This window comes from Taudactylus pleione, unplaced genomic scaffold (assembly GCF_031769625.1).
Source record: "Taudactylus pleione unplaced genomic scaffold, aTauple2 ptg000195l, whole genome shotgun sequence".
Taxonomy (NCBI): Eukaryota; Metazoa; Chordata; class Amphibia; order Anura; family Myobatrachidae; genus Taudactylus; species Taudactylus pleione.
In genome coordinates this window covers 7,685,691-7,829,869 of record NW_028284597.1, presented here as the reverse complement: position 1 = coordinate 7,829,869, position 144,179 = coordinate 7,685,691, and the positions used below count along the sequence as shown (strand labels likewise).

The 144,179-nt window shown below is 44.5% G+C and overlaps 2 protein-coding genes across 3 annotated transcripts; one reads left to right on the top strand and one right to left on the bottom strand.

The window, feature by feature from the left end:
- Positions 1-53,534: 53,534 nt before the first annotated feature.
- Positions 53,535-99,736, bottom strand: CENPN (centromere protein N). Its single transcript, XM_088476830.1, has 11 exons — positions 99,626-99,736; positions 96,986-97,166; positions 94,878-94,923; positions 90,406-90,465; positions 90,204-90,280; positions 88,186-88,356; positions 80,453-80,554; positions 70,779-70,836; positions 64,047-64,159; positions 55,318-55,435; positions 53,535-54,872 (listed from the first exon to the last, which is right to left on the bottom strand). The coding sequence occupies exons 1-11, from the start codon at positions 99,664-99,666 to the stop codon at positions 54,754-54,756; spliced, it is 1,086 nt and encodes a 361-aa protein (XP_088332956.1). The 5' UTR covers positions 99,667-99,736; the 3' UTR covers positions 53,535-54,753.
- Positions 99,737-99,867: 131 nt separating this feature from the next.
- On the top strand, positions 99,868-124,137 carry CMC2 (C-X9-C motif containing 2). Of its 2 annotated transcripts, XM_088476828.1 has the most exons (5): positions 99,868-100,008; positions 102,887-102,983; positions 111,202-111,301; positions 112,079-112,150; positions 123,941-124,137. In XM_088476828.1, exons 3-5 carry the CDS (start codon positions 111,221-111,223, stop codon positions 124,013-124,015), a joined length of 228 nt encoding a protein of 75 aa, XP_088332954.1. In that variant the 5' UTR covers positions 99,868-100,008; positions 102,887-102,983; positions 111,202-111,220; the 3' UTR covers positions 124,016-124,137. The 2 variants fall into 2 exon arrangements, with proteins under 2 accessions (XP_088332954.1, XP_088332955.1); XM_088476829.1 differs by lacking the exons at positions 99,868-100,008; positions 102,887-102,983 and adding an exon at positions 109,296-109,429.
- Positions 124,138-144,179: the final 20,042 nt, after the last annotated feature.

Sequence of the window (144,179 nt, the reverse complement as noted above, 5' to 3'; positions counted from 1 at the left end):
AAATCTCAATTGACTTAAAGTGGACTGGAGGAGACGAGGAACCCTTTCTTTGACTGGCTGTTTCTCCACTGCCTGACAGTCAAAATGGCCCAAAATTGGTTTGGCAGTAGTTCTTAGCAAGTGCTTCCAACCATCCTGGTCGCATAATTGTAGACCAAATGGATCAATAACTGCAAGCATTTAAAGCAAAAAAAAATCTCTATTGACTTAAAGTGGGACCGGAGGAGCATAAGTATCCATTAACTGTATATTTCTCCAAGGAACCCTTCTTTTGATTGGCTATTTCTCCGCTGCATGTTGGTTAAAATGGCCCAAAATCAGTGTGAAGGTAGCTCTGAAAATGGTCTTTTCATGCCTTTTTGGAAGCGGGACCAGAGGAGCCTAGGAACCCTACCTTTGACCTGCTGTTTCTCCTCCTCCTGATTGTCAAAATCGCCCAACATTGGTGTGGAGGTAGCTGTGAACAAGGGCTTTCCAGCGATACTGGTCGCATAATTGTTGACCAAATGGATCAAAAACTGCAAGCATTTAAAGCAAAAAAAAATCTCAATTGACTTAAAGTGGACTGGAGGAGACTAGGAACCCTTTCTTTGACTGGCTGTTTCTGCACTGACTGACAGTTAAAATGGCCCAAAATTGGTTTTGCAGTAGTTCTTAGCAAGTGCTTTCCAGCCATACTGGTCGCATAATTGTAGACCAAATGGATCAATAACTGCAAGCATTTAAAAATAAAAATCTTAATTTACTTTAAGTGGACTGGAGGAGCCTAGGAACCCTTTCTTTGACTGGCTGTTTCTCCACTGCCTGACTGTCAAAATGTCCCAAAATTTGTGTGTAAGTAGTTCTTATCAAGTGCTTTCCAGCCATACTGGTCGCATAATTGTAGACTAAATGGTTCAAAAACTGCAAGCATTTAAAGCAAAAAAAAATCTCCATTGACTTAAAGTGGGACCGGAGGAGCATAAGAATCCATTAACTGTATATTTCTCCAAGGAACCCTTCTTTTGATTGGCTATTTCTCCGCTGCATGGTGGTTAAAATGGCCCAAAATCGGTGTGAAGGTAGCTCTGAAAAAGGTATTTTCGTGCATTTTTGGAAGCGGGACCAGAGGAGCCTAGGAACCCTATCTTTGACCTGCTGTTTCTCCTCCTCCTGATTGTCAAAATCGCCCAACATTGGTGTGGAGGTAGCTGTGAACAAGGGCTTACCAACGATACTGGTCGCATAATTGTAGACCAAATGGATCAAAACCTGCAAGCATTTAAAGCAAAAAAAAATCTCAATTGACTTAAAGTGGACTGGGGGAGACTAGGAACCCTTTCTTTGACTGGCTGTTTCTCCATTGCCTGACAGTCAAAATGTCCCAAAATTTGTGTGTAAGTAGTTCTTATCAAGTGCTTTCCAGCCATACTGGTCGCATAATTGTAGACCAAATGGATCAATAACTGCAAGCATTTAAAGCAAAAAAAAATCTCCATTGACTTAAAGTGGGACCGGAGGAGCATAAGTATCCATTAACTGTATATTTCTCCAAGGAACCCTTCTTTTGATTGGCTATTTCTCCGCTGCATGGTGTTTAAAATGGCCCAAAATCGGTGTGAAGGTAGCTCTGAAAATGGTCTTTTCGTGCATTTTTGGAAGCGGGACCAGAGGAGCCTAGGAACCCTATCTTTGACCAGCTGTTTCTCCTCCTCCTGATTGTCAAAATGGCCCAAAATTGGTGTGGAGGTAGCTGTGAACAAGGGCTTTCCAACGATACTGGTCGCATAATTGTAGACCAAATGGATCAAAAACTGCAAGCATTTAAAGCAAAAAAAAATCTCAATTGACTTAAAGTGGACTGGAGGAGACTAGGAACCCTTTCTTTGACTGGCTGTTTCTCCATTGCCTGACTGTCAAAATGTCCCAAAATTGGTTTGGCAGTAGTTCTTAGCAAGTGCTTTCCAGCCATACAGGTCGCATAATTGTAGACCAAATGGATCAATAACTGCAAGCATTTAAAAAAAAAAATCTTAATTTACTTAAAGTGGACTGGACAAGCCTAGGAACCCTTTCTTTGACTGGCTGTTTCTCCACTGCCTGACTGTCAAAATGTCCCAAAATTTGTGTGTAAGTAGTTCTTATCAAGTGCTTTCCAGCCATACTGGTCGCATAATTTTAGACTAAGTGGTTCAAAAACTGCAAGCATTTAAAGCAAAAAAAAATCTCAATTGACTTAAAGTGGACTGGAGGAGACTAGGAACCCTTTCTTTGACTGGCTGTTTCTCCATTGCCTGACAGTCAAAATGGCCCAAAATTGGTTTGGCAGTAGTTCTTAGCAAGTGCTTTCCAGCCATACTGGTCGCATAATTGTAGACCAAATGGATCAATAACTGCAAGCATTTAAAAAAAAAAATCTTAATTTACTTAAAGTGGACTGGACGAGCCTAGGAACCCTTTCTTTGACTGGCTGTTTCTCCACTGCCTGACAGTCAAAATGTCCCAAAATTTGTGTGGAAGTAGTTCTTATCAAGTGCTTTCCAGCCATACTGGTCGCATAATTGTAGACCAAATGGATCAATAACTGCAAGCATTTAAAGCAAAAAAAAATCTCTATTGACTTAAAGTGGGACCGGAGGAGCATAAGTATCCATTAACTGTATATTTCTCCAAGGAACCCTTCTTTTGATTGGCTATTTCTCCGCTGCATGTTGGTTAAAATGGCCCAAAATCAGTGTGAAGGTAGCTCTGAAAATGGTCTTTTCATGCCTTTTTGGAAGCGGGACCAGAGGAGCCTAGGAACCCTACCTTTGACCTGCTGTTTCTCCTCCTCCTGATTGTCAAAATCGCCCAACATTGGTGTGGAGGTAGCTGTGAACAAGGGCTTTCCAGCGATACTGGTCGCATAATTGTTGACCAAATGGATCAAAAACTGCAAGCATTTAAAGCAAAAAAAAATCTCAATTGACTTAAAGTGGACTGGAGGAGACTAGGAACCCTTTCTTTGACTGGCTGTTTCTCCACTGCCTGACAGTCAAAATGGCCCAAAATTGGTTTTGCAGTAGTTCTTAGCAAGTGCTTTCCAGCCATACTATTCGCATAATTGTAGACCAAATGGATCAATAACTGCAAGCATTTAAAAATAAAAATCTTAATTTACTTTAAGTGGACTGGAGGAGCCTAGGAACCCTTTCTTTGACTGGCTGTTTCTCCACTGCCTGACAGTCAAAATGGCCCAAAATATGTGTGGAAGTAGTTCTTATCAAGTGCTTTCCAGCCATACTGGTCGCATAATTGTAGACCAAATGGATCAATAACTGCAAGCATTTAAAGCAAAAAAAAATCTCCATTGACTTAAAGTGGGACCGGAGGAGCATAAGAATCCATTAACTGTATATTTCTCCAAGGAACCCTTCTTTTGATTGGCTATTTCTCCGCTGCATGTTGGTTAAAATGGCCCAAAATCGGTGTGAAGGTAGCTCTGAAAAAGGTCTTTTCTTGCATTATTGGAAGCGGGACCAGAGGAGACTAGGAACCCTATCTTTGACCTGCTGTTTCTCCTCCTCCTGATTGTCAAAATGGCCCAAAATTGGTGTGGAGTTAGCTGTGAACAAGGGCTTTCCAGCAATACTGGTCCCTTAATTGTAGACCAAATGGATCAAAAACTGCAAGCATTTAAAGCAAAAAAATATCTCAATTGACTTAAAGTGGACTGGAGGAGACTAGGAACCCTTTCTTTGACTGGCTGTTTCTCCATTGCCTGACAGTCAAAATGGCCCAAAATTGGTTTGGCAGTAGTTCTTAGCAAGTGCTTTCCAGCCATACAGGTCGCATAATTGTAGACCAAATGGATCAATAACTGCAAGCATTTAAAAAAAAAAATCTTAATTTACTTAAAGTGGACTGGAGGAGCATAGGAACCCTTTCTTTGACTGGCTGTTTCTCCACTGCCTGACTGTCAAAATGTCTCAAAATGTGTGTGTAAGTAGTTGTTATCAAGTGCTTTCCAGCCATACTGGTCGCATAATTGTAGACCAAATGGATCAATAACTGAAAGCATTTAAAGCAAAAAAAAATCTCCATTGACTTAAAGTGGGACCGGAGGAGCAGAAGAATCCATTAACTGTATATTTCTCCTTTTTCACAGCTTGTTCAGCCCTTGTTCACAGCTACCTCCAGACCAATTTTGGGCAATTTTGACAATCAGGAGGAGGAGAAACAGCTGGTCAAAGATAGGGTTCCTAGGCTCCTCTGGTCCCGCTTCCAAAAATGCACGAAAATACCTTTTTCAGAGCTACATTCACACCGATTTTGACCCATTTTAACCACCATGCAGCGGAGAAATAGCCAATCAAAAGAAGGGTTCCTTGGAGAAATATACAGTTAATGGATTCTTCTGCTCCTCCGGTCCCACTTTAAGTAAATTAAGATTTTTTTTTTTTAAATGCTTGCAGTTATTGATCCATTTGGTCTACAATTATGCGACCAGTATGGCTGGAAAGCACTTGCTAAGAACTACTACCAAACCAATTTTGGGCCATTTTGACTGTCAGGCAGTGGAGAAACAGCCAGTCAAAGAAAGGGTTCCTAGTCTCCTCCAGTCCACTTTAAGTCAATTAAGATTTTTTATTGCTTTAAATGCTTGCAGTTTTTGATCCATTTGGTCTACAATTATGCGACCAGTAGGGCTGGAAAGCACTTGATAAGAACTACTTCCAAACCAATTTTGGGCCATTTTAACTGTCAGGCAGTGGAGAAACAGCCAGTCAAAGAAAGGGTTCCTAGTCTCCTCCAGTCCACTTTAAGTCAATTGAGATTTTTTATCTTTTAAATGCTTGCAGTTTTTGATCCATTTGGTCTACAATTATGCGACCAGTATGGCTGGAAAGCACTTGATAAGAACTACTTCCACACAAATTTTGGGCCATTTTGACTGACAGGCAGTGGAGAAACAGCTGGTCAAAGAAAGGGTTTCTAGGCTCCTCCAGTCCACTTTAAGTAAATAAAAAAATGTTTTTCTTTAAATGCTTGCAGTTTTTGATCCACTTGGTCTACAATTATGCGACCAGTATCGATGGAAAACCCTTGTTCACAGCTACCTCGCCACCAATTTTGGGCTATTTTGACAATCAGGAGGAGGAGAAACAGCTGGTAAAAGATAGGGTTCCTAGGCTCCTCTGGTCCCGCTTCCAAAAATGCTCAAAAAGACCTTTTTCAGAGCTACCTTCACACCGATTTTGAGCCATTTTAACCACCATGCAGCGGAGAAATAGCCAATCAAAAGAAGGGTTCTTTGGAGAAATATACAGTTAATGGATTCTTCAGCTCCTCCGGTCCCACTTTAAGTCAATGGAGATTTTTTTTTGCTTGAAATGCTTGCAGTTATTGTTCCATTTGGTCTACAATTATGCGACCAGTATGGCTGGAAAGCACTTGATAAGAATTACTGCCAAACCAATTTTGGGCCATTTTGACTTTCAGGTAGTGGATAAACAGCCTGTCAAAGAAAGGGTTCCTAGGCTCCTCCAGTCCACTTTAAGTCAATTGAGATTTTTTTTTGCTTTAAATGCTTGCAGTTTTTGATCCATTTGGTCTACAATTATGCGACCAGTATCCCTGGAAAGCCCTTGTTCACAGCTACATCCACACCATTTTTGGGCCATTTTGACAACCAGAAGGAGGAGAAACAGCTGGTCAAAGAAAGGGTTCCTAGGCTCCTCCAGTCCACTTTAAGTAAATTAAGATTTTTTTTTTTAAATGCTTGCAGTTATTGATCCATTTGGTCTACAATTATGCGACCAGTATCGCTGAAAGCCCGTGTTCACAGCTACCTCCACACCAATTTTGGGCCATTTTGACAATCAGAAGGAGGAGAAACAGCTGGTCAAAGATAGGGTTCCTAGGCTCCTCTGGTCCCGCTTCCAAAAATGCACGAAAATACCTTTTTCAGAGCTACCTTCACACCGATTTTGGGCCATTTTAACCACCATGCAGCGGAGAAATAGCCAATCAAAAGAAGGGTTCCTTGGAGAAATATACAGTTAATGGATTCTTATGCTCCTCCGGTCCCACTTTAAGTCAAAGGAGATTTTTTTTTGCTTGAAATGCTTGCAGTTATTGATCCATTATGTCTACAATTAAGCGACTAGTATGGCTGGAAAGCACTTGATAAGAACTACTTCCAAACCAATTTTGGGCCATTTTGACTGTCAGGCAGTGGAGAAACAGCCAGTCAAAAAAAGGGTTCCAAGGCTCCTCCAGTTCTCTTTAAGTCAATGGAGATTTTTTTTTGCTTGAAATGCTTGTAGTTTTTCATCCATTTGGTCTACAATTATGCGACCAGTATCGCTGGAAAGCACTTGATAAGAACTACTACAAAACCAATTTTGGGCCATTTTGCCTTTCAGGCAGTGGAGAAACAGCCAGTCAAAAAAAGGGTTCCTAGGCTCCTCCAGTCCACTTTAAGTAAATTAAGATTTTTTTTTTTAAATGCTTGCAGTTATTGATCCATTTGGTCTACAATTATGCGACCAGTATCGCTGAAAGCCCGTGTTCACAGCTACCTCCACACCAATTTTGGGCCATTTTGACAATCAGAAGGAGGAGAAACAGCTGGTCAAAGATAGGGTTCCTAGGCTCCTTCGGTCCACTTTAAGTCAATGGAGATTTTAAATTGCTTTTAATGCTTGCAATTATCAATCTATGTGGTCTATTATTATGCGACCACTGTGGCTGGAAAGCCCTTGCTCAGTGCTACATTCGCACCAAATTTTGGGCCATTTTGACCATCAGGTGGCAGAGAAACAGCCAGTCAAAAAAAGGTTCCTAGGCTCCTTCGGTCCACTTTAAGTCAATGGAGATTTTAATTTGCTTTAAATGCTTGCAGTGATCAATCCATGTGGTCTACAATTATAGGACCACCATGGCTGGAATGCACTTGCTCAGAGCTACATTCACACCAAATTTTGGGCCATTTTGACCATCAGGTGGCAGAGAAACAGCCAGTCAAAAAAAGGGTTCCTAGGCTCCTTCGGTCCACTTTAAGTCAATGGAGATTTTAATTTGCTTTAAATGCTTGCAGTTATCAAACCATGTGGTCTATTATTATGCGACCACTGTGGCTGGAAAGCCCTTGCTCAGTGCTACATTCACACCAAATTTTGGGCCATTTTGACCATCAGGTGGCAGAGAAACAGCCAGTCAAAAAAAGGGTTCCTAGGCTCCTTCGGTCCACTTTAAGTAAATTAAGATTTTAATTTGCTTTAAATGCTTGCAGTGATCAATCCATGTGGTCTACAATTATAGGACCACCATGGCTGGAATGCACTTGCTCAGTGCTACATTCACACCAAATTTTGGGCCATTTTGACCATCAGGTGGCAGAGAAACAGCCAGTCAAAAATAGGGTTCCTAGGCTCATTCGGTCCACTTTAAGTCAATGGATATTTTAATTTGCTTTAAATGCTTGCAATTATCAATCTATGTGGTCTATTATTATGCGACCACTGTGGCTGGAAAGCCCTTGCTCAGTGCTACATTCGCACCAAATTTTGGGCCATTTTGACCATCAGGTGGCAGAGAAACAGCCAGTCAAAAAAAGGTTCCTAGGCTCCTTCGGTCCACTTTAAGTCAATGGAGATTTTAATTTGCTTTAAATGCTTGCAGTGATCAATCCATGTGGTCTACAATTATAGGACCACCATGGCTGGAATGCACTTGCTCAGAGCTACATTCACACCAAATTTTGGGCCATTTTGACCATCAGGTGGCAGAGAAACAGCCAGTCAAAAAAAGGGTTCCTAGGCTCCTTCGGTCCACTTTAAGTCAATGGAGATTTTAATTTGCTTTAAATGCTTGCAGTGATCAATCCATGTGGTCTACAATTTTGGGGCCACTGTGGCTGGAAAGCGCTTGCTCAGTGCTACATTCACACTAAATTTTGGGCCATTTTGACCATCAGGTGGTTGAGAAACAGCCAGTCAAAGAAACGGTTCCTAGGCTCCTTCGGTCCACTTTAAGTCAATGGAGATTTTTATTTGTAACTAAAAATGACCCATGTGTGCAATCACACATGTATCAAAAATGGGACTGCGCTCCATAGATAGTTTTTCATATATGTTATCATCTCTACACTGAGTCTGAGAAACTCTGATGAACCTAACGTGTATTGTATTTATTGGTTAATTTACAAGTACTTGTCAAACACAGGATGTGATGAATATGAGTGAACAAACCCAGTATGGGTGGAGGGGAGATAATGTCTGGAGCTGGATATATGTGAAAAGAAGATCAACACTAGATGGATGATCAATAGTCGATGGGCTGCTCAGTAACTGGCAAGTAGCGGTGCAGAGGGAGGGCGTCCCACACCCCACTGTACCTAACAAAAAACCAAGTCAATTGAAGAAAGTCAAAGTTCAGAAATCTAAAACAGTCTGACCAAATTAGTGGTCTTTGAGAAGTCTGGTGATAGTAAAAATCCTGGTGAGGCCTCACCTTATGATGAACGTGGGGTAGTTCCTGGTCCTGTCCTGCCCTAGGGATCCCCACTCCATCTCAGGTGCCGCCGATGGTAGGGCCATATTCCGGTATCTGCCGCTCATGCAGTTACAGGCTTGGTCCCCACAGAGTCCGTATGTCGTATCCCATGCAGCAACGCGATCTCGCGAGATGTCGCGGGCTGTAGGGTAAGCTGACGGCTCCAGACTGCTGTGCGCTCGACTCGCCAGGAATGAGGAGACTGAGGCAGGCAGAGGGGGAGGGGCGCGGGTCACAGTGATGGCAGTGCTGATAGAAATGTGCTGTAGTTCTGTTGCTCCTATGCGTGTCGGCTCACAGCCTTCCTTAGGGAGTAATCACTAAGTAATCACTCCCTAAGGAAGGCTGTGAGCCGACACGCGTAGGAGTATCAGAGAACTACAGTACATTTCTATCAGCACTGCCATGACTGTGACCCACGCCCCTCCCCCTCAGCCGCCCTCAGTCTCCTCATTCCTGGCGAGTCGAGCGCACAGCAGTCCGGAGCCGTCAGCTCCCCCAACAACCCTCGACCTCTCGCGAGATCGCGGTGCTGCATGGGATACGACATACGGACTCTGTGGGGACCAAGCCTGTAACTGCATGAGCGGCAGTTACCGGAATACGGCCCTACCATCAGAGAGGGAGCGGGGATCCCTAGGGCAGAACAGGACAGGACCAGGAACTACCCCACGTTCATCATAAGGTGAGGCCTCACCAGGATTTTTACTATCACCAGACTTCTCAAAGACCACTAATTTGGTCTGACTGTTTTAGATTTCTGAACTTTGACTTTATTCAATTGACTTGGTTTTTTGTTAGGTACAGTGGGGTGTGGGACGCCCACCCTCTGCACCACTACTTGCCAGTTACTGAGCAGCCCATCGACTATTGATCATCCATCTAGTGTTGATCTTCTTTTCACATATATCCAGCTCCAGACATTATCTCCCCTCTCCCCGTACTGAGTTTGTTCACTCACATTCATCACATCCTGTGTTTGACAAGTACTTGTAAATTAACCAATAAATACAATACACGTTAGGTTCATCAGAGTTTCTCAGACTCAGTTAGTCGTATATGTTATCATCTCTACACTATCTATGGAGCGCAGTCCCTTTTTTGATACATGTGATTGCACACATGGATAATTTTTAGTTACATTGTTATAGTTAGACCTCGGGTAGTCTATTATTGGGATTTGCAGCACCTTCAGCTTACTCATATTCCCTGTTTAAGAAGCGAGCGCCGATCTAAGTCAATATATTGACTTTCTTTGATTGATTGTTTCTCCGCCACCTGAGGGTCTAAATGGCCCAAAATTGGTGTCTAAGTAAAGAAAGGTCAGGGCTATCTATGCACACTAGCGAATAAATTTTAGCACCCTGGGACCGATAACCACTAGCTGTCAAAATGAGGGAACATTCCCATTGACTAAATGTGGGCCGGGTTTCTGTTAGGGAGCGTTTGTTTGATCGACCATTTCTCTGTCACCTGAGGGTCTAAATGGCCCAAAATTGATGTCGAAGTAGAGGGAAGTTAGGGCTATCTCGGCATACTAAATATAAAATTTTAGTCCCTGGGATCGGTAAATGCAAGCTGTCAAATTGAGAGAAAATTCCGATTGACTTAAAGTGGGCCTGATTTCTGCTACGGTGCGTTTGTTTGATCGACCATTTCTCCGCCACCTGAGGGTCTAAATGGCCCAAAATTGGTGTTGAAGTAAATAAAGGTCAGTGCTATGTATGCATACTAGCGAATAAATCTTAGCCCATTGGGATCGGTATCAGCAAGCGGTCAAATTGAGGGAACATTCCCATTGACTTAAAGTGGGCCTGGTTTCTGCTAGGGAGCCTTTCTTTGATTGACCGTTTCTCTGCGACCTGAGGGTCTAAATTGCCAAAAATTGGTGTGGAAGTAGAGGGATGTCAGGGCTATCCCAGCATACCAAACATTAAATTTTAGACCCTTGAGATCGGTAACCGCAAGCTGTCAAATTGAGGGAAAATTCCCTTTGACTTAAAGTGGGCCTGGTTTCTGCTAGGGAGCCTTTCTTTGATCGAATGTTTCTCTGCCACCTGAGGGTCTAAATGGCCCAAAATTGGTGGTGAAGTAGGGGGATGTCAGGGCGATCCTGGCATACTAAATATAAAATTTTAGCCCCCTGGGATCAGTAAACGCAAGCTGTCAAAATGAGGGAACATTCCCATTGACTTAAAGTGGGCCTGGTTTCTGCTAGGGAGACTTTATTTGATTGACCGGTTCTCTGCCACCTGAGGGTCTAAATGGCCCAAAATTGTCACTGAAGTAAAGAAATGTCAGGGCTATCTACTCATACTAGCGATCAAATTTTAGCTCCCTGGGATTGGTAACCGCAAGGTGTCAAAATGAGGGAACATTCCCATTGACTTAAAGTGGGCCTGGTTTCTGCTAGGGAGCTTTTCTTTGATCGACCGTTTCTCCGCCACCTGAGGATCTAAATTGCCCAAAATTGGTGTCAAAGTAGAAGGATGTCAGGGCTATCCCGGCTGTTTAAGTTACCTTTAACCAGGTGTTGTTCCGTAATAAGTAATATACTCCAAACCAGTATACTTAAGAATTTGTCATTTTATTAATTAATTAAATAAATAGATCAAGCCCTTTTAACTGGGAGAAGTAATGTATTCCCCAGGGTTAATGCAGCAGTCAACTACCATGGACATTGTCTCACAATATTTATACATTATTACAATATTCAAGTAATATGCCCCTTTTTACACACCCACTAACATTATCAGATAGGCAAAGCTTGTTCTTGCTAACTCCTCCTTGGCAATCAGAACCAAAACTGAATTCTTTTGAGAGATACTCATTGCTTGCTGTATCCCCATATTTAGTCTGAATATTTTTCTCAACACAAGGACACATATATGGGCATGCTCTCGTTCACTGTGTTAGATAAACAGTTTTCCTTGGGAGCGGCCTTAAAGACACACACTAATTCCCATTTAAATCTGAGTTTGGACAGAGAAACAAAATGGACATACCAATGCCCTATTATATCTCATGTACTGCTTCATTATACAGCATATGTAACTATGGAATTAAGTAAATTAGTCTTTGACAGCTCCACCCTTAGATAAGCACATTAATTACATGTGCTATATCATCTCCATTTCTTGTATGTTTTCATTTTTTTATTTTTTTTTAAGTAGCCATCTGAATACAGCATAGGCCAACTACAAAAAAATCAGAATTAAGATTTCAAGAATAAACTTTGTCTGTACATAAAATATGTTAAAAAACATTTCTAAACCTGAAAATCAAAAACTAGTATCTAATCATTATCATCATAAATCACTTTAGAGTCTTTATCATAATGCATTCATAGAAATTCTTCTTTTATAGTATAAACCTCATTTATGCAATTGATAATGGTTTCTTCATCTGTAGTATTATTTAGTCAAATAACTTCAACAGTGAATGTCAAGGTTTGTATAAAAAGTTCGACAATATCCTCCAGTCTGTATAATTAAGCAATCAATTAAGGTAGTGTTGAAGTAATTGTTCATTCCGGAATATTTTTAATAAATGTCCAACAAATATGAATGTCTTATCACATAAAGTCCAGTATCATTGTCAATAAATTTGTCCAGTTCAATAATTTCATGTTGATTATACAAATATCCCCAATTATCATATGTAAGGATGTTAGCAAAGTTGTTTCCAACATGATGTCTCACTGAAGTATCAATCAGGGATATTTATTTTTATTCACTGGATCAATATCTCTTGTAAAACATCTGGCATCCTGCAAAATAACTTATCACAAATTATTATGAGTTATAACATAAAACAGTAGTATCAGTTTGCCTAAAAATGAAATATCTTCTGAACTAATTGGCAATAATTTGTAAGCATACTTTCCTCATAGGTAATAAAGATCATCTGGTAACAAGAAAATAACATCAAACCCAAATATCATGGTAGTAACTAACATTCCTAATATGTCTGAACTATATGATCTGTATCACTATTTGGAATACTCAATATTGGAACTAATCCCTAGCAGTGTATAATCAAATGCCTCATTGTAAAAATACATTGTACATAATAAGCATTTAGTCCTTTTAAAATCTTCCTTACATTGTTCATTATAGCAAGGAATTTAAGGTTTGTACACAGTAAAGATTTTATTACAATATTATGACTCAACATTTTCTACTTTTGTTGGACTAGTAAACATTCCTGTAGTTATTCAGACCTGAAGTGTAGTCTGCTTCATTTCATATACTTTCTTATTAAAACAAAATGGAATGCGTTCACTTACATATGAAAATAACTATAACTTAACAAAACCACTAATAATTATGTTATCAGTAACCCCTTTTCCTTTTCATTTTTTTTATTACACAATTCTCACATGTTTTTATGTTAATTATCTTAGTATTTTCAGTATATTTCAACTCAAGAATGGTTCTGGCACAAATTCAACAATTAGTAGCATTTAATACTTTACCCATCAATGAATATTTTTGTAGAATTGGATACTCTTTTGAATAATATCCATACACCATAGTATACACCTTTCTTCTGGTTGAGTACAGTAAATGCAAATGCACTTTTCAATAGATGATAAATCAGATTTCTGATACCGATCATTTTCCCTGCTTAGAAAAGAGGAAGGAAAGGACTTATTAGAATAACCCCATCATCCACACTACTGGATGTGTAGTCATACCAGACCATGAACCCTTGCTCACCCTCTCTCCAAAATAAAAATAAGTCTCAATGTTCCAATAAACATGATTGTTTCCATCACGCAGCTAAGAAAAATTATGGTTCCTTTGTCATCAGTCTATATCATAGTCTATTGTGAGCAATAATCTCCATCTTGATTGAAGAGTTCTCATAACTGCAACTTAATTATATCAGTCTTTATATCAGCACTTGAGTCTGAGAATACATCCCCTTTAAGCTCGGATCTCTCTCTGACCTTTTTCAATGCGAGCCATTGATCCAGGTGTCCTTCTCAGCAACCTTTACAGCTGTATCTGTTGCCAGCATTACTTTGCCATGCCAAGGACCATCCCATTGATCTGTAAGGGAACCAGAATGTAATAAACTTCTCATCATACCATCATAGTCTCTAGACTGTATTTCTTCTTCTGCATCAAATGCTAGTGTTGGTTGAATATCCTGTTGAGCTTCCCCGAAAATCTTCTTGTTGTAGCTGCTTAGACAATTGTATACAATATTGAACAGTCAAATCATGTTGCTATTTCAAATCAGTCTTTGGTTTAGTAACACATCTTGATTGTCGTTAAAAAAACAATTAATAAGGAGAGATTGAGATAAGGTTCAGGTGTGATTCTATTACTTTGAAGCACCAAATGTAGGCCTTCAAACAATGCCATTCCTGTCTCTTTTGTAAGTTTAACTCATTTATTTTTTATAAACACCATTGTGTGTAACTTTAATTCTATTCCCATCATTTCACTTATTTGAAAAACTTCCCCTGTAACTTTCAATAACACTTACAGTAAGCAAACTATACCTTACATACAAATTCCTCCAAAATCTCTTCTCTTAGCATTACGGAGCTATAAATTCAGTAAACTCCAAAAACATGCTAACACTATATTTTAAAACATCCTGAAACCTTAACAATAACATACTTTAATCCTCTTTAATCAACATACTCTACTCCTTTCTAATCAACATACTTTAAATCGTTTTTTTTCTTCATTGGTAACTGAATAAAATCAATTATCAATAGTACTTTGAAAATGTTTTAGTAGGTATCATATTCTCTATGTTATGTATCAACCAAATAACATAAACATTTCACATTTTCTCTTCATCTCTGGCTCGAGCATACCAGTAAGATTGTACAATGTGATTCATATTATCTGCTCTTAAATGTACTAACCCATGAACAACCTCTATAAGGCTTGTAGTAATTTCAATTCTACTCAAATACCCATTATCATCTTCTCTTGTAACAATGCTCTAATTTCCAGACATTGACCTCATTGTGAGAAGTATTTTCCTGATATTGCCTTAATTGGTCAAATTGTGACATCCTTAAACAACATCAACTGAGTTTCTATAACTGGTTCATCATAAGTACTTAAAATTACCTTTCATACTACCCTGTCAGCTAATATGTTACCCATGAAATAATATCAATCTCTTTAGTTTGTACCTGACACTTAATTACTACAAGTTATTTTTAGTAAACATACTGCTTCTTTCAGTTCTTCAACTGTTTGTACATGTAAAATTGTAGTTCCCAGAAGCTATGCGGTAACCCCTATGCTTCCAATTGCTATAATCAATACTGTACATTACATTCGGCTAACTACATTGAATGTGGTAGTCACTGTAATGCATACCCTGTAACAAAAAAAACATTATGTATCTGTCTGTAACAGTTATGATCAGTAAAGAGAACTAAGGCCCTCATTCAGAGCGTACGCTCTGAGCAGAGCGCACGCTCTGAATGAGGGCCGCCCTCCATGAAAATGGAGCGTCCTCCTGGACGCTCGTATAGCTGTGGGTCACCACCCACAGCGTATACGAGCGTGCATTTTGATGGCCGCGATGGTCGTGACCATCGCGACCATCGAAACTGCGAGCCGGAGCCTGCGGTTGAGGTTTTCAACCGCAAGCTCCGGAGTGATTTTGGCTCTATCAGAGCCAAAATAACTCCCACTGACATCACTAGTGATGTCAGTGGGCCGGCTTCTGACGGGAGGCGTTCCCGTGGGAACGCCCCCGTCAGGGAGGAACGCCCCCGGACAGCCGCTCGCGAGTGGGTCTGAATCAGGCCCTAAGTCATGATTATCTAATGAAACTTTCCATTACTGAAAAAATACTTTTATATTTCATTATTGCAAACATGTTCATTGTCTTCCTTTTCCACATCATTAACTATAATCAACCATATTCCCCCCTTTTGAGGGTAAAGAAGATCAATGTAGCACAATTGAAATCATGACATATGTAAGATTGATATGAGTCTAACAAATTATCCCCCATCGAGAAAATCTGACTGTAGGAACATGTTTAAGTTGAGCATTATTAAATATCTGAATAACAGTATGTAAAACAAATAGATGCAATTCAACTTAACAATTAATGCCACCCTTTAAGGATATAAATATCTTCGAGCTGGTGGAAAACAACGTCCTGTATATTTAAAATTATCAGTATACAGTTGGATTTTGTCCCATTAAACATTTAACTTACTTCTGAAAAAGAAACACAATTGTTTATATTTCATTTTAAAGTTTACAATAACTTTGAATATAACCACAGCGCACTGTCAGATAAGGACTGCGTCATCTGTAAGAACAAAAAAAATCGCAGATTATTCATCAAATATTGTAAACTGTTTGTAAACTTTTCAGAATATATCATTTTGCTTTATTAAAACATTATATAGATACTGCGTATCTACTAAAAAGTATATTTCATAACCTTCTTTTATCAGTACTCTGGCTGAGGTACAAAAGAAACCTATGATGTAAGAATACAGACACTGTCTCATGCTCTGAGATAGTTAAAGCATTTCTTTGAAACAAAACTTTTTTTTTTCTTCTCCTCGGTGCAGCTTCTCGATCTGGGAGGGGTACACAGAGAGAGTGAAACTCACACTGACGCACACAGTACACAAACAGACAGTTTCTTACTCTGAAAATATTTAAAGAACAAGTTAAACAGTTTGTCATTACAAAAGTTTACAATCCTGCTTTGAACATAGGAAGTATATAGGATCATATTTATTATACCCCTCTAATATAGATGAAGTATCTACACTCTCCTCATCTCATTCCTAATACTCCACAGAAACAGCATTCTCTTCCTATACAGACATTATAATCCCTAGGTTTTCAAGATACATCCCTTCTTGATTGACATTCTACTTATATAATCGCTCTTATACTGAGCACTTTTGTGATTCTACCTCCATTCTTAGCAAACTAATCTGCTCCTTTGTTTTTCAATACCATCTGTATACAGAGGATACTCAAATTCTCCCTATTTTCCCCAGATTTGTCACTAACTGCACTCATCTGTGTCACTGTATATCTCTCCACCATTACATCTTGGAATGTGACCTTGTCACCTCAAAATTAATATATCCAAAACAGAATTATATATTTACCAGTCAATAATAGTTACCATCCTGATATCTGTATAATTATTGACAATTCGACAATCAACCCCACTTCACAAGCTCGCTGCCTTGGTGTCATCCTTGACTATAAACTGTCCCATGTTCTTCACATTCAATCTGTCTCTAAATCCTGTCACATACATCTAAAAAAAATATAGCCAAAATTCGACCATATCTTACGCAAGACAATGCAACAAATCTAACACATGCAGTCATTATTTCCAGCATTAAAAGTCCCTTAAGCATGTAATCATGTTGAATCCTTTATTATTATCAGCAACTGTTATTTAGTCTGGTATAATGTAACATTAAACATTTTGCTTATGGTCATTAATAACATCAGTACTATTTATGTCAAAAATCACATTTCTCATTAGCTGTTTCCAAACTTTCTCTATTGGTTTATGTAACAATGATAATATAACACATTTCTATTCATCTACAGTATTTACAGCTTTTTCCTTTTGTAAACTCTGTCTTTTATCTGGGACATTCTGAACTTATAAGCACTTTTTCCCACTTGGCACCAATTAAGTAAAATAGCTTGTACTGTTTTTCAGATACTATGACAGCGTTTTGTTTCACAGATACTAAACACTATTTTAAAGATTTTAAGAATATTTTTAAACATTACTGACACAATAATAGAAATAGCAATAGCAGCTGCAGCCTGCCATTGTGTTCCCAACAACATACATTTGTTTAAGAAAGTGTAAAGTTTAAAGACATGAATTATGCAAGCGCGCGGGCTGATCTCTGCATTTAATTTAGAATTACTTATACCAATTATGTAAACATTACAAATTCACACTTTACGCTGCACTTTTTATTTACATCCACTGGAATACACATTTTATCATCTCTTGTCATTTTAACACTCACCACAGAAACGCACATAGTCAGAATAAGCTTCCTATGATCACCTGTTTTTCTCCAAGCAAATACAAACACATTTTTAAAGTATTACCTCTTGCGACACGTCTGTCTGTCGAAAAACACGTACATCTCCACATTTCATATATTCATGATTCATACATTCTTCACTACACAAATATTAAATAAACCTTGACCAGTGAGTGATCAGATCACAGTCTAAAATTATTAAAGCATCTTAATACAGTTAACTCTATTTTTAGCAATATTACTTAAATGCAACAACACACAATATAAAATCATCTGAGTTCAACTAGTCACCCATTTCCTCTCATTCTTACATAACATCTCGGAGCACAGAAACATACATATATACAAACATAATGTGTATATATATAATTAATTCTGATACTCACGAAGATTTTGGAGATTGGATGTCCCAGCTGCTGGCCAGAAAGCAGGTACAGCCCCCTCCTCTCCCATTGTTGAGGTAGTGAGGAAACCTGACAGGTGCACAAGTAGATGATGGATGTCGTAAAGCAATAGCAAGTGCTTCCATCTGTTTAAGTTACCTTTAACCAGGTGTTGTTCCGTAATAAGTAATATACTCCAAACCAGTATACTTAAGAATTTGTCATTTTATTAATTAATTAAATAAATAGATCAAGCCCTTTTAACTGGGAGAAATAATGTATTCCCCAGGGTTAATGCAGCAGTCAACAACCATGGACATTGTCTCACAATATGCATACATTATTACAATATTCAAGTAATACGCCCTCTTTTAAATTTTAGCCGTCTGGGTAACCGCAAGCTGTCAAAATGAGGGAACATTCCCATTGACTTCAAGTTGACCTGGTTTCTGCTAGGGAGACTTTCTTTGATTGACCGTTTCTCTGCCACCTGAGGGTCTAAATAGCCAAAAATTGGTGTGGAAGTAGAGGGATGTCAGGGCTATCACGTGATAACAAACTTTAAATTTTAGCCCCCTTGGATCGGTAACCGCAAGCTGTCAAAATGAGGGAACATTCCCATTGACTTAAAGTGCGCCCGGTTTCTGATAGGGAGCTTTTTTTGATCGACCGTTTCACCGCCACCTGAGGGTTTAAATGGTCCAAAATTGGTGTCGAAGTAAAGAAAGGTCAGGGCTATCTATGCACACTAGCGAATAAATTTTAGCTCCCTGGGATTTGTAACCGCAAGCTGTCAAAGTGAGGGAACATTCCCATTGACTTAATGTGGGCCTGGTTTTTGCTAGGGAGCGTTTGTTTGATCGACCATTTCTCCGCCACCTGAGGGTCTAAATGGCCCAAAATTGGTGTCGAAGTAGAGGGATGTCAGGGCTATCCTGGCATACTAAATATAACATTTCAGTCCCTGGGATTGGTAACCGCAAGCTGTCAAATTGAGAGAAAATTCCCATTGACTTAAAGTGGGCCTAGATTCTTTTAGGGAGCCTTATTTGATCAACCGTTTCTCCGCTCCCTGTGGGTTTAAATGGCCCAAAATTGGTGTCGAAGTAAAGAAAGGTCAGGGCTATATATGCACTCTAGCAAATAATTTGAGCTCCCTGGGATCTGTAACAGCAAGCTTTGTAAGTGAGAGAACATTCCCATTGACTTAAAGTGGGTCTGGTTTCTGCTAGGGAGACTTTTTTTGATCAACCGTTTCTCCGCTCCCTGAGGGTCTAAATGGCCCAAAATTGGTGTGGAAGTAGAGGAATGTCAGGGATATGCCGGCATACAAAATATTACATTTTATCCCCCTGAAATTGGTAACCGCAAGCTGTCAAATTGAAGGAAAATTCCCATTGACTTAAAGTGGGCCTGGTTTCTGCTAGGGATCCTTTCTGTGTTCTAATGTTTCTCTGCCACCTGAGGGTCTAAATGGCCCAAAATTGGTGCGGAAGTAGAGGGATGTCAGGGCTATCTCGGCATACTAAACATTACATTTTAGCTCCCTGGGATCTGTAACCGCAAGCAGTCAAATTGAGGGTACATTCCCATTGACTTAAAGTGGGCCTGGTTTCTACTAGAGACACTTTCTTTGATTGACTGTTTCTCCGCCACCTGAGGGTCTAAATGTCCCAAAATTGGTGTCGAAGTAAAGAAATGTCAGGGCTATCTATGCATAATAGCAAATACATTTTTGCTCCCTGAGATCGGAAACCACAACCTGTCAAATTGAGGGAACATTCCCATTGACTTAAAGTGGGCCCGGTTTCTGCTAGGGAGCCTTTATTTGATCGACTGTTTCTCCACCACCTTAGAGTCTAAATGGCAAAAATTGTTGTCGAAGTAAAGAAAGGTCAGGGCTATATATGCACTCTAGCAAATAATTTGAGCTCCCTGGGATCTGTAACAGCAAGCTTTGTAAGTGAGAGAACATTCCCATTGACTTAAAGTGGGTCTGGTTTCTGCTAGGGAGACTTTTTTTGATCAACCGTTTCTCCGCTCCCTGAGGGTCTAAATGGCCCAAAATTGGTGTGGAAGTAGAGGAATGTCAGGGATATGCCGGCATACAAAATATTACATTTTATCCCCCTGAAATTGGTAACCGCAAGCTGTCAAATTGAAGGAAAATTCCCATTGACTTAAAGTGGGCCTGGTTTCTGCTAGGGATCCTTTCTGTGTTCTAATGTTTCTCTGCCACCTGAGGGTCTAAATGGCCCAAAATTGGTGCGGAAGTAGAGGGATGTCAGGGCTATCTCGGCATACTAAACATTACATTTTAGCTCCCTGGGATCTGTAACTGCAAGCAGTCAAATTGAGGGTACATTCCCATTGACTTAAAGTGGGCCTGGTTTCTACTAGAGACACTTTCTTTGATTGACCGTTTCTCCGCCACCTGAGGGTCTAAATGTCCCAAAATTGGTGTCGAAGTAAAGAAATGTCAGGGCTATCTATGCATAATAGCAAATACATTTTTGCTCCCTGAGATCGGAAACCACAACCTGTCAAATTGAGGGAACATTCCCATTGACTTAAAGTGGGCCCGGTTTCTGCTAGGGAGCCTTTATTTGATCGACTGTTTCTCCACCACCTTAGAGTCTAAATGGCAAAAATTGTTGTCGAAGTAAAGAAAGGTCAGGGCTATCTATGCACACTAGCAAAAAATTTTTAGCTCCCTGGGATCAGAAACCGCAAGCTGTCAAAATGAGGGAACATTCCCATTGACTTAAAGTGGGCCTGGTTTCTGTTAGGGAGCGTTTTAGATCGACTGTTTCTCCACCACCTGAGGGTCTAAATATCCCAAAATTGGTGTCGAAGCAGAGGGATGTCAGGGCTATCCCGGCATTCTAAACATGACATTTTAGCCACCTGGATCGGTAACCGCAACCTGTCAAATTGTGGGAAAATTCCCATTGACTTAAAGTGGGCCCGGTTTCTGCTAGGGAGCCTTTATTTGATCGACTGTTTCTCCACCACCTGAGGGTCAAAATATCTCAAAATTGGTGTCGAAGTAGAGGGATGTCAGGGCTATCCCGGTATACTAAATATAACATTTTAGCCCCCTGGGATCTGTATCCTCAAGCTGTCAAATTGAGGGAACATTTCCATTGACTTAAAGTGGGCCTGGTTTCTGCTAGGGAGACTTTCTTTGATTGACCATTTTTCTGGCACCTGAGGGTCTAAATGGCCCAAAATTGGTGTGGAAGTAGAGGGATGTCAGGGATATACTGGCATACTAAACATTACATTTTAGCCCCTTGGGATCGGCAACCGCAAGCTGTCAAACTGAGGGAACATTCACATTGACTTAAAGTGGGCCTGGTTTCTGCTAGGGTGCCTTTTTAGATCGACAGTTTCTCCGCCACCTGAGGGTCTAAATGGCCCAAAATTGGTATCGAAGTAAAGAAATGTCAGGGATATCTATACATAGTAGCGAATAAAGTTTAGCTCCCTGGGATCGGTAACCGCAAGCTGTCAAAATAAGGGAACATTACCATTGACTTAAAGTGGGCCTGGTTTCTGTTAGGGAGCCTTTTTTGATCGACCGTTTCTCCGCCACCTGAGGGTCTAAATGGTCCAAAACTGGCATGGAAAAAGAGGGATATCAGGGCTATCTCTGCATATCAGCCTATTAATTTTAACCCCCTGGGATCGGTAACTGCGAGCTGTAAAATTGAGGGAACATTCCCATTGACTTAAAGCAGGCCCAGTTGCTGCTAGGGAGCCCTTCTTTGACCGACTGTTTTATCATCACATAAGGGTCTAAATGGCCCAAAATTGGGCAAAGTTTCTACTAGAGAGCCCTTTTTTGACCAACCATGTCTCCACCACCTGAGGGTCTAAATGGCCCAAATATGGTGTCGAGGTAATGAAAGGTCAGGCTATCTAAGCAAACCAGCCAATAAATTTTCGCCCTCTGGGATCAGTAACCGCAAGCTGTCAAAGTGAGGGAACATTCCCATTGACTTAAAGTGGGCAAAGTTTCTGCTAGGGAGCCCTTCTTTGACTGACCATTTCTCCACCACCTAAGGGTCTAAATGGCCCAAAATTGGTGTGGAAGTAGAGGGATTTTAGGGCTATTCTGGCATACCAGCCAATTAATTGTATCCCTCTGGGATCGGTAACCGCAAACTGTCAACGTGAGGGATCATTCCCATTGACTTAAAGCAGGCCCATTTGCTTTTAGGGAGCCCTTCTTTCAATGACCGTTTCTTCACCACCTGAGGGTCTAAATGGCCCAAAATTGGTGTGGAAATAGAGAAAGGTCAGGACTGTCTAAGCATATCTGCCAATTAATTTTAACTCCCTGGGATCGGTAAACGAGAGCTGTCAAATTGTGGGAAAATTCCCATTGACTTAAAGTGATTCCCATTGACTTAAAGTGGGCCTAGTTGCTGTTAAGATACTAACTGACGGCTTCAACATGTTTGGAGGGGCCTTCCCCTCTTTATCAAAAAGTGCCATAGTTTGTAACATAGTCAGTTTATATGTCCAGCTCTCTCTGGTCACGTGTTGTATGCCAACCAATCACAGGAATGTCTGGAGACCTAACCTGCCAGTACTCTGAATAAATCATATCATATATAAATAATGATACATGGATATCTAATAGAAAATTAATGTATACATATAATTAAAAAGTATACAATGTTAAAAATATTTAAATACATCTTCAATCCATAAAATATCATAATAATAAAATACATACACAGATATAAAATCCAATTTATAGACTAACCTATGTATGGTGGGAGATCACCATCTTAGAAAGGTATTTGAAGGATAAAATTATCCCCAGAGGTCTCCGTCTGGATAAAGTCCCTTCTTTTGAAGGAGAAATGGATTTATTCAGAAAAGAATGTTATCACATTTTAGATGTTTGCTCCTTTACTCTTATGGAACATATTATAAAAGAAAAATGTAAATTATTAAAGAAAATTAATCATGACATTGAGGTTCTTGAGGCACTCATTAAACCTTTTGAGGGGTTAGATGACTAAACTGAGTATGAAACTAGAATTATTCATAGAGCCGAATAAAAAAATTTGGAAGATATAAATTTGGATTATGAAGGGGTAATGAATATCACCAACAGGAGGTTTTTTATAAATCATGAAGAAATATGCACACCCCCCCCCCCCCCAATGTCCAAACCCTGTTTTAAAGGAAATGACCTAAGGAAAAATACCACAGGGTATAATATACATAAGGGAAATGTATATCAGAAACAAAAGTAAGTCAAGGGTAATGGCTTTAGGGGGAGGAATAATTACATCAGAAATAATGGAAGAAGATTGGAAGATTATGAAGATAGAGATAGATGCCCAGTGCACTCAAGCAATCATATGAGGCAGGACCCCAAACTTTATAGAAATAAGAAAGATAACGATAAGTACTATAATGATAAAGAAAGTGATTCAAATCATGGAAGTTGGAGGAGAGAACCAATTAATGATAATTGGAGAAAACAATCGAGAACGTATAGCCAGACGAATAATTTTTTTAGGGAAGGGGAGATACCTAAAGAAATGCAGATAACCGGCACTAAAAAAATTGATATCTGCGGGGGGTACTAAGAAAAGGGGATGAAGAGCAGGCAAATATAGCAAGATGTCAAAGATAAAAAGATTAAGACAAAGAAATATAACAAGTTTATCTGATACGAAGGTAAATTAAGATAATGTAGTCTTAGAATGTGAGCAGAACAAATACAGAAGTTCCACTAAAGTATATAACCTTAGTAAGTATATTTTGCAAAAAGAAGAACAGGAGATCCTTGAAAAAGGTCTAAAATTTGCCCCTTCCAACAGTATAGATAAATTTTAAGTATTTCTAGACTTCCAGAAATTTATAAAAAAATTGTGTTTAAAGAAATTTTTATGGCAATATATAAAGAAAGTATAGATGTCCCCTAAAGCGACATAAATGTTTTTGTTTTTTTTTTAAAGTCCAAGTTTTACCAGAAAACAAAAGAGGATGTTTCATAGAAACGTTTGAACGTTGTGTAAGAGATTATCTAGAAAGTATGGAATTCAAGGCTCCTAAAAATAATTTAACTGCACAAAGAAAAGCCATCAGATCTCTAAAAAGTAATACTGAGATAGTGATAAAACCCGCCGATAAAGGAAGCAGGTTGGTAATTCTTAATCAGGACAATTATCACATGGAGATTATTACCCAACTGAATGACAAAGATACATACAAAAAACTAAAAGGTGATCCTTCTGGGAGTATCCAAAAGAAATTGGAAGTATTACAAAATTTATATACTACTAATGAAGCTATTTCATCAGAGACGGCATGTTATATCAAGATAGAAAATCCATCTATACCTGTGATATACATATTGCCCAAAATTCATGAAAATCAAGATCACCCGCCAGGACGCCCGACTGTTGCAGGGGTTAATTGCATTACCTCTAATCTCTCGAGTTTTATAGACTCTTAAATTCAGCCTCTAGTATGCAACACTAAGTCATATTAAGGATTCTATGGTGGTCATAAACAGGTTAGGTAACATCAAGTGGCAATCAAATTTTAAGATGTGACTTAAGATGTTAAGTCCCTATATACGATTATACAACATAATCAAGGTCTTATAGCTTTAGATCATCATGTTACAAAGGGCTTTGATATACACTTATAGAATTTCATTGTAGAAGGAACATCTTTGATTTTACATAACAATTAATTTTGGTATAATGGAGATTAATTTTTGCAGATAGCTGGATTGGCTATGGGCACTAGGCTTGCACCAAGTTATGCAAATCTGTTTATGGCGCACTGGGAGGAGGCGATGGAATGGTCAGACCACCAGTGGGGGGCCAGCCTAGTGCTATGGATCCATTATATAGATGATGTGCTCTTTATTTGGAGGGGAGATAAGGAAAGTCTTAATGGTTTTTGCTCTTACCTTAACCAAAATGATCGAAATATAGAACTGATGTTTCAGAGTAGTTCAGTAGAGGTTAATTTTTTAGACCTCACAGTGTATGTGGAAGGTAATTAATTATGTACAAAAAATTACTCTAAACCTACAGACTGCAACTCCTATATTAATCAAGAGAGCAATCCCCACATGGACTGGATCAGAAGTATCCCAAAGAGCGAGTTCCTTCGCTTGAGAAATTGTAGTACCCTTTAGACGTTTGATGATCAGGCAAAAATAATGGAAGATCAATTTAATAAGGGGTACAACAAGAATATTGTATGTGATATGAAGTGTAAAATTATAAACATACCCAGAGATACTATTTTAGAGGGTAAACAATGAATCTTCGGTAATGAAACCGAAAATAAGGGTGTGTGCTTTATTACAAAATATACCGCACAACATAAACAAATGGAATATATCATTAGAAAGCACTGGAAGATCCTTGAAAGGGATCCTTTGCTGAAAGAGGTTAATAAAAATCGCCCTAAATTTATCTACAGAAAGGCTGATAATCTGAAAAATATGTTAGTTAAGTGTGCTTTACCTGTAGATAAAAGGAGTATGAGGACCCTATCTAAAGGTTTCTACAGATGCTATATGATGTGTAGAAACTGCCACACAGAAAAAAAAAGATAACTGAATTCTCTAAGAAAATATACCCGATTAAAGAGTTCATTACCTGTGGTACTAAAAATGTTATCTATTTATTGGTGTATATGTAAAGAACAATACATTGGAAGGACAGGCAGGATGTTAAAAGAACGCCTGGCTGAACATGTTCGAAATATAAACTGACTATGTTACAAACTATGACACTTCTTGATAAAGAGGGGAAGGGCCCTCCAAACACGTTGAAGCCGTCAGTTAGTATCTTGAATTGGATCGACATAGAAAGGTGGTCTGAGTGTGTGGATGTTCATTCTCACTCCTGGTGACTGTGGCATTAGGGACACGCGAGACACATACACCTTTTGGATCCTTTGGCATTTTATTTATAGAAGATTTTGTGTTCCTGTCTTCGTGCGTTTTGTGCTAATTAATGAGAAAAACTTCTTTACCTGGCCAAGTAGGAGTCTTTACCTTGCTGGAGAGCCTGAGTAAAAGATACCTTTACAAACACACGGGAAAGAACGCAGATGTAAGTGTTACCCTTGCTTTTATATAAGCTGCCACTTTGTTACAAAACGGGATAAAGATACTTTGATGTGAACGCGAGAAGGGATGTTTATGTAAGTTTTTTTACTATCCCCCGCAAAGAGACCATTTTGGAAGCACTTATCACAACCTGGTGATAGTCCTGCGGGATTAAGCCATCTGTCCAAGCGCTGGTGTACTTATAAATTTGTTTATTTTCTGTTTATGTTCACTGTTGTGGTTACCTTGGGTGTGTTCACCATTTGAAATTACTGGCTGCTAATAGAGCGCAGGTGTCTCATCCTTTTTAGATAGTGAGCCATCGGTAGCTCGCGAGCGACGGGCTGGCGTCTGCGGATCTAGAGCTAGGGGTGGCAGTAAGTGGTCCCCCAGCTGTTGTAGAACTACACAACCCAGCATACCCTGTCGTAGTTTTGCTATTTGGCCATGCTAAAACTCTTGCAAGGCATGCTGGGATGTGGTGTAATTCAACAACAGCTGGAGGGACGCTTATTTCCCACCCCTGATAGACTCTATCCCACCATTTACCAAATGATCTGCTGCTGGACTTCCCCCTAAATTTATGATTGCCGTCACCTGTGTTCAAGCACCATTTTCCATCAATTAACCACTTCATCTTAGGTGACTGCAATCATATACTAAAGGGGAAATGCAGGACCAAAAGCATGTTATGCCAGCTGGGAGAGGTCCTGTGGGAAGGTCTGAAAACATACAGGGGTCTATTTAGCGATGATTTTTTTTAGATAAAAAATACAACTATGATTTCCGTATTTTTTATGTAAATCTCCTATTCAGCAATGGGATAATGGAGAAGATAACGCAATTATCTTCTCCATTAATTCCCTGCTCGCACAGTGTCACACGGCCATTGAGCTCTACAGTGCTTTACATTGCTTTAACACTTTTTGCTATTCAGCAAAGCAAAAAGTGTTAAATCACTCAAAAAATCTTTACTTTATATAACGCCATCTCAGAATGGCATTATACGAAGAAAATACTTATATATCCCAAAAACTGCAGGGACAGAGGGAGATTTTCCCATAAATCACTGCAGCATCTTGTATGTCCGCCCAATCTCCGTGCCTGCTTTCCGGTGACCAACAGGTAAGTCCAACTAGAGCCTTTTAAACCTCCCGAAATTGATTGACTTGTGTATACAAGCTTTATACTAGCCTGTATACATTTATATTTATGTGCATATATATTTAACATTTATATATAAATGGTAAATATAAAAGCACATAAATATACATGTATACAGACTAATATAAAGCATGTATACACAAGCCAATCAATTTAGGCAGGCTGGAGATGTACTTACCCCATCAGCAGTCACGGCAAGCAGGGACAGAGACTGTTCAGAAGCGCATGACTGAGCATAGGCAGAAGATCAGAAGGGATTGTTTTCAGAATTCCAAAAACAATACCTTCTGCGATCTCAGGTACAGCGTGTTACCGCAACCACTGTCCCTGCACAAAATATTGCTGAATAGCAGCCAATTATCATAATCGATAAAAACTTGTGACAATGTTGCCCGATTATATTCTGGGCAACATCGTCACTCTTGCTGAAGACTCCACAGTAATTTAGGAATCAATGCAATGTTGCAATGAATATTCCCAGTCTGCTAACAATACATATGACAAGATGATGGGTTAGGATGCCTTGGGTTATGCGCAATGTATCAGTTATATTACCTTGGTAATACTAAAAAGTTCTGTGTAGCAAAAAAAAAGTGTAAACAAGAAATCTAACAGTACAATTACTGTTAAAAATTAATATACCGGGGGGGCGTGGCCTGGCAGCCATTGAGACCAGATGTGTTTGCTCTGGTCTCTTAATCTGTGACCAGCTTTATGGCGATCCCTGACCCAGCTGGACCCCACTAGAGACCTCTGTCCACTCCTCCTTTGCTGCTGCTTCCGGGGGATACAGCCACAGAATCGGGAGACATCTCCAGTGTCTCTGTGGATTGGGGCCTGTCCACCCTCCAAGATCCCCGGGCTGGGATTAGAGCAGTGATCCGGCGAAGACGCGCAGCACGATCTCCGCCCCAGAAGTTTAGCCTTGTTCACAGTGGCCTCCGCTGGCTCCCTGGACCCTTCCCACACTGGAGACTGCTGACCTGCTCACCTTCCTGCGCAGCGACTCCAATTATAGCTGCGGATGCAGTGATTGCTGGGGATACCCTTTGGCCTGGTCTCCTCTCCTTGAGGCAGCTCTGATTACAGCCGCTGCAGCACACACAGAAGTCCCCTCTCCCTCCTCAGTTAAGCAGATTTAAAACCCTGCTCACCAGAACTGTTACCTTGGACTGCTGGAGGGGATGTCTGGCTTACTCCTGTCGCTCTTCAGCTGTTACCTGGCTGTCTCCATATTAGGTTTCAGCTGGAGCTGTGCTTTAGATTGGATCCCTACATGAGTGCCCCAGCAGGTTGGTGAGTGGCCTCCCCTATCTGGTCCTGCTACCCTAATTACCCTTACACAAATTAAAGGGTTCAGCCCATTGAGCTCCCCATAGTTCTTCTGAATAGTTGCAACTATTAGATGACTTTCTAAGAGTCCATATTGTAGGCATTATGTCTCCACCTTGTGGCTGAAACAAAGTCTCCATAAAACATTGGATATAAGATACTCACCTCTGCATCTACACGGAGACCTCTTGTCAAGTAAACTCCTCTCAAAGCCCTGGAGTCATTGCTACAGATAGACTGTGGGACTTGAAATAAAGGTCTTCAACTACTGAACTACACTCAATATGTTCAGTTAATTTCCAATCTGCAGACCTCCAGTGAGCGTGCCTTCATGAAGGACGCATCTTAAAAGAGCTCCCGGCTGACCTGCTTGTGAAACAGACTTCAACCGTTCAGCCTCAAAACCACACGCTACCGCGATGGATAAGTACCGGCAAGTGTCCGCTCCACGGCCCAGCTCCCGACTACCCCCCTACACTGGAGTTTAGCTCCAATCATATGGAGCATTAAGCGCGGCCGCCATTCTATCGCGACCTAGCAAACCATCTCCTCTCCCCTCTTGGTATTCAAAGCAGCAAGTTATCTTTTCCACATTAACTTTTGGGACGTTCTGCTGTTTCATCTGGCCTCTTTTGGCCTGCAGGTATCTTCTCTCTAGGGCAGTTACTGCTGCCCTTCAAGGTCTACCTTTGATTATTGTTACATCTGCTTGTAGATCAGGTTGCAATTTCTCTAATACCTGTGTTACTATTGTTCTTTATTTAAACCTTGAGATAGGCTGTATTTACTGGTTATATTATATATCTCTATATGTTTTCTGTGTTCTGCTATTTAAATTATTTAGGTGGCTAGGACGTCCTATTATTCTATGGTTCAGATAGAATATTGTCTAAGCCCAAATTTGTTTTGTTTTCCACTCTTATTTCCTTTTTTTATGATTTAATTATATGATTTATGTGATAGTGGGTGTCTCTCTATAACCATCGGTTGTTACTGTGATTGATTTTCCAAACTGGTTATGTACAAATATCTAGATCAATGACTGGCTAAAACCATGGGGAAAGGTCGCTCAACAGTGTCCAAAACCCCTCAAAATAAAAAAACTGCTGTCTCCTCGAGATCTCCTAGTCATTCAGGATCCCCGCCTGCCTCTCCCTCACTCTCTTCACTGATCCCATCCATGCAGATATCCCCCACTCCCATAGCTGCCCCCTCTGCTACAGCAGCAGCTCAGGAAATGCTCTTGGTGATAAAACCAATCATGGAACAGCAGTTTCACGAATTTCGTAATACCCTGACATCTGTAGTATCCCAACTGGAATCCAACACTAAACGCATAGTGACCTTAGAACGAGTGACAGCGAAGATGCTATAGTAGCACTTCAATCCTCATCTGACAACCAAGAGGTTACTATTGAGTCCCTACTGGACAAGATTGATGATCTGGAAAACAGAAGCCACAACAACAATTTGTGCTTCATAGGTATATCAGAATCTGTGGCGGGTCCGGCCTTAGCAGACTACCCGCAAACAGATCTCAATCGTGCCTTAGGTATCTCAGATAATGACACCAATATAATTGAACGTGCACATAGACTAGGCCCCAATAGAAACTCTCAGGGCAGTCGCCCCAGGCCGGTTATCGCCAGGTACTTAAATTTTAGAAACAAGGACCTGGTGTTGAGAATGTACCGCAAGGCCACCTCCACAATAATAGATGTCCATAAGATCTTGGTGTTCCAAGATTTTTCAGCAGTGGTCTCACAAAAGCGCAGGGAACTTTTCCCAATATGTAAAACACTTTTTGAGAATTGCCACCAATTTACTTTATTATTTCCTGCTAGACTTAAATTCACTATCAATGGAAACGCCCATTTTTTTGAAGATGCCAGCTCAGCGAGGCACTTTGTCTCTACATTGCATTTACCAGATACCCCTTCCTCTCGTTCCCCTTTATGAAAGCTAGGGGTTATGCCACTGCTAATGTTATTTTCATAAGAGAGACATGCATATTTTGTCATGTTTTCTTTTTTGCTAAAAGTTGTTTTTTTCCTTTTTTTGTCTTGCTTTAGTGCTTTTATATCTAATGTCATTATGTATTTGGTTTATGTTCTTAATACCTGTATGATATTTTATACAGGTGAAACTCTAATTTGGTTGGAAAATATTGAAAATTGTAAGAATTGGAGCAGGTTTCTGGTTCTTTGTATGCACATTTTTTTGTTTTTATGAGACAATAGATAGGCGTGGTCGGCTTAATTTCATACTACAGATCACTGTCTCCCCCAAAGGCTGGGATAGGGGACAAGACAAATTGGTAATTATGATGAGTAAGTTTACTTTTCACAAAGCAGGTGTTGGTTAATGACTGCACAAAATACCACTATTCCTCCTAGTCACGTGACTAATAATGTTCATGTAGTTTCATGGAATGTACATGGCTTGAATTCCCCTGTGAAATGCAGGAAAGTGTCTACCCACTTAAAACGTTTGTCTCCAGACATCGTATTCTTGCAGGAGACCCATTGGGCAATTTCACAGAACATGTCTTTGCAAAATAATTGGATACGGGAATGTATGTCCGCATCCTTTACCTCCAAGAAACATGGAGTGGCAATCCTGTTTCACAGGCGACTACAATATTCCATAGTTGCTTCCTTGATAGATAGCAATGGCACATTTCTATTACTGGATGTTCTTAAAAGAGGTACACTATATACGTTAATGAATCTTTATGCCCCTTCCGCCCCTTATATGCATTATTTTCGTGCCATATCTAATTTATTACTACAACGTACTGTGGGTAACTTGATAGTGGGTGGCGACTTGAATAGTGTAGCAGATTTTCATCTAGATGGGAGAGGCTATGCCAGACCTCACTCTACCTTAGGAGATGAGAGTCTCCACTTACTTCAAAATATTCACAATCTTCATGATGTGTGGAGGATTTTTAACCCCTCTGATAGAACTTACACATTTCATTCTTATGTACATCGAAGTTTTTCAAGAATTGATTATATTCAGCTCTCTGGTCAAGTGCTTTCGAGGGTAAACTTGGTTGATATACATGACATATTGATATCAGACCACGCTCCTATATCTGTTAGTTCATGACGCACAATTCCTATGTCTTCTAGATTTTGGCGGTTCCTGTCCTCCTTGAGCCAATATGACCATTTTATCCAACACCTCCAAATTAAAATGGCAGGAGTTCACTGACGACAACCTAGAGCACTGAGATGACCTGGCCCTATTTTGGCCAACCTCTAAAACGGTATTACGGGGTCATATTATTGCTTATCAGGCTCGGAGATGGCGGGAACACCAATATAGATATGACTCATTACATCAATCGGTTTCATTGGCTTATCAAGCTTATGAATCAGACCCCTCAGATCCTAATCTGTCGGAAAACAGGCAGAACCGCCAACTTCTTTTCTTCTTGCCAATGCTCAAAGACAGTTTAAATACACTACAAATAAGTATTATCACTGGGTCAACAAGGCCGGTTGTTTACTGGCAAATATGACCAGAGGGCAGAAAACCAAGAGTCACATTACATCAATTCGAAACCCCATTAATAACTCCAGAGTCCATTCTACGACGGACATTCTCTCTCGTTTTCACTCATATTATACGGCCTCTCCGACTGACCCTCTTTTACACGACTGTTTGCTAGATGAAGCAAAGTTACCTAGACTTTCCGAGGCCCAACGGGAAATCCTTAATAATGACATTGAGGAGGAGGAAGTATCTATGGTGATATCTAAACTTCCAAACAATAAATCCCCGGGACCCGATGGCTACACCGGAGAATATTTCAAACTCTTAAAACCACATATAGTCCCCATTCTTATTTCACTTTACAGAAGAATTCACAAGGATCATTCCTTTTCCCTCTTTCACTGAATCTCACACCATTTTGCTTCCAAAACTGGACAGAGATCCTAACTCCACAGCAGCTAGGATTTACTCATGATAGATACTCCATTAAAGGGGTTCACACCGCCTTGGCTGCAATAATTTCTGCCTCCAATAATACTGTTGATACTCCTACTATGCTTCTTAGCCTAGATGCTGAGAAGGCTTTTGATACTGTCTCTTGGCATAACTTATTGCGGATATTTGAGATCAGAGCATTTGGAAGTGTCTTCTCTCAACTATTTAGATATTTATACTCTGCGCCTTCTACCTTATTATTAATTAACGGAGAGCGCGGACCCCCAATCACTATTTCACGAGGTACGAGACAGGGATGTCCATTGTCCCCACTCCTCTTCAATATCACCCTAGACCCCCTTTTGAGATTGTTGCAATCCTGGCCCATCTTTCAGGGCATAAAATTAGGACCCCACGAAACAAAGTTTGTGGCCTTTGCTGACTACCTACTTTTATATGTTTCGTATCCGGAGACCACATTGTCTCCTTCATTACACAAATTAGAAGACTATGGAGTGGTTTCTAATTTTACTATTAACCATGACAAGTCACAAGGTATGCTTTTGGGTTCCCAAGGCCACCCCTCCTGGTGTGCAGGCTATCGGATAAAATGGGCTATCAACTATATTAAATATCTTGGAATCCTTCTCCCACATAACATTTTTAATATGTATACATTTAATATATCCAAAATAATAAAAGAAGCATTAGGGGAATTAGAAAAATAGAATCACCTGATGTTGTCTTATTTGGGGCGTATCCATCTATTAAAACCGATCACATTCCCGAAACTTCTATATTCACTTCAGATGCTCCCGGTTCTGTTATCCACATCGGACGAAAAATTAATCTATGCTACATTTTGTAAATTTATTTGGCAGAATAAAAGACCATGGATAATTATACTCAAGATGCAGCAATCTATAGCCAACGGTGGTGTAAACCTACCAAATTTGAAATTATACAATCATGCTGGAATCCTCCGATACATACGTGACTGGATTCACAGCATAGATTTTCACACAAATTCGGTTATAGACCAATCTTTCTTACCGCATCAGCATTTACTCTCATTCCTACACAATCAAACAAGAAATACTCCCTTCAATATCCAAAAATCCACTTTTAATGTCCTCTTGGACTGTTTTGCATTTTACCAGACAAAAGAAGGGTCTCAATAGCCATCACTCATTATTTCTTCCCCTGGTAGCTAATCCGGAATTTCAATATGGGCAGGCACTAAAACATTTTCTATCTTGGCAATCTAGGGGCATTTCCCATGTCAGGGCATTGGTGGACACTACTGCTAAATCTCCTCACCAAGTACAGGTTCTCATACTCTAGCTTTATATCAAGCTCAACACTATGCTAGCTCAGTCCACACAAGATTGGTCCAAACCCCTAGACATTACACTAGCAAGGTCTTTGTCTGGTAGGAAAACTATTTCAATATTTTATCAATTAATACATGACCCCCTAGATTTGACAAAATTAAAGACTGGTATATTTTCCTGGACACACATTTTTCCACAAAACAACAATTGACCTTCTCTTAAAGACATTCACATATTCCATACAAACATTATCTGCGTCCATGTATAGGGAAATTTTCTATAATATATTCCATAAGGGATCTCTCTCTCTGCATCGCAGATTCCTGATAGGGACTTCTGACTCCGATGCCTGCCCTAAATGTAATAGTTCAAATGCTACGTTCATGCAATGCATGTGGGACTGCCCCCTAATAACCTTTTTTTGGAGACAGGTTAGGAGCTTCTTAACTATTTACCCTTGACTGCAGAATGGGCAGTTTTGGGGTTTGTGCCTTCTACAATACAAATGTTGCAGGGAAGTAAAAAATTGATGCTTATCATTTCTGCTGTTGCTCGTAAATGTATTCTACACCAATGGATTCATAAAGAACCTCCTTCTATACATTTATTTAAATCCAAATTATTTCATGTATTTCAAATGGACTGGTTGGAGGTTTCATTACATAAAGGAGGAACGTACGGAAACATTTTTTCATATTTGGGAGAGGTTCATTGATTCTTTGCCAGAGGATATAAGGACTCAACTACATAAAATGTTTTCCACTCAGTGGTATGAAACTTTTGTTAGATGATGCCCCAATTAATTTGCCAAGGTCTGCCTATGCGGTCCAATTTGGGAGAGTTGCCGACCACGCCTGTTGATTTTGATATCATTTATTTAACCTGTTTACTATTTCAAATGCATACATTGTTGGTTTTTGTTTTTATTGCCAGATACTTTCTTTTCATTATATATTTTTTGATTTTGTGTATTTGTCAATTATTTTATTTTTTATGTACATTATATTGGTTATTGTACTATTTCTGTATTATTATTATTTTCTCCTTTCTGAATAAAAATAAGTAAAAAAAAAAAAGGTAATATACCTTCAAAGTTTTAAATTTTAAAACTAAAAAGGTGCAATGCGGCACTAATGTCAATGCTGCAACTTAACTTAAATGAGTGTCATGAACATGTAGTTTGTTGTACTAATATTACCCATGTAATAAAAATAAACCCCAACCAAACAAAAGAACAAGGGGGCTCAACAGTTGCTTAACACAACATGCCAAAGTAAAGAAATAAAAAGAAAAAGAAGGGGGGTGTCATTCAACGGTGGCACTAACCAGTACTTTGTAACACTCATTATCAATGTAATACCTATACAGCCCAATCCTAAGAAAGCAGTGGGAGGTATAGCAGCTTCTGCAGTGCAGACAGCAGCCTAGGATGGAGGGCAATCCTATCAGTGCAGTGCCTTTAGCCAGGGTAAAGAAGGGAAGTTGCATATGTTGAATGAGACTAAATTTCAGATCGTTGCTCATTGGAAAATGTTAGACCACCCCCCCCCCTTATTTAGCTACTGACAATTCCATATGGTCTATATAATGCATGGAGCACATCACTGCGACTCTACAGGATACTCTGGAGAGTTTGGACACCGTGGAGCTTGAATTCTGAAGCTGGACCCCCCACTACATACAAATTGCTCCTTATACATAGTTAACAAAAGTTAGCAACAGCTCCTTACCCCTAAGCTTTCCTTCCCACGCCCTCTGTCCTTCTATACCTTTAGGTGAAATACAAATTTAGAAATATTATGTTCCCGATTACAGCTGACTTCTTGTATAGTCAAAATGGTTATTTATACCTGTTGTTTTGTTATTCTGTAACTTCTCATAGGGTTTTTTTTTTCTACAATTGCTATTTTACATGCAAATAGACAAAAAAAAGTTTTGTGGTTTTCAATTATAAATAAAAATAATACATTGTTTTACATCACTTTGCAGTCCCTTTGCACTCTAAGCACCTGGATGGTGGCCTGGCACATTTCAGGTATGATGAGACTCATAGTAATAAATAATGTAGTGCGCCACTAATAGTTGAGGCTGCTCCCAAGAGAAATTGCTACTTCCCTTTTTTAGCTGAAAACAGCTACAAACACAACATCTAATTTAATTGGAGCACTAATACTAAAAAGCTAAATACAACTCATGGTTTATGTACAAATGAATGTAATATCCATTAATAATTACATAACATGTAAAATATAAAGTTAAAAAAGCCTTCAAATCAAACTAACTGTGCAAAATCAACTCACACAGATGAATATCCACTAACCTTGTAGTTCTGCAGTTACATCTCTAATTAACAATTTGTATCCCCTCAGAACTTACAGAGTGACCAGTTTGCAGAAGCTCCTGATTTGTGAGGTAATCCATTCTCAAAAAGTTTCTGTAGCCATCCGGATTATTTTCCGAATTTGATGTAATAGGCATAGGGGACAAACTCTCTCCCCTCAGTAGCCAGTCCTTTGTCCAGCAGCTCTTCCTCCTCTTCAGAGATCGTAGTTAGCTCACTGTAACAATCCCATAGGCAGCAACGGCTTGAATTTCAAGACTCATTCTCGAAGGTATAATGAGAGTTATGGTAAAATTACCTTTGTTAACTCTCTTTCTTGGAAGTCCATAGGGTCCACCTTGGGGTGTAGGTGGTGGATTAGGAATCCGGGCACCACGCAGTTAAAGCTTTCAGTTCCCAGGATGCACTGGTCCACTCACTATACCCTGCCACCAAACCAGAGGAACCTCAGGTTTGTAACAAGCCAAAGGCCGGAGGAGGATAAGAGAGAAGGAAGACTGGTACACAAAAGAATCACGCTCTCACAATGGAGACGGGAAACCGGTGACCAGAAACATAGCCCAAATGAAGCCAGGTGCGTCAGAGCGGGTGCCCTGTGGACCCTATGGACTTCAAAGAAAGTTAACAAAAGCTAAGTTTTACCATAACTTTCATTTTCTTCTTAAGGGTCCATAGGCTAAACAGGGAGACCTTGGGGTTGTCCCAAAGCAGCCCTTTCAAGGGTGGGGACGATCCTGCGCTGAGAGGAGAATCCGGCGTCTAAAGGAAGCATCCTGAGAAGCGAAGGTATCAAATGCATAGAACCTCAGAAAAAGTCTGGACAGAAGGCCACGTGGCCGCCTTACAAAGCTGTACAGCGAGCTGCCCACGAGGGACCCACAGACAGTAGAATGAGCAGTAACAGAAGCCGGAACAGGAAGGCCCGCCTGCGTGTAAGCCTGTGAGATAGACCCAAAAGATTGTTGGATTGGGCTTCAGAGTGAAGCTTAATAAAATTTGACTTTGAAACAAAATATTTAGGCAAGGCTTCTTAGTAAAATATAACAGATTTAATATACATAATCAAAATTATCAATTTTGACACACGATATAACAAATCTACCACATGTCCCTTGGACTTAAATAAACAATGTGAAATATGAAACCAGGTAACTTTTGAGTGTAAATCCTCACTAATGAAATACAATTAGTCAGAGTCTCCTGTATAGTTTAGTTGTGTACATATAGTGGACAATGTTCACCGGCAAGTTGAAAAGCACAAACTGGGATTCCTTTAGCTTAAAGCTGCATACACACGTAAAGATTTTCTGTCAAGTAGTTGATTGGTTGGAATGAAAATCTGGTAAGGTATGAAAGCAAATGGCAATCAGCAATTTCCACCCAAACGCCGGAAAATGGACAAAAACTGTTGTTTGAACAAATTGTTTAGATCAAACATTTAACAAACTTGTCTGAACGAACATTTTCATCTGTTTTCTGGCATTTAGGAGCAAATTGCTGATCATCATTTACTCCCATACGTTACCAGATTTTCATTCCAACCAATCAACTAGTTGGGTGGTTGGATAGAAAATCTTTACGTGTGTATGCAGCTTAAGTGTACGGGATCCAGAGGAAATGCTTTCACTCAATATTAGTGTGTCTCCCCGTATATCTTGTGGAGGATGGCGGCAGTGCGTCTCCGCTGTATGGCTTTTAGGTCTATTTGGTTTTGAGAATTAACTAGCCAGCTGGTACTGGCTGATTGGATTAGCAGCTGTGAGTGGGGAAACTAAATCATTTATTTATTCTAGCGCAAGGATTTCAGCAGTCGGGAAACAGTCAAGCTATAACATTTTTTTTCATTTTTTATCTAAGCCTGTGAAGCCATTTAGCCAATGTTTGTTTATTGGCTGCCCATCCCTTCTTATGAAATCCAGAGCGCACAAATAAGGAGTCTGATTTCCGAAGGGAACTGGTACGGTCCACATAAATCCTGAGGGCACGGACAACATCCAAAGAGGCCTCACCTGCCGAGAGGTCTGGTGTGTCACGCTGGGCGGCGGGTTTTTGAAAGCCGAGGTCTGAGGCTGTGGGAGGAGGCGAAGGCGAGGGGCCTGGACATATGATCTCCGCATCCACAAGTCTTGGTCGTTGGCTAGACCTAGTCAATGGTGCGGAGTCTAACTAACAAGGTGTTCGCCAGTGACCCCTCCAAGCGGGATATGGGCTTGTGCGGCTCCCTGTAAGCAGGTCGCGGTCCTTTGACTTGGTGACCAAGGCCTGCAGGGAAAAGAGAATCAAAACACCCATGGCTCAAGGGTAATGCCTGGAATAGGCACGTGGGGAGTGGGATAGAACTCCTGGCTGGAGAAAGGCACTTGAGGTGCTGGCTAGAGAGGTGTGGAGATTTATTGGTAGGCTGAGGTAACAGCTGGATATCCCACGAAGCATATACCGGATTGCTGGCCGGAGATCATGCACTAGGGTGCAATGAGACGAAGGGTTAACCTGCACACAGGCTGTGATGGTGAAAGTACTGCGATGAGATGAAGGGTTAACTTGCAAACAGGCTGTGATGGTAAAAGCACTGCGGTGAGACGAAGGGTTAACTTGCACACAGGCTGTGATGGTAAAGCACTGTGGTGAGATCGAGGGTTAAACTTGCACACAGGCTGTTGATTAGTAAATGCACTGTGGAGAGATGGAGGTTAAACTTGCAAACAGGTTGTTAATAGTAAAGGCACTGTGGTGAGATCGCTTAGAAGCTTCTGGAAGAAACACACTGGAAGCACGGGAACCTCGAATGAGACTCCTCTAGTTACACTAGCGGCGACAATGATTGTTCAGGCAACTACCTGGAGCACAGGAGCCGGATATATACCCCAGGAAGCCTGCTGATAGGCCCACAGCATCAGCTGACCAACCAGGCCACCCAGGGAAGGAAGTACTGACATAGGAAGAGTGTCATGGCGGTGCCCATGACGGAAACTGCGATCCCCGCTCACCGGGTCGCCTGACACCACAGCTACAGGGTGAATGCTCCGCTCCTCCCACATCGCCGCGCCAGCCGCCCGACTGCCCGGGAAGTCAGAGGAAGCCGGCGGGACGGTAAGGGACGGCCGATCCCCGGCTGAACTCTGACATGGTGATTGAAAGGCCGGGACTATAATTTCCTCATTAATGTGGAAACTAGAAACAACTTTAGGAAGGAACCCAGGGCGAGTTCGAAGCACAGCCCTGTCTTGGAGAAATATCAGAAAAAGGGAGCAAAAGAGAGCACCCCTAACTCTAACACCCTTCTAGCGGAGGAAATAGCCAGAAGAAAGAGTCTTAGCTGTTAACCACTTGAGCTCCACCGAATCTAGGGGATCAAATGGAGGATGCTGGAGGGTCCGAAGTACTGCCAAATGGGGGGACAAAGGGAGGTTGAAATCGGAGGACACCCTAGAGGAAGGTGTGGAGATCCGGCAGCGGAGCAAGTCTACATTGGAACCATACTGACAGAGCAGAGACATGCACTTTCAATGAGGCCAGGCGGTGGCCAAGGTCCAATCTAGCTTGAAGGAAAGCCAGGACTCTGGAAATCCGACACACCTGGGGGTCGTAATCTCTGGGACGATGCCAATGGAAATATGTATGTCACACTCTGTGGTAGATTCTAGCAGAAGCCAGCTTACAAGCTCTAAGCATCGTTTGATGATCGAACTAGAAAATCCTTTGGACCTTAGGAGGGATGTCTCTAGAGCCACGCCATCAAAGACAGACGAACCAAGCCTGGGTACAGGCAAGGACCCTATGAATACCCTTTAATTGCTAGAGAGAAATAATCGCTGTCCAGACAATAATTGTGGTTCCAACGCACAAAAGTTCTCATTGTAATAAAAGAAAGTTACACACTTTCATCTAGCACAATTAGCGCAAAGACAATAAAATACAGAATACGATACAGCCCAATACATACACGTGCGCACCGGTCCCAGCATACAATCATCAGTCCAGAGCCTGTGGTCATCCAAGAAAGAATGGCTGTTGACTGGGACCGGGACACAGGCTATATACCCTAACAGATCATGATAACAACAATGTAGACAGACAAACATAATTCCATTGGTTCTTGCTCTTGGTCTTTGTAGTACGCTGTAGTTCATAGGACAGTTCACTAGGGGTATGTCCCAATTCTCCACAGTCTCTTGAGATTACATTGTCTTTCTATAATTGGTTTAAGACACTACATACAGAGTATATATTCTAACAAATAATTTCCTATGATCCATAACCACCGAACGCAAGATGCGACTCCCTCACTGGTAGGTTCGGATATCTGGAAATAAACAGTGTGTCAGTATAGTACCAAACATGCCATGTCTACCATGTTGTATACCTTAAATATCATATACATACATTTCGCAACATAATTATATGCTATTAAAGCCTCTAATATCACATTTAATGTAAAGGAACCTTTTATGAGTGAGTGTATATTTATGATTATATGTAAGTATGCGTTGTGCATCTACACGCAGCGTAAAAGGTGCGCTGGGTGCAGGGGTTGTGTACAGTACATGCACTGTGTGTTTATATTTACAATAGCAACTGTGCATGTGTGTGCACGCATTGTGGATACACATGCGATCGTTTAAGTGTGAGTGTGTGTGTATATATATATATATATATATATATATATATATATATATATATATATGTGCATCAGGATCATATATATCTTTATTCAGTAACTGGTATTATTGATATTACTTCTGTCTGAACTAAGTTCAAAAATGACAGACAATGGAGTTGTTCTGATCAGAGATGGCCAGCAGATACTTGATGGAATCACAATGCAATCAAAGGCCTCTCTCCAGCCTATTTGGAAGGTAAATGCTAGTTCCTTTAGGCATACAATGATAGTCAGATTTAAAGACAATGGTTCATTCAAAACACTCATCTGCACCTCACAACGTGTGTGTTTTTCAATTACTAGTCACAGACATGTCCACAGGACTTGTCTCCCAGCACTGACCAAACCTTGCATATATAAGGTCTTTTAAATACATGTGTGTATCCGTGCACATTTATTATGTAAAGACTTTAACAGTGTGCAGTAACATGGCAGATGTACACAACGCTAAATAGCGCCGTACACAATGCTATTATACTGACTACGCAAGATGGCGTTGTCAGGGGCAACATAAGATGGCGTCGCCCGATATTAATGTAGGATCTGGTCTCAGCCAATCATCTGCTTCGACAACCCTGAGACAACAGGTCCAGACTTTGAGGCAACAGGAACGGAGTGTCAATGGAGAGACTCTGAAGATCGGATTACCCATGAAGTCTGGGACAAGCTGGAGCCACAAGTGGGACAATGCCTCAGTCTTGTTTGAATTTCCGAAGAACTCGAAGAAGGGAGACTGGAGGAAACAGGTACGCAAACTGTAAGGTCCACTTCACTGACAGAGTGTCCACCAATGCTGCCTCAGCAAATCTTGTTCTGGACATGAGGTCTACCTCTGGGAGGCCTCATTTGTTCAGTAGGAGTTGAAACCTCTTGGTGAAGAGACCATTCCCCGGGATGCACGTAGTGATGGCTGAGGAAGTCTGCTTCCCAATTGAGAACTCCCGGTATGAACACTGCCGAAATGGCCGGGAGATGACACACTGCCAATGTCAGAATGCGTGTCACTTCTGTCATTGCTGCCCGACTTCGAGTGCCTCCTTGAAGGTTGATGTAAGCTACCGATGTGGCTTTGTCGGACTGGGTTTCCCCTGAAGTATGTGTTTGGCCAGCTCGTGGGACCTGTAAACAGGAAAGATTTCTGGACTGCACACCCTAAAAAAAAAAAAAAATATATATATATATATATATATATATATATATATATATATATATATATATATAGATAGATATAGAGGTGCTACCTGATGAGACGAATTGCAGGCACAAAAACAGGTAAATCTCAGGTGCACAACTCCAAATTATTAATAATATATAAATGCAATAACATTTTGCAATCAATAGAGGTTTATAGCATAATCTTGGCCAAGCCAAGCCCTGGGGCAGCTTAGCTGGGCTAGTTTGGGGGTGCCCTGCGCTCTGGATTTGAATTATAGTATGTTAGGGACCTATCCTACAGAGGTTACCTGGATATGGTGGGTAGGCCCATAACCTTGGCGAAGATTAGGCTAAAAACCTCTATTGATTGCAAAATGTTATTGCATTTATATATTATTAATAATTTGGAGTTGTGCACCTGAGATTTGTCTGTTTTTGGAACCTGTAAACAGCCAGAAGTTCCAATATGTTGCTTGGCAGGGTTGCTTCGACTACTGTCCAACGGCCCTGAAAGTAGTGCGGGCCGGTCACTGCGCCCCAGCCCTGGAGACTGGCATCCATTGTTAGGAGAACCCAGTCCGGGATCCAAAAGGGGCGACCCTTGGTTAGATGAGATTTCAGTAGCCACCAAGAGAGAGACAGACGCACCTCCGGAGAGATCACCATTGTCTGAGCTTCGATCTGATGGGGTAATCCGTTCCACCTGGAGATGATCAGCCTTTGCAGAGGCCTGGAATGAAACTGAGCATATTCCACCATGTCAAAGGTGGACACCATGGATCCCAGAACCTGCATCTGAGTGGATTGAAACCCAGCGGCTGTGGAGACATCTGCGTACTCATAGTTGTAATGTGGAGATATTGTCTGAAGTCAGAAAAATTCTATGCTGTTCAGAATCCAGCAGGGTTCCCAGATGAACCATCCTCTGTGGGATTCAGGGAGAACTTTTAGACCTAGTCTCCAACTCCTGCAGAGGGGAGTCGGGGGTTAGAAGCATCAGCAACCTCTCTGTCGTCAGATGACATCTCAGACTCGGAGATGTCGTCAGATGACATCTCAGACTCGGAGAGCTGTGTGGACTGTGATGACACCACAGTACTGTTAGCTGGCTTTAGGGGTTTCTCACCCTGCAACATGGTCTGAAGGGCAGTAGAAGAAGCCGCCAGGCTCTGCACTGAAGTAGAGAAAATATCTACCCAAGGTGGTGGCACAGGAGGGGTCTGCATAACCTGTTGTGGTAATCCTTGCGTTTGGAACAACTATCTGCTGTGGTAACCCCATAGGGGAAAAACAGCCGGAACCGCTAAGCGGTCCGCAATGGAGGCCAAGCCCTGAGAAAAGGCAGCCCAAGGGGGCTTATGTACCGATGTTGGGGGGTTTGAAGTGCCTGGTGGATTATAACACCTCACACATAGGGCCTGATTCAGAGCCGGACGCTCTGACAAGAGCGCTCACTCTGAATCAGGGCCGTCCTAGCTGAAATTGCAGCGACCTCCTGGCCGCTCGCATAGCTGTGGGTGACCACCCACAGCTTATGCGAGCGTCCAAAAAGATGGTCGCGATGGTCAAGACCATCGCGACCATCGGGCTTGCGACGAGACCCTTGTGGTAGGGTCTCATCTGCCGCAAGCCCAGAGTGCTTTTGGCTCTATCAGAGCCAAAAACACTCCCACTGACATCACTAGTGATGTCAGTGGGGTCTCCGTCTGACCAGCCACGCCCCCAGCACACCCACCAAAGGGAGCGTGCTATCACTCACCATCGACAGCACGCCCCCTTTGGTGTGAGACCTGGAGCGACGGCTTCCCCGTCGCTATCCGGGTCTCGTGCAAGCGCACGACGGAGCAGCCTCCGTCGTGCGCATGCGCACTTGGGCAACATCGACCCGCTTGCGAGCGCTCAGCGCTCGCGAGCGGGTCTGAATCAGGCCCATAATCCATTCCGAACCAAATCCTCCTCACTTCAACCTGCAGCATAGTCTGCAGGATAGAAGAATGGGTGCATTAGTGTGCTCGTTACCCTTGTCAGACATAGCTGCAGGGTAATATAACAAGCAATACGGCACTGGGTATAATGCAACCACGAGTATATAGGATACCAGTAGGAGAGCAATATACCGGTCCCATCTGATGCTTGGGTAAGCTGCAGGAGCCCACAGCCTAAATATGGCACAGTGCACCACACAACCGTATGCGACTAACCTCAAATATATTACTATAGATGTAAGGTATAGGAACCACCCTAACTACACTTGTATTAGGGCAGAATCAGAGAAAAGGTATAGATATACAGTATGCTGACAGTAGAATAGACACAGACAGGCAGCGCTAGCACAAGTCACATATAATGCAGAAATAGAACTGCAAATTGGCACTACAATTGACTACACAGACTCACTGTCTGGTAGGCTATAGCGCTACATTCGCCGTCTACAGGGAGAGGTATATAGGGGGACCGGACCTCGCGTTATCCTGAGAGCTGCGATTGTGCTACTGAAAGAAAAAGACCGCCGGAGACCTCAGAGGGGGAGTGGGAGTGGTTGGAGAACAGCTCAGAGAAGCAACACCTCAGAGGAATTGGGCCCTGAGCTGAGGAGCTGCTTTAATAGGGAAGCTGACCTCCTCTTGCCGATAGTTTAACTCCCGGGGCGACGCTGGTTCCTGCACCATATGTCCCTGGTGGTCTAGTGGATTGCGGTGGCTGGAGCCTGCGTCCACACTCAGCACCTCCGATCAGTCCCGAGATGGGAGGTAGGACTGCTAAAGTGCGGGTCACCGCAAGCGATGACCCGCCTTACCTGTCCCCTTGGCGTCAGGCTTGCAGTCAGGGTCCGTCCACAGGGCCGGCTAGCAAGGACCCCGGGTTGCCCGCAGAGATCCCCAGCCTGAACTGGTGTCGCGGCGCCGGAGCGGCAGCGCAGATGTCCTATGGACAACTAAACTGAGGTGCCTCTGGCTCGGGTACGGTGTACAGTATCAATTCCTACCTATCTATACCTTCTAAAATCGATTCCTGCCTATACCTTCTAAACAATATTCCTTCCTATAACTTCTAAAATTGTCGCTATTTAGCGTAATGAGTCGCAAAAGAAAAATGCTTTCAGACTTTGAATGTGGTTCCAAAGCATACATACGCACGCGCTCTGGGCCCAGATACCGGCATCAGCATTAGAAACCTCCATCGACAGCACAGCAAGAAGACTCAAGACTGGGGTCAGAGAGCGCACATATATACTCTTGCAGGGATAGGCAATACAATAGACAAGTTTGACATGATTCCATTGGTTCTTCTTAAAGGTGCTTTTGTTACAGGATAGTTCATAGGTCAATTCAAATAGACACAAACAGCCTCCAACCGCCCTGTGTCCTTTTTCCCGCTGCATGCTAATCTAAGCTGCTAACATTACAGAGTACATTTTAATGTTTTAACTCTCTATAGTCCATAGCTTGCAGACGCATGTTCCGATTTTCTCACCGATGATACCGGAAATCTGTTGCGGCACAGTGGATCAGTACAACACCAAACATGGTCTGCTTACCATGTACTAAACCTTAGATATCAAATAATCTTTATTTCACAACATTAATAATTACTGAATAAACCTTGAATATTACACTTTAATACTAGGAAAGCTTTTATGCAAGTGTGCAGTGTGTATGTATTGGGGAATTGGGAAAAGACGCTAGTTAGCACTGTGTGACTGTTTTGTGGATTACACCATGGAACGTGTTTTGCAGGGATAATCGTTTTATATGTTTTAGTGACTGTCTGTATTTACATGGTGAGGACTTTTAACTTCTTTCTATTGCGTGGGAGTCGCACGACGCTAAATAATAGCATAAAATGGCGCTGGGCGGCCAGTTGCAAAACGGCGTCTCATTGCCATTTGCAAAATGGCGTCGCGCAGATCTAATTTTAAACCGATCCTATCTCAGCCAATTATCCGGCTTCGACAACAGGGAGAATGGACCAGTGCATCGTGGGAGCTGAAAGCTTTAACTGCGTGGTGCCTGGATTCCCAATTCACCACCTACACCCCAAGGTCTCCCTGTGGAGCCTATGGACCCTGAAGAAAAACAGTATTAATAGTATGTGCAGCATCAGAGGGGTTGGGTACAGGATCCCGGCGGTCAGAATCCCGACAGGGTTAGGATATAACACCTGTCGGTCAGTACCCTAATGCCCCCCACTTGCCTTTCTTCCCCGCTGCCTAAACCTAACCCTTCCCCCCATGTGCCTAAACCTAACCCTCCCCCCTTAGTGCCTAACCCTAACCCCAGTACTTACCGTCGGGATGCCGGCACCGGTATTCTGACAGGTGTCAGGATTCCGAGATTCTACATGTCGGCGCCCCGACTGTTGGGATTAGAACTACATCCTGCAGCAGAGATTATACCAAACCTCTACACAATGCAAAGAGCAAAACTGTAGTAAGCCTTTGGAGTAAAGGGTTACTACTGTACACAAGTTGGTCGATACTTCTCTGTGTTCCACTATGTGATTCGCAGAGCCTCCCCCCAAGCCTAGATAATTTTGTCAAGTTTTGTTAACGTTTCCTATAGGAACTTATGCAAAGGTGCCGTTTTTAATATAAATAAAATCTTTAATAAAATAAAACCAAGGCTAAACAGGTTTAAAATCAGTTAAAGAAGACATGTTGCTGACACAGTAAGTACACGTACAGTAATTACATTTATCAATGCGTATAGTATAATATAACAAGTATAAAGCGTCAGTTGTAAATGCTACAAAGCAAACAAAGACAGGAAAAACAAGGGAAAATAAACCACCAAAAACATATACTGTACACCTATTTATGGTAAAACAAGTCATGTTCAAATGTATGTATGCAGTCCTCCTGTACATTATGTACATGTAGATCAAAATCCAGCTAAGGGTGCAAATTTGAACATGGACAAATCATACTGCAACGCAAGAGGTACAAATGGAATTTTTTTATTTCATTTTTTTGCATGCAGGGAAAAAAACTTGTTGCTTTTGCATATAGCGGACAAAGGGCTTAATTCAGCGATGTCCGTAAATTCGATATTTAGGTATATCTCCGATGTTTGCAGATCTGAGCATTAGCCACACAGCACATGCGTAGATCTGTTTCTGAGATGCCGCTAGCAGTGCCCCAAAGCTGCAGCATGATTGACAGGCTGCGGACGGCGACGGGCAGCGTTCCAAAAAATTTTTTATTTTTCCACTACAATCTGAGCTGAGCATATTTTGTCATTGCCCCCTGCAGCAAAACATGGTTTTGCAAAACAAGAGATATGGTAAGAACTTACCTTTGTTATCTCTGTTTCTACGAAGTCCATAGGGTCCACAGGGTTGACCTTGGGGGTATAGGTTGGGAACCAAATCCGGGCACCACGCAGTTAAAGCTTTTAGCTCCCAGGATGCACTGGGTCCACTCTCCCTATAACCCCACCCCCAAGCCAGAGGCACCTCAGTTTGTAAGTAGCCAAAGGCCGGAGGAGGAGAAAAAGAGAGAGAAAACTGGAACACTCAATAACCATACTCACCGAAATGGGAGACGGAAAACCGGTGACCAGCCACACAGCCCATATGAAGCCAGGCGCGTCAGGGCGGGCGCCCTGTGGACCCTATGGACTTCGTAGAAACAGAGATAACAAAGGTAAGTTCTTACCATATCTCTTGTTTTCTACTTCAGGGTCCATAGGGGGTCCACAGGGTTGACCTTGGGGATGTCCCAAAGCAGTTCAACCAAGGGTGGGGACGCTCCTGTGCTGAGAGGAGAATCCGTCGCCAAAAAGGAAGCATCCTGAGAGGCAAAGGAAACCAATGCCTAGAACCTTAAAAAGGTGTGGACAGAAGACCACGTGGCCACCTAGTAAGGCAAAACAGCCGAGGCGCCACAGCGAGCCGCACACGAGGGTCACATGGCCCGAGAAAAAACAAGCATCAACAACAGGAAGGCCTACCCATGGGTAGGCCCCTGAGGAAGACCTACGAGGCCATCCAAGCCAACATTTGGTTATAGGCCGGCCATCCTTTCCTGTGAAAACCAGAAATCTCAGACCACCAATAAGGAGTCCGATTTCCGTAAGGAACCTGAACGGATCACATAAATCCAAAGAGGCCAGACCACAGTCAATGAGGCCACCCCAGCCGAGAGGACTGGGGATAGAATGGCCGTACCATAAGTTCCAGACTATGGAACCTGAAAACCACTAAGAAGAAACACAGGGCGAGAGCAACTCCCACCCTGACATGATGCCCTCCAGAAGAGGGAGCCACATGAGAACGCTCCCAATTCAGACACTCTCCTGGTTGATATAAACACCCTGAGAGAAAGAGAGAGCCTAAGCAATAGACCATGTAATGGCTATCACAACCAGCGGTTCCCTTGACTGTCCCCGGAGGTAACGAAGAACCACTACTTACTCCCAAGGAGTCCCTAGGGAGGACAAATGGAGGCATAATCAAGAAAACACTCCAAAGGATGAACTGGATACCAGAGTGAAGCAATTCCATATCTTAACCATACTGACAGTGTAGAGATCCGCACTGTCAGGAAGACCAGGCCAAGTGTGAAACCCAAGCCAGCCGGAAGGAATGCCAGAATATCTGGAAATCCTGGACACCGGAGGATTGTATCGACAGGTACAATACCATAAGATTTATGGCTGCCACAGTTTGTGGTAGGTCCCAGCAAAAGCTGATCCATGTGCTCTAATCATTCCAACGATGACAAAGCCAGGGAAGCCGTAAGACCACTGTAAGGACACAGTCAAAGACAAACGACCCAGGTCCAAGGCAAAACCAAGGACCCTGAGACAACAGGTCCGGGCAGTGAAGCATCAGGGATGGAGTATCGATGTAGAGACTCCGAAGATCCAAGTACCCCTGACATCTGGGGCAATCAGGAGCCACCAGCAGGAAAGCATCTTCGTCTCGATTGAAAACACTTCCAAAGACCTCGAGGAAGAAGGGAGACCGGAGAACACAGGTACACAAAGTGGAAGGACCACTTCACCGACAAAGAGTCGCTGAAGTTTGCTTCAGAATCCCCAGAGCTGAACTGTAACACCATAGTGTGATAAAGTCAGAAAGCCATGAGGGTCACCTCAGGGGGGCCCCCCCTGCTCACCAGGAGATGAAACCTCTCTTGGGGAAGAGACTAGTCCCCGGGATGCACGTCGTGACGGCTGAGGACTCCCGCTTCCCAATGGAGAGCTCCTGAAATGAACGCTGCCGAGATGGTCGGGAGGAGACCCTCGGACTATGTCCGAATATGTGACATACCTGTCATTGCCACCCAACGAACAGTGTTGCTAAAAAGGAAGCCACTGTCCTGACCCTGTCGGACTGAACCTTTTCAGGTTCACCGGGAAACAAGAGTTATGCCAGAGTAAGTTAATTGACAGGGTGGAATCGACAGACGTCCAACTGCACTGAAAAGGATTCGATCCCGACACTGTCCCTAGCAAAGAAAACCCTGGACGAGATGGCCATAGCCACCCGGACAGGGACCGACTTGCCTCCGGAGAGAGCATCATCGTTTGAACAGTTATCCGACAGAAAAAAATCATTCCATCTGGAGATGAGCCAATTATGGAAAGGCCTGGAATGGAACTGAGCCCATTCCACCATGCATCCCAGAGTGTAAAGACATCTGTCGACTGCGCAGACAACCATGTACTCCTAATGGAAGAGAGGAGATTCCGTCTTACGCCAGAAGAATTCTCAGATTCTGAGAATCCAGCAGGGATCCTAGATGAAGAATACCCAGAGAGGGATGCAGGGAGGACTTTTTCCCCGTTGATTAAACGTCTGCACCCCGAAGAAGCCACAGTCATCCTGACCTGGCCGTAAAGTACCCCGGTGATCCCGCTAAGAGCAGGAGGCCGTCCAGGTACAGGAGCATTGGGATATACTGAACAGAAGAACTGTCAGAAAATCCAAAACGCTGGTAAACCCCTGTGGGGCTGAGGACAGTCCCAACAGGCAGAGCCCGAAAAATTGTAAGTGTTGCTGTGATACAGCAAACCTCAGCCCATGCTGAGGAAAGGTCTCTGTAAGTACCCGTAGGCACGCGTCCTGTATATCCAGTGATACCCTAAAGTCCCCAGGTTCCAAACATCGTATGATGGAGCATAGGGATTTCCTCCTGAGCCCAGGTAGCTTTAGGAACTGGTTCAGGGAATTGAGACAGAGAATAGGCCAAAGAGGACCATTCAGCCACCGCACCAGAAAGAAAGCAGAACAACCAGTCCCTCACTGAGATAGTGGGGATGGCCTAATTAGCTCCGCTTACCGCAACAACTGCATAGCTTTCTGGATCTGTAAGGCCCTTGTAAAGAGGGCGTACCCTCCTACCCACGGCAACTTGACACTAATACCGGGCGAACTGAGAAAATCGGTATCTCCCAGTTGTAGGCCTGTCCCGTCAGACTGAAGAGATATCCGTAGGTTCAGAAGCAGGATCGGCTGGCAGTCCAGGCCTGCTCGGTACTGGATGTCGGCCCTTGTAGATGCCGACAGTCTACGAAGAAACAGACCTTTAGGCTGACCCAGAGGACAAAAAAGACTTAACAGACTTAGTCTGAGGCCTTGTAGTGGGCATAGCTGAAAGCGGTAAACTTGTCGTTAGTAATACTGCCAATGTTACTACAATCTTGTCAAGGTCAGGACCAAACAATATCAACCCTAAAGATGGTATCTGCACCTCTGCATTCCCAGAGCGCAGCCATAGGGTATTACGGAGGATACAGTCGCAGCCGGAACTCTGAAAGTTAGGAGACTGGTATCCAATATAGGCATTTCCACCTATGACAACAGCATATTACGTGAGCAACCAAATACATTTGAACCCCCGACGTGTTGGAGGGGAAAAAACGTTACAAATGCATCAACCCAATATGCAATAGTATTAACCAACCATGCTATAGTCATGGTAGGATGGGTAACAACTCCTGAAAGCAAGTATACTGATTTCAGGCAGAGTTACCACCTACGGATCCGAAGAATCCGACCACGCAGGAATGGGAGGCGTAGTAACGTCTGTAATCAGACGAGTAACACGCCCATCCCCCCCAGGAGGGGCTCGTGATGACCCTCAGGGAATTTGGGACAGGAGGCCAAACACTGTTGTAACACCTCCTATCTGGCAACAGCCAGAGTCCCGCTATGCGATCCACCCGCTAGTCAGCAACAGGTAACCCGAAGGCACGCAATACTGAGGGTGTATGATACAGGTGCAGGTCAACATTCACTCTAACCAGAATGGACCTGCTACCAGCCCTAAAGCAGGGATAATAATACCTGAAATAGGCTTCCCCCCGTGTAAGAGGGAAAGAGCCCCGAACAGTACCCAGTTCACGGCAGAGCCAACTGGGAAGTAACCACAGGGCGTCAACCACGCCAATTAGCGTTTCGTAGAAAACGACATCCACCCAGGGTGGCTGTTGTGGTAATCCCTGCAAGGGGAATGACAGACTATTGTGGCACCAGGGGGAATTCATATACTGCGAAAAACCCCTGCAGGGAGCGGTAGTCTGTGTCACAGGGGAAGAGTGCAAGAAGCTGCGAGATACCCTGAGATGAAAAGGGCAGTATGGTAAAGTAACCCCAAGTGAGGTACAACAATGGGGCCCGCCCGGCGATCCGCAATTGAGAGGATCCCGAGAAAACAAACCGCCCAAGGGGGTCGTGAAAGAGGCCGGCACCAGATGACGCCACATACAGAACCCTTCATGAGTCAAATCCTCCGCACTAACACCTGCAGCACATGACGTGCAGGATAGTAAAAATGGGTGCAGTATAACGCTCTATCTCCTGGTCAGACATATCTGACCAATCTTGGCGGAAATATTAAGCAGCGCTATACTGGTCCTGACTGATGCCAAAAATTAGCTGCAGGGACCCATTTTCAGCGTATGCAACACACAGTTCCATCTAAAATATGGCAACGTGCAGCACGCAACAGTATGTGACAAACCACACAAATATTAACAAGTATATAAATGTGAGGTCTCAGAACCACCCTAAGTACAGCTGTATTAGGGCAGATAAAGAAAAGGGATAGATATACACTGACAGGTGAGAGATAAAAGTACAGACAGCACTAGCATAAGTCACATACAAAGCAGATATATACATATATACATAAACATGTCATATAATATACTGCACTATTACACTGCATTCAACTGCCCAGATTCAGTGTCTGGGAAGGCTACAGCGCTGTGTACACTGACCTGATGGTGAGGTACGCAGGGGGACTGGACTCACTGCCATCCTGAGAGATTTCTGCTGCACCACAGAGATAAAATGGCCGCTGGAGACCTCAGAGGAAGCGTGGCCCGCGGAGGAAGCAGCTCAGCAACGCCAGACTATGAATACTGAAAGGCGCGCTGAGCTGAGGGGAGGAGCCGCTGTAACAGGGAAGGCTGCCTCCCCTGGCCGGCTATTAACCCCCGGGACGCCGGCTCCCTGCACCGATCGGAAGTCCCTGGTGGTCTAGTGGACACACGGGGTATGGGGGGCCCGCCGCCACTGCCGGCGCCTCCGGTCTGTCCCCTGAGACCGGAGGCACAGGACTGCATTTGAAATGCGCGGATCACCGCAAGCGGTGATCCGCGACCTTACCTGCTCCCCGTGGATCCGGCAGCAGTCCTGGGTGCCCGCAGAGTCCGGCTAGTACAGACTCTGGGGTCCCGCTGAGATCCCCAGATCTGTACTGGCGTCTCAGCGCCAGCGGGGTGACGGAGCGGCAGCTTAGACGTCCTATGGACAGTCCGACGCTGCCGCTCTGAAGAGTCCAAAGTCCATGAAAAAACTTTGTCCCTAAAAAAATAAAATAAGCTTAGGGGCTGCTAATCAGCTCCCCCTGCGCTAACGGTGACCCGACTCCGGCCGGGCACCAACTTAAAACTGAGGTGCCTCTGGCTTGGGGGTGGGGTTATAGGGAGAGTGGACCCAGTGCATCCTGGGAGCTAAAAGCTTTAACTGCGTGGTGCCCGGATTTGGTTCCCAACCTATACCCCCAAGGTCAACCCTGTGGACCCCCTATGGACCCTGAAGTAGAAAGTTAATTTAATAAAAATAGCACCTTTAGCCGGATTTATTCCCAACTCTAAACACAAAAACATTCCTAACTCTACATATGCAAAAAAAACGTGAGCTCTGATACATTTATTCAGAACACAATAGAAACACTTGTATATATTATTACAAATAGCATCGCTTTTTAATTATATTATGCAATGATTCCAGAATCCTGTACCCTAGATGAAATTGATCAGCCAACGGCCCTGCATCTACTCATGTTCATGGAACATGACTTAACTGCTCTGTAATTTACCATAGGGGAACATGATCATACACAGAACTACAGAAAGTGCTGTAACACTCACTAAGCCAAATAGTCTAGTGTTCATCATTAACACAACACATGAACTATTTAGTGTTGGAGAATGTGGAATTAATGGTTTAAATTGCATGCAAGTCTAATTAAATGGAATTTGAAGCCATTAAAAAAAAATAATAAAAAAAAAAAATGATTGACTATATTCAAGATGTGACCGTGCAGTGTAAAAACAATCCAAAAACAAAAATATTTCAAATATATAAACTTTATTTGAACATGTCAAATAAATGAAAAAGCCTTTGGCTATAACACCCATAACTGTGCAGAAAGAGGCAAATCTGGGACACTCACAGTGTGTTGGTGCTGAACTGAAGACCATTGATGTGCTAAGCTCTCTTCAGAAAGATTTCCTCTCCATAGACGTTATCAGCAAAATATACAAATACACAACTTAATACAAATTAAAGATTTAAAATATAATTCATTTAAATGAAACCCCTCCACAATAAAAGCAGAACCAAGAAGCAGAACAATCCATGAATTTTTCGTTTTGCCATCATGCTGTGCAATGGGTACAACTATTTCATACAGTATCCACCATTGTTACTGTTTTGGTTGCGGATTAAAAAAAGTCACCTCTCACTGGGGGAGATGTACTAAGAGTTGGAGAGAGATAAAGTACCAATGAATCAGCTCCTGTCATTTTTCTAACACAGCCTGTAAAGTGACAGTTAGGAGATTCTCGGATGGTACTTTATCTCTCTCCAAGGCTTAGTGAATAGAACCTAAAGTACCAACCAATAAAGTCCTGTCAGTTTACAGGCTCTGTTTGAAAAATGACAGTTAGGAGCAGATTGGTTGGTACTTTATCTCTCTCCAGGGCTTAGTACATCTACCGCAGAACTATGTTCATAAAAACGTACTACGCTTGTTCATGGAAATGGCCTACTTATGTGTATAACACACGTTATTCATCACCCTGTGTGCCCATTACTTCGTTATCCAGCAAGTCATCATATACCTTCATTTCCATGGCTTGGCTGGCCAGCTCAGGATCGCCTCAAAAAAGAAAAGATAGACTTATTACAAGTACTGTATTAATTACTGCAAGAAAAAAAAAAAAAAAAAATATCACACACACATATATATATATATATATATATATATATATATATATATATGTTTATATATTAAAATGGTAGTGATAGAAGGGTAGTAAGACAGCCTTCTGAAAATGTAACAGTGCTTTAAAACTAGAAAAAGCTCATGACCACAGCTCCTCCTGCTTCACAGCTCCAGTTGTGTGTCCATCTAGGTGACCAGTCCTCATTGTGCGTAAGGGACAAAGCTGCTTGGTGAAGACACATCTGAACCTGTCCGCATGAAAGTGCCGGGTTTAGATTACGGATAAGTGGACTCTTCGCTATGAAGTCTCTAGTTGGTGGGGCGGCTGTTTGTGGGATGCAATGGTTTCTTTTCGGAGATTTGAAAAATATTCCTGGCTCTGTGTGGTATACAGGACAACAGGCTAGAGATGGGAGTTTCTGCAACACCTGTGAAAAGAAACTGTATTTATTATAGAATCCTCTAATGGTGCTGCTTAGCGCAGTAATGAGAGCTGGAGGTAGGCTCCATTACCCCCCCTCAAGCAACCCCTCCATCTCAGGCACTTATTGGATGCCTAGAGCTGGGACACAGCTGCTATTATCCCCCCAATGCTGTATGAATGGACAGGACAAAGACAGAGATGAGATGAGGAGTAGGAAGATGGGAGGAAGAGGTGAGGACGGGGGAGAGAGGTGATAAGGTAGACTATGAGTGAGGAATAAAAGATGCTTGCAATGCCTGGCTAGCAACCTAGCAAACAACAGCTATAAAATACTAGTATAAACATATTACACATATTGAACTGAATCAAAGATGGCACTGTTCAAATCTTTATGCTGGGTACATAAATGTCAGCAGTACGGACTGGTGGCAGTAACACGATAAACTCACCAGCTGGTCCCAGCGATCTGATGGCCTCAAGAAGGTGAGGACTGGAGAACTTGACGACACAACGGAAGGGCTCAATTCCATTGGAAATATCAGTTTCCCCTCTGAACGATGTCTCCAGCTGTTCAACAATACAGATGGTAGACAATTAGTTTCTCTAATATCGTGAAGATACTTCAGAGACAGAGAGATTTATTAACAAAGGCAGCTTTTCAAAGCTGTCGTTTATCTGCGTTCTTTAAAACAGCAATACTATCAGGCGCTAAAACAGATGTTGGGTTTGTGGGGCTAAATCACACATTTACTTATACTTAAAAAAGCAAATCAAAAATTGTCTGTTGGTAAATGTGCGATTTAGCCCCAGAAACACGACATCGATGTTAATTTTTTTTTATCAATTTTTTTTTTTTTTTATCAATGTGAAATTGATCAAAATCTGCTACAAATTGACCTTTAGCAAGTATACCCCTAAGAATTACAGATGTGTCTTCACATCAAGCCTCAATATGCCACACAGTGTGACTTGCCTGGCATGAGTGAGCTGCCAGGTCCCGGTGCTACTCTGCTAGCTTCGGGCATCTTTTTTTTGCCGAAAATGCGTCTATGGGGTATATTTACTAAAGTGGGGGTTTTTAGAAAAGGAGATGTTGCCCATAGCATACCATTTAGATTCTAGATATTATCTTCAAGAAGGTACTAGTTAAGTGTTTAGTACAATCTGTTTGGTTGCTATGTGCAACATCTCCACTTATAAAAACTCCCACTTTAGTAAATATACCCCTAATGGTGCATACACACGGTTAGATTTGTTGGCAGATATGAATGATTTTAAAAATCATTCATATCTGAAAGAAAATCTGACATGTGGACCTGCAATGATGAACGATGTGCGTTCCCGTTTGTCAGATAACAATACCTGACATCGTCTGTGTTTGCAGTCAGATTGACGATTTCATTAATTTTAATACTGTCTGAAATTGTTCAAATCGTTGGTAAAATCGTTCATCTGACAGATCTGACTGTGTGTGTGCACCATAAATCGCAAAGCGATGTGACTAGGACGCACCAGCAGACTGTGCTGATTAATATGATATGTGACATATGTATATTTGTGGGCACCTGCGGCCGCTACATTGTAGCACTTCGTATACAGATTCAAAGACTCAGGTGCACACAGACATACAAGTGTTGCATAGCAAATTACACAGCACAGTTCGCTGGTGCATCCTAGGTACCTTAAATTGTGACCTAGACCAGTGGTTCCAAACTTTTTTGAATCGCGGCACCCTAGCGTAACAGCATTGTTTTCATGGCACCCCTAAGTTGAAGTTTGTTATCGAGAGATTCTGAAAAAAAATGTAGTGAATTAGTAAAGTGTAGTAAATTGTGCTCATCTGTCATCCTTAGGGTCAGTTATGTGGTGGTGGACAGATTTGCATCTGTGTTTGTCCACATACTTACATTACATTGACTATAAAAAATTTGTTTTGGTGCTGGACCACCAACCTGAGGCACCCCTGAAAGTGTCCTGATGCACCCCAGGGTGCCATGGCACACAGTTTGGGAACAACTGACCTAGACGCATTTTGAGGCAAAAAAAGAAAACATGCAAAAAAAGACACCCAGTGCTTGCGGAGACTCAAGGGAGCTGGCGCGCTGAGAGGGGCTTTTCAGCGCGACTGCAGTAACTAAGGACACATCTGTAGTAACATACATAACCATCATCCCCTCCCAATGCTAAGTGTCAGCAGTTATGTATCGGGACTTGAATCACCCCTAAAATAGCACAGCAAACGTACATAAAGTTTTGCAAACTTTAAAGCATGTCTCTGATGCTATTATGAAATACCGAAGATTAACAGAACAATTTGAGCAAAAATGATACTGCAGAGCTACTTTACACGTACTATGCTTCAAAAATAAATGCAGGTAGAAGTATTTTCCTCTCCATGTCAAAAATGGAAATATTTATATATATCTCCTGTGACACTAAGGTAATGTGGTCATTCAGACGCAATGTATTAAAAGCTTGCAGCAATAGGAATGTCATCCTTGGCAGTAAGTGGCAGCATTAATACTCATTAATATTCATATAACAAGAGATATGGTAAGAACTTACCTTTGTTATCTCTGTTTCTACGAAGTCGATAGGGTCCACAGGGTTGACCTTGGGGGTATAGCTGGATCTGGATCCAAGGGCACCACGCAGTTAAAGCTTTGCTGCTCCCAGGATGCACTTGGGTCCGTCCTCCTCTATACCCCGCCCCCGAGCCACAGGCACCTCAGTTGGTAAGTAGCTAAGGCCGGAGGAGGAGACTAAACAGAGAGAAGGAAGACTGGAACACACAAAAAACCATACTCACATAAAATGGGAGACAGAAAAACCGGTGACCAGCCCACACAGCCCATATGAAGCCAGGTGCGTCAGGGTGGGCGCCCTGTGGACCCTATGGACTTCGTAGAAACAGAGATAACAAAAGGTAAGTTCTTACCATATCTCTTGTTTTCTACTTCAGGGTCCATAGGGGGTCCACAGGGTTGACCTTGGGGATGTCCCAAAGCAGTTCAACTAAGGGCGGGGACACTCCTGTGCTGAAAGGAGCACCCGGCGCCCGAAGGATGCATCCTGAGAGGCGAAGGTGTCAAACGCATAGAACTTCAAAAACGTTTGAATGGAAGACCAAGTGGCCGCCTTACACAGCTGAACAGCGGAGGCGCCACGTCTAGCAGCCCAAGAGGGACCCACAGAACGAGTGGAATGAGCCTTAACAGAGGCTGGCACAGGTAAACCCTCCTGTGCATAAGCCTCACAAATAACTGAACGAAGCCAACGGGCTAACGTTTGCTTGTTGGCAGGCCAACCCCTCTTGTGAAAACCGAAGAGGACAAACAATGAATCCGACTTCCTAACCGAAGCAGTCCGGTCCACATGGATTCTAAGTGCCCGGCCTACATCTAAGGAAGCCTCACCAGCTGAAAGATCAGGTGACTGAAAAGCTGGCACAACAAGTTCCTGATTAATGTGGAACTTTGAGAACACTTTGGGCAAAAACTCTGGACGAGTGCGGAGCACCGCTCTGTCCTGGTGAAAAATCAGAAAAGGAGGGCGACAGGAAAGTACCCCCAATTCTGACACCCTCCTGGCAGAAGCAATTGCCAGGAGAAAAACGGTCTTAAACGTCAGCCACTTGAGTTCCACCGGCTCAAAAGGAGGACCCTGCAAGACCCGTAGCACCACCGCCAAGTCCCAAGGAGCCACCGGAGGCACGAAGGGAGGCTGGATCCTAGAACACCCTGAAAAAGGTGTGAACATCAGGTAGTGTAGCAATCCGTCGCTGAAACCACACGGACAAAGCAGACACATGAACCTTCAGAGAGGCCAGGCGTAAGCCGAGGTCCAAACCCGATTGAAGAAACTCCAAGATTCTGGAAACCCGGAACACCTGCGGATCGTAGTTTCTAGATTCACACCACACCCTGTGGTAAATCCGTGCGGAAGCAAGCTAGCGTGCCCTAAGCATGGTACCAATGACCGAACTGGAGAAACCCCTAGACCTCAAGACGGCTGTCTCAAGAGCCACGCCGTCAAAGACAGCCGACCCAGATCCGGGGAAAGGCAGGGCCCTTGAGACAACATGTCCCGACGCTGAGGGAGAAGGTACGGAGCGTCGATGGAGAGGCACCGCAGATCAGAGTACCAAGGATGTCTGGGCCACGCCGGAGCTACCAGCACGAGCGTGCAGTCGTCCTGCTTGAATTTCCGCAGAACCCGAGGAAGCAGGGATATCGGAGGAAACAGATACGCCAGGTGAAACGACCATTTCACCGACAGTGCATCAACCAGACAGGCGCCTGCGTCTCTTGTCCTTGACCCGTAAACGGGCAACTTGTGATTGTGACGGGAGGCCATCAAGTCCAGCTCTGGCAGCCCCCACCTGTCCACGAGTAGCTGAAACACCTCTAGGTGAAGCGACCATTCCCCGGGATGCACGTCGTGACGGCTGAGGAAGTCCGCCTCCCAACTGAGGACTCCGGGAATGAAGACTGCCAAGATCGCTGGAATGTGACACTCCGCCCAAGCAAGAATGCGAGACACCTCCGACATCACTGCCCGACTGCGAGTTCCTCCTTGGTGGTTGATGTACGCCACCGAGGTGGCGTTGTCGGACTGCACCTGAACCGCCCTTCCGTGAAGAGCGGGGCCGGACGACTGCAGGGCCCTGTATACTGCCCGCAGTTCCAGGATGTTGATGGGGAGAAGTGCTTCTTCCGCGGACCAATGACCCTGAAGCGATAATGAGCCGGTCACTGCCCCCCAACCCCGGATACTGGCATCCGTCGTGAGCAGTTCCCAGTCCGGGATCCAATAGAGGCGCCCCTCGACCAGATGCGCTGTCTGAAGCCACCAAGCCAAAGACTGCCGAACCTCAGGGGACAACACCAGCATCTGAGAGCGGATCCGGTGAGTTAAACCCGTTCCATTCCGATAGAATCAGCCCCTGCAGGGGCCGGGAATGGAACTGGGCAAATTCCACCATGTCGAATGTCGACACAATGGACCCCAGAACTCTCATAGCCGAATGGACCGACAGGCGGCAACTGCTCAGGCAACTGTGTATCCGCAGCTGCAGGGAGGAGACCTTCTCCGGAGTCAGGAAAATCCGTTGTTGACGAGAATCCAGCAGGGCTCCCAAATGAACCATCCGCTGTGATGGAATCAGGGAGAACTTTTTCCAATTCATCAGCCACCCATGCGCTTGCAGGCAAGCGATCGTCAGGTGGAGATGCTGAAGCAGTACCTCCGGGGAGCTCGCCAGCAACAGGAGGTCGTCCAGATACGGCAGCAGCCGTACATTCTGGTTCCGAAGATGTGCGGCCATGACCGCCATAATCTTCGTGAACACCCTCGGTGCCGTGGAGAGGCCAAAGGGTAGCGCCCGGAACTGAAAATTATGTTGAAGGATAGCGAACCTCAGATACCGCTGGTGCGAAGGTGCTATCGGAACATGGAGGTAGGCGTCCTGGATATCCAGGGACACCATGTAATCCCCCGGTTCCATCGCCAGAATGATGGAACGTAATGTTTCCATCCTGAACTTGGGAACTCTGAGAAATTTGTTCAGACTTCAAGTTGAGGATAGGGCGATGAGAACCATTGGGTTTCTGCACCAGAAACAGAGAAGAATAGTACCCCGTCCCTCGTTGTAATTGAGGAACGGGAACAATGACCCCTGCTTTCAGCAAGGACTCTATAGCTTCCTGAATCTGTAAAGTCTTGGTCGTATCCTGAGAAGGACTCGTGCAGAAAAACTGGTGGGTCGGTCTGTGCCGAAAAGACAGGGCGTACCCCTGGGAGACCACTTCCCGAACCCAGGCATCCGTGGTGGTATTGTGTCAGCACTGGGCAAATAGAAGAAGTCGGCCTCCCACCCTGGGGTCCCCCAGAGGGAAGCCCGTCCCATCAGGCAGAAGGTTTATCCTCCTGCCTGGAAGAAGGGCGTCTGGCACTCCAGGCCTGCTTCTTGGGCTTAAAAGCGGCCTTTGTCGCCGACTGCCTCGGGAAGGACTGACATTTGGCCTTGCCCTGAACCCGAAAGGACCGAAAGGCAGAGCTCCGTACCTTGGTAGGTGCAGAAGCCGAAGGGAGGAAGGCTGATTTAGACTTAGCCAGAGTATCCACAATTTTGTCCAAGTCTGGACCAAAAAGCAACTCCCCATTAAAAGGTAAGGCCTCCAGTCCCTTTTTGGAGTCTGCGTCAGCTCTCCAAGACCTCAGCCACAAGGACCGACGCGCCGACACAGCTGCAGCCGACACCCGAGAGGTCAGCAGGCTTGCATCCAACGATGCTTCCCCAATGTAGGAAGCCGCATCCCTCATTTGTCCTATCAACGCACTCTGGATCTCCGGAGCATCTTCCGGAAAGGTATCTTCCAAAGCGTTGGCCCAGCTCTCGATGGCCTTAGCCACCCAAGAGATGGCCATGGACGGACGGGCCACCGCCCCCGAGAGAGAGTAGATAGACTTTAAACAAGTCTCCACTTTCAGGGAGGAGATCGACGGCAAAGGCAGCGTAGCGCTTTTAATTAAGCGGGTAACATGGGAATCCACCGCAGGCGGAGTTTCCCACTTCCTGCAATGAGCCTCAGGAAAAGGATAGTTTGAAGCCAACAGTTTCTGCGGTTGGAACCTCTTGCTGGGCAACTGTCAGGCCCCTGCCATATGATCCGTTAACTGGTCGGACAGGGGAAAAACCGTCAAAGCTACTTTGGCCTTCTTAAAATTAGGGTACTTTGACCTGGGAGCCGGCGCATCCTCCTCTATATGAAGGATGGCCCGCACCGCCCTAACCAATGCCGGCACATTAATGGAGGACTTAGCCTCCACCTCCTGGGCCCCGGCATCCGAGTCAGAGTCGCTTGGACGCCCTTGGTGGCAAATCACTGTGCAACATAGTTTGAAAGGCCGATGACCAAGCTGCCAGGCTCTGAACAGAGCTGGAAAGGACATCCACCCAGGGAGGGGGTACCGTTTGAGGATACCCCTGAAACGGTACCATCGACTGCTGCGGTACAGTGGGAGATTGCACGTACACAGGCAAACCCGCACAAGGACCCACAGTCTGAGACCCGGGAGGAGACTGCACCAGACGCGTCACGCCCAGGGAACGGGGGATGGTAGGCTGGGGTAACGCCCTAGAAGGGACCGCAGTCGGGACCGCCAGCCGGTCCGCGATAGACGCCAGCACTTGTGTAAACATCGCCCACAGAGGATCCTGCGCCACCGGGGGTTTAGAGGGACCAGGTACCAGCTGGCACCATCCGCACAGACCGTCCTGAGACAAATCCGCCCGGTCATCCCCTACCGAACAGCGTCGGCAGGAAAACAACACAGGAGCCACGGAGCGCTCATTCTCCTCATCAGACATGACACAAAACTTTTGCAATAAAAAATGTATCACCGAAAAGAGGTAAGGCGTATAACACCTACGCACTCCCAAGTTTGCAACACAAACAGCCCACAATCTGGTACTGAGTAGCACACAGCAGTATGTGACGGACCTCACAAATACGTAGATCTATATAAGTGAGGTACACAGAAAGAACACCCCTCCCCCACGCAACTGCGGGCCGTAGGAGAAGGAAAGGGATAGGTACAAGCTGACAGTAAGTAGAAAAAAGCACAGACAGCAGCACTAGCAAAAGTCACATACCAGGCAGGAAATTAGTAATCACTGCACCTTCAGCTACAATCAACCTCCCAGATTCAGTGTCTGGGAGGGCTATAGCGCTGCGAACACTGTCCTTTGCAGGGAGAGAGGTACGCAGGGGGACTGGTCCACTTGATACCGCCTGGGAGCTCTGCGATGCTGCCTGAAGATGGCCGCCGGAGAGCACTGAGGAGGACTGGCCAGGAGATAACAGCCCAGCGACGCAAGCACACATGAGAGAAAGCGCGCTGGGCTGAGGGGAGGAGCGCTAAAGCAGGGAAGGCTGCCTCCCCTGCTAGTATTAAACCCCCAGGGAAGCCGGTTCCCCGCCAGTACTTACACCCTGGAGGCCAGCAGACACGCGGGGTATGCCACAGAGGGGGGAGCCGACCGCCGCTACTAGCGCCGCCGGTCTGTCCCCAGAGACCGGCGGCTAAAAGACTGCCTTTGATCCCCGCGCGGAGCGCTGCACGCGGCTTACCTGGCCCCGTGTGTCCAGCAGCAGTCAGTGGGAGCTCCCGGAGCCACGCTAGTACTGACTCCGGGGTCCCGCTGCAATCCCCAGATCAGTACTGGCGTCGCAGCGCCAGCGGGGCTGTTGGAGCGGCAGAGTGGACGTCCAGATGGACAGTCCATTGCTACCGCTCTGAAGATAGTAAAAAATAAAATAATAAAATCTTCTTTTAAAAATAAAGCTATGGGGCTGCTTATGCAGCCCCACTGCGCAGGGTGACCCAGTCCGGCCGGGCACCAACTAAAACTGAGGTACCTGTGGCTCGGGGGCGGGGTATAGAGGACGACGGACCCAAGTGCATCCTGGGAGCAGCAAAGCTTTAACTGCGTGGTGCCCTTGGATCCAGATCCAGCTATACCCCCAAGGTCAACCCTGTGGACCCCCTATGGACCCTGAAGTAGAAAATAGAATGCAGCGAAAAAGCATGTAAAAAGGCGGATGTAAACCATTAAATATGTGCAAAGATGGGCAACATTTTGAAAGTGGATGCGCTAAACAATCACTTGCTTACGCATTTGGCTGCAGAATGTGCCTTTAAGTGTCCCCAGTTCCACCTTAAACACACAACACAGCAAAATGAATGATCTGCTGTAGTCTCAGCTCTATATAATTTTACGCAATATCAATTAAAAAATTCAAAAAGTGCAGAATAGCACTGCATGGAACAGAAATAAAACTGGACGATTGTTTAAGCAGAACTTTGCATATCTGCAAAATGCCCTGATAGGTTACAAAACTATTAATTTCAGTGCAACTTCAGTCATCTCTAGTTGTGATATATCGGCTTAATGCGCAGCTGTGTAAAGGCAACAAGCACGCAATAATAGAAAATTGACTCTAAGCTCCCCCTATCAGAATTCTATATCCACTTATCGTCTTGTACTTTTGAGATCTCCAAGAATCACCACAGGAAGAAAAATAACTACATTTTGGTCTAATAAAACTTATCAATTTTGTGATTGTCGTCCATGATTTGCTGACAAATATATACATTGGCGTAGGGTGTATACCTTATACGATGCAAATTCTAACTTAGGAAGTGACCCATCGCCGAATGTTTCACGTGTCACATGATGTATTCGCTCCTTCTCGTTCATATTTTCATAAGTCACCCGTTGGTCCACTGGAAACAAAAAATACATGTTATAAAAGTGAAGTAATCAGCTGTAACATTCTCCATATTGGAGATAAAAACATATTACCCCACTCGTACAAATGTGGTGTCATACTTAACGCCATAGCCCCCTTCTCTCTTTTTGGGGTGAGTAACAAGCCTTGGAGAGAGCTTATTGGTTGCTTTGGGCAACTACTCTACTTTATCTAACTGATATTTCATAGACTGTGCTAGATAAATGACAGCGACAAGCTGGCTGGTTGCTTTGGGCAACTTCTTCACTCTATATCCGTCCATCTCTGATGCAAATGCAGGAGGTGGTGTCAGACACCACCTTACTGCGACCGACGTCACAGGCTGGGATTCAGCATCGCGACTGCTGGTCGCTCATTTGGTCAGGCTACGGAAATTGAAGCTTCCCGCAGCCTGACCGGGTGCTGGTCACGTAAGAGGCCAGGTATCTGCGAGCGCAAACGCAGGGCCCGTTCTGCACAGGAGCAGACCAGGAAACATCGGAGGTACTGTATATGTTCATCAGCGAATGATTGTACTTCTCTGAATCAGGATCAAAGGAGGTTAAGAAGGAGGAATAAGTTTAAAAAGACACTCATCAGGAGACTTGTTAACCTTCACTTGCCGGTTTATCTATTACACTTACAGTATGTCAGTGTACAGGTAATAAGGCAGCTTAGGAGGTTGTGTCTGCCTCTTCTATGACTGTTCTGTTTTTTCAAATTTCAACACGACACTCCCCTAATGACCTCAGATCCCACCTCTGGTCATTAAGACTGACCCTCAAATGTTTGTACGATGGAAACAAAGATGGCAACACATGGCATCAGAATAAGAAGTCGGAAGCATTTTGACAGGTGTGTGGCCAAATTAGATTTGTGCTTGGAAATCTGGATAGTAAATGCCATTTTCCAGCAGCATTAAATGTAGCCGCGTGGTGTTTGGTCCCCTGACCTGAGCATTGAGGCTGTGTATGGCAAGGAATAATGAGAGATATGGTAAGAACTTAACCTATTTATCGCTCTTCCTCGAAGTCCATAGGGTCCACGGGGAGACCTTGGGGTATAGGTGATTATAGAGTCATCTGGGCACCACGCAGTTAAATTTTTCTCCCAGGATGCACTGGGTCTCCCCCTATACCCCGCCCCCGTGCAAGAGGCACCTCAGTTTCGTAGCAAGCCAAAGGCCGGAGAATAAAAGAGAAGAAAGTCTGGAACACAAGAATCACATTCTCACACAGAAGGAGACGGAAAAACCGGTGACCAGAGCGCAGCCCATCTGAAGCACAGGTCCGACAGGGTGGGTGCCCTGTGGACCCTATGGACTTCGAGGAAAGAGATAAAGGTAAGTTCTTACCATCTCTATCATTTTCCTCTTCTGGTTCCATAGGCTCCACAGGAAGACCTTGGGGATGTCCCAAAGCAGTCTATTTAAGGGTGGGTACGCTCCTGTGCAGAGAGGAGAATCCGCTGCCCAAAGGAAGCATCCTGAGAGGCAAAGGTATCAAATGCATAATACCTTAGAAAGGTCTGGACAGAAGACCAAGTGGCCGCCTTACAAAGCTGAACAGCCGAGGCGCCACGGTGAGCTGCCCACGAAGGACCCACAGACTGAGTAGAATGAGCAGTAACAGAAAGCGGAACTGGAAGGCCCTTAGAAGTGTAAGCCTCCGAGATCGTCATGCGAATCCACCTAGCCAAAGTTTGCTTATTGGCTGGCCATCCCTTCTTGTGGAATCCATAAAGTATAAATAAGGAGTCTGACTTCCGAAGTGAACTGGTACGGTCCACTCCCTGGAGGGCACGTACCACATCCAATGAGGCCTCACCTGCCGAGAGGTCTGGAGAATCAAAGGACGGTACAATAATTTCCTCATTAATGTGGAAACTAGAAACCACCTTAGGAAGGAACCCAGGGCGAATCCGAAGCACCGCCCTGTCCTGGTGAAACACTAGAAATGGGGAACGACAAGAGAGGGCCCCAAGTCCGACACTCTTCAGGCGGAAGTTAAGGCCAGAAGAAAAAACAGTCTAAGCTGTAAGTCATTTGAGATCCACCGAGTCCAGGAGTACAAACGGAGGGCCCCAAGGACAACAGCCAAGTCCCAAGGCATCACAGGAGGGACAAAGAGAGGCTGAATGGGAAGGACACCCTGTAGGAAAGTGCAGATATCAGGAAGAGGAGCAATCCTTCGCTGGAACCACACTGACAGAGCAGAGACATGCACCTTTAGTGAGGCAAAGCGGAGGTCTGGACATTGAGGCAACAGCAACGGAGTGTCGATGGAGAGACTCTGAAGATCTGAGTACCAGTGACGTCTGGGCCATGCTGGAGCCACCAGCAGGACAATGCCTCCTTGTTTGAACTTCCAAATTACTTGAGGAAGGAGGGAGATTGGAGGAAACAGGTACACAAACCGGAAGGTCCACTTGACTGACAGAGCATCTACCAGGAGTGCCTTGGCGTCTCTTGTTCTGTAGCCATACACTGGCAGTTTGTGACTGTGACTGGAGACCATTAGGTCCACGTCCGGAAGGCCCCACTTGTCCACTAGGAGCTGAAACACCTCTTGGTGAAGAGACCATTCTCCGGGATGCACATAGTGATGGCTGAGTAAGTCTACTTCCCAATTGAGAACTCCTGGAATGAACACAGCCAATATGGGTGACACCTCTGTCATTGCTGCCTGACTTTCCTCCTTGATGGTTGATGTAAGCCACAGTCATGGCATTGTCTGACTGAACTTGCACGGCTTTCCGTGAAGTATGATTTTGGCTTGTTGCAGGGCCCTGAAGACCGCCCGAAGTTCCAATATGTTGATTGACAGGCAGACTCCTCCGCTGTCCACTGTCCCTGAAACAAGTGTGGACCTGTCACTGCGCCCCAACCCCGGAGACTAGCGTCCGTAGTCAGGAGGACCCAGTCTGGTATCCAAAAGGGGCACCCCTTGGTGAGGCGCCCCGTCTGCAGCCACCAAGCAAGAGACAGATGCACCTCCGGATAGAGAGCACCATAGTTTGTGCCATTATCCGATGGGGTAATCTGTCCCACCTGGAGAGGATCAATTTCCGCAGAGGCCAGGAATGAAACTGGGCATATTCCACCATGAGGAAAGTCGATACCATGGTTCCTAGTAACTGCATTGCTGAGTGGATGGACACTCTGTGACTGTGGAGGCATCTGCGTACTGGCGTCTGCAAGGTGGAGATCTTTTCCGCAGTCAAAAAGATCTGCTGCTGTTGTGAATCCGACAGAGCTCCCAGATGGAGCATCCTTTGAGATGGAGTCAGGGAGGACTTCTTCCATTTGATCAACCATCCGTGTGCCTTAAGCACAGATATTGTCAGTGTAGATGGTAGTGAAATACCTGTGGATACCCTGTCAACAGTAAAAGGTCGTCAAGGTAGGGCAACAGGTGGACCCCCTGCAGCTGTAGATGGGCTGCCATTACTGCCATAATTTTGGTAAACACCCGAGGTGCAGTAGAGAGGCCAAACAGTAGAGCCTGTAACGGGAAATGTTGTTGCAGTACAGCAAACCTGAGAAAACGCTGCTGAGCCAAAGCAATTGGAATATGCAGGTATGCATCCTGAATATCCAGTGACACCATATAATTGATCGTAGGGTTTACATCCTGAACCGAGGTACCCTGAGAAATTTGTTCAGGGACTTGAGATTGCAGATAAGCCGATGGGACCAGCTTGGTTTCTGAACCAGAAAGTTTGGAATAACCAGTTCCCCTCTGGAGCAACGAGACAGGTACTATGACTCCTGCTTGAAGCAAGGATTGCACGGTCTTCTGCATCTGTAAGGCCTGGTCTTTGTCTGACTGAAGTCCTGTGCAGAAAAACTGATGGGGAGGTCTTCTGCGGAAGGAGAGGGCGTACCCATGAGACTACTTCTCTTACCCAGGTGTCTGTGGTGGTCTAACACCAGCACTGGGCGAACTGAAGTCGGCTTCCCACTCTGGGATCCCCCAAAGTGAGGCCCGTCCAGTCAAGCTTAGGGCTTGTCGTCAGACTTGGCAGCCGGACATCTCGCACTCCAAGCTTGCTTCTTGGGCTTGGCAGTCTTCTTGGGGGATGACGGCCTAGGAAAGGACTGATCTTTAGGTTTACCTTAGGACTGATAGGGCCGAAATTACAAGGTCCGGGACCCAGATGGAGCAGGTGCAGAAGGCAAACACGCAGACTTAGCTGCTGCCAACATATCCACAATCTTATCCAAGTCTGGACCAAAAACAAGACTTTACCATTATAAGGCAAACACTGTAAACCTTTCCTAGAGTCCGTATCCGCTCTCCAAGAGCGTTATCACAGGGATCGGCGAGCTGAAATCGCCGCAGCCGAAATCCTGGAAGGCAAGAGGCTGACATCAAAAGCAGCCTCGTTAATATGTGTAGCTGAATCTCGGAGGTTGCCCACTAGATTCACTTGCTCACTGGTAGCGTCCGAAGAATAGCACCCTTCAAGAGAGTTCGCACAGAACTCCATAGCCCTGGCTACCCAGCAAATAGCCATGGCCGGCCTGGAAGCTGCCCCTGAAAGAGAATATATGGACTTCAAACAAACCTCCATCTTCCTATCCGTAGTATCCTTTAAGGACGACGTGGATGGCATAGGTAGGGTCGCACTTTTAACCAAGCGTGTCAGATGAGAATCAACCACTGGGCATGTTTACCATTTGGCAAAATAGTCCTCAGCAAAAGAATATGCATAAGCCAGGCGTTTTTGAGGCTGGTAACTCTTTCCAGGTGATTTCCATGCCACTTCCAGGTGGTCTACCAGCTGATCAGATAAAGGAAATATGGCAGCGGCAACCTTTATGTCCTTTAATAGGGCATGTTTGGACTTGGGAGCTGGAGGTTCGTCCTCCTCTATGACAAGGCCGAACGGACAGCCCATATCGGACCCGGAATATACATTTTTGACTTAGGCTCCACCTCTCTTGTAAACTGCTCGGAATCAGATTAATCTGAAACCTCCCCGTCATCAGACGTCATGTCATCGTCATCATATTGTGCAACCTGAGATGACAGCAATGGTCTTTTAGCCGGTCTAATTTGGGGTGCATCCCCCTGTAGCATATCAGTCTGGTTCTGCACCGTAGTAGAGGAGGATCAGAAACTTGTATGGGAGCAGCCTGCTGAAACAGGCTCTGAGAGGGCAAAACCACCTGCTGTAGGAACTCCAGCAGGGGAAACACAGGGGGTACTGCCAACCATCCTGCAATGGTTGTCAATACTTGAGCAAAGCAAGCCCAAGGGGGCTCCTGTGAGTTGGATGAGACAGTAGAGGGGCCTGGATGACATAACATCTCACACATAAACCCTCACGAACTAAGTCTTCCTAACCTAACCCTGCAGCACATTTTTTGCATGACAGCGGTCAGGAGCAGAGTTTTGCACATTATCCTCTACATTATGTCTGGTAGTGATGATAGTGTGCACACTGTATGTGACCCACCACACAGATAGAATGAACTGTGAGGTTTATTACACTCCCTGCCAAAACTTGCACTGTAAGGGCTCAGTGAGAAAAAGCACAGGTAAAATAATATGGCTGACAGAAAGAAAAAGAAATACAGACAGCGCTAGCATAAGGTCGCATACAATGCAGAAAAACACCTGCACAAATGGCACTACAATTCAACTACATAGTCTCAGTGTCTGGTAGGCTATAGTGTTACATACGCTGACCACAATGGAGGAGAGGTATGTAGGGGGACCCGGGCTCCGCACGCCCTGCAAGATCTGCGTCTAGCCTGGAGAAAATGGCAGCCAGAGACCTCAGAGGGGGCGTACCCAGAGGAGGAGAGCTGCCTCAGCCCAGCCAGACCGCAGTGGAAAGGCGCACTGAGGTTAGGGGAGGAGCCGGCTGTTAAACAGGGAAGGCTGCCTCCCCTGGTCGACAATTAACCCCTGGGACGCTGGAAAGCGCTGCAGCCTGTGTCTCTGGTGGTTTAAGTGGCAGCGCAGGGAAATTAATGCCTAGTTCCACATGCCGTCATTCCCGAATGGTCCCCAACACCTGGAGGAATAGGACTGCTCCCAGCGGGTCACTGAACGCTATGACCCACGCGCTTACCTGCTCCCCGTGACGTTCGGCCGCAGTTCAGGGATACTCGCGGGGTCCCTGCTAGCTCAGACCCCGGATTCCCCGCCAAGTTCCCCGGATCAGTACTGGCATCTCGGCGCCGACGGGGTGACAGATCGGCAACACGGACGTCCTCTGGACTGACCGCGCAGAAGAATGAAAAAACTTCTTTAAAACAAAAAAAATCTTCAGAGGCTGGAAGAGCCACACCGCATTCAGTGACCCAACTCCGGCCGGCTACCCAACGAAACTGAGGTGCCCTTGGCCCGGGGGCGGGGTATAGGGTGATACCCAGTGCATCCTGGGAGAAAAATTTCACTGCGTGGTGCCCGGATGACTATCATCACCTATACCCCAAGGTCTCCCTGTGGAGCCTATGGACCCTGAAGAGAAAATAGGAGGACCTTAGGCAAGGCAGACACACAATGAAAAAAAAACAAAAAAAAACACACAAATCACACCTCGCTTAACCCGTTGAAATGCCACAAAACAAAATATGGTATATATGCAGGAGAACGTACCTATGGCTGGAGTAACTTTTATTTCTTGTTGTGATCTTAAATGATAGGACTGGAAAGGCTGTTTAAAAAAATGAAATAAAATTACTAATTAAAAATGATACTACACACACACACACACACACACACACACACACAATCTTATTAACAGAAAAGAAAGTACCCATGTATCATACTGTCAAGTTAGTCCCAACTGGGCACCACTACATTCAAAGCTTATGGGGTATATTTAATAAAGTGCGGGTTTTTAGAAGTGAAGATGTTGCCCATAGCAAAAATCTGAGTCTACTTAACATTTATCCAGCACCTTCTAAAAGATAATAGCTAGAATCTGATTGGTTGCTATGGGCAACATCTCCACTTCCAAAAACCTGCACTTTAGTAAATATTCCCCTAGCTCTCTTATTCTGATGCTTCCTCCTAGTTTGCCTTTTTATTAACACACAACAGACACAATCTGCTAATAGGGGTCAGGAATTAAATCATTATAGTTCTGAGTAAAAAAGTAAATAAATAATATCCATTGTATTTGTTTCAGAAGAGATTCTAAAAGTTTAGCAGTAGGTGGGAAAGAAATCCATTCACTGATCTTTACCTTATCAAAGGGCTGTTCATGAAACAGTGCTACAAGCTGAGGATTTCCTGGTGACTTTTCCCACCTGCTGATGAGGTTTAGAACCAAGCCTGAAAAAAGGAAAAACCAAAACTGGTCTCAGAAACAGACAGTTAAAAATTACATAATAACAGTAAAACAAGTGATGATTAAAAAGGTTTAATAATGCAACGGTGTAGAACAAGCCGTTTGGCAAATAAAGGGGGTATAGACCTTCTTTAGAAGTGTCATTCGGCTTGACAGTTTATTGTAATTGTTTTTAAGTTGTGAGTTGTCCCTGTGTAGTCTGGTTTCTCATGCTGAATATTGAGCAGAACTGCATTATTTTCAATATGTGAAAAAGGTAGAACAGGGTAAATACTACTATGGTCTCAAGCAACTGACATTACCAGGTAAGTGGAGCTAGGGCATTTTGTTACACTGCAACAGTTGATCACATAGAAAAAGTCAGCACTCTTGTCTGACGAGCAGATCGCATCAAAAGACCCATTAGTGCTGGCTAGCTTCGCTTAAAAAGGATTGTTCAGCCATTGCTGACAAAGCAAAATGCAAACGAGTTCTTTCGCTAAACCGTTGTTGCCCAAAAGGTCAATGTATAAATAGCAGCAGAAGCCATTTTGTGCAGTAAAATCATTTTCCTGAGAATCCAAACTAGCTATTCATTAGAAACCAATCACCCCATGAATATTATTAGGCATTAGAGGCTGCAGCGGGGTCCATTACGTAAAATGGTCACTTATTGTATGCAACTTTTCTCACTTCTGTTTAATAGTGAAACAGCGTAAATGGGAAATGCTTAGTGAAATAAAATGCAAGGGGGAAGAACCAGAATATTGGCCTGCAGGACTCTCTCAGTTGATAGAGTCCTTAGAGGGGAAAATTAGAGGTGGCAGTAATCAGAGGGGGAACATGTATGGGCTCACTTGAGGTTGAAAATATAAAAAAAAAAAAAAGACTAAAAGTCTGAATCCAATCAAATCACTGTCCAGCCAGTAGGGTCTCATGATAGCTTTTAAAGTCGCAGAAAGACTTAGATTATGGATGCAAACGTAGGTGTTCTGTATGGAATACATATTATCTTCATTCGGTCTCATCTATTCTGCCATGGTATCCAGTCTCTGCCCATTCATATTTTGTACACCAATTGGAATTAGACTAATAGCTGGGCAACGGAATGAAGTTTATATTTGGTAATGGGCATTTCAGTACAATGTAGTAAATAGGACACCGGCTGGTTTATAGTGGGCTCGAGATGATGAAGGAAATACAATGGGAGACTCTGGGGCATTCATGAAATGTATAAAGTAATCCTACTAGCCCGTCACATCTCCAACAGAGAGGGGGCGAACCAGTGCATGCGTTGTCACTGTATTGGGCATCTGTACTAATGGGTGAGTAGAATGTTTGCATTTATTTCTCCCATTTTGTCTAAGGGAACTAAACACCATAAAATAACCCATATCAGAACACATTAATCTACAGAAGTATGGTCTAATTTTCCTTTGAAGAATGCTCAAGCGGAGTATTTGTGGGATTGTAGCATATCCTATATTACTGATGTAAGGAGCAAAGGATGTCTCAGTAAACCACCACACGCCGCGAAAATGGTATTAGAAGTGGGAAAAATCTGGAATGTGAGGTTGTGACAGAAGAAAGTGACTGTATTGCCGGGATCGGTATGATTTACTGCAGGACGCAAGGCCGGCGATTGTAATCCTAACAGCGGCAGCCCGACAGGAGGAAATCCCGATAGTCTATAGAGGCAAGTACAACTAACCTAATTCCCCCCCCTAACCCTCCTTCCCCGTTGCCTAAACCCAGGGGGGGGGGGGGTGCGCCTAACCCTAAGTCACCCCCGGGAGCCCTGAACCTAACCCCCCCACGCCTGGCTAACCTTCGATCGGGATGTCGGACACCGGGCTCCCGGCGTAAGTAAAATTACGGGCTTCGAGATTTCGACGCCTGTCATTTAACCCTTGCCGGGATTAGACAGTCGGGAAGCCGGCTGTCAGGATTCCCTCCGTCGGCTTCCCGTATCGCCAGTAGTTGTAATGACCTTGAAGTTCAGCAAAGTTCTTGTGTTTTCCTTAGTCCATTTATAGGAGGCTGATAATACCCAATAGCCACCAGCACTTTCCTCACCAGTTATTCCATTGCCTTATGTATCACCTTTGAAACTGCAAACTCACTTGGGCAGAGTCAGATTTAACTTTTGTTTCAAACAATTGTAGATTTGACTATGTCATGTCCTGATCATCTCAATGTAAAGCAATGTGTAATATAGATGTATCCACATACACCTTTGCTGAAGGTGCAAACCTTTGCTATTTCTAGAATATTATTTGGAAATCCCAATAACTTTTCTATTTAACCAGAAGTCTAGAGTTTAAGCTCAGTCTTCAGTCCAACATATTATGACTGGGGACTCCTGTAGCAATGTATATGGGAACAAGATCAGACCAGGTGATAGGATGTACGTTTCTCTAATCAGTGATGATGATGAGGTTCAGTAAAGAGGTAACGTGTTCTAGTACAAGCATGATGAGGTGGAGTACAATTAATCATCTCTCACAGAAGAGGGCGATTTCAAGATATGAAACAAAAATCTGAGCTGGTGCTTAAGTCTTAGGGCCCTTTGAAATGTGTAAAGGATTCTGAAGTCACCTCCAAGGAGGAGGACCCCACCTGAACAGATCATAAAGCATTATGTAGTTTAAAGAGCAGGGAGGTCTGGCATGCTTTGCCGACTGGAAGTCAAAACTACTTTCTCAAAGTAGTAAGCACTTTGCTGAACATGCAAAACCACTCGGCGAACTGACATAAGAATTGAACGGCTTATCTGTAATTTTTTTTTTTAGTGTTCATTCTAGCACCCTGGCTCAACTTGTGTCGTTCCCATTCCCTGCCTGGGGAGTCACTCTACACTCTGGTGCTTCTAGCACACTGTGATCTGTATCTCAGTAGTTTGTTGCATCAGCTGAGTGTGCTACAAGCAACAGAGGAGGCAGGAAAGAGGAACTGCACAGGTTGTGACAGGTGCAGGGTGCTAGAATGAACATTAGATTTAATGTTATGCATCACTGCAACCATTTAAAAAACATTGAATCTGGCCCAATTATCACATACTTCCAAGCTCAGAATACGCGCTGAGGGAGCATAATGAGCAGATTACATTGTGGTAGACGTGCGGGACAGCACCATTGGGTAAATGTAACCTTCCATAACATTACACAAATATGCTGTCAGAGCAACACTGAATGATCCCCAGAGACTGAAATATGTACATAGGACAAAGCGACTGATTCAGAGGTGGATGCAGTGGAACGATACTTGGCTACAGTATGCACCAAAGCCGCACTACGCAGCTCAGTGATGAGTTTTGAGACAGCGGTTACGAGGCTTTCTTCGCGGAGCGAGTGACAGTCAGTGTTTGAAGCAGTTGGCTAAGAAAAAAAAAAAAAACTGCAGGCGCATCAGGACCATTTTCTGGGAGTGCCCTAGTCAGCCTCTGCAATTCGTATGCAGCTGTGAGATGCTCATTCTGAGATAGGCTTGTTCAGATGTTCAATGTACGACTGAGGTTTCATCTTCGGTGGGTATGTCTGTGCACAAGACATCAGTGTTCCCACCAAGATTTGGGGCAGGCAGGGTGCACGGATGCGAGGGCAGTAGTTCGCGTCCGAAAAAGGGGGCATTGTGGCCCCGCCATCACTGTTGGGGGGCGCACCAAGCCGGCGGCGTCCCTAATGGGTCGTGCCCAACACCTACTTAGGTGCTGGGCTTTCCCCATGCTCTCCCTTAATGTGAATAGATGCTGTGCAAATGTGTACGGCATCTATTCACGCGGCGGCAGAATAGCAGTGGCCAGGCTGTTTTAGCAAGGCGCCGCTAAAAGGGCAGGGAGCATTTTGCCCTTTAAAAATCGGGCGCAACACCCTGCTAAAACAGCCACACTAGCATATTTTCAAATAACCGCTGCATACGGAAACGCAGTCGGTGACAGCATAAGGTCCAATATTACTACAGCCTAACAGTATTGTAGTATGTATGTAGCCTACTGCAATGGTCAATGAGCACATTGCTCTGTTTACTTCTGAAATAAATTTTTAGATATAGCTGTATCCAATGCAGACTGAACAGGACATATCAATACATAGATCAGTCTATAAAAGTAGATTTACTGTCCTCTAAAAATGGTCTCCCAGCTAATTTTTTTTTCTACATATACCTTCAGCTTCGGCATGCTCTCTGTGCACAGTGGAGGGACGTGGTTCCAGACTTTTGTGAGACCCCAATCTGTTTGCTGTTGCATACTTTACCCTCTAAAACAGTGTTGGCTAACCTTGACACTCCAGCTGTTATGAAACTACATAACCCAGCATGCACTGCTACAGTTTTGCTACTAGGGCATGCTAAAACTGTGGCAGGGCATGCTGGGATATATAGTTCCACAACAGCTGGAGTGTCAAGGTTAGCCAACACTGCTCTAAAATAATCCGTTTCTATGATCTACTCCTTACTCCCATCTTCTAGGGGTGAAGGGGGGATTGACTACCCTTAGAACCCGTTGGGATTATGATTTGGGTACCTTGTCTGATGATGACGACAGGAAAGTTGTTATAGGGACTCCCCGGGATGCTACGGCTTATGCCAGATTTCAGCAGATACAATTATATATTTTGCACAGGGTTTACTGGACCCCGCTTAGACTTTTTGAGTTTGGTGCTTCTGATGTGGACTACTGCCCTAAATGCTCTACTCCTGCTGATTTCTGGCATCTCCTTTGGTCATGTCCTCATATTGTTCTATTTTGGACTAGTGTGGTTGATGGTGTAAGAAGCACGGGTATCCATGTAACTTTGTTGAATCTGCGTATTTGGAGGATTCCCTCTCTGTTTCCCTTAGATTATATGTCAAACACCTTTTAACTCTGGCAAGGGTGTGTATTGCCCGCATGTGGATGGCCTCTGATCCACCCACCTTTGCATCCTGGGTGGCTGTGGTTAATTTGACAACATCTCAAGAACGTTATATGTACCAGAAACGTAAATGTCTGAGTAAATTTGATTGAGTTTGGTCCTTGTGGCAGAAGTCCCGGTATGCTCTCCCTGATCGTTAAAGACTATGGTTCCTTAATTATTGTGTTTTGTGTGTTTCCGTTCACATATAAATAATTAACTAGATTCAGTTGTATTTGTTTATATTTTATGCAAAGATTGACATTGTGAATGTTAAGTGTTTGTATTTGTTTTCTACACACTTATATTATGCTCTGTGAAATTACTATAATATTCCTTGTTGGAATGTCAGCTATTCTACTATTGTACTGATTTCTATGTATTGCATTGGTCAGATATTTATTGTATATGTTTTTCTTTTTATTGCTAAAAAGACATTAAATAAAAACAATACAGTTTGTAAGGCGCTATTAGAATTGCTCTAGATGTGTCTTAGTAAGATTTAATAAATAAAACACATATATGTTATTAAAAAATTAATACAAATTAATATATTTCACACTCGAAAAGTTGCTGCCGTATACCAGAGTAGTCTCTCTGGGAGAAAAAATACACAAAGGGTGAAAAAATAACAGCGCATGTGTGATATCTATAGATTATTTTTTAGGTTTAGCCTAGGCTGAGCGCGGAAAGGTCTCCCCACACTGGATTTTACTGGACTTGACTTTTGGATTATCCTCACTTATACCGGAATTATACACTGAAACCACACTTGTGAAGATATCCACACGACTCTCCTGTATACCTAAAAAATTATCTATAGATATCACACATGCGCTGTTATTTCACCCTTTGTTTGTGTATATTAAATAAAAACACAATTAAAAAAAAAAAAAAAAAAAATTACCGAGACCAACTATCTAGATTAATAATGTTGCATAATAAACAAAATGTATACTCTTTATTTTTAGTTGTTGGTGCCCTCTGGAGGTTATGCAAAGACATTTCAAAGATAAAAAGAGTCGGAAAAGAAATAAAAAATTACATTTTAAATATTATCATTATACTGTACCCTAGACCTAGTTCTTTTTTCGGTCTCTTTGCCTTGAGAACAGCAAAGATCTTTCCCAGGGCCCTTACTTACCCTTGCGGACACACATATTGCTAACAGCTGCCATCGTTTATACAGATAAGTCATCATATATCTAGCGTCTTTACGCTATATGACACAAGTTCCTTTTAGTGACTGAGAAGCTTCAACACTTTTCCCCTAAATATTGCGTCTTAGTTACATCCTAACCACATACAAAGCCGCTCACACTGTACCAAAAATGCTAGTTTGCGACATTTGTCACAAAGGAATAGGTACAAGCTATATTCAGATTCAGCATAACGGAACCTAGTGGGAGGAACAGCCGGGGGAGCTCACATCAGAACCTTTTCTACACAAAGATGTACAAGTACCGCAGCCCCAATGGTCAGTGTACACTAGCAAAGTAGTTTTGTTGCTTTTTCACGTTTCAGATTAGACACAAATTACAAAAAAAGAAGGACCATGTCGCTCCAAGTGTGGCTATTTTTGCACGCCTAGAGTAAGGTTGTATAAGGAGACATCTATATGGGCTGCTACAATCAGCTCTCAGGTCCATCTACACAATACTGTTTATTTACACAATAGACTTCTTCAGTTTGACCAGGCAGCTCTGTTACATGAAGCTCTGTCTGGAAGCCATTTTGAGTGTGACTGCACTTTTAACTACGGCCGTCTTAATTATACTGTATATCAAATCACTTTTATATATAATATTTTATTACTGGTTTTGCTTTAGGTATCCTGTTTTACATGAGCTGTATTAATGTAAAGGTTGTGTCTAATCAAAGTTATAAGGCCAGTCCAGTCATATCAGCCAAGCATGTTTTTATTTATATAAAAAAAAAAAAAGGGGAAGATTAGAAATGGAAATCAAATCATTTTAATCACTTACTGGAGGGGCCCAGAGACTTCCAGTTCTTTCTTTCCCTTGCTGTTAGCTGACTCCTGTGATTAACATATTTTGCTGGTCATTTAGCGCCCCCTTTGCTAACACTCAAGTTTTTTTGTGACTGAAACCAACAAGTGCACAATTTAGGCACCCAGCAACGTACATGGACAATCTTATTATTTTCAAACAGAACATAAAAGCAGATTCCAGATATTTGCAGTGACAGTGCACTGTAAGGGACCAGTTACACTTTAAAACCACAATTTATAAAAAAAAAAATTTGGGTTAACATAATAGAGTGAAACTTCATTGGATAACCAATTAAATGGTCAATCTAAATATGATACAATTGGATCTATTGTCATTAGGCTAGAGAAGGATGCAGGGGGGTTCTAATGCCCAGATGTCCCCCATCTGGACATCAATAAACACAAAACCTCCTCATTTGATGGTGTATATTTCAAAATGTAGTACAAAGAGAAATAGATAGGGGGGAGATGTACTAAGCCTTGGAAAGTGATAACATGGGGAGAGATAAAGTACCACCCAATCAGCTCCTGTAAATTTTCAATAGTCTGTAAACTGACAGGTAGGAGCCGATTGGTTGATACTTTATCTCTCTCTATTGTATCACTGTCCAAGGGATCTACCCCAAACTGTGCTAAGCGCAGTCTGTTTCCCTTTGTACTGGTTTTTGTTATGGATATAGGTAGATATCCATATGGACTGCTGCTTTGAGTAACTTATTTTTTCTATCTATATAATAATACTATTAATCAGTGTTCTTAACATCCTAGCTGTGTATTTTATATATCAAAATGTTAAGACTTGTTGGGTCACCATATTATAACTACATATTTTATGCGTTTCAGGTTTAAAAACAAACAAAGCATCATTTAAGTGCATATTTTACTATGGAAGCCTACATATAGAATCAGGCTTTTTGCAGTTTTGGAAAGGATGATTTTTATCATAGCAAGAACCACAAAGCATATCTTGGTGGTAGTTATAAAGAGAGAAAAATACACATTTGCTTATAGTTCATTTTCTTGCAATTTCCATTTTAAAAAAAAAATTAATAAATCAAAACACACAAAAAAAAATAAAAAATTTTTGGGCCATTTTGGCCAGATTGCTTGTATCTCCTCGCACAGCAACAACAACCTAATGTAACTTTCGGAAAATCCAAGTCCAAAAAATGCCAAAATAGGCTGAGGTGCCAACTAGAACAAGCATGTCAGAATGCAGTATTTGGCAGGGACAAAAGAAAAAGGAAAAATGTACCCTAAATCTAAATTCTGTATTTGGCGTGCAGCCACATTAAAATATATTTTCTTTATCATTTACCAATGTAATTAAAATTGCACGACAATGGTACAAATGTATTGATTAAGCGGTTAAAGCTAGACAGCTATGGGACTGATTCAGCAAGGATTGCAATTGCAAAGCTTCACGCAGGCTATAGATATATGATGTATGCACGCAGGCAGCTTTGCAATTGCGATCCGTGCTATTATGCAAATGCAGCAGGAGGTGTATGACAGCCCTGCTGTATTTGCGATACCAGCACTGCGATAGAGATCACGAGCTGGGATCACCATCGCGACAATAGGTGGTCGATGGTCGCAATGGTGGACGGTCGGCCAACTGGGTAAGCCTCGGCTTACTCAGGCTGGCCAGCTTGCGAGACCAGAAGACTGAATACTTCCACGCAGTCTCTGGGCTGGTCACTCCCAAAAAACAGGGCAGAAACGGCCCGTTTCTGGGAACGCTGGCTGCCCCCGCCCCTTAAATGCCTCTGCCTGTCAATCAGGCAGAGGCATTCAAGAGCTTGCGTGCGATTAAGCAGAACCCATTCTGCAAACTCGCATAATAGGTCCTGCGCATGCGCAGGTTCCCGATAATCGTGAATCTGCGTTTAGCAGTGCACGCTGAATCAAGCCCTATATCCATGAGAAAGCACCCATTGTAATAAATGACTAATGTGATTCTCAACCAGGCGATTTCCTTTCATCACCTTAACCAGCTTTTTTTCTGGATGGCGGAAGTGATCTATAAACGTACAAAGGCTCCTATTATTTACAGCTCAAGGCACATCTGACAAATGCACAGATGTCTGCTCACCTGATTAAATCGCTTGAATACAATGTCTTTTAGGGAATCCAAACACCGACTTTTCAGGTCCATCTGCTGAATCTGACTGTATCCGGCAGCACATAACAGGGCCTAGGACAGAAGCACAGCTCATCTTAATGGACTATGGAATCACTAAATACATTTCCCAGAATGTATATTAGACTGTTTGATTTATCCTTAAAAAAAAAAAAAAAAACAACAAAAAAAACAACAACAGGTCACAGAGGGAAGGGGAGCAGGGAGACTTCTTGGCATCTATGTTTTAGAAGAGAGGTTACATGAAGGCTGGTTCTCAATTTCAGTGCTGGAAAACACTTATCAGGCTTTGTGGCTGAACTTCTCTCCAGTAACATCTTCCCCCAGTCCAGTCTCACTTTCTTTTGCACCAAAAGGAAGGGTCAACAACCCCTCTGTTTAACATTGTGGGTGCTTGGAATAGTGTAAGTTCTGAAGGTTCTTGACGGGTCTGCAATGGACTAGTCCATGTGGGTACTGAAATGGATGTACTGAGTCCCATGGAGTCCGAATTGCCCTAGACAATAATTGTCACACTCTGGCTACTGAATCACTTCAGAGGAGATCCTTCCCCAAAAATCTGCTGCCCGTGGTGTAGCACAAGAACGATTGGGGCAGTACAAATCTCCCAGCAAAAAAAAATAAAATGGATGAATGTCTGTGCTACCCTGCAGCTCTCTATAGAGGAATAGGCCTGAGACACAAATATGCCACTGACTAGTTCCTAGGACAGAGGTGAACGGAGAAAAAGACAAAGCATTTCTCATAAAACTAATGCGGTCTAAGGAGAACAGACAGTGTCTGGCAATCAGAGATGTTGAGCTCCTTGACCAATAGCTGGAAGGCTTGTGTGCTGCAGGTAGAAGGCTGCGATAGGCTGACGTGCAGACATGCTGCTGGAGAAAGACAAACTACTCCTATAAAACAAAGCTGCTTGTAGTAAACTCCAATTCGCTGACTGTGTTCACATGTTCAGGAACTCTTTGACCATTATGGGACCAGTAGGATTCTCCAGGAGACTGTGGCCCATGGATATTTGTATAATTCAACCAATTATTCCACTGTGGTTTCTGCCATATTGTAACACACGTGGCCTCCATCTACTAATCTGGAAAACTCTGGTTTATTCTGTTCCTTGTACCTTCCAGCCTCTGGCAAATGCAGATCCTGGATAGAGTGCCATGCAGTCACTGCTTTGTCTTGGACACCACCATGTCACTATTCACTGTAGACAATTGGAGAGGTTTGAAAAAAAGTCAAATAATCTGCTCTTAAAAATAGGCAAGACCAAGCTGTAGACTAAGAAATCTTTATCAGGAGCCGATATACAGAAGATGCCTGAAGCTCCCCCAGGCACCACCTCCAAGGGACAACGGAAGCTGTTGCTCTTCAATACCCAGGAAAAAACAGGATTTTGGTACTTACCGATAAATCCCTTTCTCCGATTCCACAGGGGACACTGGAGCTCAAGACAGTGGGGTATAGACGGTGGTAGAGTAGAGCCTGGCACTTTAAATAATTAAGAAGTGTGACTGGCTCCTCCCCCTCTATGCCCCATCAGCCCCAGTTTAAGAAACTGAGCCCGAGGGGAGACGGAGGACAACAGGAAAAAGAGGAGAAGACCACAGAACGGACAAAACCGGCTGAAGGAGAATAGAAGAACCCACTGCAGGGAACACATGCAGTCACACAACCATATAATGAGCCAACAAAACGGCAGGAACACAGCACTGGGCGGGCGTCCAGTGTCCCCTGTGGAATCGGAGAAAGGGATTTATCGGTAAGTACCAAAATCCTGTTTTCTCCTTCATCCACTAGGGGACACTGGAGCTCAAGACAGTGGGGACGTCCCAAAGCCAACCTCCTGGGTGGGAAGTGCTGAGAACTTGCCGTAACCCGCGGCCAACCGTAACAGGGACCGCCAAGAACCTTAGGCCCAATTGAAAGGCAAAAGCTGTATCTAGTGGACAACAAAGATTAGAATCGTCAGAACACCGTAATCACAGCTGAAAACAAACCGACCCAGACCCTTGGGAGCAGTGAGTCCCAACATGAGACCATAGGAAAAAGGGGCGGTAATCCAAGAATAAAACTCCACAAAACTGTAGTAGAGTTTAAAACAGGAAGGTGCAACAGTCGCAGACTGTAGAATACCAGCACTATATATGTAGAATTATACAGATAACTGATGCAGATCCCGTCCACAAACTTCTTTAACAAAGAGTATATCTGAAGGCCAGAGGCATATATCGAACTGTCGTCCAGGACCAGTCCTGAGGTCTAACTAATTAGGTGATTTCAACCAGCGGAAGGGCTAAAACGTAGAAGTCACCAACCAGTGGAGATTCCACTGGCAAGTGGCAGGGATGGCATAGAGAAGATTGAGACAACAATTCTTTACAGAGGGTCAGACAACAGGACAACCCAGTCTGGAACAGAGGGATAAAACCGCAACTGGAACCCTTCCATGTATTCAGGCGAAGACCAGCTTCCCCTTAACCTGGAAAAAAAAAAAAAAAACAATCAACCTCCGCCAACAGCGGAAGAGAAAACCACAAATGGACGACTTCCAACGTAATGGAAGCGTGTAGACAGTAGCAGCTTCTGGCCCGTAATAGTATGAAAACAACTGGGATACCTTAGCTGCTGAAAATCATGGATGCAACAGCCACCCCGGGAAAGCGAGACACCAAATAGGGAAGCATCCTATATAGTGAGGCTAGAGCCCTAGGTCAACATGAAAGTACCTGTCAGTGTAATAAAAGTATCAACAGATACTGAACATAAAAAACCAAACAAGGCCTCCTGTGTATAATATTTCTGTTATAGGAACAGGACCTGTGACTGACGTACGTAATGTAAACCTGTGCACTAGCCTGAAAATGCACCGCAACCCAGAAAATAGCATATCACTAATCTCTATGCTGGATGGACCCACACACCAGGAAGGCTCTAAGGTGTAGAGCCAACTAACGTGAACAGGTACCATAAGGGGGCGAATGTCTGCCAGGATAGCAGCTAGGGTGCAGAAGGGAGGATAACTGATGTGTAATGTCAGGTTGCAGTATCAGGAGCCTCTTCCGGAGGATTAGGGGGTGAGCCTGCTCACCTGTGAGTGACCAGAAGCCCTCTGGATGCTACGTAGAATGTCACTGACCTTTTCCATTTCACAACAACCCATCCGGTATAAAGAGTAACATCGGTGGTCAAAGACCCAATGCTCTATAGCTTGGACTTCAGTCTGGAGATATTGTCGTAGAAAATACTGTAGAAACTAGCAGAATTGTTAGTGGAGACATGTAGGTCATACAACAGGACTACATTCAATGACTTTATCTGAGTGTTCCAGTAGAGATGTGTATTCATATAGAGAATGCACATATACCCCAAACACCCTGCTAGTGTAAGTATCATTACATTAACACTTATAATGGGGAAGTGCATATAGCCAAAGAGGCAGAATCACCAGATAGCGTACGATATTAACTAAGACCCTCTGCATGTATACATAGAATTTCCATGGATCCCCACAAGTGACCCTTGACATTGAAAGTGGTCACATACCAATATAAAATACAATACTTATATTGCTGAGTAGGAACCTCTTGGTGGATATTTAGACTGCGACAAGTCAATATTATGGAGTACCTGAATATACTGTATATACACTGAGAAGATACACAAATATAGAATGTTAGTTATCCCAATTAAAGAAGGAAGGGATATACTTTTATTCATAACCCCAATTAGGGCTGTAAGCAGGTTTTCCCAAATATTATAAATTTGCATATGAAGAGTGGGATACACAGCCTTACATACAGACATATACATAGTTGCATAAGAAGTCAATCTCTGAGAAGAGTCAGCATGTCTTTTAAGTACCAGGCGCAGACCAAGTACGCCACTAGAGATATTTACTGCAGTTTTAAATAATAATAGGCCCCTTGCAGAGAGGCGCTGCAATATTGCAGAGCGCTAGATACAGCGGCTTATGTGCCAAGTATTAACGGATGGGGACAGAACTACACTAGCGTCCAAGGATGCTAGGCGATAGTCCAGACCTAAGAGTCATGAACAGCCTGAGCTGGACCTAGACATGAGTGCCCCGGGAGCACCTATGTACCCATGTATAACTTTATATACATGTGTGGACATACAAGACCACCACATGTATGTGGTACTTGTAGTGGTGTTGGGGAATTGTGTCTGTCACAATGTAAGCTGCAGAATATGGCTATTCCATAGAGCCACCTAATCTATTGTACTCTGGACATAAAACCCAGCTTACAAATTAGTTTACATGATGCCGAAGCTTGCACACGATATATATGTATATGATCTTATGCATAGCCTACAGCTCCTGGAATACCAGGTGGCTTCCCCTCCGAGGATTAACCAGGTCTGACCCCGACATACACACATACATATGTAATGCAGAAGTGTGTAACCTAATCCACACACTAATTTGTACTATCCCATAAAAGTGAGCTATGTATATAGCTTAGTAGTAGAAAATGGCGGACTGCTGCGAGTACTCTCCTTGGGAAAAAACACCCCCAGCCCCTTCAGAAAATATCAGCTTAGGGAGCTGTGCTTAAGTGAAATAAATGTGCAAGTGGGGCGCACTCCACAACACTCTGTTCTTCCAAGATAAGAAAATGGGCTTGTTCCTGGTGAGTCCGTAGGCTACCTGTTTACTGACAGAGCCCTCATATTAAACTAGAAAACTGTGCAGTGGGTAGCGCTGCAGCGCAAGACCCCAACCCACTCTGGTTATAGGAGAAGTCAGTTAGCACAACGCTAGAGATGTGGGTGTCCCAGCATTTAATTCTGGGCAACAGGGATGGCCAGCACATTTGGGGAGCTCTCATTCCCGAATAGGGTAGATCTGGGAGTACCGTCACAATTATTGTATGTGCTGCCGAAGCGAGCACATAAGATATAATTACCTACACATAGATATGCGTACTCCCAATGCAATTTACTCCCAAGGTAAATTTAAATTATTGGAAGTTAACTCCGTATCTGGATATTTATTTTGAGATATGGATTATTGGCACAACTGCACTAAAATCAAAACCAGTGCAGGCCAGAGCGACCAGCTCTGTATAGCAGGTCACTAATATGCTATGGAAGAGATGTAACCCTAACCCAGCTAACATCCTTCCAACGCTGGAGGCATTAAGTTATGGAAGAGTATAAAACCCCTTCCGTTGCCGTACCTGGAAGTGACGTGAGTGAAGGCGGAAGTGGAGGTTTCTGCCCACACTTTCCAGGAAATAAAAAGACGGCCCCTTGCGGGCTCGCTCCGCACGCCACGCTTCAGGCACGGTGACTCGCCACAAGATTATATTGCCCATTCAATGGTAGGGAATGACATTGGACACTGGCTGATGACGTCATCATACAGAAATGGAAGGGATCTCTCTCATTCCATTTAGGAAGTAGTCATCAGCTAGAGGGAAGTCAGCGAGCCCTACACTGCCCGCTGACTCCAATAGTGGGTGTGCATTATCTGTCAACCTTGCGCTAAGCTGTGTACTGTATTACTTAATGTAGGAGACAGAACACCAGACACACATAATGCTAACTTGCCCCGCCTAACGAAAGCTCAGCGCTCACAAGCAGAGCGCAACAGGTCCGCTGGGGACTAAGGAGGATCCGCTACAGCCAACATCCTTCCCGACTACACAGCTGGGAAATTCCGGCTAATGTGCCTGAGCGGACTGGACGCTATGGTGAGGAACTCCGCCCGATTCCGTGAGGGGTTATGCTGGAAAGAGCCCCCAAGCTTACTGCAAAGACAGCAGGAGGCCACCGAGGGATAATTGCCCGGGCCCGCCGTTAAGCTCCGCCCCCATCGCCACATTAGTGGCGGTAAACCTCGGGGGGGATACACTGTGAAAATCACCCCACACATGCTTAAAGGGGACGGGGACTCTCCTATCGCGATGTAGGTGCTGCCTGACATGACCCCCGACGCGCCACTGCTGTGCAGTAGGGCGGGGTGATAGCCTCAAGCTAAACATGCATTTCCATCCCTCATTAATTAGGACGGGGAAACTGCCAGGGAGGACGCCTGAGGGGGGAGTGGGATTGTAAGAGCTAACGCCGGTGCTTCCTTCATACACGCACCGGCGCAGCAACCCACAGCCGACAGCGCTGTGAATAACAGCCGCGCTCTCATGCGGCTCTAAGCATAAGCCGGCGCTGGTGCTTCGCTCATACAAGCACCAGCGCAGCAACGAGCAGCCGCGCTGAGCGGCTTCTTGTGCCCCGCCCCAGCCCCGTTATGTACTTATAAAATAGCGGGGCTTATGGTAGTAGCGGGACGTGGCATTCTCCCTCCCTGCATAGAGGAGGGAGGAGCAGGGGTTCTCAGTGGCAGCCACGGCAGCATCGCGCTATCACCAACGCTGCCCTCTGTATAACACGCACTGTAGAGGGGCCCACGCGGTATCCATCCCCTCATGAAATAGGAGGGGGAACAGTGGCTAGGGATAAGCCCGAGACCCGGTCGCTGACTGCAGCGGCGGGTCTCATCAGCAGCTCAGACACTGCCGGGTTTACTGGCAGGGGGAAGGAGGCTGTATAACAGCCGCGCAGCACGCGCTGTCCCTGAGCCCAGCGTTTTGGCCCACCGCTCCAGCTAGTCAGGAGTGGTGGGATATACTTACGAACTGCTGCGGCCGGGTTGCTGGGCTGGGGGGCAAATGAGGAAACCCGGACACGAACCGGTTTCAGTTGTGGCGGGTCCTCATGGAGTCCGATGACTGTTTAAGGCCCCCCCTCAGGGTCACCGGACACAGGCTGCAGTAGCCGTGTGGTGCCCTCCCGGCGGCTCCCACGTAGCAGGCAGACTGCCACAGTAAGCAGCCTGCCTGTCCTCACGTGTAAATATAAATTTAAAATAAACAAAATACTAAAGGGCTGGAGACAGCCCACAGTGCTACCGACTCTCTCGGGCACAATTTCTAAACTGGGGCTGATGGGGCAGAGGGGGAGGAGCCAGTCACACTTCTTAATTATTTAAAGTGCCAGGCTCTACTCTACCACCGTCTATACCCCACTGTCTTGAGCTCCAGTGTCCCCTAGTGGATGAAGGAGAAATAAAAGAAGGCACATGCCCTGTGCCCACCTCATATGCCTGGTACTGGAAGAGCAGGGGAATGGGAGGGTAATGAAGACTAAATCTTTAATATCCTACCTCCTATAGGATGGTATATATAATCCATTGGGGGAGACGTATCAAGCCTTGGAGAAAGATAAAGTGCAGCAGTTGCCCAAAGCAACCAATCAGCTTCTCACTGTTATTTATCTAGCTCAGTCGTTGAAATGACAGAAGCCGATTGGTTGCTTTGGGTAACAGCTTCACGTTCTCTCTCTCTCCTATAATCCAGCCCATTATGTGTTTCTCCCTACAGCAGATGAAGAAACTAAACATGCCATGCTTTCATAGAAGTGGACATTTGAAATAACAGCCTGTGAGCATCCTCACCTAAGCCCGTTGTGGAGTGCTAAGATACAGCATGTAAGAATAAAAAAACAAGTCCTGCAGCAGATACCAATCAAACACTTGCTTTCATTTTAACATAGCTAAAAACTGTACTGGACATTAATAGTTATGGGTTAGCAATGTGTTCATATTTTGTTTGAAACTACATTTTAAGACCTGGAATCTGTCATTTAGGAACCCACAAATGTACCTGCCACAACAGGGGCCGGTAAGGCTTAGGAAGGTTTGTGATGAAGGCGTAAGGTGTCTGGGAGTGGTACACAAGGAAGGTGGGCTTGTACTGATTGGGCTTCATGTAATTTCTCCCCCAAGCAATGCGGATCCAGAGGGCATCTCCGAAATCTTTGCAGTGGATGGTCACCTGAAGCCAAAGAGATTTTTTTTATTTTTTTATTTAATAAGCAAGAAAGCATTACACTGTATAATGAAAAGTGATTTAAAAAAAAAATAAATAAGAATCAAGACTTTAGGTGGAAGATTACAAAGCGCAACAAACATGGAAACTATTGGACAGCTAATATTTTGCAGATAGGCTGGAAACAATGACCCATATTTAGAGTCTAAGTTTCCATTGCGTTTATAACCTTCTTGATCTATTAACCATTATTTTTAAACTACTTTTGTACTGTAAAAAAGTAGCACATGTATTAAATATTGCAGCTCTATGGGGGAGATACATCACGCTTTCTAAAGAATGGAGAAGACGACAAAAGAAGTTACCCATAGCAACCACAGCATTTATCAAGTACATTCTATAACATGATAGGTAGAAGCCGATTGTTGCTATGGGCAACTTCTTCACTCTTTAGAACGCTTGATACAACTCCCCCCTAAGTCATTAATTGAGCCATGCCCTATACTGTTTGAACATGAAGAACTGCATAATTACATTTTTAACTGAACATAAAGTATACAGAAGAATAATAAAGCTAATTATTGACCTTTTATATATGGTATGGGCTACTGTACTTCTATCATAAAGGTCACTGAAGCACTCTAACATATATGATAGCTTTAGTTTAGCACGCAGGTTCTCAAACTCAGTCCTCAGTGCATGTTTTCCAGGTATCCTCACAGAATCACAAGTGAAATAATTAGCTCCATATGTGGATCTTTTAAAATGCATTAGTGAGTAATGACTACAGCGGTGCACCTGCTGGGTGACCTGGAATATGTGACCCGTGTGGGGTCCTGAGGACACAGTTTGACAAACCACTGGTTTAGCATATAAATTACAATCAAAGTGATGGCTTTTTCTCATAATGATAGTTTCCTGTTTCCCAGGGATAACCTTTCCTAACACTACATTGCTTGGACATATCATTCAGATTAAGGGCCTGATTCAGAGATTTACGGAAAATGAGCGAATGTTAGCCATTGCGCATGCGTGAAATACGCCATTACGGCATTGTATTGCCATTACGCTCACCCAGAGAATTGACTCGCATGTTGTTTTACAGATAGTCAGTTTGGAGGGAGGTAACGGGGGTGGTTACAAAAATGCAAGCGTATCAATACCATTTAAAAGCTGTTTGATGGGCCTGCGCATAAATTATCCATTGCAATCTCCTTCGCAGCATGAGAGCTCTTTGTGTGTCAGGAGAGACGCAGTGTTTGAGATCGGTCAGACTTGACTTAGAGGCTGCATGACAGCCCCGATGTGTGTCAATGTTACCAAATGGTAATGGGATGGATATGAGAAGGAAGCAGTGGGCGTCCCTAAGCTCGGCTGTGCTTTGGTGACATTAGCATATTCTAGCCATGGCGATCCGTGAGAAATCTCAGTTGCGATTGAGTTAGCGTAAATCTTGAAATCAGGCCCTAAATTACAAGTACTCAATGTCCAATCTACAAAGATGTTCTCAGCGAGATACTGAATACCAGTGATGTCGGCAGTAGAATATAGATTTAGACCACAAAACAGGAAGTGTTATTATGGTTTTCCCCTAGCAACCAGATCACAACCGTGGAAAAACCCAACAACAAAATATGTAGTAACTGTGCAAGTATCTGATTATCTCTAAATTGCCAAATAAAGGCTTCTATTAGAGAATACAGGTATAAATGTTGGCATTAACCTTTAAATTAGCTACCCATTTTTTATACTTACATAGTAAAACATTGATAAAGGTGTTTCCTATTATTGAACAGTTAAAAACATAAAATACTATTTTTCAGAAAACAAGCAAAAGCACATTTATAGCTCACGTTTTTCATCACTGCACGGATAGTCTTTTTGAACTGCTCTTTCCATTCTGACACATCGACAAGATCCATATTAGGATCTGCAAGCAAAGAGACACTAGAAGTTAGAGCACTTGCAATAATATGTATATATTGCTCACATTAAGGGCTGTCACATGGTATTGCGGGGAACCAAGCTGTGACACTAATAATGCACACCATTTACCTGCTGGCGCGGACATTTGATAAACATCCCAAGTTTTCTTTTTCGAGTTAGCGTGGTTGTCTGCGAAGAGAATCGAGTGTAATGGTCAATTACGTAATCAAACTGCAAGTACTCACTTAACTAGTATAGGGATGTCCAACACATTCATAGCCTTAAGCTGGCCACACATCTAAAGATTATCTGTCCAACCAGCCAACTAGTTGATTGGTTGGAATGAAAATATGATAAGGTATGGAAGTAAATCAGCAATTTGCTCCCAAATGCCGGAAAATGAACAAACACTGTTGTTTGAACAAATTGTTTAGATTAAACATTTAACAAACTTGTCTGAACGACCATTTCCATCTGTTTTCTAGCACAGTGGTTCTCAATCTCGGTCCTCAGGACCCCACACAGTTCACGTTTTCTAGGTCACCCAGCAGGTGCACAGGTGCATTCATCACTCACTGACACATTTTAAAAGATCCACAGGTGGAGCTACACTTGTGATTCTGTGAGGAGACCTGGAAAACATGACCTGTTTGGGGTCCTGAGGACCGAGATTGAGAACCTATGTCCTAGCATATAGGAGCAAATTGCTGATCATCATTTACTCCCATACGTTACCAGATTTTCATTCCAACCAATCAACTAGTTGGCTGGTTGGACAGATAATCTTTAGATGTGTGGCCAGCTTAATTGATAAGGGTGGAATGTTAAACCTACAGAAAATTATAGAACACCATTAACATGTTAATGAACATTTATCTGCTTCCCTGTAAACTTGTAATGACAAAATTATTTGCTACAAAAAAAATTTATGCACATTTATATTTATTGTTCAGCAAACTTTGACGACATCTATTTGTCTGACATTTAAGCTCTGAAGCAGGGGATGTAGTGAAAAGGTCGACAATGTTGACATTTCCATAATGTGAAGTGACGGTCACATGACCCCCGGAGCCGCTGCAGCGGTCGGGAGCAGGTAAGTCACCGCTGGGCCATCAGGGACAATATGCTGACATTCAAACATGTGGACAAATCATCATCGTCAACGTCATTGTGTTGACATTCTCATGCTGACATTATAACTATCAACATATCGTAAACAACCCGTAAAGCAGAATGCTACGTCTTTTTGCCTGTGTTACTAAACTCCTAGGGGCAGATTTATTAAAGCTTCTAAAAATGAAATGTGGTGGTTTTGCCCATAGCAACCAATCAGATAACAACTGTCATTTCTCTATTGCATTCTAGAAAATGAAGGACATAATCTGAATGGTTGCTATGGGAATACATCGGCACTTGTCTGCTTTAGAGGCTTTTGTATATCTACCCCCTAGTCCCAGGGGTTCCCAACCACGGTCCTCAAGGCACACTAACAGTCCAGGTTTTAAGGATAGCCATAGTTAAGCACAGGTGACTTAATTAGTACCTTAGTTATTTTAATTTAATCAACTGTGCTTAAGCATGGATATCACTAAAACCTGGACTGTTAGTGTGCCTTGAGGACCGAGGTTGGGAATCACTGCCCTAGTCTCTTACTACGAAATATACCGTATATACTCGAGTATAAGCCGACTTTTTCAGCACATTTTTTGTGCTGAAAAAGTACCCCCTCGGCTTATACTCGAGTGAAGTGTAGCGCTGACCGGACGGCGTTCGGTCAGCGCTACACAGCCGCGTGGGTTTGCTGTAATCAGCAGCCGCTGAGAGTCTGTCAGACTCTCAGCGGCTGCTGCTGCTCCCACTGCGGGAGCCATCTTCCGGCTCCCGCAGTGGGTAATGGGAGACACGTCGTCATGACGACGTCTCTCCCATGCAAAGCGGCCGGAGGAGCGGATAGCGGCGGGACCAGGAGCGGGAGTTTCAGGTAAGTGATTTTCTTTTTTTTATTCTTATCTCATCTCTTTCTACTGTGGGGGGGGGCGGGGGGGGGGGGAGATTACAGGGGGCAATTACTACAGGGGGCACTAAAAGAGGGGATTACCACTGGGGGAACTACCAGGGGAGGATTACTACAGGGGGCACTACCAGGGGGGGATTACTACTGGAGGCACTACCAAGGGGGGATTACCACTGGGTGCACTGAAAGGGGGGATTACTACTGGGGGCACAACCAGGGGGAATTACTACTGGGGGCACAACCAGGGGGCACTACCAGGGGGCACTAAAAGAGGGGATTACCACTGGGGGCACTACGAGGGGGGGGATTACTACAGGGGGCACTACCAGGGGGGGATTACTACAGGGGGCACTACCAGGGGGGGATTACTACAGGGGGCACTACCAGGGGGGGGATTACTACTGGAGGCACTACCAGGGGGGGATTACTACTGGAGGCACTACCAGGGGGGGATTACCCCTGGAGGCACTACCAGGGGGGGATTACCACTGGAGGCACTACCAGGGGGGGATTACCACTGGAGGCACTACCAGGGGGGGATTACCACTGGAGGCACTACCAGGGGGGGATTACCACTGGAGGCACTACCAGGGGGGGATTACCACTGGAGGCACTACCAGGGGGGGATTACCACTGGAGGCACTACCAGGGGGGGATTACCACTGGAGGCACTACCAGGGGGGGATTACCACTGGAGGCACTACCAGGGGGGGATTACCACTGGAGGCACTACCAGGGGGGGGATTACCACTGGAGGCACTGAAAGGGGGGATTACTACTGGGGGCACAACCAGGGGGGATTACTACTGGGGGCACTACCAGCTGCTGCCATTTCCCACACTAGGCTTATACTCGAGTCAATAAGTTTTCCCAGTTTTTTGGGGTAAAAGTAGGTACCTCGGCTTATATTCGGGTCGGCTTATACTCGAGTATATACGGTAATAGACTAAAACAAAAAAAGTGGGAGGGGAGAACCAATCAAAAGTTGCAATATTTTCATCATAGCGTCCGATTGGTCCTTCCGCGCAGGACCACTCTCAGCAGAGATTTACAGTCACAGTTTTGGGCAGAGGCTATAAGAGGAACCTTAGAGCCCCAGGAATAATTGCTGCATAGTGCAGGCAGGGTGATAAGCAGGTTGGCAACAAATAAGTGTTAAGCCTCTTTTGTGGCTTGTTTTGCACCCCTCTTTAACACACAGTGGCATCACCCATGATGAGAGTGCAGCTTGCTAAATTCTAATGATGTTAGAGGAATGAAGCACTCAGCATAGGGCCTGTTTTTGAGTCGAACGCATCCGCGGCCACTTTTTCGTTCAGCCGTGGCTGCCTACTTAATTCCTTAAACCAATGTGAGATTTTGCTCTGTATATGTCAGTGATGCATGCATCTGCATGTGGAAGTCTACCCCCCGCCCATTGTCTTCAGGTCTGCTGCAAATGGCATCATTAGTATTTCCATGCTGGGTGGAACGCCTGTTTCAGAAAGATCTGCTTATGCGCCTGCAACATTTCCATGATGATTAAACAGAGCTGCCATGTCCCACAAGACACAGCAGCTCTGTGCGATCGCATGGACACCAACTATAAACACCCACTTCACGCAGAGATCCATCCGGCTCAGACGAAGATACGCAAGAATGCATGACTTCAATTCTGTGCATGCGCAGTTTGCTAAAACTCACAACTAGGGACATATAACGAGCTGCGACCAATTCAGAATCAGGCCCATTATGTAAGTAGCAGCTATTGATATCACTGATGTAATGTTCATTCTAGCACCCTGCCCCTGTCACAACCCGTGCAGTTCCTCTTTCCTGTCTGGGGTGTCACTCTCTGCTCTGGTGCTTCTAGCACTCTCTGGTCTGTAGCTCGGCTGTTTGTTGCATCAGCTAAGTGTGCTAGAAGCACCAGAGCGGAAAGCGACACCACAGGCAGGATAGAGGAACTGCACGGGTTGTGACAGGTGCAGGGTGCTAGAATGAACACTACGGATACATGGTGTTCTCCATTTAATGAGGTGTGGTTCCTAATACATGTATAGGCTGCACGCTTATGAATACTGATTCCTTACATTGGGTCTGATTCAGAGGTGCAAGCAGAAAAATGTTTCAGCCTGTGCATGCATCCAAGTCTCAATGCGCATGCGTCCCGATGGTTACCGCCAAATGCCGCTGAATGAATTTGGATGCAGAGTGAGGAAATTTTTGTGGGTGTTTCCGGGTGGCAACAGTGGGGTGGCTAGCCAGACGTGGACATGTCACGTTCAGCGACTGTGGCTTTTAGCGGTCATGTTCAGAAGGACATTCTGCTCCTCCACATATGACCGGTGTGCGGCCGGTGCGTTTTAGATTGCGGGGCTAATCCGCCGCTTTGCAAACTGTGAGCATCTCTGTACAAATCCTATTGCCTTCAGCAATAGCACAAAGATGTAGTTACGTTAGCGGAAAAAACACAAATGTATTAGCGCCCGCCGGCCACCTCTGAATCAGGTACATTGTGCAGAAGTAAAAAGTGCATTTTAATTACTGGTTAACTGATTACTCATTAAAAACATAAGCCACCGAAGTCATACAACTCCAAACTTACATATAATGTCTAGATCCGCAGCATTCCGCATTGTAGCTTTTCTACTCTGGAAAAAAAAAAAAAAAACAGTCTCAAAATTACGCTCACCATTACTCTGCAACAACATCATCTATCTTTTGGAGCCCTACGTCACATTTCAGCCTTTTTAGTGGCTCACAGATAGAGTCCTCACACAGTGTCAATCCTAAGAATTTTGGATTAGTGCTCCCCATACAGCAAGGCTGATTGTCGTGAAGTATTAAGTATGCTTTTCATGTACAGAAGATGCACAGGGCCAAACGTAATAGGGTGAGAGTTTAGCAAATGTGAGAGTTTAGCAGCAAACTATTACATTGGTCGAGTTGTATCTTCAAAAATGGGAAAACATCTGGATGAGAGTTTAAATCGTGAGGTTTTTTTTTTTTTAATCTAAAAACATGCGAATCAGCATGTTCTCGGACTCTATTTAATTGGCCTAGTTTAAAAAGTGTGAGATAACTCTCCGATTTTCTAAACTCTCACCCCATTACATTTGGCACACAATATCAATACACTGCAAAAAAAATAAATGTCACCACCTGAAGCCTCACGCGAGATCACGCAACATTCATTCATGGGATTGCGGCTTTAAATTTAATTAGTTTTTGGTCTCTTTAAGAAAAAGGCAGGTTGTCTCTGGATGGCACAAAGCATAGCAATAAGTTAGGGCTTGACAAATTTTTCTAAAACCTAAGAGCCAGGATGAAAGTGTAGGAGCCAGAGCCCCCCTTCCCCCAGGGCAGCATTACTGAGCACCTACGCCCCACTAACGGGGTACCCCAGGTAAACCACCCTCCCACAGCCATATTACTGAGCAGCTAACCTACCTCTCCAGGCAACCAACCCCCAGAAAGACCCCCCTCCACAGCCAAAAAACCCGGGCAAGTAAAGCCACCGCCGGCAGTGGCCGAACTAGAGAGTGGTGGGCCCAGATGCAAGAATATGCTTTGGGCACCCCTATGCAGTTCCCCCAGTAGTGGTCCCCCCTCTGCAGTGCCCTTAGTAACGCCCCCCTATACAGTGCCCTAATAACACCACCCCTTATACAGTGTCCCAGTAGCGGACACAGCCCCCCGTACAGTGCCCTCAGTAGCGGCCACCCCCCACTATGCAGTGGCGCCAGTAGCGGCCACCCCACCTATGCAGTGCCCCCAGTAGTGGTCCCCCCCCCCTATGCAGTGCCCCCAGTAGTGGTCCCCCTATGCAGTGCCCCTTTAATCAGTGACCCCAGAAGTGGTCTCCCCTAAGCATTTCCCCCAGTAGTAGTCCCCCAATACAGTGCCCCCAATAGTAGTCCCCCTTATGCAGTGATCCCAGTGGTAGTCCCACCCTGTACAGTGCCCCAGTAGTAGTCCCACCCTGTACAGTGTCCCTAGTAGCGGCCATCCCCACCTATGCAGTGCCCCCACAGTAGCGGCCACCCAAACCATGCAGTGCCCCCAGTAGCGGCCACCCCCCCCCTCTCCCCCCTATGCAGTGCTCCTCCTGCCCGCTCTGCACTATGGGAGAGACGTCACAACGTCTCTCCCAACACCAGTAGATGTCTATGTAATACTTTGCTTAGGAGAATTTATTTACAATGTTTTTAAATGATGTTAATAAAAATTTTATATATTATATAGTTCTACATGGTCTCTAGTGCCCTGCCAATGTGTATAAACTCACTTTATATTCTTTTTTTGCGGAACCTTGAGTACTTAGGGCAGAGGTTCCCAAATGCGGACACCCAAGGCACCCCAATAGTTCAGGTTTTAGCGATATCCACGGTTAAGCGCAGTTGGTTACATCAAATTCACTGAGATACTAATTAAGTTGCCTGTGGTCAAGCATGGATATCTTTAAAACCTGTACTGTTAGGGTGCCTTATGGACTGAGTTAGGGAACCTCTGACCTCGGGAGTTCAGCAAGCTCACCCCATGAACATAGCCTCTTGAACTATAACAGATTAACCATGAATTTGGGTTGGGGCGAGCGATTATTAAAAAGATTGAGAAATTATAAATACAAAAATAACTTTGGATTCCAGTGGTTGGTGTGGGATTTCTTCTGTTTGCCCGATTAATAAACTAGACCCCTTGAATGCAGGGTACCTCGCAGATATGAAGCACTTGCGATGCTTGATCTTCCTTTGTCTGCCGCACATTCAGCGTGCTGAGCTCCCTTTCTGTTAAAAATCCCCAGGCCTTCAGAATATTCAGCGATTCTGCTACAGACATCCTCAGAACAGTCCTCTTGATAAATTCCGCAACACATTCATCCATAACAGGAATGCTGGGGGGTAAGTGACAAGAAAACATTGCTGCACACACAGATTATAGCAAAACACAAGTTGCACAATAACAATGGTTTGAAGTGTCAGACACAGGGCAGTAACAAACAATTATTTAAGCAGCAGAGGACACTGACCTGATGGGGGAACACTACAGCAACACTGACCTGATGGGGGAACACTACAGCAGCAGAGGACACTGACCTGATGGGGGAACACTACAGCGGCAGAGAACACTGACCTGATGGGGGAACACTACAGCGGCAGAGAACACTGACCTGATGGGGGAACACTACAGCGGCAGAGAACACTGACCTGATGGGGGAACACTACAGCGGCAGAGAACACTGACCTGATGGGGGAACACTACAGCAACAGAGAACACTGACCTGATGGGGGAACACTACAGCGGCAGAGAACACTGACCTGATGGGGGAACACTACAGCGGCAGAGAACACTGACCTGATGGGGGAACACTACAGCGGCAGAGAACACTGACCTGATGAGGGAACACTACAGCGGCAGAGAACACTGACCTGATGGGGGAACATTACAGCGGCAGAGAACACTGACCTGATGGGGGAACATTACAGCGGCAGAGAACACTGACCTGATGGGGGAACATTACAGCGGCAGAGAACACTGACCTGATGGGGGAACATTACATGGATCAAAGTATCTGCTTTACAAAAAAAGGTTTTGGATTTCACCTATACAGTAGCGGCATAGTGCTCGGATTCATAATTCTGTGTGGCCTGCGCGTGGGGACGGCTTTTTATAGTAGCGTTCCTACTAGGCGCCATACCCTGCCCTAGAATTTCCCGCTAGGAAAAAAAGTGCCCTGCCCTTACAGCCTGCGGGTGCTGTCTTCACCTGCGGGTCGCAGTGTCCCGCGGGTAGGGAAATGTGCGGTGACCCGGTCACCGCCGGTGAATAGACGCTGGGCGCATGCGCCCAGCATCTATTCTCCCTGTCAGCAGCGCTTGGGGGTTGCCCAGCATGTCCGTAAGTGCCGGGCACACCCCCAAGGGTGACGAAAAGGTGACGCCCCCTTTTCAATGGCCACACCCCCTTCGGCACGCGCAAGTGCCTTCTCTAGCTCCGGCGCCCTGCCTGCTGCCGGAGCTAGAGTGAACACTACTGCTCGATTACAAAAGAGCAGGATGTGCCCTGCCCTTTTGGTGGTGCCGTGATAAAACATGCCGGTGCAGCGATCGCCACCGGTGAACAGATGCCGGCATCTATTCACAGAGAGAGGAGAACTTGGGGGTAGCCTGGCATGTCCGTAAGTGCCGGGCACGCCCCCAAGAGAGATGAAAACCAGGCGCCTCTTAAGGCCATATAAAGGACAATAATAATATAGTGCTTAGACTATTTAGCAGACATTAATTTATCCACACATATACTTCATTCTTATTTATGTAGTTTCACATCACTAATTAGGTAGAAGTGTGACACCTACTGAGGTACTACAATACCCAGCAGTCCCTGCCTGAATAGTAAAACTAAGGGGGGGCATTCAATTAGAGGGGATTACACCGCACGCGCGAGTCCCCGCAGTCAGACTGAACCTCGCAGCTCATGCAGGTGCGAGGTAGTCAGCTGAAAAAAAAAAAAAAAACACCAAATCGGGCAAAAACAAACAATCGATTCCGCAGTGAGTCCAGATTTTTCAGCGCAGGAAAAAGGCTATTTAATCAATCAGCCTTTCCCTGCACCAGAGAGATTTTGGCTGGCAATCAGTCACAGGGTAAACCCCCAGCTAATTGAATACCCCAAGTGTTGTGTGAGTACAAAAAATAATCATACCTTGCCGATTTGTTTGTTGCATCACTACTCATGGTGATCAGATGCACTAGTACTAAAAGTTCAGAATAAAATATCTGTCCTGCAGGGCTTACAATCAAATATAACAGTATGAACTATTTTAAACACAATAGATTTGTGTACGGGGCCATCCTCTGGTTCGCCAGCTGCTGAGAAACTACAAGTCCCAGCATACACTGCAACAGTTTTGCTATAAGGGAATGTTAAAACTGGTGCATGGCATGCTGGGATCTGTAGTTTCACAACAGCTAGAGATCCACAGGTTAGCTTAGCCAAGCCAGGTCTAGAACATAAATAAGTAATTTCTGTGGAGCACCCACTGCATCACTCAGCTCAGGGCAGCGGTTCCCAAGCTCGGTCCTCGAAGCTTCCTCGCAGTCTAGAGTATAAGGATATCCATGGTTGAGCACAGATGTTGTATTCAAAATGACTGAGGCACCAATTAAGTCCCCTGTGCGCCAGCATGGACAGCCTTAAACCCAGGACCATTAGGATGACTTGAGGACCGAGTGTGGGAAGCACCGGCAGTCAGAGGATAAGCGAGAAAGTAGCAGCCAGCACAGATCATGCACCACGTCCTCCTGTAGGGCGATTTAGCACCGCACAGCCCCATGCCCTGGCAGTTATACCCACCTCTGCCGCCTGTGCTGGGCGCTCCCGGGCGTGGGAGCCATGGCACTAACAGCCCGGCGCTTCAAACAGACCAATAGCAGCAGCACCTCCAGCCCGTGTCGCCTTCTGCAGACGTCATCGCCAGGCGCCCTGCTCTTCCATTGACAGCGCTGTGTGTGTTCTAAGCCCTCTAGCGACCGCTAGCGGTTCCGCCCCCTCACTGCTCCGGAGTGATCTGATTGGATAAGCCTGTAATGATGGACAGGTCGAACAGCCTCTTACAGCACAGGCCGTTTCCTGAGCTTATGTAAAGAGGACAAATTACCCCAGGCAGGGCTGGCAGAAGAATAGTGAGTGACCCGCTACTGGCACATGCCCGGTAGTTACCCCACAGGTGACAGCAGGTAGGTTGTGGGCTATATGGATCTCTTGTACTATTGCACTCTGTGTTTCATAGTCAGCTATGGCTCAACAGATGCTGTGTGGGACTACAAGTCCCAGCATGGTCTGCTAGACACAAGCTGGCAGGGCATGTTGACACTTTATGGTTTCACAGCAGCTGTATAGGCCCTGCTGCATTCTGGTTTTACATATGAAGCATTGGCATTATATCGTCCTGCAAGGTCACATACCTATTATACACACATACACCGTAACATTAAAACCACTGCAGTTTAACTGAATAACATTGAGCCCACAGAAGAGCTACTGTTGCACAAATTGCTGAAAAAGTTAATGCTGGCTTTGATAGAAAGGTGTCTGAACACACAGTGTCCATGCTGACCCCTATTCACAGCCAAAAGTGTCTACAATGGGCATGTGAGCATCAGAACTGGACCATGGAGCAGTGGAAGTAGCCTGATCTTATGAATCCCGTTTTCTTTTACATCATGTGAACGGCCAGGTGTGTGTGCATCATTTACCTGGGGAAGAGATGGCACCAGGATGCACTATGGGAAGAAGGCAAGCTGGCAGAGGCTGTGTGATGCTCTGGGCAATGTTCTGCTGACAAACCTTGGATCTTGGCATCACGTGGATGTACTTTGACACGTTCCACCTACCTATACATTGTTGCAGATCAAATACACCCCTTCATGGCAGCGGTATTCCCTTATGGGAATCAGTATGGGCGGTTCTAATCCCGACAGCGGAAGCCCGGCAGGGGTGAAGATCCCGAAGCTAGAAAGGTAAGTATTAACTAACCTATTTTTACCCCCTAACCCTTCTTTAGGGGTGCCTAATCCTAAGAAAGGGGGATAATGCGCCTTGCCACACTGCAAACAATGGGCACGATTCTATTCAACGTGATGTAAATAGCTCCGGGAGTGAGCTCCCGGAGCTATTCAATACACCGCGCTGCCAAGTCCGACTAATGATTTCTTCTCTCATCCCTCCGGGGATGAGAGAGGAAATCCGACAAAAGTCCCGGCGTGAGGCTGTTTTCTGCCCTTCGCGCCTGGAAAACAGCCTCGCGCCTGGAAGTTAGGTCGGGGAATGCCCGTTATCGTGCCTAAACACCCTGTTTAAGGCGCAAGAACGAGCCTTCCCCGATCTAACATCGCGATGAATTGAATAGCTCCGGGAGCTATCTCCCGGAGCTATTTACATCGCGTTGAATAGAATCGTGCCCATTGTTCAGGAATGTTTTGAAGAATATGACAAACAGTTCAAGGTGTTGACAAATTCCCCGGATCTCAGTGTGGTGGAGCAGCTGTGGGATGTGCTGGAAAAACAAGTCTGAGCTATGGAGTCCCTACCTCGCAACTTAAATACTTTAAATCCCAGGTCCGTTCAAAGTTATTGAACACTGTTTTAACCCGTGTCACAGCTTCTCAAACTCCTTTCACACCGCACGTTGTACCTGGGTTATTCCATGTCTTTGCCTTTCACACTGCACCGGTGTTTGCCCTGCAAAACTAGGGTGCCATTTAAAGTGGACGTTACAAAGATGAGTCATCCGCTGAGTAGCTAGTAAACCTAACCAGGGTTGCACCTTTCAGACTACAGCGTATCCGGGTCGGTCCTAGGTTCGACCATGGTCAAAAACCCGGGGGACAGAACCCAGGTTGACCCTTTCACACCAATCCAGGACCCAGGTTGCCCCGGAAATATCCTGGGTCAGAGGCTCAGTGTGGAAGGGGTATAATGCATAGTATTAAGAGACGTGTTTGAGACCTGGAATGACAAAAAGCGCAAACACCTCTGTCCAAATTTTTCTTGCTATTGTAGTTTTGTGTCTCGTAATAAACATTCTGTTGTATTTAGTAGGCTTTTTCATAGATGTGATTGATATTTAAATCATCTTCCCCCTAGTGGCCATGTGTGCAAACTGTGTTGTTGGTTTTTTTTTTCTTGAAACAAAGTTATTTGGAACTTAATATAAAGAACTATGGGCCTGATTCAGAGCCGTTCGCTATTTGCGGTCGTTCGTTCAAAAACAAGGGGTGGCTATTCAAATGATCCGTTCGCAAATTGCAGTCTGTTCACACCTCTAAGTCTGAACGAGCGAGCAAAACATACGCTCGTTTATTTGTTAAAAATGCCCCCTGGCCGCTCGCACCATATGTCATGTCCGCTATTTATTAGATTAATCGAGTACATCGACCAGCGTATGAACTGCTCGCTATTCTTGTGGTTGGTTTTTGCTACCACAATCTTGCGAGCAGTTCTGGCTATAAAATAACCCAGTGACGTGGTCAATGACGCTGCTGTATTAATTATGCACACCCATAAAACGCCCGTTTTGACCTTTAAGCACGCCTGCGTTCGGATCTCCACTCCCCATTTTCAAGCACCTTCCCCTGTTACCACCCACATACGCCTCATTCTGTCACTCAAAATAGCAGGCATTCGCTATATTGCGAGCACATGAATTTCGGCCGCACTGACTGGTTTGCGCATGCGTATAACGATCCGTACGCATGCGCAGATGTGCGAACATCGCTCGGAACGAGCGTACTGCCGCTAGCGAGTGGCTCTGAATGAGGGCCAATGTGGCTTAGGATGAAGCTTATTTCTCCTACTCCTTTTTAGAACATTGCACATGAAATAAAAACTAGAGAAGTCCTAAGACTAAACAAAAACTAATCTTCTATAAACACCAAGACAACAGGTGGTGCACTTTTAATAGCAAAAGAGGACTTTTATTATGCAAACATGCTTATGAAAGACTGGCATTTAGATATTAAATTGGCTCTATGATATAGCTATTGTACAACTATTATCACTCAGGAAGATGCTATCATCACTTGTCTCAAATAAAATAAATTTTCTGTTTTATAGGCCCCAGGTGTCTGCTGTATTTGGTGAGCTTTAGTCAGTGGTCAAATGCTGACTATAGTCCAGAAGTGCAACAGTTGTACATGAAGATAAGAAAAAGGTAATCCAGCCCATTAAAAAATCGTACTTTTAAAGAACAAAGCAATTAACATCATTTTAAAAGAAAAATTGTAATCAAATGGCAAAATTCATTTATACAATTTTTTTCAATGATAAGTTACCACAAAATGACGTGTCTTTAAATTTAGACAGTTCTGCATCTTTCAGAGGATGCCCACTTGGCACATCTCCCCTCCATAATTATTAATTTCCTCCACCTCATTGTCCAGTAGTCAGGTGGGAGTCTCTGCAACTCGCTGGAGTCATTTCAATTATTTGCTAGTGCCCTCACGGTGCGACTCAGTACGGCTATATGCTGCACTTACTGTACAACCAAACTTGCAGGTTTTTGTTCACAGCCCCATAGTGATCGGACCGCGAATGGAGTGAGTTGCGTTGCCGTTGGCCGTTTCGCCCCCCCTTTGCAGTTATTTGAATTGACCTCACTATTTCTTTTCTCTAACCGCAAAATGACCGATCACTATTTTCAATGGTCTCTCTCTTTTCTTTTCCTGTGCCTTATTTTATTTAAAAATATATATTTCTACTTCAGGGTCCATGGGTCCACAGGGTTGACCTTGGGGTATAGGTTGGGAACCAAATCCGGGCACCACGCAGTTAAAGCTTTTAGCTCCCAGGATGCACTGGGTCAACTTTCCCTATAACCCCACCCCCAAGCCAGAGGCACCTCAGTTTAAGTTTGTGCCCGGGTTTAAGTTGGTGCCCGGCCGGAGTCGGGTCACCATTATCGCAGGGGAGGCTGATTAGCAGCCCCTAAGCTTATTTTTATTTTTTCTAAGGTCAAAGATTTTTCTTTTTACTTTGGACTTTTTAGAGCGGCAGCGTCAGACTGTCCATGGGACGTCCAAGCTGCCGCTCCGTCACCCCGCCGGCGCTGAGGTGCCAGTACAGATCTGGGAATCTCAGCGGGACCCCAGAATCTGTACTAGCCGGACTCTGCGGGCGCCCAGGACTGCTGCCAGACTAACGGGGAGCAGGTAAGGTCGCGGATCACCGCTTGCGGTGATCCGTGCATTTAAAATGCAGTCCAGTGCCTCCGGTCTCTGGGGACAGACCGGAGGCGCTGGCAGTGGCAGCGGGCTCCCCCTCCATAGAGGCATACCCCGCGTGTCCACTAGACCATCAGGGACTTCACGATCCCGGGGGTTAATAGCCGGCCAGGGGAGGAAGCCTTCCCTGTTGTAGCGGCTCCTCCCCTCAGCTCAGCGCGCCTTTCAATACCTATAGTCTGGCCTCGCTGAGCTGCTTCCTCTGAGGTCTCCAGCGGCCATTTTCTTCTGTGGTGCAGCTGCAGAAATCTTCAAGGATAACAGTGAACCCAGTCCCCCTGCGTACCTAGCCATTTGGGTGAGTGTGCACAGCGCTATAGCCTTCCCAGACACTGAATATGGGCAGTTGAATGTAACGACATTGTGCAGTATATTATGTGTCATGCTTATGTATGTACAGTATATATATATGCCTGCATTGTATGTGACTTATGCTAATGCTGACTGTCTGATTTTTCTCTCACCTGTCAGTGTATATCTATCACTTTTCCTTCTATCTGCCCTAATACAGGTGTACCTAGGGTGGTTCTGAGACCTCACATATGTATACTTGTCAATATTTGTAAGGTTTGTCACATACTGTTGCGTGTTGCACGTTGCCATATTTTAGGTGGAACTGTATGTTGCATACACTGATAATAGGTCCCTGCAGCTAATCTTAGAGTCAGTCAGGACCGGTATGGTGCTGCTTAATATTTCCACCAAGATAGTTAGATATGTCTGACCAGGAGGTAGAGCGCGATACTGCACCCATTTTTTGCTATCCTGCATGTCATGGACTGCAGGTATTAGTGCGGAGGATTTGACTCAGAAAGGGTTATGTATGCAGCACCATCTGGTGCTGGGCCCCTTACACGACCCCCTTGGGCAGTTTGTTTTCTCTGGATCCTCTCCATTGCGGATCGCCGGGCGGGCCCCATTGTCGTAACTCACTTTGGGTTACTTCACCATACTGCCCTTCTCAACTCAGGGTATCTCGCAGTTTCTTGCACTTTACCCCTGTGTCACAGACTATCGCTCCCTGCCGGGGTTTTTCACAGTACATGAATTACTTCCGGTACCACAACGGTCTGTCATTCCCCTTGCAGGGATTACCACAACAGCCACCCGGGTGGATGTCGTTTTCTACGAAATACAAAATGGCGTGATATACGCCCTGCGGTTACTTCCCAGTTGGCTCTGCCATGAACTGGATGATGTATTGGGCTCTTTCCCTCTTACATGGGGAGAGACGATTTCAAGTATTATTATTATCTCTGCTTTGGGGCTGGTAGCCAGGTCCATTCTGGTTATAGAGATTGTCGATCCTGCACCTGTATCATACATTCCCCATTTCTGTCCAGTGGGTGGATCTCATGGCGGGAGTCTGGCTGTCGCCAGATACGAGGAGTCACAAAGGCCTCCTGTTTCCCATTCCCTGAGGGTCATCACAAGTTATAGTAATCACCTCCTGGGGTGCATTTGTATGTTAATCGTCTGATTACTTGCATTAATACGCCTCCCATTCCGGCCTGGACGGATTTTATGGATCCGTAGGTGGTAACTTTGCCTGAAATCAATATACTCGCTTTCAGGGGCTGTTGTCCGTCCTACCATGGCCATCGCATGGTTGGTTAATACTATTGCATACTGGGCTGATGCATTTGTAACGTTTTTCGGCTGCGACTGTATCCGCCGCAATACACTATGGCTGCGCTCTGGGAAAGCAGAGGTGCGGACACCATCTATGGGGATCTTGTTTGGTCCTGACCTTGACAAGATTGTTGCATCACTGGCAGTATCACTAAGGAGAAGATACCGTCTTTAGCTACTCCCACTACAATCGGACTAAATCTGTTAAGTCTTTTGGTCCTCAGGGTCAGCCTTAAGGCCTGTTTTTTCCTAGGCTGTCGGCCTCCACGAGGGCCACCATATCCAGTACGAGCAGACCTGGACTTCCAGACGACCCTGCTTCTAAGCCTAAGGATAAACCTTCAGCCTGACGGGACAGGTCTACATCTGTGGGATTCCAGAGTGAGATACCAACTTTCTCAGTTCACCCAGTGCTGGTGTCAAGTCACCACGGATGCTTGGGTAGGAGTTGTAATCTCTCACGGGTACGGCCTCTCTTTGCTCAGGCGGCCTCCTCAAAGGTGTTGTTACACGGGCCCTTCTTCAGACCCTAATCAGGGCCTTACAAATCCAGAAAGCTATACAGTCTTTGCGGTAAGCAGAGCTATTTAGGCCAGCCTCACTATCTCAGCGAGGGACTGGTTGTTCTACTTTCTTTCTGGGGCAGTGGCCGACTGGTCCTCATTTGCCTATCCTCTGTCTCAAATCCCTGAATCAGATTCTAAAGGGTGCCTGGACTCAGGAGGAGTCCACCATGCTCCATCATCCGATATTTGGAACCTGAGGACTTTATGGTATCTCAGAATATTCAGGACATGTACCTACGGGTACATATAGAGCCCTCTTATCAGCATGGGCTGAGGTTTGCTGTGCCAAAGCAACACTTGCAATTTTAGGGTTATGCCTTTTGGTACTGTCCTCAGCCCCACCGGAGTTTACCAGCTTTATGGATTTTCTGACAGTTCACCTGTTCAGTGTATCCGACTGCTCCAGTATCTGGACGGCCTCCTGCTCTTAGCAGGATCACCGAGGTACTTTACAGCCCGGTCAGGATAACCGTGGCTTCTTCTCGGCACATATGTTTAATCAACGGGGAAAAAGTCTCCCTACATCCCTCCACAGGGTATTCTTCATCCGTGAGCCCTGCTGGATTCTCAGAATCTGAAAATTCTTCTGGCGTAAGACAAGATCTCCACTCTTCAACTAGGAGTGCGTGGATGTCTACACACTCGACATATGTCATTACACTCTGTGATGCGTGGTCAAAAATCCAGAGTGTCTACCTTTGGAAGGGTGGAATATGCTCGGTTCCATTCCAGGCCTTGCCATAATTGGCTCCTCTCCAGAGGGAACAAGTTTTTTCCATCGGATCACAGTTCAAACGATGATGCTCTCTTTGGAGGCGAGTCGGTCTCTGTCCGGGTGGCTATGGCCATCTCATCCAGGGTATGCTTTGCTGCGGACAGTGTCTGGTCCGCATTCGTTTCGGGGCAGTTGGAAGTCTGTCGAATCCGCCCTGCCACTTAACTTGTTGGAACTTTAGGCTGTCTTGGGCCTTCATTCTGGCCTAACACATATTTCACGGTAAGCCTGAAAAGGTCCAGTCCGACAGTGTCACAACAATGGCTTCCATCTAGGCAACACTGGTCGTGGGGTGGCACTGACAGGAATGTCACACATTCTGACAATGTCCGAGGGTCTCCTCCCGGCCATCTCTGCAGTGTTCATTCCAGGAGCTCTCCATTGGGAAGCGGGCTTCCTCAGCTGTCCCGACGTGCATCCCGGGGACTAGTCTCTTCTCCAAGAGCGGTTTCAACTCCTGGTAAGCAGAGGGTGCTGACTCTATCACACACTACTGGTGTTATGGTCCAGCACTAGGGGTACTGAAGCAACCGTCAGTGACTCTTTGTCAGTGAAGTGGTACTTTGGGTACCTGTGTCCTCCGGTTTCCCTTCTTCCTCGAGGTCTTCGGAAGTTTCATTCGAGACGGAGGGGCTTTACTTCTGGTGGCTCCAGATCGTCCTGGACGTCACTGGTACTTACATTTTCGGAGTCTCCCCATCTATGCTCCGTTCCTGCGGCTTCACTATCCGGACCTGTTGTCTCAGGGTCCTTGTTTTTTCCTGGACCTGGATCGTTTGTCTTTGACTGCGTCCCTACTGTGGTCCTAAGGTTTCCCTGGCTCTGTCATCATTGAAATGTTTAGAGCGCATAGGCCAGCTTTTGCTGGGATTTACCACAGACTGTGGCATACATAATTCTTATGGTATCGTACCTGTCGCTACGATCCTCCAGTGTTTAGGATTTCCAGATGTTCTGGCATTCCTTCCAGCTGACTTGGGTCTCGCCTTCTGCCTGGCCTTTCTGAGAGTGCGGATCTCTGCACTGTCAGTAGGGTTCGGCTGTGGAATTGTTCCACTCTCTGGTATCCGATCCATCCTTCAGGATGTTTTCTGGATTATGCCTCCCTTTGTCTCCCCTAGGGGCTCCTTGGGATTTGGTAGTGGTTCTTCGTGCCCTCCGAGGACCTTCATTTGAACCACTAGCTTTGATTGCTAGTACAGGGTCTATAGCTTAGTCTCTCTCTCTTTTATGGCGTTTGCATCTGCCAGGAGAGTGTCTGAATTGGGAGCGTTCTCATGTGGCTCCCTCTTCTGGGTAGTCCACCATGTCAGGGTTGTGAGTTGCACTCGCCCTGTGTCTTTTTTCCTAAAGTGGTTTTTAAGTTTCATATTATTCTGGAACTTATGGTACTGACATTTCAGTCACCGGTCCGCTCGGCTGGTGTGGCCTCATTGACTGTGGTCCGGTGTCTCCGGATTTATGTCATCTGTTCAAGTTCCTTCAGGAAATCAGACTCCTTATTTGTTGTCTTTGGATTTCACAGGAACGGATGGCCGGCCAATAGACTGACTTTGGCTAGATGTCTTCGTATGACTGTCTCAGGGGCCTACACATAGTATAGGTGTTTCTATTGATGCTTATTCTACTCGAGCTGTGGCCTTGCAAGGTGGCCACGTGGTCTTCTGTCCACACCTTTTTAAGGTTCTATGCATTGGTTTCCTTTGCCTCTCAGGATGCTTCCTTTGGGCGACGAATTCTCCTCTCAGCACAGGAGCGTCCCCACCCTTATAAGGACTGCTTTGGGACATCCCCAAGGTCAACCCTGTGGACCCCCTATGGACCCTGAAGTAGAAAACAAGATATATGGTAAGAACTTACCTTTGTTATCTCTGTTTCTACGAAGTCCATAGGGTCCACAGGGCGCCCGCCCTGACGCACCTGGCTTCATATGGGCTGTGTTACTGGTCACCGGTTTCCCGTCTCCTTCTCTGTATGGTTATTGAGTGTTCCAGTCTTCTCTCTCTTTCTTTCCTCCTCCGGCCTTTGGCTACTTACAAACTGAGGTGCCTCTGGCTTGGGGGGCGGGGTTATAGGGAGAGTGGACCCAGTGCATCCTGGGAGCTAAAAGCTTTAACTGCGTGGTGCCCGGATTTGGTTCCCAACCTATACCCCAAGGTCAATCCTGTGGACCCTATGGACTTCGTAGAAATAGAGATAACAATGGTAAGTTCTTACCATATCTCTTGTGTTGTTGTTTTTTTTTTTTTTTTTTAAAGTTCTCTTAAATATTCTTGTATGGAATATAAGGGATGCAGTCAGGATGCTGGCGGACAGGATGCCGGACGTCAATATCCCGACGCCCGTCAAAATGCCGACACCGCCATCCCAAAGAGATCAAGATACAGACATCGGCATCCTGATGGCAAGTATGCGGGTTAGGGTTAGGCCAGGGGTGGGGGGGTTAGGTCTAGCGACCTCCCAGGGTGAGTTATGGTTAGTCACCGACCAGGGAGGGTTAGGCAGCGGGGAGGGGGGGAGTAGGGTTAGGCTGGGGATGGGGGGGTTAGATTTAAGGACCTCCCGGGGTGAGTTAGAGTTAGACACCGACCAGGGAGGGTTAGAGTTAGGCTGCGGGAAGGGGGGATTAGGGTTAGGCACCACAGGGGGGGAGGTTAGGGTTAGACACCACCCGAGGTGGGTTAGGGGGAGGGTTAGGCTACTAACCGGCCCCTGTCGGGATCCTGAACATTGGGATGCCGCTGTCTGTATTCAGGGAGACTATTACAGAAGGGCACTCATCGGGTCATGTGTGCCCATACTGGGGTGTGGACACTACAAAAGGTTGCATGTCCTTGAGATGCGCCTCCTTTTCATCACTGTAGGGCAGTGATTTTCAACCTTTTTTAACTCGCGGCACACTACACAAGATTTTAAAATTGCCAAAGCACACTATCCGGCGATGCGGTGTTCGCGGACTATGAAAAAACACACTACATTAGTTCCCACAGGAATAAAACAATCCCATTTGGCTGGCCTAACAGAAAAAAAAACCACATTGCTCCCCACAAAAAAAAACAACCATACCACATTGCACCCCACAGAAAAAGAAACCTATGGCTGGCCCCACAGAAACAAAAAACAAAACAAAACACATTGTTCCCCACTAAATAGGCAAATATATGGCTGGATAACATATGGCTGGTTCTCACTAAAAAAAATTACATGACTGGTTCCCACGAAAAAATAAACTATGGCTGGTACCCACGAAGAAGAAAAAAATGTCTGGTCCCCACAAAACCCACATTTCTTCCCCCCCTTGTCACTCACACTGCAGCAGGATCGCGTGCGGGCGGGCTTCCAGGCAGGCTGCAGAGCCTGCCTGGACAGAGCGCGGGCTGGCCTATTGGCGCAGGGCGTTGGCTGGCAGAGCGGGCTGGAGGGCAGTGGACAACGCGGCGTGCGTGACCTGTGATGTCTCGCCGCCGCATCTTTGCAGGTCACTACCCAGTCGCGCCCGAGTCTCCCAGAGGAGCTCAGCGGCCCGGGATGCTGAAGTACAGTAAAATGTGCCCGGTGGCTCTGACAGCCCCGCGGCACACTTCACAACCGGCCGCGGCACACCGGTTGAAAACCACTGCTGTAGGGGGTGTGCCTCCAAGCTCTCCCCGCAGTGTGAATAGATGCGCATGGCACCTATTCACTCGCTGGTGATTGTTGCACCAAAACTTCCCCGCCTCCCCCCCACGGGACACTGCAGTCCGAGGGTGGGGACAGCTGTTTCAGAAGGGCGTCGCCATAAGGGCAGGGCACGTTTCAGTGACTTCAAATTGGGCACGATGTTCCGCTGAAACAGCCTAGCGGAAACACTATTATGTATTTCGTGTTCTCATTGCTGCCATCCTTTTACCCGCTAAATCGCTGTAATGCCAGAAGCTTTCTGTGTAAATGAGCGCAGCAAAGCAGTCTTAGCCATTTATAGTCCTTCCATTCTTGTCTCTGAACCTATAGCAAGTCTTTTATTTTACTTTCTTCTTACAATAGTCCATTATACCGATAATTCCTTTTTTTGCTGTTTCAAAGGCAGCAATATGGTTTTATGTTGTTTTTATTGATTATTGGAAAGGTTAGGCAAGTATTTTGTAATTACTGTATATTTATTTAATGTCTAATTTAGTACTTATGTCTCCACTACAGAATTACTCTCTGATGTAAGATGCATCCAGACTTGTCCCCCCACCTTCACACTGATGAGTGCAATGTGCTCATTAATTTGCTGAAGAAGTGCCATGTTGAGGTAAGCGTGTCATGGCATGTTTGCTTTAAAGCCGCCCAACCTCTACCTGATAAATAATACTAATTTTTCTTCTTCCTAAAGTTAGGGTTCCAGGAGCTGCTTCATGCGGCCGCTGTCATAGGGCACTTATGAATCTGCTCATGGACCTTTGTGATACTGTAGCAGGGTGAGGGGTGGTGTGAGCGGGAGGACCAATCACGGGTGGTTTTTTTTCTTCAAACTGTTATAAATCATTACTGTCCTATAGTGTTTTTTATTTCTATTTTAAATTTTTATAATTTTTTTTTTTCTTTTATTGTAGATCTTTCTTTCTTTTTTTTTTTTTTTTTTTGTTAAGTCCCGTTTGCAGTTATAGCTGAATGTGTTGATTCACTGATGTGTATGAACAGTGGCCCTTCCAGTTGCTCAAGCCCATTAAAAATGTGTGGGCTTTTCAAAGGAGTTTTAACACTTTTTGTTATTTGAGGTATGAATTAGTTGAGAAATATATGGCTCTATGTATGACTGCACTGGGCATTGCTTATTGGACGATGCGTAACGGAGCGTTGCTTTCATTTTCTAAACTTTATTAGCCCTAACACAGAATAAGTTTGGTTGCAGTGGGCAACACCAATTTTTGTGTGTTGTTGTCTCTGGAATAGTTTTCAGAAATGTCCTCCGTTATTTATTCGAAGTCTGTAATAATGCCTTTAAAAGATGTTGACACATGTATGTATGCATATACATTTTATATGTTGCAAAAACTTGTATTGAAAGCATTTTGTTTTGTGCTTGCAGAACAAATTTATGAAATATTTTGGGCAATGCAACGACTTTGACCGAGAAATGCGCAAGTGCTTAAGGAAAGAGGTGAGACCGTCCTTTCTGTTTTTCCTTAATTAACCACTTAACTGACTAATTTTTTTTTATTTATTTTTTTTAACTGCTCAGAAATTGTAGGGTTTTTTTTATGATTGAATTAGGTCAAGAACATCTTTTTAAAACTTTTCCAACACGATTTTTATTAAAAAAAAAGTCGTATACCATAAAAATAGCAATTTTTTTTTATGGTATACTGTAGTGATGGTCATTGACAACTGTACCAACGATGGCTGATGGGTTGAACCATCGATTGAAACCGTTGATTGTCTGAGACCGCAGCCGCCGATGTTTCCTAACATCTGTTGGCGTGCTGCCATCGGTGCCCGTCAGCAATGGCAAAACCACTTGTCACAGACCATCGATGGTTTGCAAATCATCGATGGACGGTGACCATCCCTTGTATAGTCTTGATCGATACAGGACCGCCATAATAAATAAATATATATAATATGGTCTGTCTAAAAAGTTTGTTGAATGGTCTGATATATCTGTATGCAATGCTTGCAACAAGGTCACCCATGCGCGCTGACTTGCATGGACATGTCTGGACCTGCCCCAGTCGGGGTTTGCCCGAAGCCACCACTGCACTGCCATTGCATTCATTTCAACAGAGTGTCCCGAGCAGTGTGTGTCGAACAGCAATGGAGCAACAACACAACATAAAGTTCTGCTTCAAATTGGGTAAATCGGCGACATAGACTCACAAAATGTTGGGCAGGTTGCTGTGAGTAGAAAATGTGTGTACGATTGGTTTTCACGCTTTCGCAGTGACAAGGAATTGGTGTAAGACGAGCTCCATTGCTGTTCGACGCACACTGCTGTGGACACTCTATTGAAATCAATGCAATGGCAGTGCGGTGGCGGCCTCGGGCAAATCCCGACTGGGGGCAGGTCCAGACATGTCCATGCATGTCAGCGCGCATGAGCGACCTTGTTGCATACAGATATATTGGGGGAGAGGGGGAGGAGAGAGGGAGAGAGAGGGAGAGAGAGAGAGAGAGAGAGAGAGAGAGAGTCCTGTATCGATCAAGACTATACATTCTATATACTATCCTCCGGATACAAAATACAGTAAAAAAAAAAAAAATGATCCCACCACCAATCATCACCTGTGATCGCAGCCACTGGAGTCCCAAAAGAGAGGCACCCGACAGTGATTTCATCAGCCCGTCACCATTGCCAAGCGACCGTGCAACATAACATAGTGTGTATACACCAGGGGTCTTCAACCTTTGGCCCTCCAGCTGCTGTGGAATTACACATCCCAGCATGCCCTGCCACCATTTTGATATAACAGCATGCTAAAACTGTGGCAGGGCATCCTGGGATCTGTAGTTCCACAGCAGCTGGAGGGCCAAAGGCTGAAGACCCATGGTATACACGATCTAACATTAAAAACTTGTAATACCTAAGTCGAAACAAGTAGGAAACTCAATGATGACATAACAAGCAAATATTGATTTAAATTGGTAACATAACTCCCTGTGCTTGTGTGGGTTTCCTCCTACATTCCAAAAATATACTGTCTGGCTAATTGGCTCCCACAAAATTCCTAGTGTGTATGTGTGTGCCCGTGGAAGGGAACATAGATTGTAAGCTCCACTGGGGCAGGAACTGATGTGAATGATTAAATATTCTCTGTAAAGCGCTGCGGAATATGTGTGTGCTATATAAATAACTGGATAGATATATACAGTCAGGTCCATAAATATTGGGACATTGACAAAATTTTCATATTTTGGCCTCTGTTCACCACCACAATGGTTTTGAAATGAAACAAACAAGAAATTGCAGACTTTCAGATTTAATTTGAGGGTAATCACATCCAAATCGGGTGAACGATGTAGGAATTACAACTGTTTCTGTATGTGCCTCCCACTTTTTAAGGGGCCAAAAGTAATAACTAAACAATCCTAAATCTAACTTTCACTTTTTAATACTTTGTTGCAAATCCTTTGCAGGCAATTACAGCCTGAAGTCTGGAATGCATAGACATCACCAGACGCTGGGTTTCATCCCTGGTGATGCTCTGCCAGGCCTCTACTGCAAATGTCTTCAGTTCCTGCTTGTTCTTGGGCATTTTCCCTTCAGTTTTGTCTTCATCAAGTGAAATTCATGCTCAATCGGATTCAGGTCAGGGGATTGACTTGGCCATTGCATAACATTCCACTTTTTAACCTTAAAAAACTCTTTGGTTGCTTTTGCAGTATGCTTCGGGTCATTGTCCATCTGCACTGTGAAGCGCCGTCCAATGAGTTCAGAAGCATTTGACTGAATATGAGCATATAATATTGCCCGAAACACTACAGAATTCATTCTGCTGCTTTTGTCAGCAGTCACATCATCAATAAATACAAGGGAACCAGTTCCATTGGCAGCCATACATGCCCACGCCATGACACTACCACCACCATGCTTCACTGATGAGGTGGTATGTTTTGGATCATGAGCAGTTCCTTTCCTTCTCTTCTCTTCCCATCTGATACAAGTTGATCTTTGTCTCATCTTTCCATAGGATGTTGTTCCAGAACTGTAATGGCTTTTTTAGATGTTGTTTGGCAAACTCTAATCTGGTCTTCCTGTTTTTGTGGCTCACCAATGGTTTGAATTTTGTGGTGAACCCTCTATGTTCACTCTTGTGAAGTCTTCTCTTGATTGTTGACTTTGACACATATACATCTACCTCATGGAGAGTGTTCTTGATTTGGCCAACTGTTGTGAAGGGGTTTTTGTTCACCAGGGAAATAATTCTTTTGTCATCCACCACAGTTGTTTTCCGTGGTCTTCCGGGTCTTTTGGTGTTGCTGAGCTCTCCGGTGCGTTCTTTCTTTTTAAGAATGTTCCAAACAGTTGATTTGGCCACACCTAATGTTTTTGCTATCTCTCTGATGGGTTTGTTTTGATTTTTCAGCCTAATGATGGCTTGCTTCACTGATAGTGACAGCTCGTTGGATCTCATATTGAGAGTTGACAGCAATTGATTCCAAATGCAAATGTCACACCGAGAATCAACTCCAGACCTTTTACCTGCTTAATTGATAATGAAATAACGAGGGAATAGCCCACACTTGTCCTTGAAATAGCTTTTGAGTTGATAGTCCCATTACTTTTGGCCCCTTAAAAAGTCGGAGGCACATATTGAAACTGTTGTAATTCCTACACCGTTCACCCGATTTGGATGTAATTACCCTCAAATTAAATCTGAAAGTCTGCAATTAAAGCACATCTTGTTTGTTTCATTTCAAAACCATTGTGGTGGTGAACAGAGGCCAAAATCTGAAAATTCTGTCAATGTCCCAATATTTATGGACCTGACTGTATATAATGTGTATGCATATATATATGTGTGTGTGTACACAGTCCAATGCCCTATCACTGCAACTAGCAGTGATCGGGACAGAGCCGGAGCTTGAACAGGAGGGAAGGGGTATGGGTGGCGCTGCGCTGGCTGCTGCAGTATGCTACTCGGGCAAGCAGCCGCGGCTGGGGACTCATGGAGCACTGACAGCCATGCCGGGAGGAGAAGGGAGGAGGTGGCCAGGCACAAAGCAGCCGCCAGCGTGAGGAGGATGGAGGAAGTGGCCGGTCCGGCGGAAGCAGCCGCCGCGCCGGGAGAAGGTGGTGTTCCAGGGACACAGCTTGGAGCAGATGATGTGACTACGGCTACACGGGAGGGAACAACTACTGCTTACAATTACTAGGGAGGAGGGTCATGCAGGCTGCACGATCACTTCTGGCCAGCAGGTCCCTCTGATGTACACTGTTGGTGGAAGATTAGCTTCTGACTGGTCGCATCTGATGCGACCATGTCAGGGAAAGCCTATCCTGGTGTGTTTGCATATGATGCGACCGTGCCAGGCAAGTGGTTAATATCTGTTTTTATGGGCCACAACCTATCCCACAGGTAGAAAACAAAACAGTGAGCCAATAAAAATATTTCTATACTACGATATATAGATGGCGCTATCAGTTTGAGTTGGACGTAGGAACAGCAACGCATTGCTGTACTACGCTCACATACAGCCATATGATTGATTTCCACCCCCTTACTCCTGGTGAGGTGGAGCTGAACAGCAGAGGAGATCAGGCATAGGTTGAGCACAAGAAGGATGCGGTCGCGTGATCTAATGATGACCATCAAGCTGCACTATCCAACCACTTCTGATTAATTATTTGCATATTGATGCCTCCAGCTTATGGAACTTAAGTTATTAGTATCTGCAGTATGAAAGTGTCTCCATCTATTTTCATTATTTAACTGACATTTCAATGTGGACTGCTGTAGGAAAGAGAATTCCTATTTGATTTTTAAAGGGGAAATGTAATGTAAGAACATATTATATGGAAAATATGACTTCTGTATTTCTTAACAGTTAAGACCATTATTCTTTCTTGTGTACATGACACTGACATTATGATGTTGTGTACAAATAAGATAATGATCCTTTTTGCATTTACTATGAACACATTCAAGCTATGGGCCTGATTCAGACCCGGTCGCTAGTTGCGGCCGCTCGCTCCTAGCATATGCAAATTCGGGTTAGTGACGGCATGGCAGGCGATCGCACGCCAAGGCATAAGCACGCCCACTCAGTCTTGGCGTGCGATCACTTTGTGTATGTAGACGCCCATTAGCGTGTCTTGACCCGCCCACTAGTGCACGTCATCTCCAGGAAGTGTCTTAAAACATTGGTACATTGAGGACCATCGGAAGCGATTGCAGCGCTTGTGGTTGACTCTACCCTCCCGCAAGCACTGCGAGCTCTTCAGTGTAAAAAATAACCAAGTGACGTGTAGTAGGACGCATCTTTGCTAATTATGCACACCCACAAAACTCCGTTTTGACACTCAGACACGCCTCCGTTCGCACATCCGCTCCCCCGTTCACAAGCACCTTCCCCTGTTACCACCATCAAACGGCACATTCTGCCACTCAAAGTAGCGGGCAGTCTTTGTTCTACGAGCGCACAATTCCCCATCTCTGAGACTGGTTTGTGCACGCACACTGCGAATTATATGCCTATATGCATGCGCAGACGGGCGAATATAGGTCAGTGCGAGTGGCCGCAGCTTAGCGAGCAGGTCTGAATCAGGCCCTACATCTCTACGCTGTTGGATGTAAGTACACACATTGCCCGGCGTTGGCACTGCTGCTTTTTAGCTGGACACATTTTATTTTGCCTACATCTTTTCCTATGGCCTGTACATTCGGAGCTCAAGTGTGTCCAGCTCTAAGGGAGCCCCATGGTCTCTGGAGCTGCGTGTAAGCAGTAGCTCTCTGCCATCAGCCATACCAGGCTTGAGAAGATTCAATGCCTGTGCCATATATCAAGAGTTAAGGTGGGTACACACTAGATGATATCTTGAGCGATATGGCCGATTCCGACGTATCGGAATGACAAATCGTATAGTGTGTACCCACTATCACAAAGTGGATGCGCGCCCTGGCGGTCAGCCGTTGCATCCTCAGAAGTTTTGTACTTGCAGAGAGATCAGAGGATGTAGCTAGCAATGCCATGCTGCCGAAAGGAGCATGGTCCTCACTATATACCTCCCCCCCTTCCGCCGTCACTGCCGGTATCTGCAAGTGTATATGCACTTGCCGGTACCCTGCCGGGTCCCATCGAGCAAGATGTCTGTACGCACAAGACCAGTGATTTTCAACCTTTTTCAACTTGAGGCACACAGTGCAAGATTTAAAATTGCCAAGGCACACCATCCGGCAATGTGGCGTGCGAGACAGATGAAAAAACATAAACATTGGCCTCCGCAAGAATATAACACACATACATTGGCCCCAGAAAAATAAAACACGCATACATTGGCGTCCGCAGGAATAAAACGCACTACAATGGCCCCTGCAGGAATAAACACACACACATTGGCCCCAGAAAAATAAAACACGCATACATTACCCTCCGCAGGAATAAAACACATACATTGGCGTCCGCAGGAATAAAACGCACTACAATGGCCTCCGCAGGAATAAACACACATACATTGGCCCCAGAAATATAAAGCACACATACTTTGGCCCCCACAGAAACACAAAAACTCACACAGAAACAAACAAAAAAAAAAAAACACATTGCTCCCCACTAAAAAATAAAAATGGCTGGTCCCCACTAACACATAAAACATGGCTGGTCCCCACTAAGAAAAGAAAACATGACTGGCCCCCACAGACACAAAACAGGCAGGTGGCCTGGCAGGAGGTAAGAGAGGGCGTAGACTGGCTGATTGGCGCAGCGTGCTGACTGGATGGCTGGAGGAGCATGCGGGAAGGCAGCGGAGGTCACTGCCCGGGCGCGCCTGAGTCTCCCAGAGGAGCTCAGCGGCCCGGGCTGCTGCAGTACTGTAAAATGTGCCCGGCGGCTCTGACCGCTGCGGCACACTTCACAACCGGCCAAGGCACACTAGTGTGCCGTGGCACAGCGGTTGAAAACCGCTGCACTAGACGATGTACCGGCCTTTAGTGTCAAATATACTCAGTCCTGTCATTAGTAGATATTGGGGCTACCAAATAAGGGGGCAGAGGGCTAGCAAACAATCGGCATAGGTAAGAATGAAGATTATTAATGGAGCAGCCAGGTTCTACTTCAACCCTCCTTCGATCATTTAAACCAAGGATTTGGAACCTCAGGCCCAGGGGCCGTATAAGGCCCTCGGAATCATTTGGTCTGGCCCTCTGAGCTTTTTTTTTTTTTTTGCAAGCCTTATCTGGCTAGTATGGCACCCTGCAGCCAGTATCTATGCAGCAGTGCAGCCTTGAGCATCCTTAGGACGCTTCAGACAGTCACACCGCTGCCCTTACAGCTCCCCGGAGCATCCTCAGGATGCTGCGGTCATTGCTATAATCACCGGTGATTGTGGCCCCGCCCCAGTGTGATGTCACACGGATGGCAAATAGAGAGTATATTGAGAGTCTCCAACAGTCACACCAACAATATCAGGATTAACACGTCTTCTCCTAGGCAGTGGTTCTATAATCAACGCAAAGAAAAAGGGGTTGATAAAGGGCATCCTTGTCGGGTCCCGTTGGTTATAGAGAGAGGAACTGAAAGTAATCCCCCAGCAAAAACAGAAGCAGTTGGGTTAAAGTAAAGGGACTCAGTGGCCTGTAAAAATTTATCTCTAAAACCAAAAGCAGTAAGTGTGTGCATCATGAATGACCAGGAGACCCTATCAAAAGCCTTCTCCGCGTCCAGAGCAAGCACAAGAGAAGGAAGTTGATGTGTATTTATATAATGAATAATGTCAACTGTACATCTAGTATTATCAAGTGCCTGTCTGGATGGGACAAAGCCTACCTGATCAGGGTGAATAAGGTTGGGTAGTAGGGGATTGAGCCTAGTTGCAAGGATCTTAATGCTGATTTGAAAATTTTCGCTAAGTACTGAAATGGGTCGATAATTAGAGGTGATGAGAGGATCCTTATTTGGTTTGGGAATGACTGTGATGGTGGCTCTGGTAGTAGAAGGGTGGAAGGTTTCACCATCTAAAATTTTGTTAAATATCTCAGTAAGATTAAGGAGGCTTGGAACGTGTTATAGTAGGATTTGGGGAATCCATCAGAGCCAGGAGCTTTGGATGGTTTTTGTGTTTTCAGGGCATTACGGGTTTCCTTCTCAGTAATGGGAAGTCCAAGTGTTCCCGCCACTTGTGGATCAATACAGTGAAGACCACAGGAAGAAAGGTAATCAACGGTTTGTAGATCGATACTAGGGTCCGCAGTGGCTGAATCTGAGAGGTTATACAATTGGTTGTAATAAGTCTTAAAAATAGTATTTATGACAACTGGGTCATTTTGAGAGTCACCATTCCCATCTCGTAGGCCCTGAATGGCAGATTTAGCCTACTGAGATTTTAACCTGTTGGCCAGTAATGTGTCCGCCTTTTTACTGCATTTTGGATTATTATTTTAACGGAAATCATTATTTTCTGAAGGATTAAGTAAAAACATTGAGCTAGACCATATCTACAAATTTTGTATTTGTTCTTTTAGCTCTTTCTAAAGTTTTTAAAAGTTTCTATATACGGGGTTCATTCTTTATCATCATTTGCTTCACAGTTTCTCTATTAACATTTCATAAGTATGATATGAACTGGAATGTAAAAAGTGACTCTGCGTATGGGATGTAGTTATAATCCTGTTGGTTGGGATGTTGGCGCTGGCCAAAATCCTGGTGCCCGCATCCCGACCCATGAAATCTTGACGGTAAGTATTGGAGATATGGGGAGGGTTAGGTTTAGGCTACGGAGGGTAGGGTTAGATACTTACCTCTGGGAGTCGGCCATGTAACCCAGTTGGCATGCCAGTGTCTGGATTCTGAGTGCCGTGATCCCATACCCAACCCCTTCGTACAATATGAATCTGCAGTCTGAAAATGCTAATTACCCAAATATTATAGTCAAATGGTTATAAAACTTATAAGGATAACTTATGTCCATCAGTATAAAAACATGGTGTAATGGTTGGCATTACTGCCTCAGCACTGAAGTCTTGGGTTCGATTGCCACTGTGTGGAGCTTGTATATTCTCCCTGTGCTTGCATGGGTTTCCTTATAAATTTATTTAGTGTAGTAGGCTCTACACCTATAATAATTTGTTCTATTATACTGCATGCAACTTGTCTGAATACATTGCCCCAGCTAAATGTGGATGGGGCGTACAAGCAAAAATATGGCAATTTTGACTCCTACTTACAAAATATATGAATTCATATCAACGTCTGGTTACAAATGTGAAATTCCACAATCATTTCCTCACGATATAAGTGAAATTGTGTCAGAATGTATTCTATGCTGCACAGTACTAGTAAGCATGCTTATATGTCACACCTCCTATATGTACATAAATTCTTGGAAATAACACAAACCACATATTGTGCATTATCTGTGACTGTTTAGATACCATCACTTTAGAGTAAGGGAGACAGAAATGATCTGGTGTGCAGACACCTCTGGCTTCCGTCTGCCGACACCCAGTAACTACAGTAACTTTAATGGATGGAATATAAGAGAGAGCTTGCAGTCTTTACTACATTTCTTGTGCAATGTATCCCATGCGCAAACATTAGCGCTATTGCCATTTTTAAATGTTGGGATAGAGACCCCTTCTGGTGAGCACCAAGCACTCCTGAAACAAAATTTGAAATTAATTGTCAAAGAAGCCCTTTGGCCAAGGCTTTGTTCTCCTTTTCCATCAAACTTCTAACCCAAGTTATTGCCGTGGCAACCTGGGACGAAGTTTGGAGTGAAAGGGTCAGCCGTGGTCGCGATACCCAGGAAAATGACCCTGGTAGCTACGGTCCGGGGTAACTATGAAACCCGGGTTATCCGACCTGGTTCACCGCAAAAAGCCGCTGATTTGAGCTTCTGGTGCGCCCAGAGATGATGTCATCATCTTCTCCTCCTGAAATAACTAGGTAGCAACTGCATCATGCTCTCTGTCAGACAAAAGTAATTCACAAAAACACAGGAACTCCAGAGGCTACACAGTGGTAACTCTTCAACCATGATTAATGCAATGCACTGAGCAGTCACCACCCACTTTTTACGACCTCGTCTTTGTGAGTCTAAAAAAACATCAATTTCTAATGACCTACACAAGTTTTGCAGGGCAGACGCGGGTTCAGTGTGAACTGGGTCCACCCAATAGCATGGGTCCAAGGTGCAGCGTGAAAGGGGTCTGACCCGGTTGTGATGCAGGTTGGAACGTGTTAAAAGACCTGAGTCGGACCCAGCATTTTCGTGGAAAAGGGGATAAGTTATGAAGGACCAGCTGCTATGCTGAAAGCTAACAGAAGCCTGGCTCCCTCATCCCACTCATGGAGACAAATCGTTCAAACCACTAAATGAGTTTTGCAGTGTTTTAATATAAAGGATATCTCTAACAGTGCACTATCATGGTGGTATTATACTCCTGCTGTGGTCCATTAGCTGTTCCCTCCGGGGCCAAATAGGCAGTTAAAACCTGTCTAATACGTAGTACTGTCTGACATGGGCAAAATTCGGAAAACCACTCCATATTGACAATAACATGATGCAAAAATGATATATCTAATGCCTTCGTTCACCCTCCTCAACATACCAACGGAAGGGAGAGCTGCAGCCTTATCATTAAATGAATTGTCCACCTCTAATCTGTGGCAAAATGAGCCAGAGCATCTTGCTGGTGTTACTCCTCATTGTCTAAACAAAAGAATTGCTAAGATTACAGATATTAGCTGTTATTTTTATATAGCGCACACATATTACACAAGCACATTACGGAGAATATTTGGTCATTCACATCGGTCCCTGCCCCAGCGGAGCTCAGAATCTATATTCTCTATCACATGGACACACGTACATATAATTAGGGCAGAGTTTCCCAAACTCCGCCATTGCGATCCTGGTTTTAAGATGGGTCAATCAAACTCACTGAGGTACTAACTAAGTCACCTGTGCTCAAACATAGATATCCTTAAATCCTAAATTGTAATGGCGGTGGGTTATTTTTTGTGAGAAGACAATTACAATTAACCTACCAGTATGTTTTTGGAATGTGGGAGAAAACCCAGAGCACACCCACGCAAACATGGCGAGAACATACAAGCTCTACACAGATGGGCCATGACCGGGAATCGAATTCATGACCTCAGTGCTGTGAGGCAGTAATGCACCAACCACTACACCATCTGTGCTGCCAGGATATTAGACCGAGTAAAAAAAAAAAAAAACCTGACCTGTTTATTTTTGGCTACTGAAGGCACTTCTATATGTTTTACAGCTCAGTGATGTCACTAGCTCTTTGTCCTTTGTTGGGCTGCAAAATTGTGAACAGCTGTGATGCCCTGTGACCGATTGTACTGTGTGTACACTTTAACTTAGAACAATGCACTTCAAATACAAAAGCAATGCTTTGTTTTTATTATTTACTTATATGCTGTTATTGGTTGTCCACACAATAGATATGCAGCTAGTGATATCTAAACTGTTTGAGTCTAGCTTACTTTTTGCACAGGCTGTGACCACATGAGGAAGTCGCTGCTTACTTTTTTTATACATAAAATTTACATGGTTTTATACTGTATATAACAGTTAAGGGATATTTCTTTACCACTTACTGGTGAATTTTTTTTTTTTTTCAAAACTTTATTATAAATTGACAGTTTTTTTTTTGTTTGTTTGTTTTTTATTAATTTCGTTATAATACTTGAATATTATAAGGAGTTCATAAAAGGACTTTTTGACATTGCACTTTAAAGAAGTCTCCAGGTCGGAACTACCCATCTTATTGGTGGATTCATTTTTTTTTTATATATGCTTTTTTGGTGTTCGATTACTGAAAATGCACATATATTATGTTTTTTACATTTATTTATTTTTTTGTATGTATTGTGATTTTTATCTATGAAATAAATTATTATTTTTTTTTTATATATATATATATAATTAAAATTATTTTTGGAATTTATTGCGCTCTTTGTTGTTTAAATGGTATTGGAGATATATATCATTATAATACTTGTACGTATGTAAAAAGTTACTTCAAACTTTTATTTAAAAAAAAAAAAAAAAACATCTTTAGGTGTTGTTTAGCACCACCCTGTGGATATTTTCTAGAAGACCTTGGAAGTATCTCACTGTAGCTGGTGTCTAGCACCACCCTGACATTTTCTAGAAGACCTCTGTAACTCTGCCAGTTAAGTGGTTTTAAACAATTTCAATTGTAACTCTAATTTGTTGAATACCTGTATATAAATAATACTGTGTACTATATTTCTTCTTTAGTATGAGAACAACAGAGCTGCAAGCCGTGCCAGATCGGTGAGGATTAAAGAAAAACTACTAGAAACCACTAATTAGGAAAACAGAGAGATGCCCCACACCCAGCAAGTTACCAGAGAAATATTATTCACTTAGAATTTCACCAAGGACAATTTGTATTTAATGATATGCCAAAATAAAAAACATTTTTTTGTTCTTTATTTTATTTTGCTCCTACATCTTTCAGCAAAGTTACACTAAAACAAATGTTTGTATTGTTTAGTCAGTAGTGAGTTGACCTAAGATTCACATGAAAGATTCACATGAAATTGGCAAAATAAATGAAGATTTCTTCAAGCAGTATAGACTTGTGAATGACATTTGGTACAAAGAACCTGGGTCTAGTAGTGTTTGGAAGACTAGTCTGGTGAGGAGGCACAGTCACTCCTCACAAGATGCCCTTCTGCTCTACGGGAGGTTTCTGACCTCCCTGAGCTCGCCTTAGGACACCTGCATTATGGTCGCCCTCTTCAATGGGTGGTGAATAAAAAGAGGATCTAATACCTTCCTGTCAGATCTGACACAACAAAAAAACATAAATAAGAAATTACTTATTGCGTCAGATATACCAAAAATTGAGTCAAGGCAAAAAGGAGAAAAGATAAATGGTAGTAGAATGTGCACTACATCAGCGGCACCACTTACCTTAGCGACACCCGGTGCGGTGGTCAGTCAGGCTTCCAGGCTCGTGCGTGAAGGAGGCATGGCCTTGTGACACACCCACTCGTGTGCCACTCTTGGGGGCATGGGCAGGGGAGAGGCTGGGGACTGCCTAGTAGCTGCAGCCCCCAGCCTCTCACTGCAGTGTGGCTGCTCGGCGACACCAATATAGGAGAGCATCTCTGCTATTTTGGTGTGTCCCTCCCTCGGATGGTGTCACCCGGTTCGGCCCGAACCCCCCTTGTGACACTAGTGCACCACATAACAGAAATAAGCAATACAGATTAAAAAAAAAAAAAAAAAAAAGATACTGAAGTGAGTAGAACTCACAAGAGCTTGAACATAAAAAGAAACCCAATACCATAAATAATCTTCATAAATAGCTGCATTAGTAGAGCTCGCTGTTAACTAACAGTATTAAAACACTTATATATCATCCAGATCAAAGAGACAACACATGAACAAACTTCATTCATAAATTTAACTCATTTCAGAATCAACCTTTAGGGGTAAATTTACTCTGCAACGCTATATAAGATTTAAAGGGACAATAATATTAAATACAAAACCAGGTGTGTTTTGTAATTATTATTGCTACTTTAAATCTAGCGTCCAAAAACACGGTGGTTTTGAAAAGCGTTACCTAGTACACGTATCCCCTAGTGTGCAAATGTACTTGTGGGGATTTTTGGGTCTTAATTGCGTTCCCGTGATTTCTACACAATCATCACATTTTCCAAGTAAATTAATTTAAAGTAATGGATTTGTATGGTGCAGATCCACAAAAAGTTCAAACACACACGATTAATTCTTCACCAAAAATTTTGGTTCATAGAGGTTCTGAATTGTTACACCTCATATATATTATGCAAATTCCTTTTTGTGCTTCAGTTATTTTATTATAATCTATCTATAAAAATGCCCATACTTAATTAGCAAAAACATAATCATAATACAGGACCTGACATCCGTAGTAGTACTTAAAAAGCATTTGTCACTGCAAGGGTAATCAGCTCCGACCTGGTTACATAAATGCAAACAGAAATAAACTGCTGCTCTATTAAATAGGTTGACATCTGAATGATGTCGTTGGCATTTAGCAGCCACAGAGCATGAGAAGAAACGTGGACAAGTGGTAAAAACAAAATATGGGGAAAACTTCCCAACAATAGGATTTCTCAGTATTTTACAGGGGCAACCACCAGTTTTAATTGCACAGAAAAAAATCTTAGGTTTTATCTTTATAGTTGAGAAGAAGATTGTCTGATTGCAACATGGGGTCTAACCCAAGTGTGCTGCCATGAGGTCATCCATTATTCGGCGACACTACAATCCACTTTCATATGTTGAAGACTAAAGGGGCCTATCCATTACATGACTTTTTGAACAATCCAACCAAAACCAGGAGGTTTTGGTCGCATTGTTCAGAAAGTCGTCTAATGGATAGCCGGCAAGGAACAGCGATGCGCATGCACGCTGGGTCCTTGCCAACCCCGACTATCTACGGAACATGCTGGTCAACCTAACGATGATTGTCAGGTTCCACATGTTCCCAGATAGGAGATCAGGATCCTTCACTGAATGAAGTTCAGTGAACGCTTTTCAGTGCGGGCACCGCACCCATTGACCTGATGGGCTGAACGCTAGTCATTCAGTTTTTCAGGTCGCGTAATGGATAGGCCCCTTTAGGGGAAAGTTAACTAAGATTTGTTTTTCTGTGATTTGGGTGTGATTTTGCAAATTGGAGATTTAAAGGGCCAATTCAATTGCAACTTGCAGGTGATACACAATTTAGCGCACCAATTTGGCACAAAACACCATAGGATCAAACATCATATTGTTTACATGGACTCAAATACAAATCATGAATTCACTAAGAATCGTGTTTGTCACACCGAGCAATATCACACCAGGATCAAAAATGCACTACATAAATAGACCTGCCTGTGAGCAGCATGTTTGACCGTAGCACTGCACAGATCCTGCTCCCTTCAGTAGGGAAGAGGCTTTTGGCGCGATTTGTGGAAAAGAGTTGTAGCCACTGTGGGGCAAGTTCTGCTACAACTGCTACCTCCATTGCATCACTCTTAAAGGATGTGCTAATTGTGTTGGAGGGATGCAATCGGGAAGCCGGCTGACATTATACCGACAGCCGGCTTCCCGACTGTCATATCCCGACGAGGGTGAAATGACCGGCATCTAAATATAGACGCCGCTCATTTTACCAACACCGGGAGACCGGCGCCCGGCATCCTGATCAAAGGGGGTGGACAGCCTCGCGGGGGGGGAGGGCTAGGTTTAGGGCTCCCGGGGGGGACTTATGGTTAGGCACCCCCTTTTCATGAGGTTAGGGTTAGGCTAGGGGGAGGGAGGGTTAGGGTTAGGCACCCCCGGGGGGACTTAGGTTTAGGCAGCGGGGAAGGGGGGGTTAGGTTTAGGCACTTAGAGGGGGGATTAGGGTTAGGCACTTGGGGGTGAGGTTAGGGTTAGGCACCCCTAAGGGGGGGTTAGGCTAGGTTAGTTAATACTTACCTAGGAATGATCAGGATTTCCAGCACTGTCAGGCTGCCGCTGCTGGGATATGTTCCTTTGTCGGCCTGACACTGCCGGGATTCGAACTGCCGGCCATGCGGCCGGCGGTATTACATACCGATTCCGTGTTGGAAGTACATGTTGCTATAATCGGACACAAAGCAGCACCGGGATCATAATTCACAGGCAAAAGGTTGGTGGACCAGTAGGGGGTTAGCAGATTGTTTAAAGCTGTGCTGCCTGAGGGCACATTATCTTAGACGATCAAGAGGCTGCGGGTTTATGGAAGTGGAGGCGTTGCCCATAGCAACCAATCAGATTCTACTTATTTATCTAGTACCTTCTAGTACATAATAGCTAAAATCTGATTGGTTGCTATGGGCAATATCTTACCTTCTATAAACCCACACTTTAGTAAATATACCCCTTACACTTCGGTGGCTGTGCGCTGTAGAAAGAGCTACAAGCAACTGCAGATTTTCATGTTAATTAATCATGATGTCTTCCTATTTATCTTGTTAGACCTGTGTTTTCTAGAAAAGGGTGAGAATATGTCAATTTTACATGCATATTTAATGAACTAGATTATTTTGCTAGAAAGCACAATTTTAAAAACAACAGATCTAGAACGATAATTACTAAGCAAGGCCGTGCACTGTCTCTCAAGGGCCATCTCCCCTCTTCCACTTCATCTCTCATGAAATTTAGGGTGTTGGAGACTGATGATGTGTAGGTATGGAGCCCCGACAGCTAAAAAAGTGAAAAGCATGTACAGTACGCTCTCCTGGGCAAAGGTAAAGTGAGATATTCCACCAATTTATTCCAAAGGAATAAACCATCCTCAACTGTATCATCAAGGACAAGAACCCAGTCACTCCTATGACTAGTCATCTAAGTAAATAAGAGGCCTGTAACTTGACTTTTGTAAATTACTTATAATAATATTTGTTTCTTATTCTCTTTTTATTATACCTAGCCCTCTCTTACCCACAAGCGTGTTTGTTTTCATGTCCAATTCATGTGTTAGCGAAAGACAGAAATGAAAAAGGAAGGAGAGAAATAACGTCTCTAGGGTTCGCTACAATACAAAAGAAGAATGTAAATAACGATAGATGGGAACATTAAGAGGAGAGTATCATTGTGGAACACACCAGAGTTCTGTCACACTTTGTCTTCTAGTTCTCTATTCCCATAGCAACCTAACCCACTCATAGCTTGCAGACAGATTTCAGTTAATAAATACTGGATGTAAGAAGTAACTGAAGATATGAAGTTACCGGTTGTAGAAAATATAATGTTTAAAATACAATATAATGTTTAGTTACTTCTCTTTAATCTTTGATTCATTTCAAACGCCTCCATGAAAATTGTGATTACAGTGGATGTGTGTGTATGTTGTGGTCCCCTAGTTTCCTTTGTCCGAGTGTGGTTGGTAGTCTACATTGTCCTAGCATTAAAAGAGAGGAAAAATTCAGTGACGTGTGGTGAGGTAAATGGCTGGGGAGGCACTGGTTAGTATCAGAGCCAGATTTACAGATACATATATGAACCCGAGGGTAGATGTGGGCATTATACAAAGGTGCAGCAGTATATAGTGCTGGAAATTTGGTGAGTTTTGATCAGGGATGAGCGGAAAAGATAGTCCTCACCTGCCATACACTTTTTACTCCAGGCTTTTGACTATAAAAAATTTTCAGAATAATACAAAGAAGATATTTATAATATTTTCTTAAAATTGTATAGTAAAAGAACTGTGGAGTATACCCAAGTATGACAGGAAAGGCTCTGTCTCACCTGACCGCACATCACATGGCTGTTTGTTATGGGGGGGGAGGGTGATTGCCCTGATCACCCCCACCCCCGTCACCCCTGTGGTAGTTGGGGGTGATCAGGGTGATTGCTCTCCATAACAAACTGCCAAGTAATTTACAGTGCAGGACAAGAACATGGTTTATATATGTGGTAACCCAGAACCTGGGTGCAACCCATGTTGAGGATATATATGTAAAATTGTGTTTTTTTGGGGGGTTTTTTAAACTGTCAATGTATGAAAATGTGGCCAATGTTGTATCTATCTTTATAGTGTATTTATGGCACTCTGTGACATGCCCTATTGGACTACCCCTCCAGTGGGGGAAATATGGACTCTTCCAGTCAGCAGGAGGTCACATGACTGAGAACCTGCTGGAACCACTTGCAGGTGGTTGAGGGAAACAGTTAAGTCTGTTGCATACACACGGTCAGATTTGTCAAATCTGTCAGATGAACGTTTCAACGATTTTACCAAAGATTTGTACGATTGAACGATTTTTGACTGCATTAAAATGAATGGAATCGTCAAAGCCTGACTGCAAACACATCAGATGTCAGATATCGTTATCTGACCATCGGGAATGCGCATCATTCATCGTCCATCGTTCAGGCATGTCAGATATGTCAGATTTTCCTTCAGATATGAACGATTGAACGATTTTTTAAATCGTTATCGGTCAGATCTGAAGAAAAATCTGACCGTGTGTGTGCACCATTAGAGAGTACTCTGAGGAAGCATCCGGAGAGGAGAGACATGCGCTGAGTTACTGACCGCGCCTGTCATCATTGCTGTGTTTCCAAAGGCAACCTGAGGGAACACTGTTAGAGGAGAGACTCTCTGTCAGTGTTTGCCAGGAAGGGAGGCGAATTGGCTCGGCCAGGAGGCGGCAGCAAGGAGACCCTCTGAGGGAGGACATTGACCAGAGGGTGGTGATTGCTGCAGTAACAAGCCCTAACGGGACGAGCAAGCGTCCAGAGAGGTCGGTAGTGTGCACCAATCAGACCTGCCCGACTATATTACCCTCCACCGGACTGCAATAGCCATATATAGCTTTTAGCTGCATAGGATACTTCATGTCACTCAAGCTTATTCAGTATAGTTGCACATCCATCTAGAGCAACTTCAGTGATGAAAAGCAGTCAGCTATCCACTAACTAATGATTTGCTTAACCCAAAGTACATATCCCAGCTATTTTACTGCAAGGACTAGTTGCATGGATTTTAATTGTTCTTCAGTCAATCAACTTTCCTCTATATACTGTATCTCTAACTAAAATTGAAAGCTAGCAAACGTCGCAGAAGTGTTGTAACATACCAAAACCTATGTCCACCACCTCTACAAAAAGCGCTGGACATTATAATTGGTAGTAAATTGCATGAATGCAGTGAATTTAGTTAGATACAATAAGGGAGTTGAATACTCAGATACAAAAGTGTTTTGAGAATTCTTGTTACATAATATTGTCACTATATCTTTGTTGCTTTTAAATTGTTACACTAACCCATTTGAATCACCCAGTTTCTTCAGTCTAATGCAATCTCCAAAGAAAAGGGTATCCGACCCTTCCAGTGTTCCTGTCTAATAAAATCTTAATTTCTGCAAAAGCGTGATTCTCTAGTACATGTATTAAAAGGATACTGTAAATTGCCTTTTGTTGGTTTTTACCAATTGACTGTTAAATAAATTGCAATTTGTGTTTGAAACCATACTATTGCCTATATATACACCTGCACCCATTCCTTACCTCTCTGAATCAAGAACCAAGAGACTCAGAACCTGGTAAAAATAGAGACCCAACACCGTACAAAATACAAAATACTCAAACTGTTGGTGTGTCACATATACATTGTTGCAATAACTATTAAAACGCTCACAATAAGCAGCAGGGAGTTAGCAGTCTAGTGTTAGGTGCCCTTGTGGGGAGTAAGGAGTAGAAGAAAGTGTAAGAAGAAGCACACGATGGTAGAGGACCCTGCTCGTGAGAGCTTACATTCTAAAGGGGAAGGACAGTCAGATAGGTATGACAGTATATATAATATATGTGTGTATATATATATATTAGGGGCGAGCGGGTTCGGATTTCTGAAATCCCAACCCCCCCGAGCCCCCCCGATCCGAGGCCAATCCGAGTCAGGGTCGACTTTTCCCGCCTGACTCGGATCTGAAATTGAGGCAAAACGTCATCATCCCGCCTTCCGGGTCTCGCGGGTTTTGGATCCTATATAAGGTACCCGCGTCGGCGCCATTTTCTCACTCGGCTGTGTAGTGCAGAGTAGTGTTGTGCTGTGCTGTGCTGTGCTGCGCTGCTGTTGTCCATAGGGGATGTGTCCACTACTTCAAAGTCCATAGGGGCTGGCTGTGTTGTGCTGTGCTGCTGTTGTTAATAGGGGCTGTGTCCACTACTTCAATGTCCATAGGGGCTGGCTGGACTGTGTTGTGCAGTCAGTTGTCCATAGGGGCTGTGTTCACTCCAAAGTCCTGTGCAGTGTCCCAGTCCTAAAGGGGTGCTGTAGTGTTGTCCAGGGGGTGCTCTGTCCGTCAGGGGTCCTCCCCCCAAGTGCTAAAAAAAAAAATATTTTTTCTGTGTTTGTGAATTGTGTGCGCAGTAGCCGTACGTGCATCAACAAAGTAGTGCCAAGCGTGCGCCTGTGTCATAAGTAAAGGGCCGGCTGGCTTGACCGGTAAAGGGTGCTGTAACCCCCAAAGTACACTCCAAACCAAAAAAAAAATATTTTCTGTGTTTGTGAATTGTGTGCGCAGTAGCCACACGTGCATCAACAAAGTAGTGCCAAGCGTGCGCCTGTGTCATAAGTAAAGGGCCGGCTGGCTTGACCGTTAAAGGGTGCTGTAACCCCGAAAGTACACTCCAAACCAAATAAAATAATATTTTCTGTGTTTGTGAATTGTGTGCGCAGTAGCCGCACGTGCATCAACAAAGTAGTGCCAAGCGTGCGCCTGTGTCATAAGTAAAGGGCCGGCTGGCTTGACCGTTAAAGGGTGCTGTAACCCCCAAAGTACACTCCAAACCAAATAAAAAAATATTTTCTGTGTTTGTGAATTGTGTGCACTGTGGCTGCACGTGCATCAACAAAGGAGCAGCGCCAAATGTGCGCCTGTGTCCCATAAGTAAAGAGCCGGCTGGCTCATTTCTTAAAGGGTGGTGTAACCCACAAAGTGCACTACTCTCCAGCAAAAATAAAAAAATATTTTCTGTGTTTGTGTGCGCAATAGCCGCACGTATATATCAATATAACATATTTTTTCTCCGATAAAAATAAAATAGGGAAAGATCAAGAACCACTTCCTCCTAGTGCTGTTGCTGCTGCTGGGAGTTGTTCATCATCCCAGAGAGGAAGTAGGAACACTACTACTTTTACTAAACAATTGACCCTCCAACAGTCCCTAGCGATGAGGATGAAGTACGACAGCAGTCATCCTGAAGCAAAACGTATAACTGAGGCCTTGACTGCTATGTTGGTGTTAGACGTGCGTCCGGTATCCGCCATTAGTGCAGTGGGATTTAGACAATTGATGGAGGTAGTGTGTCCCTGGTTCCAAATACCGTCTAGATTCCACCTGCATCCTCAAAGCAGCAGCGACAAGCGTGCGTCTGTCTGTTAAAGGGTGGTGTAACCCTCAAAGTGCGCTCCACAAACAATAAAAATATTCTTCTTTTTTTTTCTGTCTTTGTGAAATGTGTGGACTGTAGCCGCACCTGCATCCTTAAAGCAGCAGCGACAAGCGTGCGTCTGTCTGTTAAAGGATTACATCGGCGACAGCATCCAAGTAGGCATGTCAGACAATTAGATGGATGTTTCTCAACCAATAAATGTAACCAGATTCCTTAACAGCAATTTAAATATGAAGATGCACACTGGGAGTATATGATGCATCTTCATATTTAAATTGCTGTTAAGGAATCTGGTACAATACTGTCCATTATACACTAGGTTACATTTATTGGTTGAGAAACATCCATCTAATCGTTCCAGTAAAATCTTTATAAGAACTACTTGGCTTTTAAAAGCCTTTCTAGGAATTTCTCCCAATCAAGGGACAGAAAATAAGCTTATACTACTGAGTGTTCTAACCAGTTCCATATCATCAAGTGTTTGTTCAGACCAGTTCCATTTTTGTGTTTACCCCTGATGAAGTCCCGTAGGTGGACGAAACGCGTAGGGTCATCGCTTTGAAAAACCTGCACCTACCACATAAGAAGTCCACCTAAGAGCTCACACCTGTAAAGGTGTAGGTGGCAGATAACAACATCTATCCTTCTGTACTGGGGCAGGTTTACTAAAAGTAGTTTTATGCGATTTATGTATTTATTTGTATTGTAAATTGTTTATATTTTTACCTCTGTTGATATACCAAGAATAAAATATTCAGGTATAAGAATTATGGGCTACCATAGGGCTTTTATTTTATGAACAATATCCAAAACATAAACTTATGGTGATTTGAAGCCTAACTAGAGGGTTGTGTTTGAACAACAGCTAATATTGCAATAAATCCCCCTAAGTGGTGGAAATTTCTTCTGTTCAATTAATACTCAAAGTTGTAGTGCACCAAAGGTACCCCTTCTCTTTCATTTTTATTTTTAGGTTCTCTACTAGCAGAGGTCCACCTAATTGGTGCAGCTGAACCAGTGTACGCGCGATATAAGTGTTCATTTTGTATCTAATATATATATATATATATATATATGTGTATATATGCATGTGTGTGTGTATATATATATATATATATATATATATATAAAAAATATATAAATTACATACACACACTTCAATCCAACATTCTGGAACTAAGGCACTCACCCACCAATTCATTGCACGCATGACACAGTTCGCGGCTTAATGCTGACAACTGGAATATGTTCTGTGGTGGATGTCGAGATGTGTCCGATATCAGCCAGTGGTCCCAGGCAGCTGTGATAAGAGGTGGGACATTGCAGTATGTATGCGAGTACCATGTATGATCGTTACACATATCGACATTATGATACATATAATGGGTATCTTTATTGTTTTAGTAGGTTGGCTCTTAAAGTGCATCTGGAAAGTATTCACAGCGCTTCACTTTTTCCACATTTTGTTATGTTACAGCCTTATTCCAAAATGGAATAAATTAATTTTTGTCCTCAGAATTCTACAAACAATACCCCATAATGACAACATGTAAAAAGTGTTTTTTAGATTTTTGCAAATTTAATTTAAAAAAACCCTAAGAAATCACATGTACATAAGTATTCACAGCCTTTGCCATGAAGCTCAAAATTGAGCTCAGGTGCATCCTGTTTCTACTGATCATCCTTGAGATGTTCCTACAGCTTAATTGGAGTCCACCTGTAGTAAATTCAATTGATAGGTGTATGCCTTTCAAAATCATTTCCAGCCTATATAAGGTCCCACACTTGAAAGTGAATGTCAGAGCACAAATCAAGCATGATGTCCAAGGAATTGTCTGTACACCTCTGAGACAGGATTGTCTCAAGGCACAAATCTGGGGAAGGGTACAGAAAAATATCTGCTGCTTTGAAGGTCCCAATGAGCACAATGATTTGATGTAAGTGGAGAACAATTTCACTATACAGTAAGCCAATCATCAGATCCTACACATATGCACCAGCCAATAAAAGTCAGTTAAAAATATCTATTTTTGACTGGTACATATATTTCTAAAAAATAAAAAAAAATCACCAAAATAAGTTTCCTTGCATTAATGAAAACAGAAAAGAAAAAAGATCCAATAATAATATAGCACATTTCCATACATTTCAAAAATAAAGATGTGGGGACCGAATACTCCTGAACCTTATGCAGAGTTAGATTTATGAGTGTTTTTTAGTGTAAAAGAAAAAACACTTTTTTTGTTCTGCGAATGGGCACAGAATGTGTATGCATACATCCATATGCAGATTCAGTTACAACATACACTTGCAATAAAAAAATTAGACAGGTGGGAAGGACGGGCAAGAGTCAGTGACGTAAACGAAGAGTGTGTTCACATAATTGCTAGATAATCCAAGGCGGATACAGCCACAGATAAACTTGTTAGGTGGCATATGTCTTGCAGGTACTCAAAAGATCTGAGTTGATGATGGTCCTCATCCACATTGCTAATTACTGTGACTATACAAAGAATTCTGTAAATAAATTGATGTGCCCCCACAAAAATGATGCAAGCACCAGCTCCCATATCCTGTGCCAGCTTCCCCCCAGCTGGGGGGAAGGAAGAGAGTGTGGTCTCCTCTCAAAAACTGCAACCAGCACCAGGCTATGTCATACTTTTAAATAGTCCTAACTTGTCCAGCATGGGTCTAAATTACTAAAATACTGCCCCATGCTTCTCCCAAACCCTATCTGACTAAACAATACAGATCAGCTTCTGATTGGTCAAAACGCAAGAAGTCCACTCTGATTGGTTAGTACAGGTTAGACTCCACACAAGGTTTAGCCCCAATGAACCTCATTGTTTTAATAAGGTTTATGGATAAACTGATGATAATGACTGGTGTTTGTACTATGTGTGTTTAACCCTTTGCTGAGCTACATATCTCATAATATATGTGCAATTTAAATTAAACATTTCTTTGCAATTTTTCTGCAACACAATTTTCCGAAGTGCCTGTGTAAATGCGTCCACTCAGCTTCAGGCAAGTTGTCTTTATATCCCATAGAATAACACAAACTCTACTGCCATTACCACCTGTTTCACAAACTGATTCCTATATGTTTAGAAAAGAAATCCTAGTGGAATCCTTTGCCAATTATTTAGTCAGATAGAAGCAAAATAGTGTGACACGTGAAAAGAAGACCCGGGAGACAGCCAAATACAGCTGCAATTAAACCATTTTTATTTAGATAATTGCAACACTGAAATTGGACTCTCAGATCTAACTCTCCTGGGCAGCTGAAAATTAGTAATCGGAGCTCTGTTTTGTCTGATTTCTAAACAGGATCTAAAACAAGTGCTCTGGATGTTTTATCACGTCCTAAATGTACGGGAATATAACAATATATTCTCGTTAATGGGGATTCAAAAAGTTGTCTTTTTTCTCTCTCTAGATTTCTTTAGCGATTATATCTTACATAAGGGCTCCTGAGCTGCTGTAACATCTTGCGGCAGTACCCTCATTACTGGTGCAGACTAAACACCCACAAGGGTATTATAGCGTACTAGTAATTAAAAGTTCAACATGTACTCATCTCAATACAGATATCTTTCCCTTAGGAACATCTGTGGATGAAAAAAGCAAGCGAATAAAGAAATGAGGCTGTATTGGGACAGCCATCTGTACCTGTCATTGTTTTACTTAAAGGGACACTCTCCCAGTTACACCTTTGGTAAGCTCAGAGAGGAGACATATAAAAGTCCTGAGACTGTTTCCATGGTACATTTACAAAGCATTTATCCTGCAGGAATGAAAAACTGGTAATGCTGTGACATTATAAGTGGGATTTAAGCATAAAAAAAGAAATTATATATAAACCCTCTTGTTTTACAGAATTTGACACTGCTTGGGCAGCGGTATATGGGAGTAGGAGCAGCCACCCTATACGTGTGGGGATTGCATCTTTTGATGAACTGAAATTGCGTTGGGATATCATTAACTTTTTCAGGACTCAGCGCCGTGTACTACCTTTTTCTGAATATATATATATATAAAACACAACTGGAGACCAGCACTCAGGCAAAAAAAGACAACCTGCATGGGTGCCAATCCAAGAGACAACTCTGTATATAGTGTAACAATAGGAGATGGCACTCCACGGCTGATAAATGAATGCAGACAAACAGTGTCTATGAAGTCAACATTTCAGAGCTCGGCGGCTCTTTTATCAAGACAATATCAAAAAGAATACAAAAACACACATATTAATACATACCTGTGACCATACACCAATGTGCACATCCCACGCTGACCCTCCGGAGTCCCGATGACGTCATAGGCGTGTCTCACGCTGGTGCTCGGTGACTCACTAGGGGCGTGTACCTAACGTGAGCCATCACCATGGAAACTGAATTACAAATAAAACTGTAGCATGGGAGCAACCTAAGGACAAATGGAAAGATATAAATAACTGCAATGCATAGGACTGAACTGTAGGTCAAAAACTAATATATGTAAATAAATAAACTGTGTGTCATACACAGTAACAAACTAATAACACTAAAGCTATATAGGAAAATCTGCTAACAGACTGTCATGATCACTGACAACAATAAATCTCATTAATGAAGGATGAAGCACATAAACCTGCCAAAGTATACTGGCCAATGAAACAATCATATCATATCCAAGCTAGAAAATGAACTACATGTGGCAGACTATAAGATCATAAAAAGCAATTTAGAGACAGCATTTCATTTAAACCTCCTGGATACAAGATTTGTAAAGTGTAAATCCAGAACGATTCCTTCTGTAATAAAGCTCTGTCTCTGTCACCACCTCGATGGTGCGGTGGGACCCAATCAATTATTTTATACTTAATGGTGGATAAACTGTGGTGATGGTCTCTAAAAGGTTTAGCCACAGGTTGATCAGCACCCTTACCTTCTAGTGCAGCCCTAATATGGGAGCAATGGAGAGCCATGCGCTCTTTCATTTGTCTTGAGGTCTTACCGACATAAAACATGCCACACGGGCATCTAATAAGTACACCACATAGCGACTAGAACATATCAGGGAATATTTGATCACAAACTTTTTGCCTGATCTAGGATGAAAAAAGTATCACACATTTCCAGAAAGCTGTAGGTAATACATCCTAGACATTTATAATTGCCAGCAGCACGACTTAAAAAATGTGTCATTTGAGGTTGAACAAATCGGCTAATGTCATTGTGTACAACTGCATCTTTATCAGTTCAGAACTTGCTGTGGTATACTGTTGGGTCCATACCACCATGTTGGAATTCTGTTTAGGTCCAGATGTATATAGGGCATGTGTCCTGGATATTGCTAGCACTCGATCTTCCGCACGCTTCAAGGTGCTATAATGATAGCCACATTGCAAGAATTTGTGGGACATTTTATCAATCTGTCTTATAGCATCATTAGGATCACTGCATATCCTCAATATTCTCAAAAATTGTGAGTACGGAAGTCCACTCTTGAGGGACGGAGGATGATGACTACCCACTTGCAGAATGGTATTACGGTCCGTCGGTTTGACATACATGGAGGTCAGTAATTCATGGTGATCATTTTGACTGACAGTGGACAGATTGAAAACTTCAGAGAATCGCGTCATTAAGCCCCGTCCTCTACATGGGGACCCACGATCGATGCGGAAATTCTCCCCATTCTGCCCACTTCACTAGGAAGTAGGCAGAATGCGGGCATGTGTGTCCTGCACTGCAGCTTTGGGTGAGGTGAATGCACGGAGCCAGTGACACTCCTGTTCTGCAGCTATGGGTGAGCGCACAGGGCCAGTGACACTACTAGCTGTAGCTATAGGCAGTGTCGTAACTTCATCCCAGGTGCCCGGAGGCAAGATAAATGTTGGTACCCCCCAAATTAAAATGTACAACCCCCCAGCACCTATGCCAGCCTCAGCTGCCGCCGCCCCCCTGTGCAGTTCCTTTTATACAATGCCCCCAGTAGTGGTCCCCCTATGCAATGCCCCCAGTAGTTAGGCCCCTGTAGTGCCCCCAATAGTAAGGCCCCTGAAGTGCCCCCATATGATGCCCCCCATAGGCAAACGCAGAGGGGGTTTCCATCTGCCTGGAAACCCCCCTCCCCAGCCCACACCATGACAACAATAGAAATAGTAATATAATGGAATTTTACTATCGCTGCATGTTCTTCTCAGTATCACAAATGAAATAATTAGCACCATCTGTGGATCTTTTAACATGTATCAGCCAGTAATAAATATACCTCTGCACCAACTAGGAGATCTGGAAAACATTCACTGTTAGGAATGTGCTGCTATAGAGCCCAATATGTACATATAAGTCCGGGGCAGTGCTAGGTTATTCTGCTGCTCCCAGACCCCGGACTTGCTCTAATACTCTGGAATGGTGCCCGCATCTAAATAAAAACATTCACCTAAGGCAGGATGGCCCTACTGCCGAATCTAATGGTTTACTGTTATTCCTGGTCCTCTATATGCTGGAATTATGACACACAATACACTTTGTATGATGCTTATTAAAGCTGGTTAAGTGCTAATTCTACCCTGCTTATGGACTGGCCACACACACTCTAAAATCAAGCATTTGGAAACCCCCCTCTAGAAATCCTGCGTTTGCCACTGCCCCCAATAGTATGGCCCCTGAAATGCCCCCTGTAGTGCCCTCATATGATGCCCCCAGAAGTAAAGCCCCTGTAATGCCCCCGGTAGTTAGCCCCCTATAATAAGCCCCCTGTAGTGCCTCCAGTGGTAAGCCCCCTCTAATGCCCCCAGTAGTAAGCCCCCTGTAATGCCCCCTGTAGTAAGCCCCTGGAGTAAGCCCCCTGCAATGCCCCCTGTAGTGCCCCCCCCATGCGCACACACCCGTACAAAAAAAATAAAAATACTTACCTTAAACCCCGCTCCAGTGCCTTCTGCCGTCCGTCCCCAGCACCTGCTCCTCGGAACTATGGGAGTGACGTCATGATGTCACTCCTATAGTGCACTGCGGGACCCAGAAGCCGGAGCTCAGGTGTGAGCTCCGTCCTCTAGCTACCGCCGGGGGGGAGAGAAGGAGACGGGCGCCTACTGGTAACACACTCAGTGGGCGCCCGGCAAATGGAGGGTGCAGGGGGTGCGACCACACCCCCTGCACTCTCCGCAATTACGCCACTGGAGATGGAGCGCCGATCAGAGGCGCTCCATCTCCATGCAGCTCTTTCTCAGCAGTGCCCGGAATGGCCGGGTGACAATGGAGCCAGGTGCCCCCTTCAGGACTGGCGCCCGGCAGCAAATTACTCCATTGTCTCCGGGAGTTCTGCCACTGGCTATGGGTGAGGTGAGCACACAGGGCCAGTGACACTCCTGCACTGCAGCTATGGGTGAGGTGAGCGCAGAGGGCCAGTGACACTCCTGCACTGCAGCTATGGGTGAGGTGAGTGCACAGGGCCAGTGACACTCCTGCACTGCAGCTATGGGTGAGGTGAGCGCACAGGGCCAGTGACACTCCTGCACTGCAGCTATGGGTGAGGTGAGCGCACAGGGTCAGTGACACTCCTGCACTGCAGCTATGGGTGAGGTGAGCGCACAGGGCCAGTGACACTCCTGCACTGCAGCTATGGGTGAGGTGAGCGCACAGGGCCAGTGACACTCCTTCACTGCAGCTATGGGTGAGGTGAGCGCACAGGGCCAGTGACACTCCTGCACTGCAGCTATGGGTGAGGTGAGCACACAGGGTCAGTGACACTCCTGCACTGCAGCTATGGGTGAGGTGAGCGCACAGGGCCAGTGACACTCTTGCACTGCAGCTATGGGTGAGGTGAGCGCACAGGGCCAGTGACACTCCTGCACTGCAGCTATGGGTGAGGTGAATGCACTGGGCCAGTGACACTCCTGCACTGCAGCTATGGGTGAGGTGAGTGCACAGGGCCAGTGACACTCCTGCACTGCAGCTATGGGTGAGGTGAGTGCACAGGGCCAGTGACACTCCTGCAGTGCAGCTATGGGTGAGGTGAGTGCACAGGGCCAGTGACACTCCTGCACTGCAGCTATGGGTGAGGTGAGCGCACAGGGCCAGTGACACTCCTGCACTGCAGCTATGGGTGAGGCGAGCACACAGGGCCAGTGACACTCCTGCACTGCAGCTATGGGTGAGACCCTCCAGACCCTCACACACTTGACTTTTTAAAAATAATTCTCACTTTGTAGCCCATAGGCTGCAATGGCCTAGACCATCTAAAGATTGCATAGAAACCTATATGGACTGCTTTTGCAAATGAAAGTGCAAGGACCGCAGAATTATTCCAATACCTGCTGTGGTTCCATTCAATTCTGGGGATCAGTGGCGGACTGGGCCTGGGGGCAGGGTGTCAACTTCCCATCTCCCAAAAGGAGGGAGCTGAATGTCTGCTTACAGTGGGGGGCATGGCCGACAATGATGAAGCATTGGGGGCGGGGGTGTGACCGCGTCATCGTGGCCCCGCCCCTCTTCTGAATGCCGAAATAATGACATTGTGAAGCAGGGGGCAGGGCCACGATGACACGATTCAACGCAAATCGCGTCATCAGCCTCCCCGCTGCAAGGGTTTCTAGTTTACTTTGGGGGGTGGAGGGTCAGGAGGCTTGCCTGCCTTTCCGGGTAGCTGGGAGCGGAACCCAATAGAGCAATCAGGATATACAGGAACACCAGAATTTAGTAAACTTATACTAAAAAGATAAAACTGCAGTTTCTAAACAAAAGCTTTGCCGGATGCAAATTGCCAAACTGCATTATACAGGGCCGTAACAAGGATTAACAGCTCCCCCTTTAAATATGACATCATGATGTCACGCATAGGGAGCAGGGCTGCCAGTATCCAGAAGTGCAGCAGTGACCGACGCGTCTTCAAGATGCTCTGGGCAGCTGTACACATGGCAGGGTGCCTGTCTAAAGCGTCCAAAGGACAATAGAGACAGCACTGCAGCAGCGATCTTGTGGCTGCAGGATACAGTTTCAGGTACCCTGCTAGCCAGAGGCAGGTGCTGTGGACCAGCGACGGTGCCACCCACAGAGCCCTGCTCAGAGCGTGCAGCAGCTCCAGTTGCTCACACCTAGTTACGGCCCTGGCACTATCTCAGTAGGAACTGGGTAAGGCTAATGGCTAATCTCTTCTGGCTCCCAATAATCCATGATTTTGAAAATGCATTGGTTGCCTTTACTAATCAAATGGTTCAGCATGACATTAGTTATTTTGCGGAATAGTCTCTCTGTGAAAGCATGCAGTAGGTAACCAATAAACAATTCAGCTCACTATTAGTGGATAAGCAGACAGTCTTTCAGATATGCATGTTACATTACTAGCTAAAGCAGTTCAACATGACATTTAGAGATGAAGCAACTCTCTGTTTACTTGAAACAAATGGCCAGCATTCTCTTTTCCCTGTAAAGTGCAGATTGATAGGGGTACCGCTGTCATCAAATATGGTATCCGGACTCCCACTGTTCAGCTACTTGCTGTTCCTCTGAGCTGTTATGTAGGTTGGGTTTCGGCATGAGACTGCCTCTTCATCTTACCACAGCCTCTCCCATGCCGATGACAGTACTGATTACTGATATCCAGGAAACAGCTGAACACTTAAAGGCCAATCTCCAATCCCTCTGCTCTACCACACACTCCGCTGGTCTGCGCTGCTGGTGCTGCCTCTCTCCTCTGTGCAGGGGCGTGTTAAGAGAGGAGGAGTCCTGTGTGCATTCCCCATCCGAGGCCCCTCCTCTCTCCCCGATGGCCGGCAGTAGACTGGCTTCTGACCGCAGCAGCAGTAGACTCTGGGCACTAGTCTGGTCTACTGCGCATGCACAGGTCGCCAGGAAAATGGCGCACCCTCCAATTTTCTCACTGCGAATGCGTATAATGCCGGGAAAATGGCCTCGGCACCCATTTTCTGGCATTTTGTGCAGGGCTGAGACACCTGACGCGAGACCTCGGAGAAATAAGTATTAGAAAATTTGAGTGCAGGGTGTGCAGTGTGGGCCACCCCTGCACCGCACACCCTGTACCCATTATAGACATGCCCCTGACTCTGCGCTGTTGCACTCTGAGGCTCTTGGCTGACACACTTCTCCACTCTGCTGCCCATTGCCTGTCTCTGCACCATGCTGTCCTGCTGTACTCTGTTCTCACATCGCTCCCTGTGCTGACTGCCCACCGGACCCATAGTGTGCTCACACACTATGCTATCCAAGCTTCATTTTTACTTGCTCCCTCCAGCTCCGCCCTTGCCGGGAGCCTTCCTGCTATTGGTTCGGGTACCAAAGCGCAGGGGGGACTCCACTGGACTTCTGCCTCGCAACCGGAGTCCCCAATCATCAGGGAGAACAGAAACCTGCTGAAATGACGGTTAGTGGGGCTCGTGGGTAGTCTTCCCACTTTTATAGCACTTTCTGAGACGGGCTTGCTAGAGGGGTCACTTAAAGTTCACAGCAGCCCTGGATGATTGGTAGGGCAGCATTCTGAGTGAGAGGAAGGGAAGATAGGGTGAGATTGTCACAATTTAGACTGAAAAAGACAAGTGCATTGTTGAGGATAATGCAATAAATCAGTCTTAGACATTATAATTTGGAGTAACTGCTGGGACATCCAGGAGGAGGAGGCATAAAGACAGTTAGGGGGGATTTACTAAGGATTGCGATTTGGTGATTTTCAGTGTTAAATCCTTGAGTTTGCAAATCGGGAATTTACTAAAGGACAACATGCATGGTTTTCATATGTTAAACATGACTTTGCACTCCAAATCATGGCGTATAACCATCGGACCAAACATTGCATGATTAACATTGAAATCAATGCAAATCACAAATTCACTAAGATTCGTGTTGGACAACACTACCGAACTCGCACCAAAATTGCAATGCAATACACAAAATGAATAGACTACCAAATCAGTGGCGTGATTGCACGTGCAAACCATTTCAATTAGAACAATCTCAATCATAATGCTTATAAAAGGGGCCCAACTCATCTGTAGCACTGTCTGTGATTCCAAACATGTCTTAGGCAGGCTTTTCTGTCATGTGGGCACAGGCACTTGTTTCATGTGGATTGCACCAGCTGACTCAAATGACCCATTAGCAAGAAACAACAGTGTGTCACAACCAGAGCGTCCTTACCTGCTGGCTCGCGGTTTCTGCCTGTGCGAGCGCTCTGGCACGGTCCTACCGGTGGGGGTGCTGGTTCCTGGAGGTTGGCGCGAGGAGGTCCTGGGGGAACAGGCCATGCCAGTACAGGTAAGACTGGCAGCTCCTTCATGCTGCAGACTGCTGGGTGCTGCCATCTTGGTTTTGGGCATGTGACCTGAATGGGCCAATCAGGTTGGATCTCTGCATGTGATTCTCAGCAGCCTATCTTGCACCTTCCCATCGTACTTAAGGGTGTTCAGCACACCCTCTAGTTGCCGGGGGCGCCGAGAGGGGGGGGAGTGGGTACAGATTACCCGGGCTTCCTGAGGGGCCCGGGTCTGACGCCGCCGCCCCCTCCCTCACAGCAGCCCCGCACACAGCGTGTGCTGAGCTGCAGTTGGAGACTGCTCGTGGCTGCT

Coding starts and splice junctions, on each gene's coding strand:
- CENPN (XM_088476830.1), bottom strand. CDS start 99,666: ATGGCTCCCACGCCCGGGAGCGCCCAGCACAGGCGGCAGAG. Junction 94,924..96,985: donor AAGTGCTTCATATCTGCGAG/GTACCCTGCATT, acceptor TTTTTTTTCCAG/AGTAGAAAAGCTACAATGCG. Junction 90,281..90,405: donor TCAAATGTCCGCGCCAGCAG/GTAAATGGTGTG, acceptor CTTTGCTTGCAG/ATCCTAATATGGATCTTGTC.
- CMC2 (XM_088476828.1), top strand. CDS start 111,221: ATGCATCCAGACTTGTCCCCCCACCTTCACACTGATGAGTGCAATGTG. Junction 111,302..112,078: donor TGAAGAAGTGCCATGTTGAG/GTAAGCGTGTCA, acceptor TTGTGCTTGCAG/AACAAATTTATGAAATATTT. Junction 112,151..123,940: donor GCAAGTGCTTAAGGAAAGAG/GTGAGACCGTCC, acceptor TTTCTTCTTTAG/TATGAGAACAACAGAGCTGC.